Consider the following 144,179-nt stretch of genomic DNA (forward strand, 5'->3'; position numbering starts at 1 on the left):
CTCAATCAACTTGGTTTGCTCAGATTGATCATGTCGTCATTAATGTTGCAAGAAGCTATTTTAGTCCCAAACCAATTTGCCACGTGGAAGGCTCTTTGTTCAATGTTCATTCAGCCTCTTTCACTTAAAACTCACAATCACAAATTCGTAATTGATGTATTTAAATTAATTGTACATTCGAAACTCCCTTGATATATGTGATAAATGGAATTACTGATGGATTGACCCAACCTACCTTGTTTGTATAAATCAGTCCTACCAATTCCATCCATGTTAATATTTAACGGAGGGCCCTGCAAAATCCGTTGACTCCATTTTTAGCAAAAAATTGTTGAATCGGTTAATGATTCATTGACCCGAGTAACTGAATCGTTGACCTGTTGACCATTTTTTATTTTTTAATTGGAAATCATCTAGGTAATTAATTCCATTTTATCTTAATCTTGATTCCTGGCAACAAATCATTGAATTGGTCAATGATGCATTGACCCAGCGTGGTCAAACCATTAACCTGTTCAATGGCTTTTGGTCATTTTTTTAATTTTTTTATTTTTGTTGTTAGAACGGGCCATCCTTTTGAACCGAATAATTGAACTGTCACCCCGAAAACCGGTGGGCAGAATAGTTCCGTTTTCAGGTCATATGAACCACACGCTCGGATGGCATTACACGCATGGTACTGCTTAATAGACCTCACACGCTCAATTTTTTGCCTGTATTTTTTTTGTTAGAATGGGTCATTGGTTTTTTTTTTTTTAATTGGGAACCGTCCAGGCAACCAGTTCTATTTTACCCCAATCCCGTCCTTGGCCAAAAACCATTGAATCGATCAACGACCCATTGACCCGAGTGGTTGAATCGTTAACCTGTTGACATGCTCAATGGTTTTTGCCATTTTTTATTTTTTATTTTAATTTTTGTTGCCAAAACGGGCTATCCGTTCGAATTGGACAGTCGAACTGTCAACCAAAAAACCGGTGGCTAGAACGGTTCCATTTTTGGGTCGTATGACACACACTCAAATGATATAACACGTATGATACTGCTTAATGGACATCACACACTCAATTTTTTGCCTGTATCTTTTGTTGTCAGAATGGGTTATCCGTTAGAACGGGCCATCCGTTCGAACTAGACGGTCAAATCGTTGATCCAAAAACCGGTGGCCAGAACGGTTTCGGATCGTATGAATCACACACTCGAATGACATAACACGTATGATATTACTTAATGGACCTCACAAACTCATTTTTTTGCCTACAAATTTTATTGTCAAAATGGACCATCCGTTCAAACTGGATGATCGAACTGTCAACCCAAAATTCGATGGCTAGAACGGTTTCGTAATTTTTTGCTTGTAATTTTTGTTGTTAGAACGGGCCATCCGTTTGATGGTTGAACCGTTGGTTGTCAGAATGTTATTAACAACATTTATCAATAATAGTATGTAATTATACTATTCAATTAAATAATCATTAATGATAGGTTTAATAATATAATTTAGTTATTTTTAATATAACAGTAAATATTATATTTATGAATAGGATTTATTAACAATATTCATTAAATTAATAATTACCAAAATTAAATTAAATTAACAGTATTTTTCAGTAATAGTCATAGTTAGTAATTATAACATTTTATTAAATAATCAATAAAAATACTTTTAATAACATTTTTAATTATTTTTAATATAACAATAATTACTAAATTTATTAACAGTATTTAATAATAATAATATTTATAAATTTAATTTAAAGTAAAATTAAAATAAATATCTATTTATTAACAATATTTATAATAAGAATAATTATTAATTATAATCACTAATTATATATTTATTAAACTACTGTAATAATCAATAATTATTAAAATAAGTAGATATATTTATTAAATTACTGTTATTTATATCACAACAATTATTGGATTGCTATCACGTAAGAATCTATTGGGACGAGTAGATTCCATTTCCTACACGGAAAAAGCACCTATATATATATATATATATAGGTATATATATAAGAGTTTAGGTTATATATATATATATATATATATATATATATATATATATACCTAAACTCTTTTGCATGTGTAAGGAGATCTTATTAGGTGGGCCCACCAAATTCATTTCTTTGCTACGATATTGGAAACGTAGGAAATTGCTGGCTGTTTGTTTCAGTGGAGATATAATAAATATGGATTAGTAACGTAGCAAGTTTTCCCTCCTAGTGAGCTATTAGTCACCTATATATTATCAAACTTTTCCAACTTTAACTTTTATTTGTTGAAATTTCCGATTTCCATTTTATAAAGTAAGGGGAAAGGTGATGAGCTAGTCTACACTTTCAGATGTAAACAGCTCAAGAAAATTAGAAAGAAGAAACACCTACTACCAGAATATCTTCCCAATAAACATCAACAGAAAAAGTACGTCAATCTCACTTTCAAGAACTAGCTAACGTTCAGAAAAATGGTTCACGATTCATATTATACCTATTCTGAAACTAGAGTCGAATGAGTTCGAACTTCGAAGCTATTGTGACCTTGGTCGCATGAAACTTATGTGACGGCCAAGAAAACCAGGACATGATGGCTGTTTCTTTTAAATTCAAACTACCGGGTGCCGTCCTTTTTATTATTATTATTATTATTATTATTATGGTTCTATATATATCGATACTTCGTTAGTCTGTCCATGTTTCATTGGGCATGCAATCGCAAAAAAAAATTCTGAAATCATGGTACGTAGCAGATGAACAGATACGATACGAACTCGGGACTTTCCCTTGCTTAATTAAGTTGTTCTTCAGAATTTTCAATTCACAGGCATTTTAAAATGCGTTCCTCTGTGTTTTGATTAGCATTCCTGAATGATAAATCTATAATGGGTAGCAGCAGAGTTGAGATGCTGCCCCATTGCGTTGGATGGATGATGTACATCATAATCCCTTGGGAGTTGGGAGTTGGGACTCGGGGGAGCCAATTAGGAGACAAGTCTCACTTTAGCAAGAGAATTTGTTTAAATAATGATGTAACCGTTTTCGGCCACGTACCAATGTTTTGTTATGTAAAATTTTTTGGCAAATTACCTCGTTATTCGACCCGGTGGTGGCATACCTTAGTGACGAGCTACTTGGTGGCGAACTGCCTGGTGGCGAACTACCTGGTGGCGAACTGCCTGGTGGCGAACTGCCTTGGTGGCGAACTGCCTGGGGGCGAATTGCCTTGGTGGTGAACTGCTTGGGGGCGAACTGCCTGGTGGCGAACTCCCTGGTGGCGAACTGCCGGGGGGCGAACTGCCTTGGAGGCTAACTCCCTGGTGGCGAGGGCGAACTGCCTTGGAGGCTAACTCCCTGGTGGCGGCGAACTGCCTTGGAGGCTAACTCCCTAGTGGCAAACTGCCTGGGGGCGAACTGCCTTGGAGGCTAACTCTCCGGTGGCGAACTGCCTGGGGGCGAACTGCCTTGGTGGCGAACTCCCTACTAGGCGGTCGATGCCTTAGAGAATGTTGGAGCTCCCTGGTGCGACGCAATCTGACTGCCCTCAGCATGAGGTGGTTTTCTTTCCTTTGTAGGCTGCGAGAGATGAGGGACCTGCGAGAACTTCATCTTTTCCTCCTCTTTGTAGGTGGCGGGAGCTGAGAGACCTGCGAGAACTCCATCTTTTCCTCCTCTTTGTAGGTGGCGGGAGCTAAGGGACCTCCGAGAACTCCATCTTTTCCTCCTCCTTGTAGGTGGTGGGAGTTGAGGGACCTCCGAGAACTCCATCTCTTCCTCCTTGTAGGTGGGGGGAGCTGAGGGACTTCCGAGAACTGCATCTTTTCCTCCTCTTCGTAGGCGGCGAGAGCTGAAGGACCTGCGAGAATTGAATCAGAGGTCCCGAGGGTACTTTCCCGGTGGGGGCTCTTCGATGCTTAAGTTAGCACTCTTATTGTAGAGAGCTTTGAAGATAATATGAGAGAGCTAGAGAGCAGGGTTACTTCCCTTTCCTTTCCCTCCCCTTCCCCTTTGGGGGGTGAGGTCTTTATATACCGGAGTCTTCGCGGGTTAAGTGGGTGAAAAGCCTCCAAACGGTAAGACTCGTCGCATCCGGTCAGAACCGGGGTACGGTGGTGAACTCCTCGAGGTCGTCAGGCTGGCGCTTGTGTCAGGCGGCCAGGTCGGCGCTTGGGCCGGGTTGTCAGAGGGGTACCTGCATCAGTTGGCGGGTCAGTGTTTAGGCTAGGTCGTCAGGTCGGCGCCTGTGTCAGTCGGGGGGACAGTGCCTGGATCAGGTCGTCAAGCTGGCGCCTGTGTCAGTCAGCAGGTCAATGTCTAGATCAGGTCGTCAAGCTGGCGCCTTGGCCGGATCATGCGCTAGGCTGGTCCAGGTCGGCCAGGTCGCGCAGGCCGTGCACAGTTCGCGCAGGCCACACGCAGCTTGCGCAGGCCGCGCGCGCGCCGTGCAGTTCGTGCGCGCCGCGCGCAGGTCACGCAGGCGCGTGTCAGGCCGCGCGCAGGTCGCGCAGGCGCGTGTTAGGCCGCGCGCAGGTTGCACCAGGCCGGCCAAACAGGTGCCCAGGTGGGTCACCAACTTCGTAAGTTTATTGGCTGGGTGTTTTCCTAGTTGTCACGAGGTGCCACGTGTCACAATTTTACTGGAGGGCCAAATCTGCCCTCATCAATAGCCCCCCACTCCCGAGCTGATAGTAACTCAACGAAGGGAGTAGATTTCTTTTGGCTCGTAAGTCGATGAGCTAGTAAGTGCTGATCCAATTACTAGTATGGTCCGTAGGCTTTGGGAGCGACTCGTAGTCTATTCTTTTTTTACTTTGCCCGTGCCGGAGAGGCGACCGGGTCTTGAGCAGTAATGTGGCCCGTAGGCTTTTGGGAGCGACTCGTAGTCTACTCATTTTTGACTTTTGCCCGTGCCGGAGAGGTGACCGGGTCTTAAGCAGTAATGTGGCCCGTAGGCTTTTGGGAGTGACTCGTAGTCTACTCTTTTTTGACTTTTGCCCGTGCCGGAGAGGCAACCGAGTCTTAAGCAGTAATGTGGCCCATAGGCTTTTGGGAGCGACTCGTAGTCTACTCTTTTTTTACTTTTGCCCGTGCCGGAGAGGTGACCGGGTCTTAAGCAGTAATGTGGCCCGTAGGCTTTTGGGAGCGACTCGTAGTCTACTCTTTTTTGACTTTTGCCCGTGCCGGAGAGGCAATCAAGTCTTAAGTAGTAATGTGGCTCGTAGGCTTTTGGGAGCGACTCGTAGTCTACTCTTTTTTGAATTTTGCCCATGCCGGAGAGGCGACCGGGTCTTAAGCAGTAATGTGGCCCGTAGGCTTTTGGGAGCGACTCGTAGTCTACTCTTTTTTTACTTTTGCCCGTGCCGGAGAGGTGACCGGGTCTTAAGCAGTAATGTGGCCCGTAGGCTTTTGGGAGTGACTCGTAGTCTACTCTTTTTTGACGTTTGCCCGTGCCGAAGAGGCGACCGGGTCTTAAGCAGTAATGTGGCCCGTAGGCTTTTGGGAGTGACTCGTAGTCTACTCTTTTTTTACTTTTGCCCGTGCCGGAGAGGTGACTGGGTCTTAAGCAGTAATGTGGCCCGTAGGCTTTTGGGAGCGACTCGTAGTCTACTCTTTTTTTACTTTTGCCCGTGCCGGAGAGGCAACCGAGTCTTAAGTAGTGAGGTGGCCCGTAGGCTTGGCCTGCATCAGCTTCGTAATGCCGGTCACCTACTCCTACAAGAAGCTACTAGGGGCTCGACCTTCGGGGGCAACACCACTAACTTTAGGTTGCCAGCTCACACGGGAGCCTTGGAAGGCTCGACCTGTAAGGGCGCCTATGTAGTCAGTTGGCCGCCAACTTCCGCGGAAGCCACGAAGAGCTCATCTTTGTAGGGGGGACCTTGCGGAGAGGACCGATGTGGCATTATCTGAATTGAAAGTAAGGTTGGTAGAGCTACTTAGTCCGTTAGCTCCCTGCATAGTCTCTTAGTTCATAAAAAATGTAAACTATAAAGCGATAGCTTCAATTTCTAAAAAGTGAGGACTTAGTTTTGGCAAGATGAGAACTTAGCTTTGGTAGGATGAGAACTTAGCTTTTTGTTGCGGGTTCCCACAGACGGCGCCAATTGATGTAACCATTTTCGGCCACGTACCAATGTTTTGTGATGTAAAATTTTTTGGCAAAGTACCTCGTTATTCGACCCGGTGGTGGCGTACCTTAGTGACGAGCTACTTGGTGGCGAACTGCCTGGTGGCGAACTCCCTGGTGGCGAACTACCTGGGGGCGAACTGCCTTGGTGGCGAACTGCCTTGGTGGCGAACTGCCTGGGGGCGAATTGCCTTGGTGGCGAACTGCCTGGGGGCAAACTGCCTGGTGGCGAACTCCCTGGTGGCGAACTGCCTGGGGGCGAACTGCCTTGGAGGCTAACTCCCTGGTGGCGAACTGCCTGGGGGCGAACTGCCTTGGTGGCGAACTGCCTGGGGGCGAACTGCCTGGGGGCGAACTACCTGGGGGCGAACTCCCTAGTGGCGAACTGCCTGGGGGCGAACTGCTTGGGGGCGAACTTCCTGGTGGCGAACTGCCTGGGGGCGAACTGCCTTGGAGGCTAACTCCCTAGTGGCGAGGGAGGTGCCCAGGTGGGTCACCAACTTCGTAAGTTTGTTGGCTGGGTATTTTCCTAGTTGTCACGAGGTGCCACGTGTCACAATTTTACAGGAGGGCCAAATTTGAAATAGCTAGGTTAGTTTAATTACCAACACTCCGTGTTGATGATTTTGTTTTGGCATCCAAGTATATCCTCTAAGCATATATAGTTTTCTCAAATTCTTCACTTGGCCTATAAATTCTTGGGATGGTACTAACTTACATTTGCAACACAGAGAGAGGCGAGAGCCCAGGTTGATTAAGCTAGCTGTTTGACTAGCAGAGACAAAGACTTCCACGTTTACATGATCTGGTCTGACGACCAAAGTGACCATGAAAACAAAGCGGATGCAAACGTAACACCTCATCATCAATCTGGATTCTGGATTCTGGATTCAGTCAGTCTCTGTTCCCTGAGCCAAAAAAACACAAGGATGTTCCTGGACAGACCGACAAAACATGCGTCTACTCGGCTAACAGGATGAGATTATTGGTTCTAGAAATCTGGGATGATCAACACCCAGCTTTCATTAATCCCATGGATCCTGGTCTCTGCTTTGGAGACACACCCATGTGCCAACAAACCAGATTTCATCACTTGGCTTCAGTAGGACGCTGTTGTTGATCTCTGCAATATCTCCATGCTCAACCTCCCTGAACTGACCATCTCCCAAGTCCTAACAAATCGTATCTACAGACTACAGACTACAAAGTAAGCAGTACTCGTGCAAGGCAAAGCCTGCCTTCAGGTCAGGCGTGGCTGATGGCTCGAGGTAAAAATTCTGCCCACGTGTAACTTCGCTCACAAAGCTCGAAATCCCCGTCGCCTCGTCCTTTTCCACAAAATTGGGCTCCACGGGAGTTTCCTTGCATCCGGGCCGGCCCCCATACTTTTTTATTCTTTCGACGACTTTTCAACAACAAGGACCCCCAACGGTGATTACGCAATACGCACTAGTAAAAAGAAAAAGCTGACGAAGTCTCGTCGAAGCACATGCATCGACTACTGTGTGCACGTCTCTAGCGTTTCTTGATTTCTGTATATAAAGAGAGATGGATATGTGTGCAAACAACAGAGAGAGAGAGAGAGAGAGAGTGAGAGAAAGGATGAAGAGCCGATTGTAGGGAAAAGAAGTAAAACGATCTGAGCTCAGAGAAGCAAGATAGTCGGGAGGAAGGAGATCATCAAAAGAAATAAGATATGGGTTTGTTCGAAGCTCAGGCACGGTGCAAGAAGCACCCCAAGCACAGGCAGTCACCTGGTGTATGCTCGTCTTGTCTAAGAGAAAGACTCTCTCAGCTCTCCTCTGCTACTTCGCGCAGAACAACTGCAGCTTCGTCTTGCTCTTCTTCTTTATCTTCTTCGCCTTACTCTTCGGATTCTTCTTCCTGTTCTTCTCCACTTAGCCAACCAAATGCTTCGCATGTGAAAGGTCCGGTATGTTTCCTGAAAAGTGGTAATGATGGGCTCATGAGGAGCAGATCGATTGCGTTTGTTACTCGAAACCGAATTGCAGCAGATATTACGGACGAGAAGAAGAAAGGTGGGTTCTGGTCCAAGCTGCTTCGTTCGACTTCGACCAGTAAGAGAACGAAGGGCGCGATGATGCACTCCAGGACGGTGAGGGAGAGAGCCAATAACGTTGTTTATTAAAACGAAGATCGTGTTGTATTAATATTTTGCTCTCTTTCTCTCTTTCTGTCTCTTCATATAAATAATATCATCTAAGTTCGTCTGGTTTTACATTCTTTCTACAAGGAGAAAGAGAAACAGAACAAACTCAAAAAGGAAAAACTTGTCATTTTGGTGTATAGGTTTCTTTATTAAGACTGATCGAATTCATTAGGAACATACAAAGATATCAAATGAACAAACACTTTCGCCTTCTTCTTCTTCTTCTTCTTCTTCTTACGTCTGAACTTAAACTGATCAAAGACAGTAATCTAATATAAATCAAGCAAGCGCAATGTCTAGAACATGGTGGGCAATGACATCACTCAACCCAAGCTCAAAATCCCAGCAGCTGAGAAACCAAAGGAAGGCCGGCCGATTGGTAGACTTCTTCAACAGATATCCTTTCGAGGCAGGTCCTTCCATGAACGTGTGTACATTGACCAACTCCCAACCATATTAATTAAGAAAGGAAAAGGCAACTCCTGTTTCGGTCTCGGAGTCTTAAGCCGTCGAATATTGACCTAGGAAGGGATTTTATTGCGTCAACGGATGGTGACTGGCGAGGAGGAACTCTTGGAGAAAGACCAGACTCCAGAGGTTCTGATGAAAATTGATTATAACACCGACTAAGAAAATTACAAAATTGCTTCTATTTATTTGGTTTACCAAACAAAAAGTGTCAAGCAAGTTTAGGGAGGGCCGTTTGGTAACGGTTGAATGGCCTAACTGGTCAGGCCTTTTGCCTTAATAGCTTAATCTTACAATTCATACTCGTAAGCAATTCAGTCGTTATCAAGCGGCCCCTTAGCCAAACAGAGTTTGTTCCGTAGATCCAATATCCATCAGAGTTTCAGTGGATCTTGCCTATGACGACCAATGTTGTTTTACAAATTCTTTGCTTCTAATTTCTTATGGGGCTGCAAACGATATCGGTTTGTCCGAATTTGAATCCAACCCGATTAAGGGTGATCTGGATTCGATCCATTTAGAACTGGATCAAATATAGATCCACCCTTATGCCGTCTAATATGATCCAGTTCAACTTAATAATATTTAAAGTTTATGTTGTATTTAGGCAACATACAATTGTTCTGAAGGTATTTCTTTTTCAAGTTTATTTCCAATTCATTTTGTTCATGACATACAATATCCAGTTATAATTCAAATTTGATTAAAACGCAATGCATAAGACCCAATTTGGATCCAAATATTACCGAATCAAATTCAGATCTAGGTATATCTAATTTGATTTGCAACCCTAAATTTGTTTGGCAACATTTATCTTCTTAGCGTAAACAAGTACAGAACTTGACATTATATGAAGATTGGTTCACCTTCTCAGCCACAAAAAGGAATCTTCCCTCTTAAAAAACTTGTCCATAAAATAAAATCGAGGGATAAATGAGCCTTCAACAGTAATACTTTCCAATATGCAACTCTTTTTTTAATACAAAAGTAAAATTACCATCAGCGGAGAATCGCTCTGCCCGCTGCATCAAGAAAAACTAGAAATTTCAAATCCCAGGGGAAATTCGTAATCAAGATGATGATATCTTCGTGCTCCTCTCCTCTGTTAACCAGCCAATCTGCAACTGCATTTCATTCTCTTTGTGAGCCTGTATGTAATTCTTGCTGTGGTTTTCTGAGCAAGCCGCTTGAACTCCTCAACTAAAGAGAGGCATTTCCATGGGATCTTCGAGTCACCTTGGAGGATGCTGATGACTAGGAGGGAATCAAATTCAATGATGATGGGTTGGTTGTGAACCTGCAAAGCTAGTTTATGGGCCTAGAGGGAGGGCCGCAATTGAGATTGTTGTGTTGCCAATTTAATTTGTTGCTAACTTAGCTTTTAGTTTATTGCCTTTAAAGAAGTCTATCATGATGTACAAAGGCACACCTGCCATTAATAAAAATTTATTTATATACTCTGTAGGTGGAGGGATCCATCTTATACAATTCAGTTACATCGGTGGGTTCAAACTCCGATTGATTAGAGGCTTGCCTGCTTCTATATATTATTGGGAGAATGATCGATCAGTCCAGGGGTTAGAATTTGTAGGTTCAAAGTACTGTCCGTACTAGCTCGGAACTGATGTCAATTCACAGTCGAGCATTGATGCATAAAGTGTGGGTTGTGGTCCTTTTGAATGTTTATAATTCTATAGTGTAAATCAGAAATCTGCATTGGATAAATCCGTATTTTTCCATATTTTGCATAGATCCAAGAAGGATCTAAGTTTTTTTTTTTTTTTTTTTTTTTTTCAGTTTTCCACAAAGACCAGAAAGTGAAAGTGACTTTTTCCCAATCTTAACTGAAACCAAAACTACTTTTGGTCTTTTGCTGGTGGTTTGCATTTTGGACATTCAGTCATTCAGACATGGCGTCCATTTAATCGAACAATTGAATTTGCCCAGACGCTTACGGTTCAAGAGCCCGCAGTCTACAAGATTACAAGTCTGGGGCTTGCAATAAGTACCAGGATTAAAATTCTGCCACTAAGGCTGTGTTTGGTTGCAATATAAATTTTATTTGCATCAGTGTAAATGCATAGAAGCACAGGACTGCAAATTCTGATTTATTCTTTATTCAGATTTGACTTTATAATTTACTGTGAAAAGTAAAACAACTAAACAAGGTAATCTCCGCTTTAAATGAAAGAGAATGTATGCTAGAGGATTATCTGTTTAATAGTAATGCAACATGCAAGATGATATAATCCATACTTTGTATGAAAAAATTGAGGTAGAAGGAAGGTGGTGCAAGATTTGCTGTAAAATTTGCATTGTTAATACGTGCAAAAGAAAAAAAAAGTGTAATTTTTGTAGGGTTTCGATTATAATTCCAGGACATAACACTAGAAAAACTTACAACCAACCAATCAGTATCATAAAAGAAGTAACCAATTAGGTGGTATTCATGAAAATTTATGGACTGCTACAAGGTTCAAGGTATCGGAAAGACAAATTTAAGAGACATATCGGGATACACCTTGGATACACATGAATACGGATGAAAAATTAAGATACACATGGAAATGCTATAAATACTCTAATAAATCATAAATAAACATTAATATCACTAAGTATAAGATATAAATGAGCTATTTATGCATAAAAATAACATGTTTTAGTGGGTTTTATGAAAAAAAACCTATTATAATCAATAAACGGGAAGTTGGGAACAGAAACATACTATCTAATTGTGGACATTATAGATCAAGTAATTATTTTGCATGTTTTATTCTAAAATTTAAATTAAAATTAAGAAAAGTAAATATATAACAAAATATTGAATGAATTTATGGACATAATAGATGAAATAATTATTTTGCATATTTTATTTTAAAATTTAAAAAAATAAATAAATATCAATGTTTTAAAACATAGAGGCGTTCCACTACCTAGAGGCATGAAGCATAGTTCATAATGCAAGAGGCATAAGCCTCTCAAACACAAGGAGATGAAAGCTTCCTTAAGAAGAGGAAGGAAGAAGGGGGGATTTCATTTTTTTTTATCTTTAATAAAAATCTTTTATAATAAGAACAAGGGGGACGGGGGGGGGGGGGTGTGGGGGTGTAGGGGGCAAACCACTTTCTTTCCCTTAATCTTTTCTAACATTGGCTGAAAATGTAAAAGAAATTTGAAAAAACATTTATTTTCGCTCATTTTTTCACAACTTTGAAAAACCTATTGAATCTTGCAAATTTATACATGTTTTGACAAATTTTTATAAGACTTGAGTCTTTAGAAATGTTTAAAAACTTTTTAAACGGTTTGGAAAAGGAGGACTTCTAAAATGGGTTTAGAAGTTGCGATTCTGCCACAATAAAATTGTATTGTATCGGTCGATATGACTGGTACAGTGCTGAAACGCACCGATACTCAACGATATGACATCGATACAACGAATAGATACAGCACATTCAATTTGGTACCATGTACCATGCCAAAAACTTGGCCGATACATGATGAAATTTTGAACCTTGGGCTGCTGGTCAAAGCTCTTCGAGTACCATACCTTTCTGGTATCATAGATTTTCCTTTGTAATACAAATCATAATTACAAACAAATGAAATTAAAAATTGAACTAGTACAAATTTTGCACCCAGTCAAGATTTGCACTCCAACCAAATGCAGGCTAACGAATTCAATCTCCTTTGGGTGTGATTAGGGAGAAACAAAAGGCTGTAGAATATGCTTTGAAAAAACAAATCTGGAGAAAAATTTTACATTCACTCATTAACAGTATTTTAACAACGGCAAGAGACGCTAATACCAATCTTTTGTCCATCGATACAGTTAAACATCACAAAAATCCCATAAAAATATAAAACTATTGCCTCCCACCGTAAATTGTATTCCTATTTGCCTGCCATGTGTACATCTGCTCGTTATGAGTATTTGATCTGGTATAGCAGAACCTCCTCCATTGCTGCAGGAAATTCAAATTAATGCTAAAGATTTGGTGTGTTCTGAGCATCAAGCCACCAATACTTCCCTGGAACCTGTACAATTGTGGGCGAATGAAACCAAAAATGGTACCCGCGTATTCAATTCTTACATCCTCATCTAATCTTCATACCTCAGAATTATAGTAATTATCTGGTGGATCCTGAAGTTTTAATGTCCATGTCATTGTCCTCATCACTATAATCCTCGTCATCTGCTGCTGGACGTTTTAATCTCTGGAATATTTCGTCCAAGGACTCCGGTGATGGAACACGGGACTCAAGTTTTGTCTCCTGAAATTGGCGTAAAGGCATGAATGTCTTGGAAACCATATTAGCTTTAAAACTTTGAAATCCCGTCTTCATTGATACCCATGTTGAGGACAATGTGGAAGATGGTGCCCCTCTTGTATTACCATCACTATGGTGGTTAGAATTGTCTGATTCAAGCAAAGATACTGTAGCAGAAGTAATGTTCTTCTCTGTTGCCTTTGTACTGGATGTTTGTCTACTTTGTTGCACTCTTATGGCAGCATACTTGCTTCCAATGGCTTCTCTGTTCATGCCATATTTCCGGATCTCTTCTTTTATGGGTTTTGATCGACTTTCCTTTTCACTGTCCTTGGCCAAAGTAGTTGCTGGTTTCATTTCAATGGTAGTCTTGTCCTGAAAACCATCTCAAGTTTTAGCAGTAAAACATTGCCTTGGTTAAAGTCGAAAATGATTTAAGTAAAAGGAAAATGAAGATATCAACAACAAAAGAGAGGACTTTGATGACCAAAAAATAAGGGCAATTGTAGATCCTGCCAACCAGTATCGCAAATTTGTGTTTATTGGTAAATTTAAAATAACATTGCATCATTGAAGGCATCTCCATGCTGCATAACAGTGTATTTATAATGCCAAAATTAGCCTTTTGAAAGTAGCTCTTGCTAAACTCATAATTCTTTCATTCCATTAGTGCATGTGCAGCCCTTAAGCACAAAAGCAGAAAAGCATGTATAGCTGACCCAAAATAGTTGGGATTAAGGCTGAGTTGAGTATTACCACAAATGCCTTTTTGTTAGTAACAAAAAAGACCAACAGTTAAGGAGTTTTACGTACTGAGCTATTGCTGCCAGACTCAACATCCACGCCATTGAAATTCCTTGCCAATGGGATTACATGCTCACCAACATTAAGTCCTTGTTCAAGCCAAGATCTCTCTGTGGGAAAAAGATTTTCATATTTTTCAGGCATAAAATATGACATTATTAGCACAGAAAAATATAGATGCCTCAACCTTACCCAATCCAAATGATCTAGAATGTAAACTGCATATGTACTGTATGCATGCTAACGCAGAAGAAAAAGAGGTCAGGAACTATTCACCTTTTTGCAGGATGATTATTCCTGAAGCATCAAGCCCATCCAAATCATCAGCCTCAGTTTGAAACTTGAACTTTTTCCAGCTTCCAAAAAAATCAATTACCCGATCAAAAAAATTGCTCACAACTAATAAGGTATATATAACCATAATAAGTGGATATATTTTATTAAATCCTTGCCCAAAGAAAGGGACAGCACCATCAATTTTCCCCATTCTCTGCAGATCAAGCCAGAAATTTATCAATCTCACATGTAAAAGAATCAATTTTGGAGAAAGATAAACAAATAATAGAAAAATGATGCTATTTTGAAAAATATTAATTTTAATATGCCCTAAATTAAGATATAAACATGCATTCGGTGGCTTCAGACTGGAACCAATCTTTCCCCACCCATCACCCCCAGATCTATAAAGATAACCAACGAGAGAAATTAAAAGAAACATAAAAAGGTCAGCTGCTGGATATATAAATTTCATGTTCTAAAGAAGAGGCTACAATGACAGCTTCTCCACAGGGTTGGGAAGAACCAAGTTTTCTTACCAGTGCCAGATGGGTTGGCAACGGATATAGGTCATGTTTGTCAAATATCATCCCTAAATCACTCGTGGTCGTGGTGAACACGTACAAAAAACAGGCTGCCCTTTTCTGGGTTTCTTTAATTTGAAAAATGAAATATCAAATATTTAAAGGTGAAATCAATGCATGGAACGTGTTCACTAACATAAGACCACTATACATAGTCAATCTAAAGTCACCATAAGGTGCCAGTCGGTTGGTAAAGCCTGTGAAATACCACAAACATGGGGTCCACCAATAGAAACCAAGGAATTGCCAAGTCTGGCTTGCATCAGCCTGGTCCAGTTTGGAATGGTGACTGACAGAAAAATCCAAAAAAAAGTTCAAATTTGTGGAACATAAAAGCTGTGAATTACACATATCTTATGTATTCGCTTTCATCTAAAAGCAGTTAAAAGTAACTGCTTTAACTGCAGCAGTTCCTAAAAGTAAACAAGAGTAAAGGCAAATATACATAAGATGGTGGGAGGATATGAAATTACATCAGTAGAACAGTATGGCACAAGAGTACATGAAACTTCTACTTACAGAAAACATTTTCTATGCATTACCATGTCATTTACTTATTTAATTTTGTCTTCAGTTTATGCAGAGTAAAGAGGATAGCAAAAGTATGTGACATAAGGGGTAGCTTACCTTTTCAAAGATAGTTTTGGCATCCCCACCAAGATGAATGAGATTGAGAAAGTTGTAAGAAATTGGAGGTGCATATCTTGCAACCATCCTAGCAAATGTTTGAAAGAAATTTAATTATGAACCATCACTACTTGAATATAAGATCTCAACATGAACATAATCTTGTATTTATGATTTGAGAAAAACTTACGAGCAAATCATAAGCAAACTGACTGAGCTTGTCTGTCTTGGTGTCAATGAGTAAAACATCAGCATTCCAATTTTGAACAAGGAATAATATGTGCATATACACATGTACATCAGAGGAATAAAAGCAGATATCTGTAAAGAAACCAATGAATTAATTATCAATCTAAAGCAGAAAAATCCAGACAAAGAAGTCGGATGGTGAGAAGCTCAGAAGAACCATCCAAATTAGAACAGCAAATAAAAAAGAAAAGGTTGGCATATTTGCAAAAGATCTATGTACCAAAAGCTATTTATTTAAAAGTATTCCTAAACTAACAATATATATTTTTTTGATATCTTCCGAAGGGCTACACAATGGGGGGTAGCCCATCCCCCACCCATAATCCCCCCCCCCCCCCAACCCATGTGCAGGCGGGATTTGATCCCAAGTCTCCGCTATGACCAGCAGGAGACCTTACCAACCAGCTGATTGGCACCTTGCTATTCCTAAACTAACAATATTATTAAAAAAAAAGTCCTGTAACCCAAGTATGGAAACATGTATCAGTGCTAACCTGGAATGTGAAGTGCCAAAAAAGTAGGAAAACAAACCACTTTTCACCCAACAAAGAAAAATAAATAAAAACAATACTGAATGTTCATACAATTCATTTCATGTGGTATGTGATATCTTCTAACATAAATCAGTTCAGTGTCAGAGAGAATGTATTCAAAAAGTTTATATAATATTTTTTGCTACGAAAAAAGTTTATATAATATGTGTCTGCTTAAAAGGCAGCTAAAAAGGCATTACAAGGAAAAAATGTAATACACCTAAGGTAAAACTTGAAATAGCAGAAAGATTTCAAGCTCAAAGAATTTCAAAATTTACCTGCACAAGCACCTCTTGCTCTCTGACAGCATTTATGAGAATGGAGAAAAGAGACAAATCAACTGCACTTGGCAGTATAGTAGCTTCTGCTAAAAGAATTGCAGCTGACATGCAACCAAGTACGATAGCCAACAGTTTTTCAAGTTGTTTCCTAAGTATACATCGCCAGACTAACTCTGCAAGATCAGCCAATTACATCAGAATCCACCATATGTCGATGCACCCAATACCAAAAATTGAGTATCAGTGCATATCGATGAGACCGAAACTCTTTTTTTTTTACTTTTTTATTTTGATTTATCAGCCTGAGAGGGATGCCTTCTATTATCCCAAACTTTCAAAACCCTAGACCTGTGTGTATCGGTGTATACATGAGTGTCCATGGCCTTGGATATGGATACAATACACCCGATATGGGGCATATCATATCAGCATATTGATCCTTGGCAGAAATGCTCATCAAAATTGAGCCTCCATACTTTCAATAAGAATTGAATCTACCATGCACAAATAAGGAAACTGACACACAAACAGATATAGGAAACAGCAAAAGAATATTCTATTCCAAAAATCTCAGACATTTATACAGGCATGACATCTTAAATACCAATGTTTACATGAAGCTTCTTCATCTGGTTTTTGAAGCTAATGTCATCTCTCAATACTTCTGTCTTGTCAAATTTAATTAAATTTCTAAAATACAAACATTTTTTTAGTGCGGTTTGTTAAAGCATATTATTTTGCATATTTTAGAGGTACTAATGCCATACAGTATATCTAGAAATGTCCATGCAGTATGTTCAACACATATTATTTTGAAGCTTCTAGTGTATTGGGCAAATATAATATCTATCACCAGTACACTAAGCATATTAAGGCACCTAGGTATCACAGAATGGAATGATAGAGAATTATGTTCAACCACCTTAAATTATTTATCACTTCAAAAAAGATCTAAACAGGTAACCGTTAGCTTAGGTGTCACAATGTTCCAATCATGTTTTACAAAAACAGTATCTAAACTAATCAAATAATCTACAGATTGAATAGTTACCTATCATATCAAAAAGGGATCCTAGTTTGCCTGTTCGACTAGGTCTGAAGCTTGACACATATTTCCTGCAGAGATTTTCAAGAATTTACAGTCAATGAAATATGAATGCAAGGGACAAAGAAGCATCATAATTTTCTCCTAAGAAGTGCACTTTAAGTTCAATACTAATGAGATTATTCTAGATCCATTAGGATTGTAAAGTTGCCCATGATCTTTTGTAGGAAAAAAGAAAAGACAAGCTTCTAATGGAGAAATTTGTTTCCAATCAATTAACATACCTCTGATTATGATAATATACCCTTATTTTTCCCTTTCCCTGATTTCACAGAAGGCTTAGTGACCACAAACAAGAAGACCAAGAAAAACCAAAAATAGAAGGGAAAGGAGGAGGTTAATTCAAGCTTCTATATAAATCTACCTTATGGAGAAAACATAGAAGCTAAAACAAATATAGAGTGGTGTCCCATGTCCGAACATTCTTATTTAAATATAGTTTTAATAATCCATGGGTTGACGGATAACATGAAAAAGTAGATAATCTGGAATCAAGATAATATGGAGGTAGTGGAGGATTATGACAGGATATTGTGGGGTGGGAGTCGAGTGGTATAATTGTGAACAAAATAACCAGGACTAATTTTAGGGACAGACTCTAGATGTTAGGAACCTGCCTAACTCAGGGCTCTTCGAGGGAGCCAACCTCCTGAACTCATTGGAAGGGAAGGGAAGAAGGAGAGTGAGAGAGAGAGAGATTAATGCCGAAAGAGTCATGTCTTATTTCTCTTTGTGCTTCACTACTTATAATGTTTACATTCTTTGATTCCTTTCTGTTACAGCTGTTGAAAGTGGACGATTAGTTGTGCTGAAGTGGCCTCCTCTTGTAAAACTGATTAACTGCTTTCTGTTGGTCTGTTCCAGCAGTCTTTACAATCCCTCCCTCCTTTAAAGCGACCTTGCCCTCAAGGTCTAATGTGGGAAAGTTTGATTGCAGATCCAAGTAGGATTCCCAGGTTGCATCCTCTTCTGGGAGTTTAGACCAAACAATTAATGCTTCTGGTATGACTCTTCTTCCATGGCGCACCCATCTGAAAATGTGGGAAGGGTCACCACTTGTAATGACTCCTGGCTTTGGCACTTTCTTCAGTAAGGAGATATGGAATACAGGGTGCAATTTTGAGGTTGCCGGAAGGTCCAGCTTGTATGCCACTGACCCTATCCTCTCAAGGATTTTAATGGTCCAAAATAGCGCAGGCTGAGTTTGTTCCACTGACGGCTTGCAACTGAAATCTGTCTGAAAGGTTGCAATTTGAGAAACACCCAATCACCGACTTCATATTGGACATTCTTGTGATGTTTATCATAAGTGCGCTTCATCCATTGTCGTGCCTGTAAGAGATGATTTCTCAGTTCCTTTAACACCTCATCTTGTTGTTTCAGCTGTTCCTCTAAGGCCGCTACTGTGGTGGTCCCTTTTTCATAAGGAAGTAGAGGGGGAGGATCCCGACCATATAGAGCCCTGAAGGGTATCATCCCAGCAGCGCTATGGAAGGTGGTGTTGTACCACCATTCAGCCCAGTGGATCCACTTCACCAATTGTCTTACTCGATCTCCCGCGAAGCATCTCCGATATGTTTTGAGACTCTTGTTAACCACCTCCATCTGTCCATCAGATTGGGGATGGTAGCTAGTTGACATGAAGAGTTTAACCCCATGTAGATGAAAAAGTTCAGCCCAGAAACGGCTCATAAAAATAGGGTCCTTGTCTGACACAGTTGAGCTGGGGAGCCCGTGCAGGCGCACAATTTCCCGGAGGAATAATTCAGCAACTGTGACTGCAGTAAATGGGTGTGATAGGGGTAGGAAATGACTGTATTTCGTCAATCTATCCACTACCGCAAGGATAACTGTTTTGCCAGCAGAAACCGGCAATCCCGTGATGAAATCCTATGAAATGTCATCCCAGACTTAGGTTGGTATTGGGAGTGATTGCAAGAGGCCTGCTGGTGTTGTAGTGGCCGACTTATATTGTTGGCATACTGCACAACCGGCTATGAAGTTCTGAATGGATGTAAGCATGCCTTTCCAATGGAATTGTGCGGCGATGCGTTTTTGTGTTCGTAGGATGCCGGAGTGGCCACCTATGGGCGAGGCATGGAATAATTCCAGGAGCTTCCTGAGATGAGCAGAATCTGCTGGGATTTCCAGGCGTCCTTTGAAGAAGAGTAGATCAGTATACCTGGGGTGCAGTAAGGGCTTTGCCAATACTTGGGCCTTCAACTGCTGTAACTCCATATGGGATTGGGCTTCTTTTAGAAGCTGATCCAGGAGTGGAGATGTTGAGGAAGATACTAGTAACTGAAATAATTGTGGGTTCCGTGAGAGGACATCAGCCACCCGGTTAGCAGCCCCTGCTTTGTTCTCAGTTGTGTAGTCGTACCCCAGTAGTTTGGATATCCATCGTTGTTGTTCTGGTGATAGGACTGATTGTTCTAATAAGAACTTCAAACTTTGATGGTCGGTCTGAATTATGAACCGCCTACCGAGCAAGTAGGATCGCCAACGTTGAACTGCTAAGACCACTGTTATTAATTCTCATTCATAAACTGGTTTGGCCCACTTTTGTGATGTTAAGGCCTTGCTGAAAAAGGCTAGTGGTTGCCCCTCTTGCATGAGGACAGCCCCAACACCTTGACCGGAGGCATCACATTCAATGATGAAGTCTTTTGTGAAATCAGGCAGTGCTAATGTTAGAGGGCTTGCAACCGCATGTCTCAACTGCTCAAAAGCTTGTTGGGCCTAGGTTGACCAGTGAAAAGCATCTCATTTCAGCAATTGGGTCAATGGGGAAGCTATTAGGCCGTAGTTTTTGATGAAGCGGTGATAGTACCCAGTCAGGCCCAAGAAGGCCCTCAATTCTTTCACACTTTTGGGTTGCGGCCAGCCCATTATGCTAGAGATTTTATCCGGGGCGGCTGCTATAGTTCCGTTTTCTACCACATGTCCCAAGTAACGAACTTGGTTTTGTCCAAAGGAGCACTTGGACTCCTTAGCAAACAACTAGTGGGCCTAAAGTGTTGCGAGGGTGACCTGTAGATGATTCAAATGTTCCTCCCAATTGGGGCTATAGACCAATATGTCATCAAAGAAAACAAGGATGAACTTACGTAAATATGACCGGAATATGTCGTTCATTAATGCTTGAAATGTTGCTGGAGCGTTGGTCAGCCCAAATGGCATGACCTGAAACTCATAGTGGCCATCATGTGTCCTAAAATCTGTTTTGTGAACATCCTCCCCATGTACCCTTATTTGATGATACTCAGCTCGTAAATCTAATTTTGAGGAGACCCTCTCTCTCCTTTCTTGTTCATACTAATTGCGGAGGTCCTGGGGAAATTGATTTAGAGAGCAGACTCGAGGGGTCTCATTAGAGGTTGAAGAGTCGGGAGGATGGAAACCCCCCTCACTCACTTACAGTTTGCTGATGACACGATTCTATTCTATGAAGGTGGCAATGTGAGCTTTATCAGGAACTTGAAGTTGGTGATACAATTGTTTGAGCAAATGTCTAACTTGAAGGTGAACTTTCGGAAAAGTTGTGTAGCAGGGGTGAATATGGAGGAGGGAGAAATTAAAGAGAGCAGAAGTGTTGGGGTGTGAAGTGTCAAGGTGGCCATTGAATTACTTAGGGTTACCATTAGGTGACAACCCTACGAGGGAGAGTTTTTGGAACCCAGTGGTGGCAAGGTTTGAAAAAAGATTGGTCTCTTGGAAAAACAATTCTCTCTCTCTTGGTGGAAGAGTTACATTGATTAAGGCCACGCTTGCTAATTTACCCATCTACCTCTTGTCTGTGTTCAAAATCCCAGTGAAGGTATCTAACAGGTTGGAGAAGTTGATGCGAGACTTCCTGTGGGAGTCGGGAGAGGAGAAGAGGGATCATAGAGTCAACTGGGAGGTAGTGTCCAAGAGTAAAATTTGTGGTGGTTTGGGGCTCGGGAATGTTAGAAGAAGGAATATGGCTCTTCTAGGGAAGTGGTTGTGGAGGTTCCCCTTGGAGAAGGAGAAGCTATGGGCTAGAATAGTCGCAAGTATACATGGGCTGGAGCACAATGGTTGGGATGCTGGAATCAAAACTAGGACCACAAGCATTTCTCCTTGGAAAGCCATTCACGATCCGCTTCCGGTATTCTCCCCCAATATCAGGTATGATCTGAATTCAGGTAACTCCATAAAATTCTGAGAAGAAACTTGGGTGGGGAATGGCCCTCTAAAGGATCAATTTCCTTCTTTGTACGCTCTATCTGATCTTAAAAATGAGCCAGTTTCATCCTTCATTACCCCGTCCTCTTCCAATTCTGGGCTTGGGTGGAATTTGGGTCTCATAAAGGCCTTGAGGGATTCAGACTTTGCTAATATTTTGAGCCTTCTTGAACTTCTTGATAATGTTGTCTTAGACCCCACAAGGGCGGACTCTAGAAAATGGATCCCTACCCCCACTGGCTTCTTTTCTTGTGCTTCCTTTTTCAAAGTCCTAAGCCAGTCCACCAGTCCTGTAACCCCCCCCCCCTTTCCCTATTGATGAGGTTTGGTGCAGAGCAATCCCTCCTAGGGTTGGTAGTTTTTGTTGGGAAGCCTATCTGGAAAGATTCAACATTGGTGATCTACTACAAAAGAAGCGACCCAATACTTGCTTGTCACCCCATTGGTGTGTTCTATGTAAAGTGGATGGGGAGACTGGTTTTCACCTACTGGTGTCTTGCCATTTTGCGAGGTCAATTTGGGAATGAGCCTTTTCCCTCTTTGGGTGTAGATGGAACCCTCCATCAGATCTGCAGGGCCTTTTTTCCCCTTCTGTCTTCAAGTGGCGTAGGAAAAGGGGAAGGACTATGTGGAGAGATTTGAAGGCTGTAGTATGTTGGACAATATGGGAAGAAAGAAACTTCAAGATATTCTCAGCGACTGAGAGAGGGGTGGAAGAACTAAAGGCTATCATTCATTTTAGGGCTGTTCAGTAGCTGAAATCTTTGGAACTATTCACAGGTTACACAGTGGATGACATGTTGAGGAAGTGGGGTGAAATAGCAAAGTGCACACAGACCAAGTCAATAATGAGTGTGTCTTGGACGCCTCCACCTGCTGGGTTCATGAAATTAAATTTTGATGGGAGTAGTAGGGGGAACCCTGGACAATCAGGGATTGGGGGTGTCTTTAGGGATGAGAATGGGGTCATTTTTACATTGCTCTCAGGCCCAATTGGAGTGGGTGACTCCCTTAGAGCTGAGATCTTTGCAGTTATGGAAGGAGTCCAGAAATCCAAGGAGATGAACATAAAAAAACTCTTAATTGAAGGGGATTCGGAGGTGGTGATAGGGTGGCTGAATGCAGACAACAATGGTTTATGGAGGTATAGTAATCAGAGGAGGAAATTTAAGTGGCTGGTGCGGGAGATGGAAGTTAAAATATGCTGGGTCAAAAGATCAGCCAATTCTCTAGTTGATGGTTTAGCTAAACAGGATTCAATGTTTTGGGCTAAGTAGTAATTTTTTGTCTCTACCTATTCTTTTGTTTTCTTGATTGTACTTGGAAGATAAGTGTGTAACCTCTCTGGTGAATTAATGAAATTGTTATTGATCAAAAAAAAAAAAAAAATGTTGGCTTGACTGAGTTCATCAAGCAACTCATCAATGACCGGTATTGGAAATCGTCACATCCCATCCTTCTTTTTGACTAATAATACCGGTGAAGAGAATGGGTTGTATTATTCCTTGCTTAAGCATATCTTGAACTTGCTTCTCGATTTCAAATTTTTGAAAGTAAGGGTATCGGTAAGGTCTTACATTGGTTGGGGAGGCTCCTGGTATGAGAGGGATACGGTGGTCATGCTCCTGACGTGGGGGAAGTTCTTGGGGTTCTTCGAACACGCTGCCATATTGCTAAAGGAGTTGTTGTAGGCGGCTTTGGAAGTCTCAAGGCCCATTTGGGCTGCTGTTAGCTAAAGATGGGCTGGTCCAATTTGAGTCCATGTATATGGGCTGATCCAGATCTCCCATTTGCTTTGTTAATGTTGCAAGACTGGTGGGCCTTGGACCCTTGCATGTTTGCCCTTGTAGATGGACTATAGAGTTCCCTGAGGTGAAGTCCATGGTGAGACGGGCCCAGTCACATATCACGGGGCCTAGCTGTCTTAACCATTGAATGCCTAGCACCACGTCCGCTCCACTGAGATGAAGAGGATATAGGTCCACCGAAAACCGGTGACCCTAAACCTTTAGTGGTAATCCCATGCATATGCTATTGCAAGATAGGCTATTACCGTTGGCCACATGAACCGTAAAAGCCATTGTTGGTTGAACCGGGAGTCCCATTTTATCCACCAAGACTTGAGTTATGAAGTTAAGGAAATTGCCACTGTCTATGAGGATTGACACTTGGCATCCCTGGATTAGCCCAGCAACTCTCATTGTTTGAGGGGACACAAGTCCCATAAGGACTTGTGGAGATATTTCAGGTGTCCCATTGGATTGTAATTCCCACCCTAGGTCAGATTCCTCGCAACCGGTGAGGTCATTTTCCTCTTCGGCATCCGTTTAAAGGAGAAATGCTTGTTGTTTCTTGCACCGATGGCCCAACTCGAATTTCTCTTCACAGTTGTAGCAGAGTCCTTTGTCTCTACGGGCTTGCATCCCTACCTAGGTCAGCCGTTTGAAGGAAACCAATGGGCCTGGGCCCAGTATTCCTTCCTCCTTGTCTGGTGCTGCTGTCTTGGTTACTGGACCCCATGGCCGCTGCACCTTTCTTGCTCGAGCGAACTTGTCTTCATACAATCTTGCTAGCACTGCCGCATTTATGACCGAAGCGGGCAGCATTGCCTTCACTTCCAGTCGCAGTTCTTCTTTCAGGCCGCTGACAAGGCTTCCAACCAACACCTTTTCCATCCACCCTTGGACTCTCACGGCTAGTTTCTCGAACTCCACCTGGTAATCTTTAACCGATCCTACCTGCCACAGCTTTGCCAGACTCTCATCGTGATCTTCGAACCCAAACGATCCAAAACGGATAGTCATGGCGTCGGTGAAGTCTGCCCAAGTTTGACGAGGGTACCACCATCGATACCATTGAAACCAGAGGATAGCTTCCCCCTCAAGATGCGCAGAAGCTAGAGCCACCCTGTCTTGCCCAGGTGTCTCATGGTAATCAAAGAACCACTCGGCTCTAAGAATCCAGGGAGTTGGGTCGCTGCCTGAGAAGATGGGGAAGTCGATTTTGGCTGCTCTCGTTGCCGCCAGCCCTGCTCTACAATTGTTTTCATTGTTGCGCTCTTCTTGGCTTCCTCTGTCATTGTTCGTTGCCACCTGCTCCAATCGATTGAGGAGAGCGGTCAAACTTTCCTTCATTTCTTTGAGATCTGATGACATTCGATGGATCTCTACCTCCATCTGATCCACTCGGGTGTCTACTGACATGGTTCTTGTGTTGGTCATGCTTGCTCTAATACCAACTTGTTAGGAACCTGCCTAACTCAGGGCTCTTCGAGGGAGCCAACCTCCTGAACTTGTTGGAAGGGGAGAGAGAGAGAGAGAGAGAGAGATTAATGCTGAAAGATTCATGTCTTATTTATCTTTGTGCTTCACTACTTATAATGTTTACATTCTTTGATTCCTTTCTATTACAACTGTTGCAAGTGGACGATTAGTTGTGCTGATGTGGCCTCCTCTTGTAAAGCTGATTAACTGCTTTCTGTTGGTCTGTACAACAGTCTTTACACTAGATCACAAATTTTTTTGGGATTTCCTACTTGAATGGCGTGGTAAAAGTTCTTTTCAAGTTTATTAGGTATAGTTGCTCTATTTTTATTACTTTTTTTGGTTTTTTATATTAGGTATAACTGCGCTTCTGGAAGAAGAGTTTGATTATGGGTATTCTATCCTTTGCCCTAGATACCCCAGCCTCTACTCAATCCCCTACCAAGAGCCACAATTCAAAATTTTAATCACATATCGGCTGATATGTATCGTATCAGTAGGCCACTAATACACAAGGTTCAAAGTATCAATACCCCTTGCACCATATCTAGGTGTATCAATATTTTGAACCTTGCCTGGAGCTTAAACATATATTCTTACTTTTCGACTATATCATTGGGTATTGTAAGAGTTTGAGATCACAAAGTGTTTTAATGTTACTCTTGATGTTTAGCCAACCAAGGTTTAGCCTGAGCCTGTTCCCAAAAAAATTATGGTATTTTGTAGGGAGATGGTAAACAAGAAAATTAGAATTTTAGGTGCTGATAGAACCCCAATTCAGCCATCTCTGGTTCTGAGGGTTCAGCCAGGTAGTCTACCAAAAATATCTCGTGTGGCACCCCCTATCAAATTTGTCTACTCCAGGAAGACACGTTAGCATAACTAATCCCCCCCCCCCATGTGTGGGTAAACCAGGTTGTTATGCATGAGGAGCAGTAGTTAAATATCTTGGTGAAAGTCTGAGGAAGAGCAGAAAATACCAAAATCCCTTCTTTTTATCTTCTTTCTTGGGAGGAAGAGCTCCCTCGAAGTAGCTCAGTTTTTATGTGTAGCTTATCAACTAGTATCAGAGCACGATCTGGGATGCCCACTACCAGGTCCAGCATCATTCACGGTTGAGTCAATCGCCTGGAAGAGCATCTTCACCAGATCGATGGCGATGTGAAGGAGATGAAGGAAATCATAACCACCTTCATCTCACAATTCGAGAGGACCACTTCCAGGGCTAACAGGGAAAGCGAGCAAGAAGGGTCTAGTGGAGATAGCCATTGACTGCATGGAAGTCCTTTAGGAAGAGTGATCAAGATCAACTTCCCCGTTTTCTCAGGTGATGATCCTGTACCTTGGATTAATAGAGCTGAGCACTACTTTGCATTCCATGAAATACCTACCTCCCAGAGGCTGCAAATCGCGACTATCCACCTTGATGGCGAGGCAAATCTCTGGTATCATTGGTACTAGAGGTCTCACCTAGCTTGACTTCACTGAAGCCCTTAATGTCCGATTTTGACCTTCTAGGTACGAAGACTTTGATGAATCTCTGGCCCAAGATCCGACAGTCTGGAATGGTTAAAGAATATCAAAATCATTTTGAGAAGTTGTCATCCAAAGTTCAGAATGGACTGAGAAGGCCTTAGTCGGAAGTTTTGTAGGGGGCCTCAAGGACGAAATCAAGCAAGAAGTTAAGACCATGCGACCTCCAACTGTTATAGCCGCAATAGGTTTGGCCAGACTCTTCAAAGAGAAGATCAAGAGAAGTAAGAATTCTTTCAGGACTCTCGACCCAATCCTTAAGAGCCCCCCAGAGCGCCCTTGAGACAGGAATCTGATTCAGCTATTAAGACTTCCCCAGTTTGGGCTGAATCTGGCTCAACCAAATTAATGAGCCAAAACCCCTACCCAAAAAGAAAGCTATCGTGGGCCGAGATGCAGGCCCTGCGAGAAAAAGGTTTGTGTTACAACTGTGAAGAAAAGTTTGAACCGAGCACCGGTGCAAAGCCCCACAACATTTCCTATTGTAGCCGAAGGAAGATGACGAGGAATCTAAGGGTGAGGAGGAGGTCCCCCTATCAGCCACTGTGGAAACCAACTTAGAAACCCATGAGATATCCGTACATGCTCTTATAGGGTCTGCAGATCCTCAGACTATGAGGGTAATGGGCTCTATTTCGGGCCAGAGTGTAGTGGTTCTGATTGATAGTGGGAGCTCACTAAACTTTATTACCACCCAATTAACAAAGCAACTAGGCTTGGTGGTAGAGCCCACTGGGCCTTCTGCAGTACAAGTAGCTAATGGTCATAAGATCGTGTGTGATGGGCTTTGTATACAGGGCTGTTTGTTCTACACAAACCTGTAACCTCTGGGGTTTTCTGGGATAGATGTTATTTTGGGTATCCACTGGCTCCAACAAATGGGGCCCATGTTTTGTGATTGGAACCGACTAATCATGGAGTTCACCATTGAAGGAGTGCATTATCAGCTCCAAGGGTTGGAACCAAAGGCCACCTCTGTAGACTCCCCTAAGACTATACTGAAATGTTGTCAGAATTATGGTGTTCCCACTTTCATACACCAGAACCTATGTTGACCAACCAAGATAATGAGGAAGATTCAGTTGCTAGACAAGTTCAGCTACAACAACTACTCCGGGAGTTTTCAGATGTTTTTCAAGAGCCCAAGTTCCTACCACCAGAACGGGCCCATGATCACAAAATCGTACTTCACCGGGAGCTGCCCTCACAAATGTAAGACCATTCCGTTACCCCTATTATCAGAGGCTAGAAATAGAGGAGATAATGAAGGAGTTGCTGGAAAAGAAATTCATTCGGCCCAGTAACAATCCATTTTCATCACTAGTCCTTTCAGTCAAGAAGGATGGGTCTTGGTGACTATGTGCTGGTTACAGGACTTTAAATCACATCACCGTGAAAGACAGGTTTCCCATTCTTGTTATCGAAGAGTTATTTGATGAACTGGAACAGGCCATATTCTTTTCTAAGCTGGTCTTAAGATTGGGTTATCACCAGATACGAGTATACCCTCATGACATTCACAAAACAGCTTAACCAATGCTCCCTCAACTTTTCAAAGACTTATGAATGATGTCTTTAAACCTTATTTGCGCCATTTCATTTTGGTCTTTTTTGATGATATATTGGTTTACAACCCGTCAAGGACAGCTCACATGGATCATCTTCGCAGCACCCTAAGCATTTTGCGGGAACACCGGTTTTATGCTAAGACAACTAAGTGCTCCTTCGGGCAGACCAAGGTACACTACCTAGGTCATATCATTGCGGGAGGGAAGGTGTATACATACCCAGAGAAAGTTAGTTGCATGCTGGAATGGGCTTGTCTCACTTCCCAGAAGGCCTTACGAAGCTTCTTGGGATTAACCGGGTACTACCGCCGGTTTATTAAGGGGTATGGAGTTGTGGCCGCCCCCTTAATTCGCCTGCTGAAGAAAAATCTTTCAAGTGGGATGATAAGGCTGAACAGGCATTCCTGGCCCTCAAACAGGTAGTAACAGCCCCTCCCACTTTGGCTTTACCTGATTTTTCAAAGGAATTTGTTGTAGTAACAGATGCTTCAAGCAATGGTACTGGGGCTGTGCTGATGCAACAAGACCAGCCCATAGCCTACTTCAGCAAGGCTCTGTCACCTCAGGCTCAGTCCAAGTCCACTTATGAGAAGGAGGTCATGGCCATCACACTAGCCATTTAGAAATGGTGGGCCTATTTATTGAGGAGGTTCACTGTTCAAACTGATCACAAGAGCATCCGTCACTTATCGGACCAGAGAGTTCTTAGCCCAGAACAGCAACGTTGGGCCTACAAGTTATTGGGGTATGACTTCCACATTGAGTACAAGCCCGGTTCCTCCAACACTGTTGCAGACACTCTCTCCAGAGCTGAAGAACTGCATCTGCTGGGGGTTTCTCAACCTCGTTACCAGCTTCTGGAACAGTTGAAATTAGAGGCTCAACATGATTCAGCCCTCACATAAATCAGGTCCAAGTGGCAGCAAGATCCAGCATCAGTCCCTGGTATTCAGTGGTTGATTCCATCTTGTTATAAACAAGGGGAGACTAGTGGTGGAAAATCCATCAGCGTACTATAGCAAATTGCTCCGTATGTTTCATGATTCATCTGTGGGAGGTCATTCTGGGGTTCTGCACACATACAAGCGGGTATCCAGACATTACTACTGGAAGGGGATGAGATCCATGATCAAGGAGTATGTTGCTAAATGTTCCACATGTCAACAGCAGAAGTATAGTACCCAAATTCCAGCAGGTTTGCTTCAGCCCTTACCGATACCAGAAAAGGTATGGGATGACATAATCATGGACTTCATCACCGGGTTACCCAAGTCTCATGGGAAGTCAGTAATACTGGTAGTGGTTGACCGGTTGAGCAAATATGCCCATTTCATAGCTCTACCACACCCATATACAGCAGTCACAGTGGCTAGAGCTTATGTCCAAGAAATAGCAAAGTTACATGGCACCCCAAACACCATACTAACAGACAGAGATCCTCTATTTATGAGCCACTTTTGGGAGGTCTTAAAGTTGGTCGAGTAAGAGTAGATGAGTCATTTCATTATGTTTTAAGTTATATGCTGATGTGGCAATTCTGGTATTACTTCTGTAGTTCTCTTGTCCCATACTTAAGTAGGGGCAGTTTTGTCCTTGTACACTACTTACAGTATAATACACATTAAGGTCGACTAGTAGGGTTGAGACTCTAGTTCGATAGCTTCTTCTTCCTCTTCTTCTTCTCTATCTTCTCCCTTCTCTACTGGTTCGAACTGCTGAAACATGGCATCAGAGCGCTAAACAAAGGAGAAGGCTGCAGCTTCAAGTTTTCTGACCTGCGATCTCTCCTCTGGGCTGCAAAATCTAAGGTACACAACTTGGTGGCTGCAGCACTATTTTATTTTTTTAGGACTGCCACAATCCCTATTACAAGGGTTAGGAAGGTGCAGCAGCCCTAGGATATCAGTCTAATACTGCTGTCACCATGAGTGACAGCCCTAGTCGTGTGGTGGTGTTTGTAGTGTTTACCCTCTATTGAGCAGTTTCAAGAGGGTTTGTGTGGTTGTTTGAGTTGTTTGAGTTGCTGTCATGGTGGTTAATTGTCAGTAGTGGTGTGAAAAGAAAAAAAAAAAATTGCTGAAAGGAGTGGCCGAATATGTATGAATGGTAGTTTTTTTTTTTTTATAAATGAGCAAAATTTTATTAAACCAGCAAATAAGAGTTACACGCAACCCATGGAAAGGCACGAGATGGTAGTTTACATCACTGTTTATATATCTGAATGGTAGCAGAATCTGTCTAAATGATAGTTTACATCAAGTTCTTGATCTGAATGATAGTTTACATCAAGTTTGTTGATTGTGACTGGTTGCGAGACTGTTCTAAGTGATTTGGAAAACGCTGTAGTGTTGCCTTGACAGCAATATTTGTTTGGTGGTTGAGAGTTCAGCATTAGAAACAGTATTGGGGGGACACAATGGCAGCAACTGGAGATGGTGGTAGTGATCAGAAATCTGGTGTGATGATCCCCTCAAACTATCTAAGTGTGCAGATAACTTTAATTAAATTAATGGTGAAAATTATGTGCCATGGGCCAAGTCAGTGGAAGTTTTTCTCAAGGCAAAGAGGAAAGTGAAACATGTGAAGGAAGATAAACCATCAGTTGAAACTCCAGGGTTGGATGACTGGGAACAAGAAGATGCCCAAATCATGACATGGTTGTGGAACAGTACGGAACCCAAGATAAGTGTCAACTTTATGTTCTTAGATACAGCTAAGGACATATGGGAACATGCCAAGAAGCTTTATTCTGAACAGGATAATACTATAAGAGTATATCAGCTCTATCAGGTGTATTTCAATCTGTAGCAAGGGAATCAAACCCTAGAAGAGTATTATGCTATTATGAGAAACCTTTGAAATGAATTCAATGTCTATCATCCCCTAACTCCAAATGTTAAGGTTCAGCAACAACAGAGGGAGAAACTAGATGTAACTATGTTCTTAGTGGGGCTGAAATCAGAGTATGAACCAGTTAGAGCACAAATATTGGGAGGTTCTGCTCTTCCTACACTTGAGGAAGTATTTGCATGGCTTTGTAGGATTTCTTTGGGATCCTCAAAGAGTACCACACTATCTGATAGATCAGTATTTGTTGTAGCAAGAGGAGGTGGGCGTGGTAATAGAGGGGGAGGGCATGCATTTCGAGGAGGTCGTGGTGGTGGTCGTGACTCAGGGGGAGGTCGTGGTAAAGGAAGAGGCAACACTACTAGGAAGTGTACACACTGTGGTGGGGAAGGACATTCAGTTAATTTCTGTTATGATCTACAAGGGCTAATCATGTAGTTGCTAGTGGGGTTGACGTGAGTGATAACCAACAGATGGATCAAACACCTTCCACAGAAGGAGATGATGAGTGTACCACAAGATGAGTATGAGAGGTTCCTTCAAGCTACTTCACAACATACTACTGCCACTCTTGCACACAGGTATGGCCTATTTGGCATCCAAACCCTCTCCCTGGATTATTGATTCTGGAGCTTCTGATCACATGACCGAGACTCTAGGTGTGTTTTCTTCCCTCTCTGGAACTTCCACATCTCAAACTATTCCCTGGCCAATGGTTCCTCTTCCCCCATCTGTGGTGTTGGTAATGTTAGACATTGCATCTCTTTCTTTATCATCTGTTCTATATGTGCCTAAATTTCCATTCAATCTCATGTCAGTTAGTAAATTAACTAAGACCCTTAATTGCTCTATTACATTTTTCCCTTCATCTTGTGTTTTTCAAGATCTCAAGACGGGGAAGAAGATTGGTGGGGGGCATGAGGCTGGTGGATTGTATTATCTTGACGGTGGCGGATCGTCAAACACTTCAGACTTCCTTAACTCCTCTATAATGGCATTGTCGGCTGAGACATCCATCTCTCAAGGCACTCAAGCTACTGGTTCCTTCTTTGAGTCATTTGTCTTCTTTATAGCGTGAGTCGTGTCAATATGGGAAACACCATCGGGTTTCCTTCAGTCCTAGAGTTGACAGTCGTATGTTGAGTCCTTTGGCTTTAGTCCATTCAGATGTTTGGGGTCCAATTAAAATAGTCCTATAATGGTTAAAAGTATTTTGTCATTTTTATTGATGATTGTTCAAGGATGACATGGATTTATTTAATGAAAGAAATGAGTGAGTTATTTTCTATTTTTCAAAAATTTCATGCTGAAATACGTACGCAATTTGGTGTTCCAATAAAAGTTCTTCGTTCAGATAATGGCCGTGAATACTTTCTTACTTCCTTTCAACAATATTTGGAACAACATGACATCATTCATCAAACTTCATGTGCATCTACCCCTCAACAAAATGGGGTGGCTGAACAAAAGAACCGTCATCTCCTTGAAACTGCTTGGTCTACTCTTCATCATATGAATGTTCCTAAACGATTTTTAAGTGACGTTGTGCTTGTTGCTTGTTTCCTTATTAATCGGATGCCCTCTTTCGTCCTTCACGGTTAGTCTCCCTTTTCTATTTTGTTCCCCACGTTGTCTCCCTTTCCATTAACACCCCGAGTCTTTGGGTGTGTGTGCTTTGTTCACAATCTGAGTCCTGGTTTAGACAAGTCGAATGCACACTCTATTAAGTGTGCCTTTCTTGGCTATTCTCGAACCCAGAAAGGGTATAAGTGTTACAATCCCATCACTCGGAAGTCCTATGTTTGTCCTGATGTCACCTTTTTTGAGTTCGTACCGTTCTTTTCGGGGCCTGAAGTACCATCATCTCCACCATTGCTTCCTCTTCCTCTTCCAGTTAGTGATCCCGTTCCAGTTGTTCCCGTTGTGACTGAACCTTCACTTCCTCCAGTGCAGATTCCTATTGTACAACCACCGATTCGACACGTGTATACTCATCGACGGACACCGACACCTCCTCCGACTTCTACTTTGTCTATGGATCCTGTTGTTGCTCCTATTCCATAACCTTCAGAACTTGATCTTCCCATTGCTTTACGGAAAGGTAAATGTAGTTGTACCCTACATCCCATTTCCAATTTTGTTTCTATTTCTCACCATTCCGCTTCACATCGCCAGTTTGTTTCTCTGTTGTCTTCTATATCTATACCCAATGATGTCCAGGAGGCCCTTACTTCACCCGGGTGGCGTCAAGCAATGGAGGAAGAACTCTCTGCTCTTCAGCATACTCACACGTGCGAGCTCACTACTCTTCCTCCAGGTAAGTATGTTGTAGGTTGTAAATGGGTGTATACTGTTAAATACTTGCTAGATGGTAGTGTGGAGTGGTTGAAGACCCGATTGGTTGCTAAAGGTTATTCTCAGTTGTATGGGGTGGACTATATGGAGACCTCCCCTGTGGCAAAAATTGGTTCAGTCTGTGTCTTAATTTCCTTGGTAGTTATGTATGATTGGCCCCTGTTTCAGCTTGACATTAAAAATACCTTCCACCATGGTCACCTTATGGAGGAGGTATATATGGAGCAACCACCTAGGTTTGTTGCTAAGGGGGAGGATGGTAAGGTGTGTAAACTGAAAAAAGGCAATTTATGGGCTGAAACAATCTCCTCGTGCTTGGTTTGGGAAGTTTAGTGAAGTGGTGAAAAATTTTGGAATGAAACAATGTCAGGTTGACCACTCAGTGTTCAGCTATGATTCTAAAGCCGGAAAAATTTTATTAGTAATCTATGTGGATGATATTGTCATAACTAACAGTGATAGATTAGGGATTGATAGACTAAAGGCCTTTCTGCAAGACCATTTTCAAACAAAAGACCTTGGGAAGTTGAAGTATTTCTTGGGCATAGAAGTTGTCAGGTCAAAACAAGGTGTAAACCTATGCCAAAGAAAATATGTCCTTGATCTGCTGGATGAAACAGGGTTGTTAAGTGCGAAACCAGCTGAAAATCCCATGGAACCGAATGTTAATTTGAGCAGTGATGCAGGTGAAATATTTGATGATCCTGGAGGATATAGACGGTTAGTGGGGAAGCTGAACTACCTAACCATCACAAGACCAAACATCTCCTTTGTTGTTAGTGTGGTGAGCCAATTTATGCAGAACCCCTGGTTACCTCACTAGGATGCAGTTCTTAGAATTGTAAGGTACCTAAAGGGAACTCCAAGCCATATGTTATTGTACAAACCAGGAGGAAGACTTGAGGTAGTTGGGTACACAGATGAAGATTGGGCAGGCTCAATGTCAGATAGAAGATCTACTACAAGTTACTGCACATTTCTTGGAGGAAATCTGATGACATGGAAAAGTAAGAAGCAAACCGTTGTGGCAAGGAGTAGTGTTGTAGCCGAATATAGAGCCATGGCACACACTACATGTGAGTTAGTATGGCTGAAAAATCTCCTACAAGAGATTGGATTCTCAATGGATAGACCAATGAGATTGTACTGTGACAACCAAGCTACAATCCACATCTCATCTAATCCAATTTTCCATGAGAAAACAAAGCACATAGAGATTGATTGTCATTTTGTGAGGGTGAAAGTCCTTACTGGAGAGATAAGCATAGAACATGTGAGCTCTAGTGATCAGTGGGCATATTTGTTTACAAAAGGTCTAAATTCAGGGAGAGTGAAGTATATATGTAACAAGCTGGGATTATATGACATATATTCTCTAGCTTGAGGGGGAGTGTTAGAGTTGGTCGAGTAAGGGTAGATTAGTCATTTCATTATGTTTTAAGTTATATGTTGATGTGGCAATTCTGGTATTACTTCTATAGTTCTCTTGTCCCATACTTAAGTAGGGGCAGTTTTGTCCTTGTACACTAATTACAGTATAATACACATTAAGGTCGACTAGTAGGGTTGAGACACTCTAGTTCAACAGCTTCTTCTTCCTCATCTTATTCTCTCTCTGCTCCCGTCTCTATTGGTTCAAACTGTTGAAACAGGAGGCTTACTTCCAAACCCAAGGAGTTAAGATGTTGCACACAACCAGTTACCATCCTCAAATGGATGGACAATCTAAGGTTCTCAATCGCTATTTGGAGACTTACCTATGCTACTTCACTGGTGACCAAGGTTCTAAATATCGACACAGGTCGATACGCCGATAGGGCGTATTGTAGGGCGTATTGGCTTGTGTTGGTGCTTTTTTATGTTTTATTTATTTTTTTTCAAAATCGGTTCAGAGGGGTCGGTTTAAGTCCTGACTACCCTCTGAACCATGGTCTAACCCGATACAACCCCTGTAGGGACGTATTGGGAAGCCATCGACACGATACGTATCAACCGATACAGGCCGATACATGTTGATATTTTGAACCTTGCTGGTGACAGACCTAAACAATGGTTCCTATAGCTGCCATGGGCTGAATTCTGGTACAACACCTCATACCAAGTGTCAACAGGAACCATCCTGACCCGATACAACCCCTGTAGGGGCGTATCAGGAAGCCATCGACACGATACGTATCGGCCGATATGGGCCGATACATGTCGATACTTTGAACCTTGCTGATGACAGACACCTCATACCAAGTGTCTGCCCTGGGCCGAATTCTAGTAAAACACCTCATACCAAGTGTCAACAGGAACTATCCCCTCCAGGATCATGTATGGGCATGACCCACCAGCCGTATTGCCTTGTGAAAAAGGATCCACAACTGTCGCTGAAGTGGAAGAACGGTTAACTTAAAGAGACGAGATGTTAAAGGATCTTAAGCTCCGCCTGTAGAAGGCTCAGCAGAGAATGAAGTTATATAATGACCAGAAACGTAAGGAGTTGGAGTTCCAAGTAGGGGACTTGGTTTACCTTAAACTCCAGCCATATAGACAGACATCTCTAGCTTAGTGCACTTGGAAGAAGATTTGGGCCCTTCAAGGTGCTTGAGCGGATAGGACAGGTGGCATATCAACTGTACCTACCTCCCAACTCCAGATTACACCCTATATTTCATGTCAGCTTGTTGAAACCTTGCTTATCTTCAACAGCAAAGGTCAGCTCCAGTCTACCCCAGTTCTCTGAAGATGGAATCATCATGACACAACCCCATTCCATCAGTGACTTCAGGTGGGTGAAGTCAGGTGCTAGACTGATCAAGCAAGCTCTGGTCAATTGGAAGAACCTCCCTCTAGAGGATGCCACTTGGGAAGATGTGTCCCAACTTCAGCTCCCAAATTTCAACCTACTCAAGGTGGTTCCCAAGGGGGGTGGGACTGATACAACCCCAATTCAGCCATCGGGTTCAGCCAGGCAATCTATCAAAGATATCTCATGTGGCACCCCCTATCAAATTGTCTACTCCAGGAAGACATGTCAGCATAATTAATCCCCCCCTCCCCCGGGTGCGGGTAAATCAGGTTGTTATGCATGAGGAGCAGTAGTATAAAATATCTTTGTGAAAGTCTGAGGAAAAGCAGAAAACATTACCAGAATTCCTCTCCTTTTTATCTTCTTTCTTAGGAGGAAGAGCTCCCTTGAAGTAGCTCAATTTTGCTGTGTTGTTTATCAATTGAGCTACTTCGAGGGAGCTCTTCTTCCTAAGAAAGAAGATAAAAAGAATGAAAGGAATTCTGGTAATGTCTTCTGCTCTTCCTCTGACTTTCACAGAGATATTTATACTACTGCTCCTCATATGCATAACAACTTGATTTACCCGCACATGGGGTGGGGTGGGGGGCAGATTAGTTATGTTAGCGTGTCTTCCTGCCTGGAGTACACAAATTTGATAGGGGGTGCCACACGAAATATCTTTGGTAGACTGCTTGGCTGAACCCTCAGAACCTGAGATGGCTGAACCAGGGTGCTACTAGGTGCTCTATCCCAAATGTGTAGTAGGGGTAAATAAATCGGAAGAAGAGGTAGGAGTCCTTGCTAGAGTGTTGGGATGCGAAGCTGGTGTTTGGCCGTTAGCATATCTAGGATTACCTTTAGGAGGGAACCCAAAGTCAGAAAGCTTCTGGTACCCAGTTTTGGAAAGATTCTCAAAGAGGTTAGCAGGATGGAAGAGAAATTACCTCTCTCTGGGAGGAAGAACTACCCTGATAAAATCAACTTTGGCAAACCTACCAATTTACTTCCTTTCTACTTTCAAGATCCCCACTAGTGTGGCTTTTAAACTGGAGAAATTAATGAGGGATTTCTTATGGAAACAAGGGGATACAAAGAAAGACCACTTGGTGAAGTGGAAGGTGGTCTCTAGAAGTAGAGATAGTGGAGGGTTGGGTATAGGAAAAATAAAGCTAAGGAATACAGCCTTGTAGGGGAAGTGGTTATGGAGACTACCTCTGGAACAGGACAACTTGTGGCACAAAGTGATAGTGAGTATACACGAGGTGGCATAAAGTGATAGTGACCCTAGGGCATCCTGGTCATCTCCTTGGAAAGCTATCCATGGTGTTTTGCCCTCCTTTCTTCTGTTTATCATACTTGATGCTTGTGCAGGGAATAAAGTTCATTTCTAGGAAGATGTCTGGTTTGGGGATGTCTCCCTCAAAGACAGATTCCCATCCATCTACTTTCTTTAATTGAATAAAGAAAAACCATTTCCTCTGTCTATCTGAATGGTAACTCTTGGGATTTGGGACTGAGGAGGGGGTTGAGGGAGTCTGAAATGGGTATGGTTGATGATCTGATTGCCCTTTTTAATATTCTGTTCCTTGATCAGTCTTGCTTGGATAGTAGAATTTGGTCAGCCTCTCCTTCTGGGTTTTTCACTAGTGCTTCTTTCTACAATGCTCCCCTCCATTCATCTAACATGGCAAGAACCCTTCCAACAAAGGAGGTTTGGTGTAACCTTGTACCCCCAAAAATAAGGACCTTTTGCTGGGAGGTGGTACTCCAGAAAATCAACACCTTAGATATGCTGCAAAAAAGAAGGCCAAATTACTGCCTTTCACCCCACGTGTGTAGCCTCTGCTTGGCCTGTGGTGAGACCATTACACACTTATTTATATCCTGTCCTTTTGTATCCTTTGTTTGCAATTGGTTTTCCTCTCTCTTTGGATGCAGGTGGGCCCCTCCTTCAGATGTTGTAAAACTCTTTGATCCAAACTTCTTTAGACCTCCAAAGAAGAAGGGGAGTGCAATGTGGAGAGCAACAAGAGCAGCTGTTTTGTGGTCAATCAAGGAAGAAAGAAATAATAGGATCTTCTAGGGTTCTGAAAGATCTAAGGAGCAAACCATTGATTGCATATCTACCAAGGTCAATGGCTTAAAGCATCTCCTTTATTTAAAGATTATTCAGCTGATGATTTGTTTAGAGGATGGTACACTGTGGAATTGAGGCATGTGTTAAAGGAACAATGGATCCCTCCTGCACATCAATGTTAGACAGTCTTGTATGCCTTTAGCTTCAATCGGATTTGATGTACTTTTGTTATTTAGTGGAAATAAATTAAAGTGCATGTTTGATTCATGTTGTTTGGTATAATTCTGTGTAAGACCCTAAAACTAGACACTTATAGAAACTTGTGTTAGTTTTAAATGTTCACAGCCATTGGATAAGTCTGGGGAGATTTATCCTGCCAAGGCTGATACTGGTGTGCCACCAAGTGTTGGGATGGCTTGTTTCGGCCATCAGGGTAAGACCCAAGGCACATGCAGTATGGGATTGCTTGAACCCTTAAACCGGACCAGATTTCTAGTATTGCCCTAGACCTTGGAGACAGATGGGCAAAACTGGAAAGTTACACCTGACCCCTAGACTCGATTATGACACATCACTAGGTGTCGGATCGGGCTGTCTTTGATGTGTCAATCAGTGAGATCCTTAGTGGGGGTCAAAACCTGGACATGTTGGGGCAGTCTGAGAATTCATCTGAGTGAGTGGTCATAATGACAGGATCAGCCCCTTTGTCGGACAATGGTAATGATCGGTAATGCACTCTCTCTGATGGAAACCAAACTGCCGGCAGTTGATTTCAATCGTTGGAATTTTGTTTTGCAAAATAATACATATATATATATATATATATATATATATATATGTATATGTACGGTTTCAAAAGATTTGCAAAAGGTTTTAATTCCTGGGATCCATGTGAGTAGAGAGTGCGGCACTGTTCCTTGCAGCCGAGAGAGAGGTCTTCTCTTGTCGGGCAGTGCTTGATCATTAAGGGCTGAGAGGTTAAGTGTAAGACCATTTAGGATAATACCTGATGGGCTAATCTTGCACCTGCCCACAGTCCCTGGGTTTTTATAAGATGGCTTGGCCCAGGGACCACTTAATGTAAGTGTTGGGCCCATAGGGTCCATGTGATGGGCTCAAGGGGGTCACTGAGTCTTTCAATGAATTCGGCTGGGCCTTGTAATAAAGGTTGGGCCGAACCCATGTGGTTGGTGTGTAGATCAATGCTTGGGTCCCACGCCATACAAAGAAGCCCAACTGGGCAGCAGGTTGGAAACTAGTTAAACACTGAACACTTAATGGGCCAAAAGCCCATTTCAAACTGGGCTGATATGATCACCAGTTCATAGGGCGAATCTGAGATTAGTGTTAGTAAAAGGATTGGGTCTTTGACCTTATCCACTCTAAGAGACCAAATTCAAATTAGATTTGAATCTGGTAACCTCCTGATAAGATCAGGAGTCAACTAACTTAATTTGCAGATAGGATTAAGATTAACCTCTATCCAAATACTGATTTGGATTGGGATAACTTCCAAAATATTGGGAGGTTTCTTAATCAAGAAGAAAGAGGAGAAAACCCTAGCAAAAATATCAGATTTCGAACTAGGGGGTTTGAGTAAGCAAGAAACACATCCTGCAATCTGAGATTTGATCTCTCACAGACTCCAGAGAGAAGAGACAATTCTGCCCTCTTCGTCCCTGAACTTCTCCTCCTTCAGCCGCCGCCACTACCTGTTGGAAGATTGGATCTTTGCAGCAACAGGAAATCAAGAAAGCAGTTCTTGACAATAGTCTTGCAAGAAAGACACTAGGATTCAGTGTTCAAGGTTTCCAGAGGGTTCTTGTGAAGAATCCAGTGTGTAGGACGCACCTTGCTGGTTCCGTTCCATCCACAGTTGTGTCATCTTCAGCAGGAGCGGATCTTGGTTACTTCTTTGGGCGTGAACACCAACTTTGGGAGATATTATTTCTCCGGATCAGGTATAATCCTTCCTGTTTCCTTTTGTTTCAGATCTGGTTTGTTTATGGTTCATGTAGGATCCTTGAATAATGTATTCTAAATTTAGGGAATATGATTCCCAGTTGGAAGAAGGTAGGAAATTTTTTTTTGAAATTTGCCCCCCTTTCCGCACCTTTCTTGGCATCCATTAGATGGATCCTACCATTCTTTCAGTGGTATCAGAGCCACAGGTTAGAATCTTGAACCAAAAGAAAATCATATCTGACCCTGCGCAGATGAACAGAAAATGTTCTGCCAAGATCTGCACAGATTGCTTTCCTTTTTTTTTTCAAGAAATGGTTTCTTGTTAAGGGCGTTTGATCTAAAATTAATTTTGTTAAATCCAAAAAATCTATTTAGACTTGTTCTTTATTTATTTTTTATTTAATGGACTGTTCAAACCTGGAGATCGCAGTGCAGATTTGGCACAGATAGTCTGCGCACCCTTTTTTCTTCCTTTTATTATTATTCGGTCTGTAAATATTTTTTTTTATTTTTCTAGACTGAATGTATAGGATTTGATCAAGAATGTAATTAATTAATAGAAATAGGATTTCTGTTTTTTATTTATTTTCTTGATTAAAGAAGAAGGAAGAAGATGGCGGCACTGGAGATTTGCAGATGGAGAAATCGCATACTGCGATTTACAGTTTATGAAACTGTAACTTTTGTGATTAACCTCTGTTTTGCAGGTAATTCTTGAGTTGAAAATCAGTTTGGACCTTTTCGGACTAGATTGGACCAAAATTGTTTGGACCGAATCTGAGATTCGAAGGGGGCTGTTTTTCAGTCCATATTTCTCACACTGGTTATTCCAAATCTGATGTTCAATTACAGGGATTAATTCGGCCCACCTGTAAAGCCCAATTTTAAAGGGTTAAAACTGCAAAAGCCCATTATTGTGAGAAAAGTTGTATGGGCCGAACTGCTAATTACTATTCAGCCCATACACCTAGTAAACATTAATTGTTAATGCTTTAAGTTTTTTTTAAATGGGCTATTCGATGGGCTTTACAGCAGTTAATTGATTGGATCAATTCTTCCTTTACATGTGATGTTTGGATGTATGATGTGCTGCGACCATGGGCCATAAGCACTTGGCCTATGTTAACTCGTTAGTGGCTCTTGCGCACACCATGGCTGAATGCACATCATTGCCATGGTGTCCCTTAAGGTCATTGGATGACCCCTCTCTACTTGGTGGGCCACACAACCCTGAAAAGGGATGCGTACGAAACCCCTAGCCAATTGAGGCCCACAAGAAATCTGGCTTTATGAAAGCCAGTGGGAGCCACTTTGGTTTGACCTAAATTAGAACTAGGGCATAATTTTGTTCCCTCCAAGCAAATATGAGTGCGTGTGATAGGGAGATCCATTTGATGGACTCTCTAAAGGCCTTCCGTCATTAGCACAATGATGGGTCCATCAGTAATGAGCAAACGCACCATAAAATTGGTTTATCCATTTGTTGTTCGATCTGTTAGAGTGTTTCATTAGATGATAGGGGCGTCATAGACCGATGTGGGAGGGGCTTCACCAGAAAATGGGAACTCTCTCACGGTACCTTGGCGTAACCTGAATATGATGGGTGTGCACTCACTGGACAGAAAGGTTTACCCAAAGGGAAACTCATCTGATGAGTGGATATGATCCGTCACAGAAAGGTGGTGGGATTCTGTGGTGGGATTATACAGCTGAAACAGTTGGCTTCACGCACCCTATGTGATTTCCCACATTTCCAGAGACATTCCGTCGTCTCCGTCACTGAGAAGGGAGGGAAAATCTCAGAGATTAATAAATGGGAATGGAACATAGATTAAAAGCCATATCTATGTAGGTAACATGAATCAAACTAAGGTCGTGGACTAACATTTTTGTTGTTTTATCAGAAAATGGCAAACAGTCAATTTGCAAATCTTCTAGATGATAACAAGCTTAAGGGCCCAAACTATGCCGACTGGTACAGAAATCTTATGCTGGTCCTAACTTCTGAAAAGTTAGATAAAGTGGTGAAAACTCCTGCCCCGGAACGTCCGGGTGATAGGGCTTCTGAGGCCCGTAGGAGAGACTACCAAGATTGGGAGGATAAGAACTCCCTAGCCCGTTGCTTTGTCATTGCCTCATTAGACAACTCAATACAAAGGCAGTTCGATCAGATCGAACTAGCCAAGGACATATTGGACAGTCTAAGAACAATGTATGAAGAGCAGAACCGTTCTACTCAACAGAAGATCCTAAAATTGTTCATGACCGCGCAGATGTCCAAGGGGCAGAAAGTTCATGACCATTGTCTTCGGATGATGGGATACATTAATGAACTTGAAGTTCTTGGATCCGGGCTAGATCTTGGCACGCAAGTGGATGCCATCCTGAATTCTTTGCCCTCTTCCTTCAATGCGTTCACTATGAACTACAATATGAATAAGCTGAATGTCAGCGTCCAGGAACTCAACAATATGTTGCAAAGGGCCGAGGATCTTTTAAAGAAGGATGAGCCTATGGTTATGCTTGCTGAAGCTAACAGATCGGGCAAGAAAAAGAGAAAGGCAAAGAAGCCCCAGAAGAAAGCTGCCAAACCTAAGAAGTAGAAGAAGAACAAGGCATCGGATGTCTGTCACTTCTGCAAACAGACCGGCCACTGGAAGAGGAACTGTCCTGCCTACCTGGAATCTAAGAAAGGTAGCATCGAAACTTGTGTCATGGAAACTAATATGTTAGTTACTTCTGTGTCCTGGTGTGTTGACTCCGGGGCTTCCAAGTCATGTGTGTAACTCACTGCAGGGGTTCAAAGTTAGCAGAAGATTGAGTGATGGCGAAATGACACTTTTCTTGGGAACGACTGCAAGTGTTGCAGCTGCGGCGATAGGAACCGTAGAATTAGTTTTTAGAGGAGTCCTTGTACTTAAAAATTGTCTTTATGTACAGAACTTGAAAAGAAATTTAATTTATGTTTCTAAACTGTGTGTTGATGGATATACTGTTTATTTTAGTAATATGATTACTGTTAAACGGAATAACAAATTCATCGCATGTGGGGAACTGGAGAATGGTCTTTATGTTCTACATCCTTCTCTAGAAACTAACCTAACCGAAACTACGTCGGTCGAAAAATCCCAAGAAAAGGAATCGTGATACAATTAATCCCACGTGCCTCTGGCATTACCGACTTGGCCATATCGATATTGACCGAATCACAAGACTGGTAAAGGATGGTCCTTTGGATTTTCTAACCATAGAAAATCTTCCCGCTTGTGAGCCTTGCCTTCAAGGTAAAATGACCAAGTGGCCATTTGACGGTAAGCCTGAAAGATCTGGAGGCACACTTGACCTAATACATACTGATGTATGTGGTCCCCTGAGTGTTAGGACACGGAATCAACACGTGTACTTCATCACCTTTTCAGATGATTTTTCACGATATGGTTACGTGTACCTAATGAGACACAAATCTGAATCCTTTGAAAAGTTCAGAGAGTTCAGACAGGAAGTCGAGAAACAGTTAGGAAGAGAAGTTAAGGCCCTTCAATCGGATCGAGGTGGCGAGTATCTCTCTGACGAATTCAGGGACTACTTAAAGGACAATGGGATAGTGTCACAACTAGCTCCTCCTGCTACACCACAACTCAACGGTGTTTCAGAGAGGAGGAATAGGACCTTGTTGGACATGGTCCGGTCACTTCTCGTACGCTCAGAATTACCCACATCCTTTTGGGGATATGCATTAGAGACTGCTATCTACGTGCTGAATCGGGTTTCAACCAAATCAGTTCCGAAAACTCCATATGAACTATGGACCGGAAGGAAGTCAAGTGTAAGACACTTGAAGATTTGGGGTTGTCCTACACACGTTAGAAGAACAAGTGCGGACAAGTTGGAATCCAAAACCAGTCGTTGGCTATTTACAGGCTACCCAAAGGATTCAGTGGGTTATCTATTCTATGACCCAAGTGAGTAGAAAGTGTTCTGCAGTCGAAACGCCCAATTCTTAGGTGAATACATCATGGACACTCACCGTTAGGAAATAGTTCTTGATGAGGAGAGCTCAGGAGCAGTGGGAGATGTCCCACAAGTTCCAGGTAGAGGAGAAAACCCTAGCAAAAATATCAGATTTCGAACTAGGGGGTTTGAGTAAGCAAGAAACACATCCTGCAATCTGAGATTTGATCTCTCACAGACTCCAGAGAGAAGAGACAATTCTGCCCTCTTCGCCTTGAACTTCTCCTCCTTCAGCCGCCGCCACTACCTGTTGGAAGATTGGATCTTTGCAGCAATAGGAAATCAAGAAAGCAGTTCTTGACAATAGTCTTGCAAGAAAGACACTAGGATTCAGTGTTCAAGGTTTCCAGAGGGTTCTTGTGAAGAATCCAGTGTGTAGGACGCACCCTGCTGGTTCCGTTCCATCCACAGCTGTGTCATCTTCAGCAAGAGCGGATCTTGGTTACTTCTTTGGGCGTGAACACCAACTTTGGGAGATATTATTTCTCCGGATCAGGTATAATCCTTCCTGTTTCCTTTTGGTTCAGATCTGGTTTGTTTATGGTTCAAGTAGGATCCTTGAATAATGTATTCTAAATTTAGGGAATATGATTCCCAGTTGGAAGAAGGTAGGAAATTTTTTTTGAAATTCGCCCCCCTTTCCGCACCTTTCTTGGCGTCCATTAGATGGATCCTACCATTCTTTCAATCAATGGGTGAAGCTGAACTTCGATGGGAGCTCCTTAGGAAACCTGGGTCCCTCTGGGGTGGGAGGAGCCTTCAGAGACAGGGAGGGCAGATTGGTTGCACTGTATTCAGGTCCGATAGGTGATGGAGACTCTTTGAGAGCAGAGATTATGGCCTTGCTACAAGGTCTAAGGCTGGCTAAACAATGGGGCCTACACCAGATTGAGGTAGAAGGGAACTCTAAACTATTAATTGGGTGGTTGCAGTCACATAACTTGGGGGCTTGGGTGCATCGACATTTCATGAGGGAAATAAACTGCTTAGCAAGGGAGATTGGGGGCACTATTCAGGTGGACAAGGAGTCAAGGAGGTCAGCAAATGGACTAGCCGACACCCTTGCAAAGCAAGGAACTTTCAGGGAGAACTTGTTTTGGGCTGTTCTGTAATCAGAAAGCATATTTCTTGGGGTAAACACCCTTATCTGGGTGGTGACAGTGTATTCTCTTAATCTGTCTAATGAAATTTACTGTTTCTGATAAAAAAATATATATTACCTGTAGCGATTGGAAATTGGAGATGCAATAAGAATGAAACATTTGAAGTCACCATGGGGCATAAGGTTGTCTCCATATCCCCTTATGAACAGACAAATTAGGAAGGAGTCTTATCTAATGTGGGGAAAAAAGGGATATGGATAAGGTAGGGTAGAGTAACTTTTTTTTTTTGAGAAAAGGTAAGGTAAATTGTATTAAATAGAATTAAAACATGTATACAAAGATTCTGTACATTACACAAGTATCCAATTTTCCTTTAAAGAAGATTACATCCAAAAAGAGGAGGAAAGATCACTACACAAGTATTCAATAACCATTTGCCTCAGAGCCTCCACTATGCCATTGATCACCTTCTCCACCAGGTTACTCCTGTTCAAAAATCATTGAGTTCCTTTCCAACCATAGCAGCCACAAGACTACTAATGGAATAGCAGACCATAAACATCTACCTTTCCTACCCATTCCAGCAACCTACCAAGCATTTGACAAATCCCGAACAGTGGCTGGCAGACACCCTTGGACAGTTACAGCCTTGAAGAAATATATCCAAATCTTGTAGGTGAAGTTGCAATGAAGAAAGATATTATTAGAAGACTTTTCTTCCTCCAAGCACAAGGGACACAAGATATCGGGTAGATTTGCTCCTGTTCTCATAAGCAATTGCTTGGTTGAACATTTCTCACAAACTTATCCCCAGGTAAAAAACCTCACTTTTGAAGGGGCAGCAGACAACCAAATAGCTTTACTAGGAAAAGAAAAAGACGAGGTTGTATCCGAAACCAGCCCTTGAGATGAAAGATTAATTGTTTGAGACTGAAGCAAACCCAGCACCAGCAGATCAGAAACCTGGAAAAGTTCCCAGTCATTTTAGTTCATTCTAAATTGTGGGATCCAGGTAATTGATTCACTTTCGGTTACATAGACTTTACCACCAAATCATTCCTGCTGTTGGGTAGCAAGTACAACTCTGGGAGCAGCTCATATGGCATCTCGTAACACCAAGGATCCATCCAAATTTTCAACCTGCTTCCATTTCCAAGCTTTTATTTCATCCCTTTCAGAAAACAGGGCATATCTTAGTATATTCCTCTCCATACACTACAAACATTGTGCTGAGAGGGAGAAACACTATCCTATCCATTTTCCTGCAAGCCATACTTAGTTGCAATTAGTCTTCTCCAGAGGCCATTGTGTTCTGAATTGAAGTGCCAGAGCCATATACCAAGCAGAGTTAAACTAAACCTCCTGACCTTCCTAATACCCAAACCACCATTCCTTAAAGGCTGACAAATCTGATCCCAGTTTATAAGATGATATTTAGATGAGTTCCTCCATCCTACCCACAAAAAACCCCCCATAGATTTCTCAATTTTTTCAGCTACTTCAGCTGCTATTGGAAAGAGTGACATGAAATAAGCTGGGATTTTTTTCCAAAACTCTTTTAATTAGGGTCAACTTACCTCCTTTTGACAGGTACCTTGCTTTCCTAGTTGCAAGTTTTTTATCCACTTTTTCCTGTACCAGGTTCCTAATATTTTTTAGAATTGCACCTTCCACCCAATGGCAACCATAGGTATTTTATGGGCAAAGATCCAACCTTGCACCAAGAACTTCTGATAAGTCAAACAAGTTGTCTACCTCACTTTTGGCAAGAGAGCTTTAAAACTGAAACCACCTCAAACCATTTGCTCCTCTGTTGCATCACCAACAACAAAAAAAGTGTCATCAGCAAGTTGGAGCAAGGTAATGTTGGGCCTACTGTTCCCCACTTCAAAACCTTCAATGCATTTCCCTTCTGTAACTCTATAAGTCATCCTGCTTAAGCCTTCCGTGACTATAGGTAGAGTAACTTATGAGACTCCAAAGAAAATAATCATTAAAACCCCACTGAGAAGCTAAATAGGAGGGAGGGCAGGCTTGGTAAATACAGAATATATGATGTACAATAAATACAAGAATATGTTTCTCCTTGTTCATTCTTGGACTTTTGTCCGTGTGTACACAGATCATTGTCAATCCCTTTGTTTGCTAACTGCCCCAATGACACATCTATCTTATTTTGTTTATTAGATAGATCCAATTTCTTCCAACAAACTCAACTGGGATGACCAATTTTAAAGGTCAAACTGTTTTAGCTGTGGGCCTGTGGCTTTTGGACAATTTCTAAGGTTGGTTTGTGTGAAGACCAGTACAGATAGTCAGTTCCTGACTTATGAATAGAAATAAGAACAATTTTTTTGAAGAATAACAATGTTTTGAACAGAGTCACAAAAAAAAGATAAAAAATAAATAAAGCTTTGGAAATTACAATGTCGAATCATGAAGGCAAGTGGAAACAAGCAAACTAAATTTACAGGAGAATACAGTTCATAAGAACTGTACTACAATGGTCATCTGGCACTATTTACCCCATTCATCAATCAGGAGATGATGCTAATACAAATTCAGATACATCCAGAAATTTGTATCTCGAGAAGATTATTACAAGGAATAGACTACCAATTTGTTGATAATGGTAGTGTTATAAGGCTACCACCAAGGGAAAAAATGACAAAAGGCATAACAAGACTAAGTGAAAGCAGTATAAAAGATATAGATTAGGAACAAACCATCCAGTTGCACTGCGACAATTGTAATTTTTTATTGTGTCCTCTAGCTCAAGGGCTTCCACAACAAAGTTCATATACTCACTGCAAAAAAGTTAACCTTAATCAGATTCTTTAGTAGCAAGGCAGGAGGGCATTTGCATAGGGTAAGGAGACAATATCATATAATTAGTAATTCTTTATAAAGAATGGAAGTGCAAAGGTTCAAAGAAAGACGACCCTCAGTTGATTTGCCCTCTTAGGAGGTCACCCTTCCTCCTTTTTTTTTTTTTTTGATCAGCAACTTAAAGAGATTTATTAGAACTTAAAAAGAGTACAACAAGAAGGTGTTAGAGAAAACACCCAATACAGCAAAAAGCCCCACTACCCAGCTAACATCGAGCCCAAAACAGATGATATCTATTCACCCTTTGTTTAGCTAAGCCATCCATCAAACCATTAGTAGACCTTCTAACCTATCTTAACTGGATTTGCATGTCTCGACAGCAGTTTGAACCGCCTGAAATCATTTCTGAATTTCCATAATACTCGTTCTCTTTTTTTCAGCCATCCAATGACTATTTTAGAATCTCCTTCTACTATTAAGAAGGTCACCCTTCCTATCATCATCATCATCATTATTGAAATGTATTAACAGTTTAAGATAGCAAAGTTATTAAAACCTAAACCCATTACATTAATGCAAATATTTGAAAGTTCAAACCCAGAATAATACATTGTGAGAATAATAAATTTTGACTTACACTTCATGCAACAAAGATAATCTGGAGATTAGGAGATAAAGAACACATGGCTAAATTTGGAGTAAAAAGAAATCTTTAAATATCTTTAATATTTTTCACTTCTAAATCTTAAAAGAAGAATATGGCAATTCTGTATCACGCCAGAATATCCAACAGAAAAAGAACTGTTTGTGCTTATGCTACAACACTACCATAAATGACCTAAGCTACAAGTAGATAACCTTTGCCTGAAAGGATTATACTATGAATACCTAGGAAAACCTCTCTGCAAAAAGCTGTGTTAGTTAGTAGTGCTAATAAAGTGGAAAAATGCAAATGATATCATTACCATCAGTATTTGACCAATAACATGAAAGGGTTGTATTAAGAAAAAGGGCTGCAAGTACAAGCACTAGAATTATCAAAAAAAACGAGGTTAGCCCATAACAGTTGCACACATACTTGTATATGTTTTACATGAAAATATTGTAGTGATAAAAACACTAGCACAACTCATGAAACAAAGTATCCAAAGGATTCAAGGATGAATTCTCTATCAATAAACACCCTCCGCTAGAAAACTAGTTCATTAAAGTAGTTGCTGCAATACCTTTTGCAACGGTAGTACTCTTCTCGGGCTCTCCTAAGTTGACGCCTTAGTGTGGCCATTGTTTTCTCATCAGTATCATAATCCATATCATTTTCACCCAATCTACCCCCTTGTGGTTTGAAGGAAGGATCTTCTCTAAGCTGCAAAAAGGAAATTGAATCACATAAAAGCATACAAAGAAAGGCAGTTTATAAATCTTTGGTGTCAGATTGTCATGTATGAGCTTGCATGCAAAAAATATTACCATCTGACGCAGCATGTGATCAATCACATCCATATAACGTCTCAAAGGATCACGCTTGGACATCTGATTTGATGTGGCTTGTGCAACCTAATGAAACAAACCAAGATTAAATAATGAAAAGATCTTGCTGAGCTCAAAAATAATATGAACTAAGCAATTTTAACGAGAGCAGAAGAATATATAATATAGATGCAAATGTATCTCAGCACAAAAAAGCATAATATGGTTACATTAATACTACAGACAAGAAAGGAGGATCTTTTTTTCTTTTTTTGATTAATATAAAGATAACCCTGTACTTTGACGGAAGCGCCATTGGAAACCCAGGTACAGCAGGAATTGGTGGAATTTTTAGAAGAAGAGATGGTACTATTAGATGGGCTTACAGTGGATCAATTGGGATAGCCTCTTCGACTAAGGCTGAAATCCTGGCAGTCTTAACTGGAATCAGGATAGCAAGAGATCTGGGATACCTGAATATTCTCATAAAGGGTGATTCTGCAATTACAATCAGATGGTTAGCAGATCCTGGCAGTGGCCCCTGGGTTTTAGCTAGTCTCTTTGCTGAAGCCAGAGACATCCTCTCTAACATGAATGCTCAGTTGGATTGGGTCCCTAGGGAGCTAAATACTGATGCTGATGGTCTTGCAAAGGCTGGCACTGACAGGGATTGCTTGTTTAATGATTGCTTCGTTCCTGTTTAACTTTTGAGTTGTATTTCCTGTGTACATCTTCTCATGTACCTCTTGTTTTTTGAATAAAGTTACCATCTTTTTCAAAAAAAAGTAAAGACGTGAATGAGTTATAAATTGTAGTCATATGAGACTACTAACAGCCCAAGCTGTGGTGTATAATCAACAGGAAATTAAGAGGATGAGAGGAGAAAGAGAAAAGAAGAGAAGATTTCAAAGGAAGGATTTCAGAAAAGAAGATGATGCTTAATCTGTCGCCCCCCTCTTTCTATTTATATTAATTCTGAAGTAAGGATAAGACTGCTTACATGGCAAAATTAAAATCCTAATAAAATACAACAATTAAAGTCCTAATAAAAGACTAACAACTAATTGTGGACTGACACTTAAATAACTAGTAGTTGTATACAAGTACAATAGAAAGAGGTGGGGACCACATAGTAGTTGTATACGAGTACAATAGAAAGAGGTGGGGACCACATCAGTGGTTTCTACACTCCCTCTCAAGTTGGGAGTAGACGTTTGTCATTCCCAACTTGCATAGATCTGCTTCTAACTTCTTGTTTGAAACTGCCTTGGTGAGAAGATCAGCAAGCTGCATGTTGGAGCTAATATATGAAAGACAGACTTCTTGAGAAGCAACCCTTTCCCTAATAAAATGTTGATCGATTTCAATGTGCTTGGTTCTGTCATGTTGTACTGGGTTATGAGCTATATTAATAGCAATCTGATTATCACAGTACAACATTAGAGGTTTCTCATAGGTAATACCCAATTCATCAAACAGTGATTTCAACCATAGTATTTCAGCCACACCATTTTCCATGGACCGATATTCAGCTTCAGCACTGGAATGAGAAGCAACATCTTGTTTCTTACTCCTCCAAGAAACAAGGTTACCTCCTACAAAGGCACAATATCCAAAGGTAGACCTTCTATCATCAACACAACCGACCCAATCTGCATTTGTGTAAACTTCTATCTTCATGTGATTATTGTCCTTAAATAGTACACCTCTTTAAATATGCCAATATCCTCTCAACAACAAGTAGGTGGGTAGTTCTAGTAGAGTGCACATACTGACTAACAGCACTAACTGCATAGCTGATGTCTGGTCGTGTAAGACAAAGATATAGTAGTTTACCAACTAATCTTTGGAACATAGCTTTATCTTCAAGAGGCTCTCCACCTTCTGCACTAATCTTGTGATTCTATTCAATAGGTGTATCGGCTGGCTTAACACCCAACTTTCTTGTTTCTTCTAACAAATTAAGGACATACTTCCTTTGAGAAACAAAGATTCCATGCTTGGACCGAGCTACCTCAATACTCAAGAAATATCGTAGCTCTCCCAAGTTCTTTACCTCAAATTCTTGATGGAGAAGTTTCTTAAGAGACTCAATTTCATTGTTACCACTCCCTGTTACTACAATGTCATCCACATATACAGCAAGTAGAGTCAAGGAAGTATCCACTTTCTTAAAAAACAAAGTGTGATCTGATTGAGCCTGCACATAGCCAAACTTTTCAAGGGCTTGTCTGAATCTATCAAACCAAGCTCTGGGGGGCTATTTTAGTCCATACAAAGCTTTATTCAACCGACAAACCTTCTTACCTGTCTCTGTACTATAAAAAACCATGAGGTAACTGCATGTACACTTCTTCTTGCAAGTCTCCATTGAAGAAGGCATTTTTAACATCCATTTGGAACAAGGGCCAAGAGTAACTGGCTACAAGAGATAATGTATATAGTGGTCATTTTTGCTACTGGTGCAAAAGTCTCCAAGTAATCTATACTATAAGTCTGAGTAAATCCCTTTACAACTAACCGGGCCTTATACCTTTCAATGGAACCATCAGCATTATGTTTCACAATAAACACCCATCTACATCCAACTGGTTTCTTCCCTTTGGGTTGATCAACTAGCTCCCAAGTATTGTTTCTCAAAAGGGCATCCATTTCTACCTTCATTGCATCTTTCCACTCAGGAATGGTCAAGGCTTCCTGTACTATTCTGGGAATGGGAATATCAGCAATGGATGTAAGAAAGGACTTGTAAGAGGGAGACAGGTGATCATAGGACAAGAATTGTGAGATACAGTGGGCTGAGTGAGGTGCAACGGTGTTTGCCTTTACGGACTGCAATGGGAAGGTCAAGGTCATTCAATGGAAGTGAGGGCTCAGAAGATGGAGAAGGCTCAACAGCAGAAGTCTCATCTGTAATGGGAGCTAGAAGAGATGTAGTACCTGGATCTGGATCTTCAGAAGGAATTGGGGCTGGCCTGGACTGCTAATGACCGAAATCAACCTGCCTCCATCGTCAGTGATAAACTCTCAAATCCTGACATTTTTGACAACACTCCCCATTACACCCATCTTCACTCAACAGAACAGGTAAAGGGACTTCTGATGTGTTAACCCCAACCGTACTACTCTCCCCCTGAGAAGAAACCCTAGAGTAATAAGGTACATCCTCAAAGAAAGTAACATCCATGGATACAAATCTCTTTCCTGAAGCAGGTTCGTAGTAGCAGTATCCCTTTTGAGTTTGTGCATAACCAAGGAAATACATTTTGAGGCTTTAGGGTCAAATTTGGAACAGTGAGGGCCAAGAGTTTTCACGAAGCAAGTACAACCAAAGGTTTTAAGAGGGACAGAAAACAACTCTTTATCAGGAAATAAAAGAGTGAATGAGGGTTTCATGTTAAGAACCCGTGAAGGAATTCGGTTGATGAGATACACAACTGTGAGAATGGCATCTCCCCACAAATGTATAGGCACATTGGAGTTGAATATGATACTTCTAGCTACTTCCAATATGTGCCTATTCTTTCTCTCAGCCACCCCATTCTGCTGAGGAGTATGAGGGCAGGTATTCTGATGGATAATCCCATGGTTAAGAAAATACGAGGCTAGTGATGTTTTAAAGTATTCTCTCACATTATCGGATCTGAAAATTTTGATTTTTACCCTAAACTAAGTTAAAATCATCTGATGAAAGGTCTGGGTTAGGGTAGGGACCTCATCTCGAGAACGCATCAAGTAGACCCAAGAAAATCATGTGTAATCAATCAACAAACAGCAATAAGTATCTGTACCCCCCATAGCAGTGATGTGATATGGTCTCCAAACATCGGTATGCACAATGTCAAAAGGAACGCTACTTCTCTTATTACTTAATGAATAGGTTGTTCTACAATGCTTTGCAAGCTCAAAACTTTCACACTTTAAACTGGACATCTAGATATATTCAAATAAACTAGGAAACAAGCTTTTCAAAGACCTAAAGGATAAATGACCCAATCGGTTACCAATAGACTGAGAAACAAAAGACCCTCTAACTTCACTACAGTCCCATTGTGAACTTCCTCCAAGCAGATAGATTCCATTTTTAGTAATGTTGTTAACTGAAAGTAAATTGATGCTAAGTTTAGGAACATGCATAATAGATGACAGGGAAATGGCACTAGACAACATAATGTCTCCCTTGCCAGAAATGGGAACAAGTGATCCATCAGCAATAGACACCATGTCTTTACCACAGGATAAGTGATAGATAGTAAATAGTGAAGGCAAACCAGTCATATGATCAAATGCACCTGAGTCCACTACCCAACAATGTTCAGTGTTACTTGGAGCTGAAGCGTGATAAGCTAAGGCCCGTGTACCTAAATGAGCAAATGCTAAGGTGGGAGGAGCTGATGTTGTGACTGGCTGAGATGATGATGCTGAATTACCAACCTCCTTTTCCAACTGAGTCAAGGCAGCTCGGACAGTAGCTAGAGTGTCTAGTGGTGCTCTTGTGCCTGATGAGGTTGCACAATCAGTAGTAACAGTTGTATTAGCATTCCCCTTTTTGCTCCTAAGTTTTGCAAGAACTAAATGAGGATGTAGCTTCCAACAGGTTTCTTTGGTATGCTTAGTGTTGACAGTTGTTTATGTATTCAGGTTTAGTACCATAAGGGTACTGTTGTAATTTCTCTTCTGTTTATATTGTTCGACTGTACTAGTATAAATAATAAAATCATTCTTTCACCCCCTAAGTTCTGGAGGGCTTTCAGTCACTCGACTCACCTCTCTTCTCTCTTCTCCTCTCCTCTCTTCACTTGCTCTTGCTCAACATGGTATCAGAGCAAGTCCTCCAGGCCTGAAGGGTGATGTCAAGCTAACTACTGTTGCACCCAGTGTTGTCTCCAATCGAACTCCTAATCTGGTGAATCAGTTCGACCCAGAAGTTACAGAGTCTTTTCGTCTTCCAGCCCAAAAATGGCTCCTCTTGTCTGCTCGACTGTAGAGAGACTATTGTTTGCAGTTCGTAGAGGGTGTTTTGTCTTCAGAAAGGCTATCATTTGAAAATAAAAGAAGTATTGCTCATCTTCTGTTCGGCTGCCTATTGTTTGAGGATTCGTAGAAGAAGTTCTGGTTTACAGTCAAGGAGTTTTGGTTTACCATAAGGGAGACTATCATCTGAAACTAAAAGAGGTACTATCATCATTGTCTGTTCGGATGCCTATTGTTTGATGAACTGTTCGGCTACCCTACTGTTGTCTGTTCGAATGATGAACTGTTCGGCTGCCCTACTGTTAAGTGACTGTATTCCTTAACACAATACTGTATTCAAACCTTTTTTTTTGTTGGTATTGTGGACTATTGATGGTCTGTTTAGCCGATTAATTGTCTACTCAATATTAATCTTATTAATTGATTGTTTGGCTACCCTATTGATCTCCTTGACTGGTTAGCTATCAGGCCTACTAATTAGGTCATTCAGACATGTTCTTGTACTGCAACAACAGTGTGCAGACTTGTTTCAGTGAAACCGTAGGTCAGAAGGACATGTTTCAATACTGCAACAGTAGTGTTCAGTTTGTTGTTTGTTCTAAGTGAAACTGTAGGTCAGAAGGACCTGTTCTTGTACTACAACAGTAGTGTTCAGTTTGTTGTTTGTTCTCAATGAAACTGTAGGTCAGAAGGACATGTTCTTGTACTGCAACAGCAGTGCTCTTTTTTGCTCTCAGTGAAACTGGTGGTCAGAAGGACCTATCTCTGAAATAGCCTTGTACGGCTATACTCTTTGGGTTGTTGTTTCAACTTTTATTCAGATTTCATGGGCAGTGAAGATTCAGCCACATCTGAAGTTTCCTCAATGCTGAATGGAATGGGTGGGGGTGACCTATCATTTCCTATGGCTGTTGTCCCTCTTGATGGTTTAAATTACCTGGAGTGGTCAAGAGAGAACAAATTATACATCACTGCAAGGGGGAAGATAGGCTATATTAATGGGAGGATAAAAGAACCATCCTCCGGGAGTGCTAAATATGATAGATGGAATCAGAAGAACAGTATTGTTATGTCCTGGCTCTTGGTTTCCATGCAACCTCAAATCAGGAAGAATTTCATGTGGGCTGAAACTGCGAATGAAATTTGGGAATAAGCAAAGTCTACATATTCAGAATTGCGACACTATGCCAAAATTTATCAACTGCAGGCAACATCTTCTACTTGCAGACAGGGGGAGAGGTGTTTATCGGTCTATTACTATGACTTAACATCTGTCTAGAAGGAGTTGGATCACTACCAGAGTGTGGATTGGAAGTGTGATGAGGATGCTAAGAAGTACAAACAGCTTGTCTCCCAACAAAGGGTGTTTGCATTCTTACATGGTCTAAATCCTATGTATGAATCTATCAAGGTTCAGATTCTCATCTCTAAGGATCTCCCTTCTGTTCAGGAAGTCTATGCTCTTGTACAGTCTGAAGAAAGCAGGAGAAATTTGATGAACAGCCCTCGTGGGGATGCTGTTGTGTTGGTTGCAAAAGGGAGTGTATCTTCTGGTGTGGGATCCTCTTCCCAGAAAGGAGATCTCCAGAAAAAAACTGAAGATAAGAAAAAATTGTGGTGCACTCATTGCCAGAAACCCCGACACACCAAAGATACCTGTTGGGATCTTCATGGGAAACCAAAATGGGCTCAAGATCTGACTAAGAAGCATGGTTCAGAGGTGAATAAGAAGTACGAACAGCAAAATACAAAGAAACATCACATGGCCAACATGGCTACTCGGGAGAATCAACTCCCCATTTCTACTGCGACTCAGACACATCTCACTAGACCTGACCCGAGGGAGGACATTATGAATTCCTTCCGTGACCATTTAGAGCTCTATGGTATAGCAATTCGTCAGATGGATGCTCCTTCCTCAACCTCATTTGCATCCACGTCAAGTAACCCTACCACTGCTTTCCATGTTGCTGCTCACACCCCTGACTCTCCATGGATCATTTATTCTGGAGCATCAAAACATATGACCGGTACATCCTCTTACTTTCAAACCTATCACCCTCTTTCTAGAAGAGACAATGTGAGACTAGCAAATGGATCATACTCTTCCATAGCTGGTCAAGGAACTCTCTCTCTTCCTTTTGGCCTTACCCTTTCTGATGTTCTTCACATTCCAAATTTTCCCATTAATTTGTTCTCTGTTAGTAGTGTTACTAATTCCTTGAATTGCTCAGTGACTTTTTTCCCTTCTCAATGTGTGATTCAGGATCTGGCCTCGGGGAGGACGATTGGTAGGGGTCGAATGGCTAATGGACTTTACATGCTAGAGAATAAGGCTGGTCTTCATGTTATAGAGTCTATGAGTCAGTCCTGTAAGAAAAAAAGTCTATTTATGGTATTGTCGTCTTGGTCATTTGTCTTTTGAGTCTTTGAAAGTTGTATTCCCATAACTGTTTAAGTCAATGTCTATTTCTGATTTTTCTTATCAAACGTGTCAGCTGAGTAAGCATTGTAGAACTCATTTTCTTCAAAGAAATAGTAAACTTGAATCTCCGTTTCACATTGTTCATTATGATGTGTGGGGCCCTGTTACTTTACCATCTGAGAGTGGCTACAAGTATTTCATTACCCTCATTGATGATTATTCTAGATATACTTGGGTATACCCAATGCGAACCAGGGAAGAAGTACCAAAAATCATTCCAGATTTCCAGCGGATGGTCTTCACTCAATTTCAAACTGAAATCCAAATTTTTCAATCAGACAATGCAAAAGAATTTTTTCATAGTGACCTCACGAAATTTTTTGCTTCGCATGGTTCCCTTCACCGTAGCTCTTGTGCCCGCACACCACAACAAAATGGTGTGGCCGAACGGAAGAATTGACATCTCCTTGAAGTGGCTCGGGTTTACTACTTCATATGAATGTTCCCAAACGGTTTTGGCTTGAAGTTGTTCTTTGTTCCACTTACCTTATTAACCGTATGCCCTCTCGTCGGTTAGAGTACAAAGCCCCACATCAACTTCTCTTTCCTAAGGCTCCCCTTCTTTCTATTCCTCCTCGTGTCTTTGGTTACCGGTGTTTTGTCCAAAATCTGTCTCCCACCCGTGGGAAATTGGATTCTTGTGCTATCCCTTGCATATTTCTTAGTTACTCCTTCACTCAAAAAGGATACCGTTGTTTTTATCCTATTTCTCGTAAATTCTATGTCTCCATGGATGTTTCTTTCTTTGAAGATGAGTCTTTCTATCATGTTTCTTCTCAGGGGGAGTGTAAGCATGAGGAGAAACTGGTTCAATTTCCCTCTCTCCCTGACCCTCCACCTTTTCGTGTTTTTTCTCGTCGTCACAAAGGCCAACCAAATTCAAGAGCTGTAGAGAATCCGGAAGTTGTACCTCCAATGCCACCAGACTCCTCGGGGGAGGATCATACTCACTCAGGTATTTTGGCTCCCAATGATGTCCTTGAATCTATTGAAAATGATTCCTCTACTGCTAATGATCTTGACCGTCCTATTGCTCACAGGAAGGGTGTTAGATTGTGCACCACTAAACATCCCATTTCCAACTTTGTCTCCTATGAGAACATTTCACCCCCATTCCGTGCTTTCCTTACCTCTATTGACTGTGTCCCTATCCCTAAGAATGTGGCAGAAGCTCTTTCAATTCCTGAATGGACAAATGCCATGAGGGAAGAAATTAATGCCCTTCACAAAAATGGCACATTGGAACTTGTTGATCTTCCTAAGGGAAAGGTTCCAGTTGGATGTAAATGGGTGTTCACAGTCAAGCATAAGGCTGATGGAAAAGTGGAAAGATATAAAGTTTGCTTAGTGGCAAAGGGATTTACTCAAGTGTATGGAGTTGATTATGCATAAACTTTTGCCCCTATTGCCAAGATGAATTCCATTAGTCATTTTCTCTCTTGCGGCTAATCTGGATTGGGTTTTACACCAGCTGGACATCAAGAATGCATTCTTGAATGGTGACCTTGAAGAGGAAGTGTACATGATTCAACCTCCTGGTTTTTTAGCCCAAGGCAATGAATAGAAAGTGTGCAAGTTGAAGAAGTCCTTATACGGGCTGAAACAATCACCAAGAGCTTGGTTCAACAAATTCCATGTGGCAGTTCAGTAGAAAGGATACAGGCAATGTCAATCAGATCACACACTATTTGTGAAAAAAGGATAAGGTAAAATTACTGCTCTAATTTGTATATGTGGATGACATAATTATTAATGGTGATTGGGAGGATGAAATTCAGAAATTGAATTTTTTTCTTACCACTCAGTTTGAAGTGAAGGATGTAGGACCTGCCAAATACTTCCTTGGAATTGAAGTCGCCCGATCAAAGAAGGGTATCTTCATTTCTCAAAGGAAATATGTCCTAAATTTACTTCAGGACACTGGGAAGATGGGGGTGAAGCCAGTTGACTCTTCCATTGACCCTAACCATAAATTAGGTAACAACTGTAGTGAATCTCTCAAGGATGTGAAACAGTTTCAGAGGCTTGTAGGGAGATTGTTATACCTTTCTATGACTCGCCTAGACATTGCATATGTTGTTGGTGTCCTCGGTCAGTTCATGCATGCTCCTAGGTCTTCTCATCTTGAAGCAGCAGAGAGAATCTTCCGATATCTAAAGAAGTATTCGGGTACTGGTTTGTTATTTCAAAAGCACGGACATTTGAAAGTTGAAGTTTATACAGATGCAAATTGAGTTGGATCCCAAGTGACAGAAAGTCTACCAGTGGCTACTGCACCTTTATGGGAGGGAAACTTGTTACATGGAGGAGTAAAAAGCAAAATGTGGTGGCTAGATCCAGTGCTGAAGCTGAATACCGTGCTATGGCCCACGGGGTTACTGAAGGCATGTGGATAAAGAATTTGTTGGGGGAGTTGGGTTTCCCAGTGACCAAACCTATAACTCTATTTTGTGATAACAAAGCAGCTATAAGCATTGCTGCCAATCCGGTGCTACATGATAGAACAAAGCACATCGAAGTTGACAAGCATTTTATCGGAGAGAAAGTTATCACAGGCGAAGTGTGTACCCCTTATGTCACTTCTGAGAACCAGCTTGCAGACATCTTTACAAAGGGTTTAAACATTTCCAGACATCATGATCTTTGTGACAAGTTGGGCATGATTGATATCTATGCTCCAACTTGAGGGGGAGTGTTGATAGTTGTTTATGTATTCAAGTTTAGTACCATAAGGGTACTTATGTAATTTCTCTTCTGTTTATATTGTTCGACTGTACTAGTATAAATAATAAAATCATTCTTTCGCCCCCTAAGTTCTGAAGGGCTTTCAGTCACTCAACTCACCTCTCTTCTCTCTTCTCCTCTCCTCTCTTCACTTGATCTTGCTCAACACTTAGGTTTCTTGCAATGTTCACATATTAGGTCATTCTTGTCTTCCTTCTTCATATCTATCTCCTTATCCCCCCAAACTTAGGTTTAGTTGCTACCAAAGCTGATTCAAGTGGTGAATGTTGTAACATAACTTTCCTTCTACTTTCTTCACTGTGCACTAGAGAGTAAGCTTGTGATAGAGTCACACTGTCTCTTGTTAGAAGCTATTGTCTCAGAATGTCGTACTCAAAATTCAGACCAGCTAGAAACTCAAATACCTTATTGGTTTCAACCTGCTTTCTATAGGCCTGTGCATCCTTCTGGCTTTCCCACTCAATTGTTTCTAAGTGATCAATCTCATGACACAAGGATTTCAAGGTGGAATAATAAACTGAGACTGGCTTCTCTCCTTGCTTAAGGTTATTCACCTTACATTTTAGCTCATAGGCCCTAGCAACATTGAGGGGTTGGGAGTAGGTTTCTTTCATGATATCCCAAATTTCTTTAGCTGCTTTTGCCCATAAATAATTTCGGTCGATATGTGGTTGCATGGAGTTACACAGCCATGTCATAACCAAATAGTTCACCTGAACCCATTTGGTATATTTGGTCCTCCTTGGCTGGTTCCTTGACATCTCCCAGTAAATAACTTAGCTTTCCTCTACCCCCAATAGCCATCATGGCTGATTGGGCCCACTCTAGGTAGTTTGACCCATCAAATTTTACAGTGGTAATCTGAAAACTGTTCTCAAGTATGCTACCAGCACCACCAGCCCCTAAATAGTTTTCCCCTTGGCTACCATCACTGAGACTGGGTAATTACACCCAGAATTTTCTATCAGCCGAACCTACTTTATCCTTCTGGGTCGGCAATCCACCCAAAGATAACTTTCCAAGTACAACTTAGAGTGCAGGGCTGAGAGTGCAAGGCTGAAACTAACTGCAGCCCTAGAATTGGCAACAGTCAAGAAACTAGAATCTTGAACCTAGAACCAGTCAAAGGTCAAGAAACAAGCCAAGAACACAACCAGTTCAGACGCACCTCTTAAAGTAACCAAAAAACTATTCTTTTAATGTATCAAGAACAGTTCAAGAGAAAAAAAGCTTTCAGTCGAACCTTTGAAATAACCAGAAAAGGTAATCCTTTTAATAGAAAAGATTGACTTACTTCAGCAAAACTCTGGCCGCAACCTTCAAAGATAAGTCTGAACCCTAATCTTGAGGGTTCTTCCTTCTGACTTTCTGGCCGCAACCTTCAAAAACAAGTCTGAACCCTAATCTTGAGGGTTCTTCCTTCTGACTCTTCCTGATTGCTGGCCATCCTCTAATGCTTCACCAACAATCTCCAAGACTCAGCTGATGATCCTTTTTGCTGGAAATTTTCCAACCCTAGGAAATTCTTATGCAGCCGGCCATGTCAGACTACCATACTATTTCCTAGGTTGGCTCTGATACCATGTAGTCGTATGAGACTACTAACAGCCCAAGCTGTGGTGTATAATCAACGGAAAATTAAGAGAATGAGAGGAGAAAGAGAAAAGAAGAGAAGAAGATTGGAAGGATTCCAGAAAAGAAGATGATGCTTAATCTGTCACCCCCCTCTTTCTATTTATATTAATTCTGAAGTAAGGATAAGGCTGCTTACATGGCAAAATTAAAATCCTAATAAAAGACTAAAGTCCTAATAAAAGACTAACAACTAATTGTGGACTGACACTTAAATAACTAGTAGTTGTATATGAGTACAATAGAAAGAGGTGGGGACCACATAGTAGTTGTATACGAGTACAATAGAAAGAGGTGGGGACCACATCAGTGGTTTCTACATAAATAAATGGAGGCAAGTAGTTTCTAGCTAATAAAATACCAAATATATTACAAAATACAATATCACTTTCCCATAACTCTATTGCAACTCCATAGAATTTTATCTTCAACTTTCAAAATGAATAGATGGCCACACTTGCATCAGGGAATAAATATTCCCAGGATCCTCCAATCAATGCAGAAATTAAGAGGAAAAAAGTGAAAATTGTCTGAATAGTGAATACTTTGCAAGAATAGCAACTTGCATAATCCTCTGTAACTTCACATGATGTACACTTTGTTGCCAATTTGATGTTTCTGTCATTGAACTGGCATTAAGTTAGAAACCTCTAAGAGCCACCACCCATAAGAACGTTTCTACCCTTTTTGAAAAGGTAAAGTAAACTTGGTGATATCGGCTGAGCATATCCAAAAAAATGGAATGTACAATGAGCATACAAGCGGGGTGATGTAGGACTAACAGCTCATATACTAAATAATGCAGGACAACTATGATCCAAGGGTGACACTAAATAGAACTGCATTGGTATGGACAGTTTGGGAGGAAAGAAATACTAGGATCTTTAACAATAAAGAAAGAGATGAAGCTACTTTTTGGGAGTGTATTTTGAATAGTGCTCTCATTTGGGCTAAAGCTTTGGATCTTTTCTCACAATTCTCCTTTGATGATCTTTGGAGAAATTGGGAATTGGCTGCAAAATCTTCCTTGATCAAGAACAAGCCTGTAGCGGAATGGAAGCCCCCTGAAGAAGATTTATCAACCTAAACTTTGATGGTAGCAGCCTCGGTAATCATGGGCCTTTAGGTATTGGAGAAGTCTTTAGGAATGCAGAGGGTCAGATTGTTGCCTTGTTCTCTAGCAGGAGCATATCTTGAAAAAATCATGGATATTCTATCAAATCATATATGAAAGATCTTCTAGTCTTCTAGATACTGAGGTGCATACAAGTTGGACAAGGAACAAAGAACATGAATTCTTTTAATCTGGGACTGCTGGAAATGGCCTAAATTCCTGAACCTTCAGTTCCACTCAATGAATATGCAATTTGTAAAGTTTATGCCCATGAGACAGTTTAAGTTTCAAAAAATTAAAAGAGAGAAATCTTTCAGAACGTTACTTGCAATTTGTCTCTTAAGAGAACCATTCCTAAGGTTCACACTTAATAGCTTGATAAATTTCAGCACAGGCATGAAACATCCAAAAACACATAAAGAAAATGTACAATAGAAATTGCTTTCATATAGTCATTCCAATGAACCTGATGACAAATGCTTTTTAATGGCATCAAGTTAAAAATACTTACTACAATAGCATTTGAAAATTCTTGATGAGCATCATCAAGTTTAACAGCCATTTTAGCAACCCTATGAGATAGAACTTTTTGGCGTATGGCCCAATCTGCATTTCTCCAAATGCTCTTCGGAATTTCACTCAAACCAAAGCCAAGAAGAAATGCACCCGTGACAAGTCCAAAAGTATTTGAGCAAGCCATGGCTAAACCGACAATACCTCTACTCCTGCCATTTGAGAATTAAACTTCAGCATTGAGCAGCTATGTAAAAATAACTATGCACTCATCAGTCATCACCGCTTCAGAGGCAAATTAACAACTAAAAACAAACAAGATCATGTGAGTGGTAAAAGATGGACAAGCAAAAAACCAACAACTGGGATTTCAGAAAAAGAGATCTCCTGATTTGGGCCCATGGTTCGCAATATCAACAATATTGGCAAAATATCCCCATTTTGCTAGGAGGCAACGCAAAACTTTTGGGAATCTTTTTTTCAAATATTTCTGATATTTTGCCAATATGTCAGTGTTATTTTAGATTTCACTGATAGACTATATATTTAAGGTTTAAACTTTTAGAATACTATTAAAAACTTTTGGATATTTTGTTAAAATCATTATAATTTCTTAAAATATCTTCCTAAAAATAACTATGGGGAATTGGTGATTGGATAATTGGCTTACCATTTGGATATTATTCACTTACTAAGTCGCTATAATTCAAAAGGAAGAAAGCAAAATGCATATAACTACAAAAGAATATTAAAATAATCAAAACATATAAAAAGTCAAAACAGCAAGTAATTGACATATTTAATGGAGAGAATATGACTAAAATACTAAAAGAAGACAAAGAGAAAGATATTTATTAAAGTCTCTCAATTTTCTCCTAATTGATTTATACAGTTTTTGCTATGGATTTTTGAACCTGAAATGTGCAATTATATTTGTTCTAATAATTCCTTCAGGTTTTATTAACTAGTTCCATGTTTTTAGAAAATTTTCCTGATATTTTAGATTTTCCAAATATCCTACGAAATTAGGAAAATATCTCCCAAGTTTCTCCATCTTTACATGGCAAAACATCTATCAATATCAAAATTGTGAACCATGTATGGGCCTAATCTCAGCCAACAATTTCATTTTTAGAATGAGTAAATTATACATGAGAGGATGTAGAAGTTAGGCAAAAAGATCAAAGAATACACACCACAACCAAAATATTACATGTGCATAGTGTTGCAACTATACAAAAAGGGCCTTCCACATGGACCAGACCTGATTTAGCTAATCTATCAGCCACAGTATCTAGGTCCCTTGGAATCCATCTAATATGGCCCTTTAACTGAGATAGGATTTCTCTAATTTCACTACAAAATTTAGATAATCTCTAAGGACCACAGTCAGCACACAGAGACCAATAAAAAGCAGTTCTTTGAGTCTAGTCTCCTTCAATATCAATGGAAGTGATTTGGATAAAATTGGCTGTTATAAGACCAACTAATAGCACTCTGACCTCTGCTTCTATAAAATCAGCATATCCTAAAAACCCATATCAAGAAATATAATACCTTACGCTTTCAAAAAAAGGCAAGGATAATATGGAGTATCATGATGTATGGTGAGAAAGGAACAGACAATTTTGAAGATAAATAATGTTCTAGAAGAAAATTAGTTGCTGAAATTTACTCTTTCATCATGGACTTGTCTTTAGCTCATCTGGAATTTAAAGATTTGAATATATAGGCATTTGGAGCTATTTTCTGGTTAACATTGGATTTAGTTAATTGGAATTTTTGAGTTGCATGTAGGGATTGTCTTTGTATTTCAATTTGGATGTCCTTCTTTGCATGGTGAAATCTCTTCAACGATGGACTGTATTCTTTTCTTTTTTTTTTTTTTGAACAGCACTGTAATATTTTTATTTTAATGAAATTTAGTTGCTTGTTATCAAAAAAATAAAAAGGAAAGCATGACCTTTATCTATCCAACTAAATCTCCATGGAAAAGAAAATAAATGTAATGCAAGGCTATCTAGAAACAACTCTATGCTTGAATCCCCCCCCACCAAAATAAATAAATAAATAAATATAAACTCTAACAGAACCATTACCTCTATTTTTTGTGTCCTTCTAGGCCCTGCATTTCAATACGACTCTTTGCTGGTGATAAGTTGGATGAATATCAATAGTGATGGGTCATGGACTCAGACAGGTAATAAGGGAAGGAGGATAGAAGGTGAGGTTGAGGCTAATTTAAAATGGATAAACAGGTCAGCAAATGCAATGGAAGATACACTAGCAAAGCAAGGGGTGCATAGGGACCATTTGCTATCGGCTAATTTAACTTAATGTGGGTTGGTTCAGCTTGGGAGCCTTGTACTTATTCTAATTTTACTTAATCAATTCAACTTTCAGGTGATCTATCAAAAAATAAGACTCCATGATAGCTCTTTTATTTTTTATCTTTTTGCTTCTTTGATCATTAAGAAGATGGTTCAGATAAAATGATTCTATTAATTCTGAGAAAAACATAAACAAGGGAATACAATTATCTAGTCCAACCCAATGAAGGCAGGGCCATAGCTGAAAGCTTCTACATAACATATACAATACATCAAGAAGAGCCAGGGTGTCTAAAACATATATGGCATTGAACAGAACAGAGTGGTGAGTGAAACAGGATTCATGCAGCCAACCCCATACAGCTGGGACAAGACTTAGTCATAGTTTTCAAGGCACCAAGGCGAGGCTAGGTGACAGGGGGGCGCCTAGTTGCCTAGTCGCCTAGGCGACGCCTAGGCGATGAATTTTTTTTAAGTAAAATCAATATATCCTAGGGTAGTTCCCTAGGTTCCATAACCATCTTACCTTAATAATTATTCATAATTTTCATAAGAGTAGTATAAATTTCATGTTTAAGTCTAGAAAATCAACATTTTATGAGAAGAAAAAGAACAAAGTGAAGAAAACTCAAAAAATATAGGGGCTGAACCCCTACTTTTGTTATAGGAAAGAAGAAAAGAAAAGGTGGAAGAAGAAGAAGAAGACATGGAAGAAGAAAATGTGTTGATTAAACAAAATTTTAAGTTCTTCCTTTGCTTATAGGTTCAGGTTTTGAAAATTTTGAGGGTTCAATCAAGGATCAAAATTTTGATACGATACGCCCCATACCAGGTGTATTGTATTGTATCTTTGGGGTTCCGATACCTGTTTACAGGGGTTTTCGGGGGACCCATTTTTTAAATAATATATATATATATATATATTTAAAAATGAAATTGAAAACCAAAGAAATAAAAAATAGGGGAAGTATCATTATAAGTACCGATACACCTCTGCCAATACACAGAGGTGTACCGATACTGTGAACCATAGGTTCAATACAGCAGTTAGCAATGTTGCATTGATTAAACCCTAACAAAATAAGAAAATAATAAAAAGAAATTAGTATATAAACACATAAAATGAATATTCTAGTTTAATAGTGTATATTTTATAATTATAATGTCAAAAAATTAAAAATATAAAAGTATTTTATAACCCAGTGCACAAAACTGCTAGGCGACTGGGCGAGGCGAGCCTCCAAGGGCACCTTGTTGCCTAGGCATCACCTAGGCACCCGCCTAGGCGTCGCTTTGACGACTATGGACTTAGTCAATAAACCATTCTAGAAACCATTCTTAACTGTTCAAAATGCTCTAAGGGTATATAACAAAATATCTTAGTTATATAAGAAGGGCAATACATCAACAAAAATAAGTACAGATGGGTTGTGAAACAAACTGAATTTTGTCCATAATAATGAGGAGAATAAGTCCAAAAAGACCAATAAATCCCACGCTCAGATAAAAGACCAAGTTTTGCTGTATGCTTGTCTTCAATCTTTCTTTCATAGTGAAGTCCCCAGCATCTTCATAACCCTGAATGAGTGGCACTACAACCCTGCTCAGAAAAATAACATATAATAAAACAAAGACAATATGTGTCAACTAAAGTATATAACCACTTAGAATGTATCTTAAACCACCATAGACCAAATGCACATACCAATTTATGCAGGTAAAGTATGACTAGATGGGAAAACATAAAATCATGTTTTAATAGAATATCCAGAAAGAGAATTACAATTATATGTATTTATGCTTCAAAACCATGATAAATTACATAACGTAAATCAGAATACACAAACTGGCCACATTATTTTTATCAATAACAGAAACTTTTATTAAGAATAAGAGTAAAAAAGAAAGACACAACCGGAGGGAGGGGCACAACATCTTAACCCTCCCTAAAAGTAGAATTTAGATTACGACATTGCCCAAAAAAGATTAGCCCTTCCCACCCCTTGTTTGGACAAAGAGTCTTCCAATGAATTGGCACACCTCTTAGTCCACTGAAACTGAATTTCCATGTTTTGAGACAGCTGTTTAATTTTCTTTTTCTGATTTAAGAACTTCCACAAACTGAAATCTCCCTTCTGCAGCCAACTAATAGCCAGCCTAGAGTCACCTTCCACCAACAATTTTCTGATATTCAGCTGCTGGGCTCTTTTAATCCCTTCCAAAACTGCCACTATTTCAGCTCTCAGAGAATTCCCCCATCCAATAGGAGCCGGATACATGGCACTAATTCGACCTTCTTCGTCCCTGAACACTCCACCTATACCTGAAGGGCCTGGATTTCCTTTGCTGCTGCCATCAAAGTTCAATCTAGTGAAGCCCATAGTTGGAGAAGCCCAAAGTGGAATAGGGGTAGTTTTCAAGGGAGCTGACCAAGTCACTTCTTTTTCTTTTTTTTTTTTTTGAGAAAAGTTAACAGATTTTATTGATAAAAGAGAAAGTACATGAGGAAATGTACATGGCAAGGGGAAAAACCCCTGGAAATACACAGGAATCAAGCTATCACTATGTAGGGCATCCGAATGGGCACCTAATTTGGCTAGGCCATCTGCAACAGAGTTTAAACCCCTTAGAATCCAAATCAGGTTTTCATTTAGCGAATCCACAGAAGTCTCTGGCTTCTGCCAAGAAGTTATCCAACCTCCACGGACCACCTTCTTTGTTTCTTAGCCATTTAATGGTGTTTGCTGCGTCTCCTGCTATGGTTAAACTTTGAATGCCCAGAATTCTTACAATTCTGATTTCCGGGGCTGCCAACACTTCCACCTTGATGGAGTCAGCGACACCTATTGGACCACTAAAAGTCCATATAACAGAAGCCCTTTCATCTCTTATAATGCCTCCTTTGCCAGCAACTCCTGGGCACCCTAACCAAGGTTCAAAATATCGACACGCCCGTGTATCAACAGGAACTACCGGTACTTAAAATAACGCGCTTTTATTTTTTTTAGTTTTTTATTCAAAATTTGGTTTTGGGGCATATTTTTAACCATATTTCTTATTAAAAAAGAGTGGTTCCTGAAACCCCTTTAAATAGGTGTATCATGAAGCCACCAATACGATACAATACACCCAATACAGGGTGTATCATATCGAAATTTTGAACCTTGACCCTGACGCACTCGCATCAAAATTTAAAAACATCCCTACTTCGCTTCTTACTCCTAAACCACGAGGGATGGCATAGGGGGTGATATCGAGTGAAAAGGAAGAATTGAACACTGCTATTGAGGTCGTTCACCGATAATCCTCTGAAAAGATCAGAATTGGTAGCCCAAACAAAGATTACAATGATTGGTGACTTGAGAGACTAGATCCTCACGAGTTTTTGACTTGTTGTTGAAGAGGCGATTGTTCAGTTGTTCCTTTCTTCCCACACACCCCACATCACTGCATGTATGATTGTTTGCCAATAGGTTTTACCTCTTTTGCTTAACCCTCTGCTAGCCACTGTTGAACGAAATCCTGAATATTCTCCAGTGCAACCCAGCCATAGCCTGCCAGCTCCAAAAAGTGGTTCCAGATCTTCTTGGATTCCTTGCAGTGAAGAAGTAAATGATTAGCTGATTCTCCTTCATTCAAGCACAAGATACAAAACATGGGGGGGAGATGAGTCTTCCCAAGCTTTTCTTTTGGAGAAGGTCACACGTGTTGATCCTCTGCAAACAGGCTTCCCATACAAAGAAGCAAACTCTTGAGGGTATGTGACTGCATCAAATCTTCTTGAAGGGGGGAATTCAGTTCACCTGCAGTCAAAGCCTTGTAAAAAGATTTGGAAGAGAAATCGCCATTATGGTGAGGGGACCAAATTCTTGAGTCTTGGGAGTTAGGTGAGATGTAGACCTCTTTAGAGCTTGGAGGAGACCTGCTACTTCTGATATCACTGGGTCTCTAAGTGGTCTTCTAAGGCTTAGGTTTAAGGTATTCTCAAAATGAGAGGCAGGAAAACAAGAGGAGACAGATGCATCTTGATCTAGAGTTAGGTTAAACAATCTGGGGAAAGAGGTAGCTAGGGTGGAGTTGCCCCACTACAGGTCTTTCCAGAACTTAATTCTGCAGCCATTTCCTACTTTGTATCTAATGAAAGGGAAAAAAAATAGTGCTAACAGAGGTGATACCTTTCCAAGGATTTGTAGATTTAACCTGGTTCAAGTGAAGAGTGCTGTCCCAACCATTAGAGCTTGTCCTGTACTTGCTGGAGATGATGGCTGCCCACAGAGAATTAGACTCTTTAGGATATCTGTAAAACCATTTCCCCAGAAGGGAGGTATTCTTCTCCTTGAGATGGCCAATGCCCAACCAACCTTCCTCCTTAGGCTTACAAATTTGCTCCCAACTTACCAAGTGATTTCTTTTTCCCCTCCGCCTTCCCAAAGGAAATTTCTTTGGAGTTTCTCAAGCTGATTTCTAACTTTCCCAAGGATTTGGAAGACTGACAAGTATTATATCGGCAAGTTTGCAAGGGATGCGTTTAAAAGAGTGAGTCTGCCCCCTTTTGACAAATAGCAGCTCTTCCAAATTGTTAGTTTTTTCTTGCATTTTTCTATCACTGGCCCTCAAAAACTGAGACTCTTTTGATTTCCCCCCAGCGGCATCCCCAGGTAGAAAATTGGAAAATGCTCCTCTCTGCACCCCAATATGTTTTTAAAGGATTCCAACAGTCCTTCAACAGAATCTACTATCACAATGCTGCTTTTGGAAAAGTTGACCCTCAAACCAGTTACCATCTCAAAGTAGTTGATCACCCTTTTAGCATTTGTAATGTTATCCAGAGACGCTTCCAAAACTAAAATGATGTCGCATACGAACTGTAGATTAGAAATATGGAGAGCATCTCTACCTACTTCGAAACCTTTCACCAAGTTTAGATTTTTGGCTTTCTCAAACAGCTGGCTGAATAAATCCATCACCAAAGTGAATAGAAAGGGGGAACGGGGACAACCTTGACTCACCTTGAAATAGCCTTTTGGTTCTCCATTTACCATTACTGAAAACCAAGTAGATTCGATGCACCCTTTAATCCACTTAATCCACCTACTACCGAAGCCTCCGACCTTTAAGATATGATGAATACACCTCCAATCCACTTTGTCATAAGCTTTTTCCAGATCCAGTTTAACTAGGACCCCTGGCTTCCATTTTGTTTTCTTTCTTCAACACATTCATTTTCTATAAGGATGCTATCCACTATTTCCTTCCTTTCACAAATGCAAATTGGCTTGGGGAGATTAGGTCTCTTAAAACTTCCTGTAGTCTTCTTGCTAACATCTTAGCCAAAATTTTGTAGAAGCTCCCTACTAGACTTCGGTCTGAAATCTTTCACCTCTAAGACTCCTCCTTTCTTATAAAGTTGGAATTGAGTCCTTTGTTCACTATGGCCAAAGAGTGGAAATCCCTGAAAGTCTCCAGCATATCTTCTTTTATTGTGTCTCATCACATCTGAAAAAATAACATAGCAAATCCGTCTGGGCCCGGAGCCCTATCATCATCCATTAGGAATACAGCCTCTTTAATTTCTTGCTCATGAAAGTCTCTTTCAAGCCACATTCGCTTCCATTCGGATAATTCTGCCCTTCCCACCTGTCCACAATGTACTGGTGGTTTTTTCTCTAGTGTAGAGGTTCTTGAAGTAAGTTATAAAGGCCTCTGTGATTTCATCTACATCCTCCACTTCCCTCTGTTCCACTTTGAGTTTAGAGATGAAATGTTTCTTCATCTTCCTGATGCATAAGAGTGAAAAAACCTGGAAGTATTGTCCCCTTCTCTCAACTATCTCACTTATGATCTTTGCCTCCACCTCCAGTAAGTTTCTTGCCTCCTAATCAACTTCTCCCACATTGTTCTCAATTCAGCTCTTCTCCTCCTACTTGTTTCATCCAATTTTCTGTTTTGCTCTCCTAGGTCCAGCTCTTCTAATTTCGTAAGGATTTTATCAAGGGCTTTGAATTCCTCTCTTCCCCAAGCCTTTAACTTGCTTTTTAAGGACTTCAATTTCTGCAGCAAACAGAATCCAGCCCACCCTTCTACCTTGCATTCTTCCCACCGAGTGGCCACCTTCTTGCTGAAATCCTTATGCATGGTCCACATCTTTTCCAACCTAAATGGGGGCTTGCATTTAAAAGTCGAGTCTGTTCTTAGGACAATTGGCCAGTGATCTGATGTGGAGTGTGGACAAATTTCTTGAGTCGAGTTAGGGAACATCTCCAGCCACTCTAGAAAGACCAGAAACCTGTCAAGACTACAGCTTATTGTATTCTCTTGTATATTTGGCTAGGTGAAACACCCATTGTTGAGAGGGAGGTCACACAAGCTGTCTGTTTATGAAGCTTGAGAAATTCCTCATACTTCTTGTTGGAGTTTTGCCAATGGAGTGTTCAGTGCTGAACCTTATGACGTTAAAGTCACCACCTACACACCACGGAATGTCATTGAACTCATGCACTGAGTCCAGTTCTTTCCAGAACCTTGTTCTATCTGAGGGGAAATTTGGCCCATACACACCAATCAATATCCAACTGAAACCATCCTTTTTGTTAGTGAACAGCACAGATAAAGAAAATTCCCCCTTGTCAACTTCTATACCCAAAATCTCTTCTTCATTCCAGGAAAGAATGATGCCCCCCAACGATCCTGTTGCAGGGATAACTGCCCATTTTTCCCTATAATTCCCCAGATTGCTTTAATCAGTTTTTTGTCTACAATCTCTTTTTTTGTTTCTTGCAAAATAACTATGTCCAGAATTTCTCTTCTTAGAGCCTCTTTCACTAGACACCTTTTCAGCTGTCCTCCCAATCCCCTGATGTTCCAGCTTAGAAATTTCATTGGGTCTATCTTGAGTAATTTCCCTTAAACACCCTATGCCCTTCCAGTCTATTATCTGTTAGTCCCCACAGAAATCATTTCAATTCCCTTTTAGAACTCTTTCTTTGGCATCTTCCCTGATCTTTCCCTCTCATGTTGTTCTCTTTCTCAGTCAAAGCCCGAGTTTTGATTGTTCCTCTCTTCTGTTAAGACCCAGTAACTTGGCCATCTCGCCAGTGCTTTCTTTCAAACCGTCTGTCTCTATATTACTCAACCGAACCTGTTCTGCCAAGTTTTCTGGGGGAGTGCTGGCGCTCTGATTTGGTTGGGATAGCTCTCCATTTGAACCTCAAAAGAGAGAGGAAAGGTGGTTGCTGTGAGAGGATGGTGAGGAAACAAAAACTGAATTAACAAGCAAAGAGGGGAAAGAGGAGACTCTAGGATACTGTTGGCAGCTGGTTGGGCTTAGGGAGGTTTGAAGACAAATCTCTTCCTTGTCTTTTAACACGGCCTTCTAGGTCTGTGTCCCCATAGTCCAGATTGACCAAAGACATATGTTCAAGCATCTCTACACATCCCCAATTTTCATTCCGTGAACAGATTTCTTGCCCTTTCTAAAGCAACCACCTGAGGTTCCAACTCGACCTCCACCGCATAAGAACTCAAATCTTCGTCGGAGTTTTCGGCTTCATATGAATCAAAGGAACCTGACTTCAACAAGGAGGTGGGAGATCTAATAAACTTCCTTCTCACGGCCTCCTAAGCTGGGAGGGGTGTCGGGCATCGCTTGGCCCTTAAAGGAGGGGGTTTCAGGTGGGCTTGAATAAGTGTTGTCCATCTTCTCTAGAGAAATTTGAGCCTTTGTCTTGAGAGGCCCAGTTGACCAAGTCACTTCTTTCCAGTTCTTGATGATATCTCCTACTGAATAACCTTCAAAAAGCTTCACAGTCTTAACCCAATGAACCACCCTAATAGAAATTGATTCAATGATGGCTTCCTTGTTTCTTTCTTTTTCAAATAGAAGGTTATTTGATTTCTTTCCTCCCACACTGTCCAAAATGCTGCTCTTACACATCTCCACAAGATTTTACCTCTCCTTTTTAGCCCCCTCACTGAAGTAGAGTTAAACAAGCTCTGCACATTTGGAGGGGAGGACCACCTACAACCAAAGAGAGAGAAAAACCAACACCAAATTTCTGATACAAAAGGGCAGGATACCAGTAAGTGATAGCAGCTCTCACCATTCTCCTTACATAGGATGCACTAGTGCAGGGATATACACCAAATGGCCTTTTTCCTTTAAAGTAAGTCACAAGTGTAACACTTTTCTAGGAAAGCTTCCCAGCAGAAAGCGCCTACTTTGAGAGGAATTGGTCTACCCCAAACTTCCAAGACCGGGAAAGGATGTCCAAAAGCCGAAGAGGAATGAGTTAACTCTTTGAAAAAGGAAGAACATGAGAAGACACCCGAGGGAGAAGGAACCCAAATCCTACTATCCCTTCTAGAGGGATCAATAACCACCTCATCCAGGATCTTAAACAAATCAGAAATGAAGTTCAATTCAGAATCTCTAAGAGCCCTTCTAAAACCCAAGTTCCAATCAAAAGCAGAATTAGAAGGGGTTAGGAAGGTGGATACTGGCCACATTCAACATGATAATTTGCTAATGTTAGAAAATTACTTTTACATATATTATTTCATCATTACATTTGAGGGACCATGAAGAAACTGAAAAGGGGCAAGATTCATCAAAAAAAAAAAACAACTGAAAAGGGGCAAATAAAGCAGAAGTAGAAAACAGGACCTTAGATCAGAGAAGAGATGTGGCCTTTGAGTAATAGAGGATTTTAATGAGAAGTCATATCTGATATATCAGGCCCCTAATTTTCCAGACTAGGTTTCTCTTTTTTTCTATTATACATGCTCTAATAGGGAACCCCTTTGTTGGGCTAGGGTTGCCGTTGGTATAATTTTTGGTACCCCAGTGGCTTGAAACCATTTTATTAATCAAAATAAACTTTTCTTTTGCTAATCAAAAAAGGGAAAAAGGACCTTTTCTCTAAAGGAAGACCATAATACTACATATCAGAGGTGAACAAACAAAAATGATAGACAAGCATATACAAAGCTGAACGTAATAGAAAGTACATAAGCATATGCACTATAACCCACATTTGAGGACAGGGCTACATAAGGATTTGCAGTAGTTGAATGCAATAAGGCACACAAAAGTTGTATATCTAAGTTCTTATACAGCATACCAAGTAAGTGCAAATGTACTCCAATATGACCAGCTCCAAAAGAAAGCAATTCCTCCATTCTCATGTCTAATAATTGTCTGTTATAACAGAAAAGGAAGGATTAAGTTAGGTTGTTAGAAATAGTAAATAAGTTTGTATTGTCCACTAAGAAATGCTCCAAACACAAATAAGTGGTCCAATAACTTCTACACATGTAAGATTTCTCCAAAATTGGTTTTAAACAAACAAATAACAAAAAAGCTTTAATCTGAACAGTCAAAACAGTGTATCTACATTTAACTCAAGGAAGACAGGCATACACAAAAGACGGTCAAACACCCCAGTCATTTAAAAACAAGAAAAAGAAAAAGAAAGGTTGAAAAGAACGAAAATAAACCCACTAACATGATTTTTATCTTTTGATGGTAAGTAAAGAAACTATTCAAAAAAGGAAAAAAAAAAGAAAAGTATAATGAAGAAGATCTAATGGCATTATAGAAATCAAAACAGCTTATATATAAGAAGATAACATTTTTTGGTAAATGGTTAAGAATATAAATATATTAATCAAAAAGCATTACAATCTTAGATATCTTCTACGACCAAATCTAATAAAGACCAGAAATTTGATCCAAGAAACAACCAATCCACATATTCAAAATCTCGGTGAACCATAAGAAAATCCATAATGAGTGAACAACATCAGCATCCAGTTTTCTTGCCACCAGAAAACCAATGCTACAATAAAAATATTTCATTTAGATGCTCAGCTCTGTACATAGGTAGGCAGAACAAAGCAAAGTAGTACACCCAAACAAACTATGTGATCCTACAAAGAATGAACAAATATTGCTTTGCCCATTACATATAACTTGCCATCCAAAAGCCTCTGAACTTCGAGCAGTCAATTGTCAAAATGCTAACCAAAGGTAGCAGCCATTCAAAAGAGATTGAAGAGATTGACAACAGCTCAAAGAGTTTTTAGTGTGAGAGAGAGAGAGAGAAAATAGGGAACAAAAGGTAGAATATCAAACAGAGCTGGACAAAGAAAAGCTAGATCACCACAATAACAGTATAACATACCCCATAGAGATTTGCTAAACTTACTGGATTATCTCCCAAGGAAAACCTTAAATACAAACCAATCCTAACTGGTCTTCCTCTAGCTAGTGAATCCACTAAAGTATTGCATACCTTTACACCCAACTAGGTGAGGTGTTTATGTCAATGTTTTAAGACGCACAGGCATAGACAGAAGGCATTCATTCTACTATCCCAAAGCATAAGGCATGGAAAGTTAGGATCCATCACATGGATTGCCAAACCATGCTAGATGGCTGGGCAAATTTTCAAAAAAATTCTTTTAACCTTCCGGGAATCGTATTCTGAGTTTTAGAAAAACTACACTTTTCTATGATCAATCTTACACTGAAACCGGACCAGATTTGAAACCAAACCAAAAGGGAGATGTATACCTAATACAGATTCCACAAATGTAGCTCCCAAGGTGGTAGTTCACGCCCAAATCAAATCCCAAAACCAGCTTCCACTGAAGATGGCAGAGCTTGAAGTTGAAGCCAGTTCAACAACGCAGTTTTTAGCAAAGCTGCAATCCAACACTTTGGATCGAACTGGGGAGGTGAGCACGATTTTTCTCTACATTTTTCTTGCAAAAATCAAAGAATGAGCTGATCAAGATCAGTCTTGGAGATCAATCTAGGGTTTCGGGGTGGCAAGAGAAGAGAGAGAGAGAGAGAGAGAGCTAAAAGCAGAGTTATCTGGAGTAGTTTGATCTCCTCTTCTTTTATCCTTAAAGAGCACCTCTCCTAATTGAATCAAGAGGTTTAATTCAAATCTTTATTTGGATCTGGACTCTATCATAAGATAGGTCTTATCCTCTTAAGAGAATGGGTGCTCCAAACCCATATTCGCCGATGCCACATGACAGTTTAAGCATTCATGTGACATCTTGATTAATCATATTAATCATGGGCTTTAAGCCAAGAGTGTTGCTAGCCTATTTAGGTTTAATTTGTATGGCGTCAACAATGACCTCACATAAGCCCATGTGGGTTCAGCCCAACCTCTATGAAAAGGCCTGACCAAATTCACTACCAAATGCAGTAAACCACTGAGCTCATCACTATGGGCTCAAAATGGGCCCAACATTTACAATTAAATGATCATTGAGACCAGCCATCTTATGAAACCCCAAGGATAAGGGACTTAAGTAAGATATAGCCCATCAAGTAATCAGCCCTTAATGGTCTCTTACACTTAACCTCTCAGCCCACAATGATCCAACATTGCCCGACAGGGAAGGACATCTCCCTTGATTGCAAGGTGTAGTGTTACACTCTCTGCTCGAATGGATCCCGGGAATTAAAACATTTTTGCAAACATTTTTCTTGAAACATAATATATACATATATCATATAAATATATTTTGCAAAACAAATCTCAAACACGGTTGAAATCCACTACCGGTAGTTTAGGTTTCCATCAAAGAGAGTGCAGTTCCAATCATTCACTTTATCCGATAAAGGGGTCGATCCTATCACTATGATCACCCACTTAAGTGCAAGGTTCAAAATATCGATACGCCCGATACGTCGGTATGGGCATATCGGGCAAATCGATACTCCTTTTAGTGGTTTTTTTTATTTTTTTTTCGCCAACTGGTTCAAGGGAGCCGGTTAAGGTCTTCGCCACACCCACTATAGGGGCGTATTGGTGGGGTGCCGAAACGATACGTATCGACCGATACGGGCCGATACGTGTCGATACTTTAAGCCTTGCTTAAGTGAATTCTCAAACTACCCCAACATACTCAAGTTTTAACCCCCAAAGGATCTCACTGATTGGTATATCAAAGACAACCCGATCCAACACCCAGTGTAGTACCATAATCAAATCTAGGGGTTATGTGTAACTTTCTAGTTGTCCATCAGTCTCCAAGGTCCAAGGCATGACTGGAAAATGGTCCGAGTTCAGTGCTTCAATCAAACAAACACTACATGTGCTTCAGGTCTAACCCTAGCAGCTGAAACAAGCTACCCCAACTTCTTTGGCAGCACATCAATGTCAGCCTTGGCAGGATAAACTCCCTAATTCTATCCAATAGCTGAGAACATTCTAAACTAACACAAGTCTCATAAGTGTTCAGTTTAAGGGGTAAAATTCACAGAAACATACCAAAGTCAACATGAAACAATAATGTACTTTTATTCATTTACAATAAAATGTATATGTACATCAATCTAATTAGAACTAAGGGGGTGCATTGTCTAACATATACCTCCCAAGCAAGGTTTTCAAAACCAAACTGGACAAGGAATCGTTCTGGGGAGCCATCAATATATCACTTGGAAACTTGAAAATCAAAATTTCAGAATTAACGATTTACATAAATTTAAATGAATGTTATTGTATGCATTAAAAGAAACAAAAGCTATGGTGTTGTTTCTATTTATAACATTTTACTATAATATTGCATAAACATATTTGGAGGGCTTTCATTGTCAATATTGTGTTAATATATGATGGGGAGCACAATAAAATGGTTTCCCCACTTTTTATTTATAACATTTTATTACAAAAATATTAAAAAAAAAAACACTAGCTTCAAAGTTAAGAACATTGTGTATGCCTCCTATATAGAGCACAACAAAGGCATATGCCTCATAGACTTCTATACTAGATGGATATGCCTCAAGTGCCTTTGTGCCTCCATTGTGTGCCTCTAGGCATTTTCTTACTTCTTAGTGCCTCACCTGAAGGTGCACCACCATGACTATGCCTCCAGTAACTTTTAAAACACTTAATGATGGATGCCAAAGATTTGGCTTCCCTAATAGAAAGGGCTTGATCCATATCCACTAACTAACTATTGAAGAGTCTCCTTCAACTACCAACCTATCATATATCAAAGAAACAGCCAATGGCAACCTGTGGCCCTTGCAATAGGGATAACACTTAACAGCTCAGACTGATTGGAATTCCTATTGCCTATGGAACCTGATAGTATTACCAAAATCCTCACTGTAATTGTCACAAGAAAGCCCCCCACCCTACATAAATTTCTGGGTTGGCAGCTGGTAAGAATTTTACAAATAGTAAGTGAAAGAATGAAGAGAAAGGTATGCAAAGCAGTGTACCAAGCACCCAAAAGATTGGCTAGCCTATGCTAGTCCCCCCCCCCACCACACACACACACACTTTTATATCGTTTAGACATCCGCCCTAGTTAATAGCAGCCCAAAGTTACTCACTTGCCTGAATTTCTTGGATTCCCAAAGCTGCATCCATTAAAGTAGAAAACTCAAGATTGACACTTTTATTCATATTTAAATCTCCCACAAGAGTTCTGGATAACAGCACCTTATTCCTTCCCAGTCACTCTCCAATCACAGTGATAAAAGTATCCCCCTCCAACACCTCTAACCTAATCACCACATGCCCCCATATCCCCCTTCTTATCACTAACTATGGAGGTGTTTGACAACATGGTTAGTTTTGTTTTTGAAAACAAAAACAATTGCACATCAGCAAAATTATATTGTTTTTTCGGAATATCTATCCAGAATGAAACCATAAATCAGAACAACTAACATGGACCTGCTCTGCCCAAAGAAGCAAACTTATCTCCTTCAGCAGTGATAAGAAATGGGAAGACAAGTATCAACATGTCCAAGTGAAAGGTCTGAAGGATCTACCTTAAGCACTAGTCACGCATGAGAAGGGAAATCAAATCAAGCTTCCGCCAAACCTAAAGCCATTATATGAAGACCAAGAATTGAGGCATTACATCACAAGTTTTGAGTAACCTCAAACAACCAAGAGCAAATCGACCTCATTAAATAATATTCCACACAACTTAAGTGTATTGATTGAACCAAATTCTGACAGTCATGAACACAGTGACCCCAAATTTCAAGCAATGATCTGAATAGAGTCTTCAAACATTCCAATATTTATCTTACAACCAACACAAGCTCTAAGCTCATTCAAATGGAGATAACTTATAGCACCTAAAAAGGAAGAGCTCTCCTCTTTCCTTATCCACTTAGAAAATTCCAAATGAAACAATTTTCAGAATTCTAAATCTACCCTGTTCTTTTATTTTAGTCATCATAATCTACCTTATCCATACACAAGGTCAGCAGCTCAAATCCTGTTTCTCCATTACTCTATATAAATCCATATGCTCTACAAACAATGAGTTGGAAAATCTTCCCTAGATAACTGAACTTGAGTTCTTTTTGGCCTTCTCCTTGCCCTTTGTAAAACCTTTCCACTTGCACCAAATCCATCCTTCTCACTGGTGCATTTATCTTTCATGTTTCATGTGGCCAAAATATTGCAATTTACTACCTCTGATCTTGTTTGTAATTGGCGCTGACACCTTAGGTCCTTCTAGTAAATATATTTCTAATTTCAAACATCCTATTTCTACAACTCATGTATCTCAGCATTTTCTTAGATTTTTGTTTCTTGACTGCCCAACACTTTGCTCCCTAAAATATGCCTAATTTTTATGCATACAGTAAAACTCCCATTTAAATTTTAGTAGAGTCAACCAATCCCACAATTTTCCTACTTTAATGACCAAGGAAAATTTCAAAGCACACTACCTCCATTAATAGAATTGCATACCATCATCCCTTTTTCTCAGTTAATAACAGAAACTTAATTAATAATATGAAGATGAATAGTAGTAAGTAGTGAATACAATTACCAAATCAACCTAGAAGGGTAAGACAAGATCAAAGATGACCTCTCATAAGATGAGGCAACCCATAGACATTTCATTAAGGAACAAAAGAAAAAAATATAAACTATATACAGAGGGAATACTATACAACTCAGCTTCTCAATCCCTGCTCTAGCCAAGCTATCCACCATGGAGTTGGCTGACCTTCAGATCCATTGAAACAAGATCCACCATAAATATGAGAGCACTTACCATTCAAACAATGCCAGAAAACCCAAGGTCTCCCCACTGCCATCTCCAAACCACCCAATAATAACCTATGTCATTAATCTAAGCCAGTTAATGACATCGATTGAGACCCTGAAGCAAGTTCTTTCATATTAGGACAAGCCATCACTCGATCCAATAGAACCTAACAAATCCAAAAGGATCTCTCTTGCTGCAACCGTAAAAGGTTTCTTAAAATTTTCAGGTTTCCCAAAGACCACCCATCAAAATTAAGCTTCACTGCTACTTGGGCAGAGGAAACTAACTCTGTGAAAGAACCTGCCTTCTAGTCAAGGATCTCTCACCACATGAGATTAGCTTCAAACCATGTCATCAAAAGAGAAAACACAGTGACAAAGTAAATCTACAGTTGTTCCTCAGCAATTTCTAATTGAAGAATCTGGTGTTTCTCTCCTCCCATATGGACCAAAGAATATAGTACACCTCTATATAACCGCCCCCCGTCCCCCCCTCCAAAAAAAAAAAAACAAGAAGAAGAAGAAGAAGAAAATTTAGTGGGAAAAAAAGTAAAGGGTATCTACAAGTGACAGGTAGAGAATGCCACCTTTTCTTATCAAGTGTGTTGAACATGACTAGAATGCATCAAAGAACTACAACTCTTTTTAAAGCTGAAGTTAGAGCCCACCTTGTGGGGTTAAGAACCGCTAGATTTATCCATGTAATGCCTTTGCTTGTTGAAGGTGATTCAAGAAATGTGATTGGTTGAGCTTCTAGCCATGAGGTGGGACCATGAATATTTGCTCACTGTTTGAATGAAATCAGGAATTGGCAGCTGTTTCCTCTGTTTCTTTTAGATGGATACTGAGGGAGTTTAATTCATGCAAATAAAATTAGAATGGAATTTCTTTTTTCTACCTTAAAAGCTTAACGCGGACATTTTGCAACCTAAGTAGAAAAAATGGGGGAAAGAGAAAAATAGAAGAGTAATGATGAAATAAGTGTGTGTGTGTGTGTGTGTGTGTGTTTGTGTTCCTCCTGAATGAAATTTATTTCCCACTGTTGTTTACCTGGTTAATCCAATATTAAAATTCACAATAGTAACTGAGACCAGTCTCAGAGTCTTCTTTCTGGAACATAATTGTCCCAACCCTAAGGATAAATGGTTGAACTCAATGTCTAGGATGTCAATGTAGCAGATAAAATCTGAAGACTTTACAGAGAACTCGGCATGCCCTTCCATGATCGAGGGGTGGGTTAGGATATCCATGAGAGTTCAGTCACCATAAGCTAGATTTCTGGTGTGCATCTTGAACACCGCATTGAAGTGGGTCAGGAGATCAGCAAATTACTGACTGACTCTATTGCAAGGGTGGGAGCGGAACAGGCTAAGTTGTATAGGAAGCCCACATAAGAAAGGTAGGTTAAAGGATAAGGGATGTTGTAAAAACTAAAAAGGAGACAGGAGAGCTGCAGAGTTATATAATGGGTTGTGATCCTATTCGGGAGTACCACCATGCATCATAATGATTCATTTTATTTTGTGATTAATAAAATTGCTCGTGGATCAAACAATGATCAAGAAAAACAAACTACTGAATCATGTGATGAATTTCTTTGAATGGCATGATCATGCCAAGGAAAATTATTTCAAATTCAATATGAAAGTTGAAACCTCAAGTTCAAGTTAAATTAGTTTGTCTCCCTTTTTCCGATTTTGAGGTTAAAATAAGAAGAGAACACAATAATGAATCACTTCTGGTTTTAGAGTAGGGAGAAAAATCATTTCTCTCTCGAAGTGATGATAACCTAAGCTGCCTCCCCCAACAATCGCGATATGGACTTTTTTCCAGTGCTATATGATGGCTTAAAGGAATGTCAGAATACACTTTCCCCTGTCTTTTTTTCCTAATTCATTGCCCAGTTTATTTGGTCGATTCAATTTGCTCTGGTATTCAAAGCAAGCACCAAAAACAAACAACTTTGCACCAAATTCGGTCAAATAATCCCATTTAGTCACTAAAATCGATTATAGCAGCTAGTTAATCACAGATATCCAAGAACAGCATCTGCCAATCCAATCTTCCCAATCGCAGAACCCTTTTTCAGCTATAACCAAATCAATCCAGTGAAAGGACAACAAATTACTATTCAATCCGAAGAGTTCAGAATCAAAATTTTCCCAACTACCCTTCCATGTCGTTCATGCTTCGAATTATCATGATACAGTAACGTACATACGTATCATAGACCCAATCAACCATGTCAAAATTAAGGGGAGAGGAGGAAATAGAATCATATCTAGGTGAAGATTTGGAAAAACAAACGAATTATAAGATAACTAATATGAAATAAGAAAAAGAACGGGGGAAGAGAAGGATCATGTACCGTCCAAATGTCGGCAGGGACGAGGATAATGATAGAGAGAGAACAGAACCATGCATAGGCAACGGTGAAGAAGACGTATCGGGGAACATACGGGCCTGCGAAATATTTCAATGTGAATATAACCATGCCCGTGGTGAGAGGAAGCGAGATCAGGTAGAAAACCCACATCTCTGCCTCTCTCTCCCTCTTTCTCTCTCTCCCTGACTCCCCGAAATGCAGAGAAACGAAGAAAAGGGAAGGGAAGTGGGGGTTCCAGAAGCTTCAACGTGAAGAAAAGATAGTAGAGAACCGGTCAAGCGGATCCAGAGAGGAGAGAAGCAGAAGCAGCCAACCGGCCTAACACAACAGCGTATTCCATTGTCTCTGCTCTCACTTGCATCACACGGTATTGGCCGTACGCGGCTTGTATCGTGGCGCTGGCGCGCATATGAAAGATGGAAGGTGGGATTTGTCGGTACCCGTCAGTTAATACGAGTACTATTGAGGGTCCTTACCCCTGTGGGGTGGATTTGTATCGAACCGACTCGAATAGTACGAGGTTCGAAGCTCGATTTCAGAAAAAATATTTTATAAAAATAAAAAAATTATATATAAAATTTTTTTTATTTTTTATTTAAAATTTTAAAATTTATAATTTTTTTATTATATATATATTTGAGCTCATAAGCCGAACTCTATTAGATTCGAACTCGACTCATTTATTAATCCAATCTATAAATTAAGCTTAAATTCGATTCAAAACTCGATTAAAAAAGAATCGAATGAAGCTTTTCACGAGCGACTCATGAATAACTCGGCTCGTGACCACCCCTCGTCTGGGAATCCAGTTGACAAGTGAAGATACCATGGATTATACTCTTTTGGTGCTGTTAATAAAAAACAAAAAACTCTTTTGGTGCATAACGTCAGATTGGAATCTTTTGTAACGAGGATTACAGCACAAACTATTATCTACGGCCACCCAAGGCCCAAGGAAAGGAGGTCTTATCCTATGAATTCCTATCCAACGGTTCTCCCCGGCCCCAAGGAGAGAAACCCCAATTTACTGAACTTGAGAGCTGGTCAGCTTGCTAGCTCCCTCCCCAAATTGAATATATTGATCTGCTGGACTCTTGGAAGGATATCACTACGGAAGCCTAAGGTGATGTTTGGCATCAATAATGATTCTTCACATTGATATTTCCAAATTAGGTGATTACTAAAATCAGTCATTTTTTAAAAATCATTATTTTTTTTTTGTTATTAGGTATTATTTTCTCTATTAGCCTATTTTTTAGAAATCACTTTTGAGATTATTTAGTATTAACTAGCAAGGCCCGTGTGATGCATGGGATGGGCACTCCTCCCTGTCTCTCGCTCTTGGAAGGATATCACTAGGGAAGCCTAAGGTGATGTTTGGCATCAATAATGATTCTTCACATTGATATTTCCAAATTAGGTGATTACTAAAATCAGTGATTTTTTAAAAATCATTATTTTTTTTTTTGTTATTAGGTATTATTTTCTCTATTAGCCTATTTTTTAGAAATCACTTTTGAGATTATTTAGTATTAACTAGCAAGGCCCGTGTGATGCATGGGATGGGCACTCCTCCCTGTCTCTCGTCCCCGTAGTCAAGACACTCTACCCCATCCCTGTCATGTCCCCAATGGTGGGACGGGTTCAAGCTAAGGCATACATTCCTTGTCAGAATAGGGAATCCCCAAATTTTCCTCATCACGAGGCAAGCAACCTAAAAATAATCTAATTTATGGATATTTTACAAACAATATTATGGGAATTTTGGGATATTTTAGGAATTGAATTATGATAATTTTGGGGTATTTTATAAATGGAATTGTGAGATCCTGGGGTTATAATAACATAAGAAAAACTTAGAGATATTTTAAAAATCAATATTAAATCTACTGATATTTTACTAATTTACTATCGGGTTTGGGGAAATATATGCAAACCCCATCCCTTCCCCGTCCCTAATTTGGAGAAAAAATATTACCTCTGTCCCCACCCTATCTCTTCCCCGTCCTTATTTAAAATTTGAGAAAACATGCCCCATTCAAGGTGGGGTAAGGTATGGCATAATTTTACAAGAAAATTTGTCATCCATACAATTCTAATAATTTTCTATGACTAAGTAACTAATAGTAAATTAAATAACAATAAATAACAATATTTTATGATAATTTCCAAAAATTATTGAAATTTTTGTTGATTAGGAAAAATGTATAGTAAATTAGTAATTTTCAATAACAATAAATTAATGTGAATTAACATAAATTATTTACTTTTTAAGCCTAAATTATTTACTATCAATCAATGTGATGTAATTATAGTAAATTACTGTAATTATGGTAAATTACATTAATTTTAATTAAACGTAAATCATTTGTTGTTAATTAATGTAAAACCAAGCATGGTTCAAGTCAATCAAGTGGTCTAGACTGGTGTGGATAGATTTAATATTTTTCCTAAATTAATTCATATTTTTTATTAAAATAATAATAATAGATTGTTATTTAAATAAATATGAAATAATTTCTGGTAGATTAATTTCCTAATTTAATTTTCCTATAATTTTTAATAATTATTTAGTTGAATAATAATAATGGGCTATTATTTAAATAGTTTTGGAGAATATTTTTTCATAGAATAATGTCATAATTTTTAATTATTATATACTTAAAAAATTATGGATTATTAGTTAAGAGCTTCCCTAAATTATTTGATAATTGTTAACTATAACTATTGACTTTATATAAATTAGTAAATTATGCCAATTAGTAATGTATTTTATGAATAAATAATTATTATAAATATTTAATAAATATTTATCAAATTATAATGATAAATGTAAATTACACTAAACATCAAAAAATTGAACATTTATTCAAGGTTCTAAACATCGATACAAGCCAATACGTCCTACTGGCGTATCGGACTGTATCGATGCTTTTTTATGTTTTATTTATTTTTTTAAAACCGAATCAAAGGGGTCGGTTTAAGTCTTGGCTATCCTCTAAACCATGGTCTGACTTGATACACCCCCTATTGGGGCGTATTGGGAAGTTCCCGATATGATACATATCGGTCGATGGTATGAGAAAGTTGTTGATTGCCTATAGATTTTCTGCAATAGTAATTACGCTTCAAGCAAGATTTAACTCCTTTCATTTGACTCTAGGATCAGTTATAGGGTGGATGCTTGGTTCTCTAATTTGCAGTGAAGTGGAGAGTGTATTGGGTTCATGGGAAACAAATTCATGGCACATAAAGACTAGGAGGGGTTATCAAGACATTAGATCTGCAAAAAATTATGACAATGTTGTGCATGGCTTAGGGGAAGGATTTTGACATAATGTACATAATCTCTCAAGCTAAGGGATGAAGAAGAGTGAGGAGGGGTTGTCTTGGCCATGGATGAGTGAAGGTCAATGATGCTTGGGGTGTGATGGGGTATTCTCTAGGCTAATGGGGTAGAGTTCTCACCCTAAGCTAGCTTGTGTGCCCTTGTGTTGTGTGAGAAGAAGGGGGTATTTATAGATTTTTAATAAGAGAATGAGGGGTGAGATAGGGAGCCAAGGGAAATAAATGGCTAAGGTATAAAGGGCTTTTGTAGGGAGATTGATTAAGGGAAGGGGCTGTCGAGACAGTTTTGAGAGAAATCCTCTCAGTCAATCAAGACAATAAGTGGATAATTTCACCAATTTACCTAAATTGGACATTCCAAGTTTACGTGATTGGCTTGATTAATTGGGGTCACCTTAACTGGTCAAATTTTAAATTTTAAAATGATTCTAGAAGCTAGGAGAAAGATTTGGCCGTCAGATGCCCTAGGTTTGAAGTTATTGTGAAGGGGAATTCAAACGGAGGGTTCAGATCGAATCTAGCTTTGGGTCTCAAGATGGAGGGCTAACAATTTCGGAATTGAACAATCTTAGTACCATTGGACTTGGAATTTTAAGCCCCATCCATCTACAAGGTTGGATTTCAGATTTCATGTGGCATAGGATTCCTGATAAAAAATGATCTCGATCAGATGATTGGAATCAGTTCCGACTTTAGGTCTTGAGATTAAGGGGAAAACAGTGTCGGATTTGGGTGATCTCGGTGTTGTTGGATTTGGATTTTTATGATCTATGTACCTTTGGTTTTGGATTTCTTATTTTATGTGAGATGAGGTTCAAGATCAAAATGACCTCGATTGGATGGTCGGAATTGGTTCCGATTTTGGGTCTTAAGATGAAGGGGTAAACAATGAAGGGGTAAATGGTGTTGGATTTGGGTGATCATGGTGTGGTTGGATTTAGATTTTTGGGCCCTATGTATCTATGGTTTTGTATTTCTAATTTGATGTGAAATGAGGTTCATGATCAAAATGATCCTAATTAGACAACAGGAATTAGTTCAAGATTTGGGTCTTAAGATGAAGGGATAAACGGTATCAGACATGGGTGGTCTTGGTATTGTTGGATTTGGATTTTTGGGCTCTATGTACATATGGTTTTGGATTTATGAGGCCCCAACTTTTGTAAAATTCTAAAAACACCCCTAGGTCGGCTAAGAGGTTAACTGAAACATGCTTGAAGCTTGAAGTATTGTAGAAAGTCTAAAGGGCACAAAATATGGGGTGTCTACACCCCCAAATTGTCATAATACAATTCCTAAAATATCCCAAATTCCTATAATCGTATTTGTAAAATATCCCCAAATTAGATTATTTTTATGTGATTGCCTCGAGTGGGGAAAATTTGGGGATTCCCCATCCCTGATGGGGAATGGGTGCCTCGCCTCCAATCTGCCCCACCACCGAGACGGGACAGGGATGGGGTAAAGTGTCTTGACTATAGCGGTGAGGGACAAGGAGGGGTACCACATCCTGTGCATTGCATGGAGCCTTGCTAGTTATAATTGCTTATGTGCTTTTGATAATTTTTTTAAAGTTATAACATAATTTTGTTATTTAATCTATTTTTTGTTTTCGAAATAATATATAAGATATGATTTAGTTATTAATATTTTGATATCTAAAGTATTTAAAAATTAGTTATTTATAATATTATTTAATTATTTAACTAATACCATCATTTAATATTTTAAAATATTAATTATTTACAAAATTTAATAATCCATAAAATTATAATTTATAATATTACTACATAATTTCGTTATTTTAACTATCTAAAAACTAGTTATGTTAAATATTTCATTATTTAAATATGTAAATAATATGTAAAATATTTAATCTTTTTTTATTTAAATTTTAGTTCTTTAAAGTTATTATGTAATTTTAAATATTTTGTTGCATAATTATTTAACTATTTTTAATATTTTGTTATTTAAATAATTTTTTTTATTTCTGTTTTTTAAATATTGTTTATTTATTAAAACAAATAATACATAGAATTATAATTTATATTGTTATTACATAAATTCATTATTAATTTTGTAAAATATAAAATTATTATTTAAAATATTAATATTGTTTCAATAATACCATTGTTTAAAATATAATTTATAATTTACTATAATTACATAAATTAGTTATTAATTTTGTAAAATATAAAAATATTATTAATTCAAAATTATGAAATATTTTATGATTATTATTCTACTCTTAAGAATTTTTTTTTAATTTATTACATAATTTCGTTGTTTTAACTATTTAAATTTTAGTTATGTTAAATATTCCATTATTTAAATATTTAATATTTTTTATTTAAATTTTGTTTCTTTAAGGTTATTATGTACTTTTAAATATTTTGTTACATAATTACTTTTCTATTTTTAATATTTTTTTACTTAAATCATTTTTATTTATGTTTTAAAATATTATTTAGTTATTAAATTAATTGAATAATCCATAAAAATATAATTTATATTGTTATTACATAATTTCATTACGAATTTCATAAAAATATAAAACTATTAATAATATGAATATCATTAAACCTATTATAATTACTTTTTTTAGTAAATATTTTAAAGTTATTAATATAAGTTCATTATAATATTTAAGTAATTGTTAAATGTTTTAATTGAAACTTTCTTTATATAGATATAGATGAAAAGTGGGGGAGAGGATAAATAGGAATTAGAGATACTTTAGGAGAAAGTTGGGGATAGTTAATTTTCTAATAAAAATGTGAGGAAAAAAAAATAGATAAGCCATGTTAGGTGGCAACTCCTAGTGCTTCTAAAGGGAATCTTGCACCCCCTCTAGAATTGCTCAGTTTGGGTGATGGGAATTCAGCTTGGGTCAGGGCAAAGCCCGTTCGAGCAGCCTTCATAAGTTTATAACTTTATATTGAGAATATCTCCATACTTATGAATTTTATTTAATGGGGAGATATTCCCGATGCAAGAATGCAAAAAGGCGATTGGAACGGTGTGGGCACGGGCTTGCCTTGATGGAAGCTGATCTCGGGTAACAAAGCAAGGTGAGGTCTACTTACATGGCAAGCTCTACTTTAGTATATATAGATGAATATTATTAAACCTATTATATTTTTTTTTGTGTTTTTAACAAATATTTTAAAGTTATTAACATAATTTCATTATAATATTTAAGTAATTGTTAAATGTTTTAATCAAAACTTTCTTTATATAGATATAGATGAAAAGTGGGGGAGAGGATAAATAGGAATTAGAGATAATTTAAGAGATAAATAGGAATCAGGGAGAGATAGAGATAATTAAGGAGAAAGTGGGGGATAGCTAGTTTCCTAATAAAATGGAGAGGAAAAAGAAAGATAAGACATGTTTGGTGGCAACTCCTAGTGCTTCTAGAGGGAAACTTGCCCCCTCTAGAATTGCTCAATTTGGGTAATGGAGCAAGGAGATGACTGCTAGCATGGCAAGCTCTACTTTAGTATATATAGATTTCCAAGAGTGATTATTTTTCATTGAAGAACTGGAACACCTTCACGCCCCCCTACCACATAGGATGCTACCTCACCCAACAAAATTTGAAATCATGTAAAAATTGAGGAATCACAATCACCGAATGTGGTAATCCTTTGCCTAAGCTGATTTCATGGATCAATTTTTCGATGATTTCCCAAACATCGGCATAATCAGCCAGCTAAGCAAGGAAAAATATCAATGATTCTTCAAAATTCTGATGTGGATTTGACGTGTCACCCATAGGAAATCAGCATTGATGCCAAACATCACCTAAAAATTTCCAGAAAAAACAAATTTTCTTTGTTTTTTGGTAATTATAGGAGACATCTACTACCAATATTAAAAGAGAATACAAAGGAAGAGGGTTCAACTCTTGCACAAAACACTTGGCTAAACATTAAGGAATTACAAACTCTAGGAACATGAGATAAACGAAAATTTCAAACAAATATACCCCTAATATTTAGTTATTTGACTTACTATACCCTTACTATTTCTGACAATTTCTTAAATCATGATGGAAAAGGATGAAATGCCCTTTTTACCTCTTCTTTTCTCTTCTCTCTCTCTCTCTCTCTCTCTCTCTTTCTCTCTCACCCCTGTAGAAATATCTTCTTCTTCTCTCTTGTACACGCCATTATTGACTGATAGCCTATGCGGCACTATTATAGAGACATAGACACAAGATAGAATTGCCTATTCCATCAACAATGTTTCGCTCCTCTAGGACCATCATAGACACATGCACTATCATCACTCGCTTGCCACTATTGGCCTATGCAACTCTCCGATCAGCTTTCTAGCAAGCAATGTCAAATTATCCTTTGGTTCCACCACTTTTCCTGTTCGATACATTCTATAACATAAGCAAATTTGACATAGTGATGATACCTAAGATCATGCTGCATTTTGAAAGGTGTACCACCGATTTCATTCCAACCACCGCCACTGCAAACTCAAACTAGCGACAAAAATTGCTCTCTTGTTCCCTCAGTCTCTCTCTCTCTCTCTCTCTCTCCTCTCGTATTGTTCTTCTCCACTCTCCTTCCTATTGCCTATTTCAACAAACGGAGAGATAAAGCTCCACCACCACAAAACAAAGCAAGGCCCGAGCATAGGGAGTGTGATGCCCAGTTCTAGGTTGCGATGTGTAGATCGGAAAGGGGGTGGCCACAACGATCTATGTGAGATAAGGAGATAAGAAAAGAGCTTCAATACAATGTTGATGCCTAGTTATGGGTTATGATGTACACCGGAAAGGGGGTCTGCATTGAGATCTGGGTCTCAATCACTAAATTCTAGTGAGCTTCAAATGATGTTGAATGAGAGGCATGAGTATGAAATCTAGATTGTATCTTACTACAAAATCGATTCCAGTGAGGGATACTCAAATCTGAGATCCGGTGAGGAAGACGACATGGTCTTAGATCTAATATCTGGTGAGGGAGACAACATGGAGTCTCAGATTTGATATCCAGTGAGGGAGACAACATGGAGTCTGAGAGAGATGGCATGAAGTCTTAGACCTGAGATCTGGTGAGGGAGACAACATGGAGTCTTAGATATGAGAAATACTCAAATCTAATTGGATTTGACCGTTGGAGGAGCATGGAGCCCAAGTCTTTCAGCATGGAATTTGTGTATTGGATCTGAGATTTCCCGGTTAATCTCCATTAGAGCAGTCTACTATGCAAGGAAAGAGGTGAGGAGAGAGAGAGATTTGAAAGGGTATTTTCGAAATTAAAAAAATATCAGTCATGTGTGACAAAGTATAACAAAAAATTAATGGTAGGGGGTTTTAGTCAATTGTCAGAAAACTTAGGGGGTACTCTAAGACAGTTAAATAGTAAGGATAGAGTTAGTCAATTAGCTAAACAATAGGGGTAGTTTAAGAAATTTGCCCATAATAAAATTGGAAGGTCCATGTTAGCATGTCTTTCCTTTGAGAGAATCTATTTATCTATTTTTCCATTTTTTCCCATTTTTTTCTATTTTCTTTTGTTTTAAAAATATAAAAAAGTAACCATTGCCTTTTTTATTAGATTAATAAAATTGTACACTATTGGAGAAAGTGACCTTTGGGTTTGCCAAGACCTCTTATTTTAATGCATGTTACTATTACATTTAAAAAAGACATTTAAGAGAGAGAGGGAGTAATAATACAACATAATAAAATAAAATATTAATAAGTCAAATAATATAAATAGGTTAAGGTTAAACAATCAAACATAAAACAACAAAAATAAAAATATTAATTTAAAAATCCACTAAACTTCAACTTGAAACTAATAAATGTTGACCCATTTTTGGAAATGGTTTTGTTTCATTTAAAAACCGATAACGTGTGGTACTTGACATACAACAACAACAACAACAACAACAACAACAACAACAACAACAACAATAACAATAATAATAATAATAATAATAATAATAATAATAATAATAATAATAATAATAATAATAATAATAATAATAATAATAATAATAATAATTTATATATAATTTGAAACCTAATAAATATAATTAATAAAATTACTAAAGTTAATACAAATATTAAAATTTAGTAAGTTTTTATCTAACAACTATTAAAGGTTAACAAATTAATATTAATTTGTACTTAGGTATGACTTTTTATAAAATAGTATAATTAATATTAATAGGATAATTAATATTGATAATAAAAAGTAAAGAATTATAAAAATAATAAAATAACCATTGATTAATAGTACAAAATATTTGTATTTATAAAAATCAACATAGGTATTTATCTATTTTCTCATTTTTTATTCTTCTTATTCTCTTTTATTTCAAAAATATAAAATAATAATTATCATCATTAAGAAAATTGTATATCATTAATATTTAAAATTGCACACTATTACCAAGATATTATATTATTAGAAAGACAGAGCATTTATATTATTAAAGAGAGAGAGAGAGGGGTGATATAAAGATGTTTGGATATTTTAGGCCCCCCTTAAGGACTAAAGAACTCATGGTACCACAACCTCAAAACCCTAATATTAATGAAGTAATAAAATATTATTAAATTAATGATAAGATAATAACAAAATTATAGTACTATAATAAAATACAAGCAAGGGGCACCCATGCTCAACAGAGACGATTAATACTCAGTAATTGAGAGAGTGAATAATGAAGAAAAAGAAGAAGTAGAGAAATACCCACTAATGCCATTTATATTCCATGTCATGAAAACACAACAAATGGATAAATGCAGTAAACAATGTTACTCCTCTTTCTAGAAACTATATATTCCGGATCAGAAAAATTAGTAATCAGTTAGGTGACTGGTTCCATTTTATCCCAGAACCGTTATTTCCCCCCAAAACCGTTGATTTGGTCAGTAAACCTCTGACTCGAGTGGTTGAATCGTTCAACGGTTTAGCCTGTTTTTATTTTTTATTTTTGTTTTTTGTCAGAACGGGTCGTCTGTTCGGTTTGAACAGTTGGATTGTTTGACCTAGGAACCAAACCCCTGACTGGTTCGTTGTTCGGGTCGATTTTAAAAAGCTTGCTTTCTTCAGGTTTGATTTGCAAAGGTTTGGAGCGTATGTATGTATTTCTTTCTTTCTTATTTCTTCTTCTTCTTCTTGTATATATATATATATATATTATAAGATGCGTTAAGTGTTTAGTTTTAGCTACAAGTATGCTTGTTTGGCTTTGGGATGTATAATACTAGATAGTCCAAACTTGCAAACCATTCTTTGGTGCTTGATCATGGTCATAAGATTCAACAAGATTTAAGGCACGTAGGTCCCCCAAATTTACAACCCATGATCCTTCAGTGAATTAATAGGGATTCATCCATTTGTATAGGGTCTCCTTCAATCATTTTGCCTTTGTTTGGATGGATGGAAGCTTTTTAAATAGAGCATGTTTATATATAGGAAATCTATTGCCATTTGGCAAAAGGGAAGACCACCCCTTTTCTTTTAATATATAGCAAACAAAGATGTTAATTATTAAATATAATAATAATGTATAAATGAAATATTAAAACAATATATTTTGGGGTAGGAAAAAATAATTTTAGTTATAATAATATTAATACTAACTAAGTAATAAAAAAATAATAAAATAAAATATTAATATTAATAATTAAATAATATTAAGCATAAATAAAATATTCATCATAAATACTAAGATATTAATTATTAAAGACTAATAAAATAATAATAAAAAAAAGTACTAATAAAACAATAAAATTGTTAGTTATTTTCAATTCCAACTCCAAATGAACCAAACAACAACAATCAGAATCCAATAATTATGTATACATATATATTATGTAAACTATATAAAATTTATAATTGATAAATTTAATATTTTATATTTATATACATATATACTTTAAAAATAATTGTTTTTTTAAACTTTTTTATTTTTTGTCATTTTAAACACAATAAGATGGTTGTAGATTAGGCTAAGTTTGGAAGGAGTACAAATGCAAATATATAGAGTGCAAAACCTTATATTTTGTATGTATTTACAATGTACACATTTGCATTTGTACTGCTTCCAAATTGAGCCTTAAATGTGAAGATGATCCAAAACCCAACATAATAATTACATGTGAATATGTATCTAGATTTCATAATTGAATGTGGATGTGGATGCAATTGGTTCTGATTTGAATCTAAACCATTTAGAATCTTATTATCTACATTGTATGGGGTTGGTGTAGATCTGAGCTATACCTAGCTTAGAAGAAAATAGTTGTTTGAGACAAAAAAAAAATGTTGGTTTAGTCAGGTTTAGACTAAATTATAATTGATCATCCCTAAGTAGGAATTTTAAGACATTTTTAATTAGGTCATTATTAGTTTTAATATTTTAATTAAATTTTATAGTTTTTACATGGAATGCAAGTGGTTTATTTTATTATTTTTAATATTTTTTTACTTATTATTATTGTTATTATTATTTTATGAACTGCTAATTTTTATTAACTTCTTAATTTTTAATAGTTGCTAGATAAAAATTTGCTATAATTTAATTATATTTATTAGGTTTCAAATTATAGTTTTATGACGATTAATAACCAATTAATAGGATTCGAATGTGAATAGGAATGGCAATGTTCCCCCAATGGGGTACTCAGCTTCCTTGACCCGATGGGGCTGAGGATGGATATTGCCTTGACAGGGATAGGGATTAATAATGATACCCAACCAAGGATGGGGACAGAAATGGGGGAGATAGGGATGATGATTTGTTTTACAATCTTAAGACTTTAGATCTCCTATACACTTCTACCCACAACGCACTATACCCCCGTGCATTGGGAACATCTCTCCATGTATAATATTATGTAGGAGGTTGAGATGTTCTCCGTGTGTGGCTACAATGTTATGTGGGTAGATGTGGGTAAGAGATCCGGACTCCAATCTTAAACTTTGAGCTTGGAATTAAATTAATGTAATTATAACATTTAATGATTTATAAAATAAAACACTAATGGATAATATGAAAAAATAATTATTTGTTACTAAACTTATTAATATAATTATTAATTTCCATTGTTTCAACTTTCCTTGATAAAGCACAGATCCCCTCTAGTAAATTACTTATTGTTTTTCCAAAGTACACCCAATGGAAAGAAGGAAGCCGACAAAGTAGAAGAAAGGAAATCATGAATTGTTGGAAAATGGGGTCACTATAACTTTGGAGGAGAAGCTTTGAGGCGTGTCTGAAAACACTATTTTTAGAACGTTATTTGCCCCAACTTAGTTTCACTGAATTTGTTGTTGGGTTATAGGTAAATCCATTCCCATGATACAACAGAGCCTTGTGTGAGAATCTACAACTAGCAAAGTTGAAGAATCTCCGGAGAAATCTTCTGTTAGACTGTAGCAGACAGGACTTGAGAGAGAGAGAGAGAGAGAGAGAGAGAGAGAGAAAGTGGATTTTGAAAATGTGTGTTTTTGAAGTCTGATTCATGCTCCTTAAATAGTTTATGAAGAGGTATGAAGAAAATGTAAGTGCTGGTTTAGAAAAGGCACCTTGATCAGTCACAATTTCAAACATTGTGATTGTTTAAAAAGTAGTTAACAACTAATGGCTGTTAACTTTGAATTGTGCCTCTTGATCACACCCAATCGAATCGTGATCAACGGTCAACACCGCACCAAAACCAAACCTGCCCTTCGCGAGCCACATGGGTGCGCACAGTGCGCTTCATTACGCTGCACACGCGCGCGCGCGTTGTGCGGTATCAAACCCCATACTCTCCTCTACTATTTCTAAGCAGTGTAAATCAACTCCTATTAAAATACTGAAAACAAAGCTTATAATTTTCCAATGTGGTACAAGTTCAAAACTGAGTTTTGTAAGAGAAAAGTAAATTTGTCAGTCAAGTGTGTAGGTGCAATTTCTCATGTAATTGACCAATCAAACATATTGGATTTAATCTCTTATGAGATTAAAATCCAGCAATCCCCCACATTGATTAATCAATTACATAGTTCTCTCTCAATCCAAACTACTATGACACAGTTATGCATACAAAAAGTGTTTATCAACTTAAACCTTTTGTTAGTATAGATATCTCAGAGCCTTGTCAAAGTTATTGGTGGTAAGACGCTAAACCAATTACTCTCAAGACAGACCGGAGACACTTATACACACAAAAATGTCTAGTCTTTGCAAGAGTTTCAAGTTTTGCTCAGTATTGTTATGGCCATGTGCTTATTTCCTAGTTTCATGAACAATCCCAAGAGCAAACCCAAACTCTCATGAGAAGCGGCACCACTTCTATGTTCATATAGGTGAAGTTCCACTATGTGTTCCGTTATTTGACATATTTCAGATTTTCATTAAGAATTTAACTCAACCTCTCATCATAACGGACAACACTGTTTATGTTGTGATGGGGAATTTCTCAATGTCAATGCTAACAATCACATTGCTATAATTTGTTGTTACCCATTAAACCCAATAATAGTGGTTTTTCAATTTAGGTTGAGTTAACATTATAGGTGACTAAGTAAAGGGTTTTAATCTCATATCTTTTATTATCATTCTTACCAATTCCCTAGCTGAGCCTTTGGTAAGAGGATCAGCCAAGTTTTTACTTGACCTCACATATGTTATAGTGATGACTCCATCTTGAATCAGTTGCCTAATAAATTCATGTCTCAGACTTGTATGTCTGCACTTACCATTGCAGGTACCACTGTAGGCACCACTGTAGGCTCTTGACAGATCTGCCTTACTATCACAGTAAATGGAAATTGGAGACATAGGAATAGGCCAAAGTTTTATATCCAATAATAAATTCCTAATCCATTTAGCATCTTTTCCAATAGTCGCTAAGGGTATAAATTCGGATTCCATGGTCGAGTAAGATATACAAGTTTGTCTCTTGAATGCCCAAGAGATCGCACCCCCACCAAGGATGAAAATCCATCTAGAAGTGGACTTGTTATCCCCATTACCGGTAATCCAACTTGCATCAGTGTACCCTTATAGTACAACTAGATAATCACAGTAAAACAAGCCAAGTTCCAAAGTTCTTTTGAGATATCCAAGAACTCTCCCAATTGCTTTCCAGTGCTTTGCACCGGGATTATTTGTAAACCGATTGAGTTTATTTACTACAAATGCAATATCAGGTCTGGTACAAAGCATAGCATACGTCAAGCTTCTTATTGCACTAGCATACTCAAGTTGTGCAATTGCTCTACCAGTATTTTCTACTAGCTTTATAATAGAATCATATGGCGCGTTATATTCTTTAAACCCTAAATGCTTAAATTTTTAAAGTACTTTCTCAATATAATGTGATTGGCTTAATGCATAACCCCTACTATGCTTTTTAACTTTTATTTCCCAAGATGGTATCTAATTCTCTTAAATCTTTCATATTGAAGATGGTGAATAAGTAGTTTTTAGTTTCATTTATGCCAACCATATTTGTACCCACAATAAGTATATCATCAACATAAAGGCATACAATTACATTATAATTTTCAGTGAATTTTGAGTAGATGCATCTATTAGTACTATTATGTTTAAAACCAAAAGCTAGAAAATAAGAATCAAATTTCTCATGCCATTGTTTAGGTGTTTGTTTTAATCCATATAGTGATTTAATCAGTTTACAGATTTTTTTCTCATTTCCAAGAAGAACAAATCCTTTTGGTTGTTCCATATAAACATCTTCATTTAATTTAAGAAATCAGTTTTAACATCCATTTGGTGAACAGATAAGTGATAAATGGATGCTAATGCTATAAGTGTTTAATAGAAGTTGATCTAGCCACTGGTGTATAAGTGTCAAAGTAATCAATCATTTCCTTTTGACTAAATCCTTTGGCTACTAATTTATCCTTAAAAGTTTGTACGGTTCCACTAGTGTTGTATTTTTTTCTAAACACCCATTTACATTTTGTTGGTTTTGATCCTAAAGGTAGGTCTATTAGTATCCATGTAGGTTTTTGGATCATTTTCAATGTTTAGGACAATATGTATCATATTTAAAATCTTCTCCCTATCAGCCTCAACCAAAAATACAATTGACTGAGTAGAGATAAAATCTGAACCTAAGTATTTCTTTGTTTTTTGTCTTTGACTTCTTCTAGTTCTATTGCAGGTGTTATAGCTGTGTCGTTTCTTCTTTCAGTCTCATTATTATCAACAGGTATTGAGATATGAGTTTCTCTTTCAAATTCTCTGTCATTTTCTATAGATTCAGAACACAATTTATTTTTAAAGAATTCAACATCTATAGTTTCAATTATTATGTTGGACTTAAGTTTAGAAGCCTGTAGGCCTTGCAATGTTTTGTATATCCAATGAATATACTTCTCTTAGCTCTGAGTCCTAAATTGGGTCTTTTAGGATCTAGAACTCTATAACATGCTAAGCACCACCACACCTTTAGATATGCTAAATTAGGTTTTCTTCCTATCCATAATTCATATGGGCATTTGTTATTAACTCTAGAAAAATTAGTTGTAGAAGTTGAGAATTTCTCTCAACACTAGGGAAATGTTTCTTAGCCATTTTAGATTTTATACATATCTCACATTTTTCAATTGATTTATTACTATAAGCAATTATTCCAAGTTTGCTCATATTCTTTATGGATTTAAAATTCAAATGTGCTAATCTATCATGCCATAAAGAGAAAGAATCAACAATATAAGCAGGAACTTTTCCTTCATTAATAAACTTAATTTGAACATACCATTACAACCATATCCCTTTCCAACAAACATTCAATTCTTGGATATGATTAGTTTATCAAATTCAAAGACAACTTTGAATCCCCTCTTATACACAAGATTTACAGAGACTAAGTTCATTCTAATGTTAGGAACATGGAGAATATTCAGGAGAGTCAGTGTCTTTTCAAAGGTGAAGTTCAACTTTACACTGCCTCTTCCAACAACTTTGGCATATGTTTGGTTTTCCATCGGTACCTCCTGGCCATCAGTCATTTTTTCATATGTCTTGAACAAGGAATTGTCCTTGCAAACATAAACTGTGGCGCCTGAATCAAACCACCATCCAGAAGATGATTCTGCCATGTTGATTTCAATAATTATGGCCACTAGATTGTTTTCTACCATGTTTGCAGATTTGGTTTCGCCTTTCCGATGTCGGCAGACTCGGGCATAATGCCCCTTCTTTCCACAAACATAGCATGATCCTTTCTTATTGTTGCTCTTCTTGAAATTTTTGTCCTTCTTCTTTACTTGTAATGCAGGGTTAGTCTTTTTTTATCCGTTTTCCACAAAATTGACCTTAGATTTCAGCATACCAGATAGGGTCTTATCCCTACTGTCTCTAAACCGAGACTCTTCTTTAATACGAAGGTGTTGCTGAATTTGCTCCAATCTCAAACATTGTGACTGTTTAAAAAGTAGTTAACAATTAATTATTGTTAACTTTGAATTGTGCCTCTTGATCACACCCGATTGAATCGTGATCAACGGTCAGTATCGCACCAAAACCAAAGTTGCCCTTCGCGAGCCATGCGGGTGCACGCAAAGTGCGCCTCTTTGCGTCACACACTCTCCTCTACTATTTCTAAGGAGTGTAAATCAGCTCCTATTAAAATACTGAAAACAAAGCTTATAATTTTCCAATGTGGGACAAGTTCAAAACTAGGTTTTATAAGAGAAAAGCTAATTTTCCAGTCAAGTGTGCAGGTGCAATTTCTCATGTAATTGACCAATCAAACCCATTGGATTTAATCTCTTATGAGATTAAAATCCAACATGAATATCAGAAATTATTGTTTCAAAGTCTAATTCGAAGATCACCTTAGCTAGCTTGGCCAAAATAAGAGGCCTCCATGCAACCCAAATGCAAAGCCAACGCTTCCACCATTATCACCTAAGCACAAAGACATTTTGGAGATCCTCCCAACTAGAATATAACCAGTTGAGTCTGTAATGATGCAAGTAATTACAACATAGCCATATTTGGAAGAAAAAACAACATCTACGTTCACCTTCGACCAACCCAAAGGGCAGGAGGGGGGCTAACTCCGCTACTGCTTAGAGGGAGCTAGGGGGCATATGGGTAAATTGGGTGGGAGCAAGAGCCTCCACAAGCGCATACCTTCGAGAGGAAACTTAAGACTTTTGGTAACTACCTGATCTGATATGGGGATGCCATTAAAAACAAAAGCATTATGAGCCTTTTGCCTTCCAAATAGAAAGCCTGAAGCCAATCAAGGAAACTAGCCATTTCAGGGTCCTAGATCAAGATGTCAGAAAACCAATTAGCAAGAGATAAATGAACTATCTCCCCATAATCAGATTGATAGCCAGCCAAATAGCTATCTCTAGCAACACCGCATTTGAGTAAAACATGAATTACAGATCCTTCCTCCTTAGCTCATCTAGGACACAAAGCCGATAACCTAAGACCTTTTTTTGCTAGGAGCTAATGAACAACAAGAGCATTTGAAATAGCTCGCTAAAGAAAATATTTAAGCTTTGGGGGAGTTGGAATATACCAAAATTTTCTTTTATGTTGACACTGGCATCTAATGAGGACAATTGTTATGTCTCAATTAAAGATGACTCAACATGAGAATTCACTTGATTCATGGATTATTGGCAATGAAGTACTCGCTCTTTACAGACTAATAAATCTCATCCTTAGAGTATTTTCGAATCATCTTGCCCATCGTGTCATGCAAGCCAAGGGGAACTTTCCTTATTGCAGCAAATTATTCAAGGCAAGATTTCCATCTCTAGGATTTAATTAGCAAGATCAAATTACTTTATTATAGGAATATGAAGTCGGATTTTTAGAAACCACCCTACCATCCAACCCAAGCATCATTCATTGGGTCCGGATGTAGCAGGCATGTTAGGTAATAACAATGAGTGAGCACATAATAGCTGTGTGACACATGTCCTAATTAATGTGTCTTTCATCCAAATATTTTTGCTCAGTTAGACAGAAACTGTCATTATTTTATTATCTTTGTCAAAATAATTAAAAATAAAAACAATGAAAAAAACAAAACCTAAACATGTTGAGAGTTGGGACATGTGCCATACAGCTATTGTGTGCTCATTTATTGTGCTTACCTAACGTGCCTACTACATTCGAACCCTCATTCCGAATATCAGTATTCTTATCATTACCAACCCACCAAATAAATCTTTTACTTAAAAGGATCGCCCACTAGTAAGCTCCATCAGGCCACCAAGAATGTCTGGATCCCAGAGGTGTAGTGAGGAAATTTGAATGAGGGCAGTAGATTTTCTTTATGATCTTGCACCATAAGGCATTTGAATATTGGAGAATTCTCCATGCACTGGCTGATTAACAAGGCCATGTTAAAACAATTAGGCCTTGTTCGCTTTTCGGTAAGTTATTTACCCGGGTAAATGCAGTTACCTAGGTAAGTTTTTCTTGGGAAACATTTACCTGTGTAAGTGCATTTACCCATATTCTTTAATTTCTCATGTACATAAGGTAATGACCATTTTAGCCATAAAAATCCATTATTAAAATGGACATTTTTGTCCAATTCAAGTGTTGACAACTTTTCCCTGGGTGGGAAAGTTATTTACCCACTTAGGAGATGGGTACCACTCACTCAAGTAAGTGATACCCAGGAAAATAATTTTTTCCTGATCCCCACATAAATTTGAAAAAAGAACATGGGATTCTTAGTCAATAGGAACCAAAATCCCATTGACCATCTTCCCCCCTCTCAAAATCCAAAAAAAGAACACCCCCTTAAAATCGTGGCAGCCCAAATCTTTTTGTCTTTTACTATATTACACATTCGTTTCCAAGCTACCCATTTGATCTTGTTTTCTGCACTCTTTTGTCCCCAAGTAAAATTGGAGAGGAGCCCATCTAACTTAATGCTGACTACCTCCAAAATTTTAAAATGACTCATGTAAAATATGGAAGTCGGAGTAGCTACAACTTTAATGTCTCTATATCTGCGTGCTTTAAGTGAGGGTACCACCTTTCCAGCTTTAATATCTCTATGTTTTGTTCATAGATATGGTGTATAGTGGTTAATAGGGATAGGCAACTTTTCTACTAGTAACACTAGAAAAGTGAAAAGGTAAATTGCGAACATCCCTCGTGCGCATTATGGGTTTAACGATAATTACTCATGAAATTTTATTTGCAACAAAGACCCCATGGATTTTTACAGTGACAAAATACCTTCATAATTCCTAATTGACTAAAAAATATCTCCATTTTTGTATCTTCACTGCTTTTCAGTAGAAAATGTTATAGTCGTATTTTTGGTGAAGAACTCTCCTTATGTTGTTGTTGGAGAAGGAAAAAAAATTCCCAAAAAAATCGCTAGGGAATGGAAAAAATCCAATAACATGTTAATTTACATGAAAAAAAAATACAAGATAACTGGTTTGTTGCTAATGAAGGGTGATTTGGCCCAACCTAGTGAGAAGGGGACACGTGGACACTACCTGATTAAGGGATGACAACTCAGCCTATCAAGCCTAGTTCACAACATTTGAGCTCGGGTATTCAGCCACCTCGACCCAAAACTCACCTCGGTGTCGAGGCACCTCGGCATCAAATCCAATTCGAAACTAAAGAATTGAAGTATCAGCTCGGGGCTAACAACCCAAATCGCCACATAACCGACTCCAGAGGTCTCTCCAACGGATCCCAAGTTACTCGAGATCACGATGAGCTAACAAATCCCGAATTTCTCAAGATCACGATGAACTAACAGATCCTGACTTTTCCGAGATCATGATGAGGACTCATCCTAGCTCCGCTAGAGTTGGAAGTGAAATGATAAGCCTTATCTACATAATGCTCATTCGGAAATGGAACAAACCTTATCTCAACACTTTGGAGATCCTAGAGCTCTTTTGTGAGACCCACGATTACTCCAGTATATAAAGACGGGAACCTCAAGGCAAAGGTATGCGTGATTACTCTACTATCTAGCACTCAAGCTCTCAAGCACTCAGCTCGCATTTAGAACATACTAACTTAAGCATCAGAGCGACCTTGTTGGGTTAACCACCCTGGGTTCTCTGATATATTGTTTTGCAGACCGATCCAGCTCGCCGTCCACCGGGAGTTCAGATCGTCCTCCAGCTAGAAGCAGTCAGATCACGCACCACCAATTGGCACCGTGTGTGGGCCTCGAGGCTCTCCACCTTCCTCTTCAATGCTGCCTCACACTCCTCGAGCTCATTCTTTTCCGACATTAACAAAGTAAGCAACTCCTTCTTAGCCCGCGCATCGTTCTTCAGCTGGTTATTTTCATTGCGAGCTAAGTTCAGTTCAGCATGGGGTTTTCGGGAAGACTCCTCGGCTTCGAGGTCCCGCTTCAAGTTTACCTTGGACTGGTAAGCCAAGGCGTGGATGGTGGAATTCACATGCCAAGAGAAGAAAACAAGCATCAGTATACAAAAATCCAAGTACAAGATGGTTTAAAGAGACAAGTCCGAGAACTTACCACCATGCAGTGAGTAGCCACTCGGGCCCCGAGCTGAGCAATTAGCAATTCAGCCCAACTGTGACCTCCTCAGCAAATACCACACCCTTGTCTTGAGAAGGCTAAAGAATTTCGGAGTCAAAATACTCCGAACTGCATCGTCGAAGCCCGAAGAAGTAGCAGCTGTCGGGACGGGCTCCGAAGACATATTCTCCTCGGGCATGCGGGGTGGGGAGGTCTTGCTCGAGTCCTCTTCGACCAGATCTATTATGGGAGGTTGATTGACAATTGATGGCTGCTTGGGCTAAGGAATGGCAGCTGGTGAGTGCTCAGTGCGAGCCCTCTTGGTGTCTCTCTTCTTCTTCTCCTTCTTCATGCTCCCAAAGAGTTCGTTGGAGGGGATGTCCATAATAGTTGCGACAAAAAATGAGCTGTTAGATACAGTACCTAGTAAAACTGATAGGAAAGTACATCAAACAATGACCTACCAGGACTCGGATTAGCTTGCACGAGTTTTTCCTTGGTCACGAAGTCTTTGAACTTCAGGCCAAGCTCCACCCAAGATCGGAGCGCCTCCCTTGTCTTTAGTTCCAACCTAACACCGGGGTCCTGGATGGCTGCCCTCCAATGATTCGGGAAAGGCCACCCCTCAGTGTTGCGGACCATGAAATAACGCCTCTTCCAGGCCGGGACCTTGTTAGGGAGCTCGTGCAAAAGTTTGATACCGGGGCAAGGTGAAAGATAGTAAGTTCACTTGTGCTCAGGCATAACACAAGACACATTTTCTTTTATGGAAAGAATAGAAAATAAAACATCAAGGTCAAGGGGAAGATTGTAATCGTGGAAAAGTGAAATGGTCCCTACGACGTTGTGGATAGAGTACGGGTGTAACTGATCTATGGTGATATTGAAAAATTTTACGATCTCGACTATGAGAGGGTGAAGTAGAAGGCGAAGACCAACTGTGAGCTGCTCCTCGAAGATCACAATCTCGTTGTGACCGTGATCCCAAGTGAAGTTTCCTAAAGGGATGCTATACACAAAGTGGTTGGGAAGTCTATACCAAGCTACTTGGGTTAGGAGCCTATCCGCTGTCATTGTCGATGGGCCGAAGTTGTCTGGTAGCCGACTTCGATGTGAAGTGGAAGCTAGGTTACCTGAGGCCTCTCGCTCCCGCCGAGGTGAGTTCACCTTGGAAAGACCGTGGATTGCATCCTGGCCTGAAGTAACCTCCTCGGTAGGATGAGGATCCATAGTTTGAGCCGAGGTACCCACCTCGGCTCTAGCGGATTCACTGCTCCCGTCTAAGAGACTATCAAAACTAAAGCTAGACATACTAAAGACATGGAATCGAAAAGAAAAAGCAAAGGAAGACTCACCAAAAGGAAGACCGAAGAAAGGAAAGTGACCTCGGAAAGACTTGAGCACAACCTCAAAGATTGTGAATTTGTGGACTTGTGGTGAGGAAAATAAGCCCCTTGGCCCCTATTTATAGCTAGTATATCTGGGGATCAACGGTCGAGATCAACACGATCCAAGGACTCCTAGGGAAACCGGTTGCACGACCCCCAAGGTTGAAATCGATTTAGCGCATGTTTTTGACATCCGCGGAGTTTATAACGGCGTGACATCCACACGTAACTTAGATGTGATCGGGGTTATTCTTGGGTTGAGCCGGGTGGTCGAATAGGTTCGACCAACGATTCGCTCGTCAAGCTGCCTAGATCTCTTGCCAAATCCACCTAGACTCGTCATGAACTCCCCGCACCGGGTTGAGACCCTTGGCTCAGGGAGTGGGGGGCAATTGATGAAGGGTGATTTGGTCCGACCTAGCGAGAAGAGGACGCATGGACGCGACCTGATTAAGGGATGATAGCTTAGCCTGACAAGCCTAGTTCGCAACATTTGAGCCCGGGTATTCAGCCACCTTGGCCCAAAACTCACCTCGGTGTCGAGGCACCTCGGCATCCAATCAAGTTCGGAACTAAAGAATCAAAGTATCAGCTCGGGGCTAACAACCCGAATCGCCACATAACCGACTCCAGAGGTCTCTCCAACGGATCCCAAGTTACTTGAGATCATGATGAGCTAACAGATCTCGAATTTCTCGAGATCACAATGAGCTAACTGATCCTGACTTTTCTGAGATCACGATGAGGACTCATCCCAGCTCTGCTAGAGTCGGAAGTGAAACGATAAGCCTTATCTACATATTGCTCCTTTAGAAGCAGAACGAACCCTATCTCAACACCTCGGAGATCCTGGAGCTCTTTTGTGAGACCCACAATTACTCCAGTATATAAAGATAGGAAGCTCCAGGCAAAGGTACACGTGATTACTCTACTCTCTAGAACTCAATCTTTCAAGTTCTCAAGCACTCAGCTAGCATTTGCGGCATACTAATTTAAGTTTCAGAGTGACCTCGCCGGGTTAATCACCCTGGGTTCTCTGATAGATTGTTTTGCAGACTGATCCAACTCGCCGTCCACCTGGAGTTCAGATCGTCCTCCTAGTAGGAGTAGTCAGATCGCGCACCACCAATTGTTATTCAATTGTAAAACGTATGCAGGTCCATGGTTCATCAACAAAACCATGCTTAGGTTGGTCAACACAAAGGATAGTTTAGGGATTGTAGTTCTCAACCCTAATTTTAATCCAAACCAATCAAGCTGCCTTCTCAGGTTGGGTTTGGATTAAACAAACTGATTTTTCAAGTTGCAGCCCTACTCTCATCCTCAATCCTCATCTCCCATGCTTAGGGGTGGCAATAGTTAGGCTGCCCACGAAAATAGCCCTTCCCATTCCCAAACCCGCACAAATTGACCTAACCTAATTCAAGCTTTTGCAAGATTTAGGCTTGAGTTTTCAAGTCTCCTAGTTAGGCTTGGGTTAGAAAAACATTTAGGCCCGACTCAAACTTTGGTTGAAGCCTCGAATAACCCAATCTGAGCTTAATCCAACTCAAGCTTGGTCTCTCTCTCTATATTTATTTATTTACTTATAAAATATGTATGTATGTATTTATTAATGGCATTTATGCATATTTTTAACCTCTTCCACTTCAAAATTAGATTATAAAGCCCAATAAAAGGTAGATTTGCAAAACAACCACTAAAAAATCTTTCAAATTCACCTAAGCCCAACTAAGTCCTAACTGGTTTGAGTTGTGTACCCTTAAGTTTGTGTCGGTAAATTTGGGCCTGACCTTGAATTGAGCAAGGTCCAAACTCGAGATATAAAATCTATGGATTGGGCCTAGGTTAACCCAGAGGCCATCCATCTCATCCAAGTTGCATACTTTATCTTCGCATGCAACTTGGGGTGAGCAAGAAAAACAGAAAATTGAGCTGAATTGATGAGAACAAACTGAAAAGTATTTTTAAAAACCCAAAGGTATCAATTTGGTTTGGGTTAAATGAATCGACCGATATACATATATTTCTATATATTATATATATTTTATTATTATCCATATATTATAATTCACAAATATGCATTATATATAATTATAATATATAATATATTATTTAAAATATAATATTTATATGTATTTATAGTTTATTATTATATATTTATATAATTTCTATAGTATATATTATAAATATAAAAAACCAAAAAACGAAACTAACAATTAACCAAACCAATTAATCAGTGAACCAATCTGCTTTGGTTCAATTTCGATTACCAGTAGTATCGGTTTGATTTAAAAAATAAGCCCATGATTCGTTTAAACTGAACGGTGAGCACCCTACATGCAACTTAGAGTAGTTGAGTTAGGTTGAACTCAAATCTACCTTATTAATTACATTAAAGCTCAGTTTGGAATACATAGAATGCAAAATCTTATATTTTATATTATTTTGTATATATTTATATTGTACATATTTATATTTGTACTCCTTCCAAAGTAAGTGATGTTGATTTAAAGTTCACGGTGTAAGGTATCAAGAGCATGAAGTGTAAGGCTTCAAGTGGATGAAGCCTGTAATCCAGGCTACCACCTAATTAACAAGACCAATCTTTTCTCGTGCTGGCCCAACACACAAAGAAGCTACCGGTTCGCTCGCCGATTTGATATGGCTATGGCAGCGCTAATATATACAAAGAGTCCCTTGTGACCTTGTTGACAGAAAATACAACCAAAATTCGAATAGAAACAGACACTCGAATGGATAAGCTCGAGAAGCAAAGATCTCTTGCCTCGGGAGCACTACACCTACTGTTCAGAGTCCTGTTTATGGGATTCCTCTGTCTCCTTCAGATCGAAGTGTCAGTACCTTTTAAGCTGCTGCTGAACCGATCCTTGAAGACTTGGAGAAATCTAAAATTATTCGTGCTGCATGCAGAGATGCAAGGCCTCGACCCAAATTATTGTCCATTGTGACGATCTATATGCAAGCTTTACTAATAGGATTACTCGTATCTGAAAGAAAGAGAGGATTAGAAGTATGAACTCTTTTAGTTTGATCAACATAATTCAGTGCAGTCTCTTATGCTATTAATGTGTTGTTTTTTTGTCTCTCTCTTTCTATATATAGTCGTTATGTCTCTGCTTGCTCCATTACACCTACACTGCATTTTCTTTGACTCTCTCTTCTTCTTTTTTCATCACAAATCAGCACCATCTCACTCACTTTGCATTTCACTGATTCATGTATTAGGATATCGAGTCCCACCTATTCATGTATATGGAATCTCACCCACCTATTACATTTATGGTCTGTTTGGTCATGCTTTTTAAAAGTGAACTGGAAACAGAACCGGTTAGAGGACTGGTTTCTGGTTAAACAGTTCAACCATCCGGGTCGAATGGTTTGACCTATGATGTCATAAATAAATAAAAAATAAAAAATAGCATAAAATTAAATAAAAAACAAAAAAATACAGAAAATAAAACTATCTAAATAAAAAATAATACTGTACAAAATACATAAAAAATATAAAAATAAAATACAAACAAATTCTAAAAATACACAAAACACAAAAAAATAAAAATAAAACAAAAAATTGAAAAAAATACAAAAAAAAACTCTAGAATGTTAAGTCCTAAAATGTAAAAAACCTTGACCTAAAATCAAGATTCACAGAGATAGATTCCCCTGGCAGCAAAATAAAGGGGGAGAAATATGAGCATTCACTCTAGAATGTTAGATTGCTATGCAACTAAGATTGATCTGTAAAAGACTTCAATACACATTAATTTTACCTAATTGATAAAAAAAATTACACTAATTTTTACTTGGAAGTGCTGCAAACTTGCCTGCCGTTAAGCCTGGAAGTGCTGCAAATTGCAAAAAACACTAGTTGTTGTCGGTCGTCGTTAATTGCGGTTGGTCGGTGTGTGTCACCGTTGAACGCTGGAGGTGCCGGCCGCCGCAGGTGGTCGGTTGGGTGTGAGTGATGGCCGCCGCTGCAAACTCGCCTGCCGCAAATCCTGGAAGTGATGCAAATCGCAAAAAACGTTGGCCACCGTTGCAAACTCGCTGTCGCCAGTCGCTGTTAGTCGTGGTCGGTTGGTGTGTGTCATCATCAAACGCCGGAGGTGCTGGTCACCGCAGGTGGTCGGTTGGGTGTGAGGGATGGCCACCGCTGCAAACTCGCCTGCCGCAAAGCCTGGAAGTGCTGCAAATCGCAAAAAACGTTGGCCGTTGCTACAAACTCGCCATCACCGGTCGTTGTTAATCACCGCGGGTCTATGTGTATCGCGTTGAATGCCAGAGGTGCTGGCCGTTGCAGGTGGTCGGTTGGGTGCTGGCCGCCGCAAACCGTTACTCGAGTTGAATGGTTTAGCGGTTTGACTGTCCGGGTTAGCGGTTTTTTGACTTTTTCAACGTTTTTTAATGATTTCCGATTTTTAGTGTAATCGGACCCGAGAGCCTGACAGATTATCGATTTTTCCAGTCCGACCATCTGGTCCGGTCCGGTTTTGAAAACCATGCATTTGATTGTCGAGAAAGGATGGGATGGGAAAGAAATATATTTTTCCCATTTTGCATCTAGTGTTCGTTTCTCGAGAAACAATATGATCAAATTTCATTTTTCTGCATTTGGTTTGTAAGAAAATTTAACAGGAAGCATATTAAACCAAAAATTTCATCCTTTCTCACTTTCTTCAATGACATTGCATGATGGACCACATGACTGTGTAAATTTGCCACGCAACAACAATGAGGTGCATATAAGATATTGCAATCACATTCCAAATCGATGAAGTGTAAAAGAAAAAAAACTAAAAAAAAAACACGATAGTGAAAGAAAATAGTAGATCTGAGATCACCTGTTAAGCCGAAATCAAATGCTTTGTTGTTTGTGATTACTTGAAATAACAAAAAACAACACAAAATCTCATATCTGAGTTCAACCAAAACAAAAAAAAAAGGTTTGAATAAAAAGATATATTACTGTGCTGAAGAACAAAGTCCATATCTCGAACAACCATATTCCAGAATCCAAATATGCAGATTGTGCTAATAAACTCACATGACTACCCCATTAGTAACTAAATCTGGTTCAATAATTCCAAATCTAAGCCTATCTTTGTCGAGAACGCCAATGGGGTGAAGTCTAGATGACCAAGAACGGATGGAGCCGGCAGTGAGATTTCAATGGCCACCCATCAAATGGAACAAGAGAAAAACGGTATAAAAAAGAGCAGGAATGAAGGGATAGTCTTGGAACTACACTTACCGTCCAATAGGAACGGTGGAGATGTGACTGTTGGACGAGAAGAAGGGAGGTGACCATGTTTGTGAGGGGGCTCTAGACAAAATTTTCTTGCCTTTTTTCCTTTCTCAACGGGGTCTCACCAATTTAGTGCGACCCCACTTACCGATTTTTGGGAACCCGCATCCCTAGTGTTTCCTTTTCTTTCCCGAATTTTCATTTGAAACAAACACACAGGAGAAAGAATATTCTTCAAATATACTTCTTTTCCATCCGTTTCTCAGAAACCAAACATACCATTAGAAACTAACGTAAATGCAAAGGAAAATTAGGATTTATTTTTTAATTTGAAAAACCAACCGTAAGGTCTTTAGGATTCTAATTCTACTATCGTCTTCCATTTGAATCATCATCTCTTTCCATCGTTTTCCATTTGTATTTTTCTGTTGTTTGAGAGAGTCTTTTGGCAGTATGCATCTACATAAACTAAAAAACTTTGAAGATATGTTTTTGTTTTGTTTGACCATCTTTATAGAAGGAACTTCTTGCATTTTTCTTGTTTTGTTTTGTATTCTATATGCTCTTCTTTTTGTCACATCCAAGCACCATCTGTATCAGTTCGCCGATCGTTGAAAAGAGGTCGTTGGAAAGAGGTCTTTAGGAGTTCTTCTTTCTGTGACCATTAGGTATGTCGTCCGCCTGTTTCTGGTCGTTCGAAAGCATTATGAGCATCGTTCAAAAGAGTGTTGTTAGCAGTTGCGTATCTCCCATGGTTGACCTCGGGAGGTATTTTCCGAAAGAGTTCTCCCAGGTATATATGGCCGAAATATATTTTCTCCTCTCTAGCCCCAAAAATCCTCTGAGATATATAGATTGTTTAGATGGTATCGTTTAACAGAAAATATTTCCATTGTGCATTGGTTGTTTGATGCAAGATTTTTGATATATATATATATATTTGATATCTTAGATTTCTTTTGATTTAATTCATCATCTTTTAATTTTGATAGCCTGATATTTCGTTTTGAATTGCGAAAATCCATTTAGAAAAAAAAAGGCAGGTGAAGAAGATTAAGGCCCCGTTTGGTTTGTGGGAATAGGGGTGATGATGATATAATCTGGATCAGAAGGTCAGGTCTGGGTCAATCTATCTGATTCATTAATATTTAAATATAATTTACTACTTATATTTATTACTTCTTACTACTAATATTTATTACTTTTAATTATTAACTAACCAAAAAACTATTGACAATCTAATTTAATCAATAGATTACAAATTGACCGAAAACTAATAATTACTTTTGGTAACTTTGGACAATTAATATTGGTGATTAACTTTGGTAATTAATTGTGGTAAATCATTTTTGGTCAAATACGTAATTAAATTTGATAAATTACTATTGGTAAGTTTGATAATTAATCGTCGTAAATTAAATTTGGTAATTTGTGAAATTAATTAAATAAAATTTTGGCAATTTACTGCAAATTAATTTCAGTAAATAAATATTGGTTAATTTTAATAAATTAATTTTTGCTAATTTTCTAATTTGGAAATTGATTTTGGTAAATTATTCTTGGTAGATTACATAACTAATTTTGATAAATTAGGTAATTTATTTTGGTAACTTTTTTAAACTAATATCATTTAGATAAATTACCGAAAATTAATTCCAGTAAATTCATTTTACTTAATTTTGGTAAATTAATCATTTACCAAAAAGTACTAATAAATTTTCGTAATTACCAAACAATATTTTTATTACCTTATCAACTTTGTTAAATTCATTTAGATATAATTAATTTATGCAAGTTATTTTGGGTAAATTTCATAATGGATTTTGATAAATTAATTTTTGTGGATTTGATAATTTAATTTTGTGATTTTTGTTAATTTTTGATATATTTCCCAAAATTCATTTCACTAAATTAATTTTGATTTATTTTGGTAAATTAACAATTAACCAGATATTATTATTTTTTTTATAATTTATGAATGAACAAATTTGGTGCTTTTGGGATATTATTAAATTATTAATTTTGGTAATTTTGTTTATTTTTATATTATTAATTTATAAATTAAAGTAATTTGATAATTTCGGTGATTAATTTTGTTATATGGAAAAATAAATTTATTATTCATTCTAACATATTAAATTTGGTAACTCTGTAAATTAATTTTCCTAAAAAATTTAATTTTTTGTAATGTTGGTGATTTTTAGGAATTTAATTATTGTAATTTTGGTTCTTTGGAAAATTAATGTTGGTAACTTAGGTAAGTTATTTCTGGATTTTTTTAATTTCTGTATATTCCAAAAAATAAATTTCACTAAATTAATTTAGGTTATTTTGGTAAATTAACAATTAGCTTTTTCTAATTAATGAATGGATAAATTTTGTAGTTTTACTAAATTATTAATTTATTAAATTTGGTAGTTTTGTTAGTTTGGTGAATTGATAATTTCCGAAAGTTTTCTAATTAATGATGTAATTTTAGTCATTTTTGTACATTAATTTTTGTTAATTTTGTTAATTTTTTTTTGTTATATGGGAGATTAAATTTGTGATTCATTTTGTTATATTAATTTTGGTAATTTTGTATATTCATTTTCTGGAAATTTTTAATTTTAGGTAAACAAATTTTGGTAATGTTGGTAATTTTTCATAATTTAACTATTGTAATTTTATTTGTTTAAGAAATTTAGGTAATCAATTTTCATAATTTTGGTAATTTAGGTGGGTTCTATTGTGTAGATGAGAAATTGGGTAGTGTGTTTTCATCCACACCATGGGTGTGGAGTGGATGAAAACAAACCACACTCCAACAAGATAGTTGTTTTACACCGTGAATAAAAATGTGTGGATTGATCCACACCACACCTCTATGGGCGTTTCACAAGGTGTGATATGTTTCAGTCTGCATATTGTATTTGATTCCATGTATCTCATGTACAACATTTGGGAAAATCTATGTCATTAATCATTAAAAAATAATATATTACTTTTTGTAATATACACAATAGAAAAATATTAGTAAATTTATAAGAATTTTAACAGTTAGTAAAAATAATATTAGTAATAATTAATAATATTAAATAACAAATAATGATATTAATATTAATTAAAAATGAATAGTAATATTAATGATAATTGATAATATTAAAAAAGTTAATGATATTTAATAATAATTAATAATATCAATAACAATTAATATTAATAAAAGTAATATTTGAAACTTAATAATTAAGAAAATAATATTAATATTAATTAATAAACATGAATAGCAATTGCGAGTGGTTCAAATAGAGAAGAGTAATATAGCTTGAGAATAAACGAAGGATGAATACTTAGAGGTGTAAATTGGGTTGTGCCGCCTACGGCCTAGCACGATGGTCCATGTGCCATGTTGCGGCCCGACATGATTATATGGGCTAATGGGCCATGCCAGGCTTAGGGTTTCAAGTTAGAGGGCCGGGCCAGCATGGTCGGCACTGTCATGCCGTGCCACCCGTGGCATGCGAACTAACATTACCCGGCCCTACACGACCCATATATATTTTATATATATTTATAGTATTTATATATTATATATTTTTTATATATAAATATAATATATAATATTATATAAATTATAATTTTACAACATATATATAATATACAATATATTAATAAAATAAACAAATTTTTTCAATTTTATTATACTATTTTATTTAATTGTTGTATATATAAGCAATTGTATACATCAAAATTCATATAGAATAAAAATTTTAAGTTTTTTTTTCAATTTTTTAAAATAAATAACTTTGTCCTAGTCCACGGCCCGACCTAGCCCAAGGGTTGGCCTACGGACTATCCCAGCCTAGCCCGGCTTATGCGGCACACAGACCACGCTGTGCTATCCCGACACGACCCGTTTTACACCTCTATGAATACTTACCAGTTACCATCGACGATCCGATGTAGCAGTGGTCGGAGGAGTGGCAAGTGGTTCAAACTAGGTTTGTTAATGATACTCGAAAATCCAAGGCTTGATCTAACATCCGATCCAATTATCTCAAATTCAAATGATGTATTTATATAATCGGATCAGATTCGGATGTTATAATCTACATCCGATTAATAATCGGATTGGATTCGGATATGACCCCATCTGATCCGATTAAAATGTGAAACCAATTATTATAATATTTATTAATTTTAATATATAATTTTTATATAACTATATTTAAAATTATAAAAATATATTATATGCGTTATATTATATATGAATTTATTATGTTATATTTATATTAGTTTATTATATATAAAAGTTGAAAAATAAATAAATTTTATTTTCTGGTATTTTAGAAAATTTATAACGGAGTCAGATTAAATCCAAACCCGATTTGAGTCCGTTAGGATTCAAATTCGAATCCAAGCCAATCAAATTCAGATGTAGATTCTTAATAATCAGATTGAATGTGGGTTTTGACGCATCCAATTTGAGCCCAATCCGATTACAACCATAGTTCAAATAAAAAAGAGTAGCAATGACGAGTAGCAAAGAATAGCAACGATGAGCTCACATATAAGTATTGCTATAGTAAAAAGAAAAGATGTCTTATATTAGGGTTAAACATCCTAGCAAAGTATGGAATCATTATTCCATATGCAAAATGGTGTGGTATAGGTGCTTTCACGAGATAAACCTCTGGATGAGAAAATGGATTGTGGTGTGGACTGATCCATGAAATCCATCCTATAACTGACCAAATGCATGGCACAAAGGTGGTGTGGATTGAAACTGAATATGTCGTGGACAATCCACACCATAAAATCTAATAGTATTGGTTGGTCCAATTACTGCTTATTTTTCGATTCAATCAGCTACACAATGAAATCATTGTTTTCAACATCAATATTACTGATAAGCCCACTTGGAATGTCATATGGTTTCCTTTACTTCAACTTTTTGAGACCAAATCAGCCCCCACAAGATTGCCCCCTACAACGTCCCACAACACATCCCCGCCGTGTATTGGGAACATCTCCAGATGATAATACCAAAAATGATGATGTCATCATCAGGAAATGTTCTCAATACATGGCAGGGATGTGCTGTGGGACACTGTGGCCTTGTGGGGGGCTGATTTGAACTCCAACTTTTTCTTGAGCAATTCCACTATATATATATTGTTCCATTTTAGGTATTGGTTCTATCATCCGATGTTGTGGTTGTCAACCAACAACCTTTTAATTTTTTTCTTAGTCTTCAAAACTATCTTAAGGACATAAACCTATGATCGCAATGGGACCAGGTTTATCCGGTTTAAGGTGTCTATGCTAGCGGGGCCAGAGTCTATTCCGAGCTCTCATCTTTGGGATGCTCAGTTTCTAGTCTTGGGAGCTTTTGGGGCCCTTCAAGGGCTGGCTGTTGCTCGGCTAGCTCTAACTGACTGTTAGTCAGTGGGTGAGGGCCTTGATGGGTAGGGGCGTTCTTCTCCACCTTAGGCTTAGGCCATGGACAGTCGAGCCAAGTTAGAAGGCGATACACTACCGAGCTATGCGTCATGGGCTTAGGCCGTTCAAAGATTAGCTGAGTCGGTGAGGTGCGCCGAGATACGATGTAGCGCGGCTGTGTAGTGTGGCGGTGTAGTGCGGCTTACGCGATGTGTGTGTAGTGGTGCGTGTGTGCGGTTGTTGGGCTTGTGGGAGCAGGCCGTGGAGGCGGACCTCCTTGTTGTGTCTTGCTTCTCACGCTCGGACCGTGCTCCCCTCCTTTCCAGCCTGTGCGTTTTGAGGTCCTTGGGATGAGGATCATCCTTCGTACACGTCGGGGCGTGAGGGGGGATGACCCAGTTGGGTGGTGCCGCGGATCCTAGTGTCTGCATCATCTCGAAGATCTTATCGACTTTCTCTTTCATTGCTCGGAACTATAAAGGATCAACCGCAGCTGGAAGCTATGGAATTTTGGATGTGGAGGGTTGCGATGCCGAGATTCCCGAGATAGGGATCAACTTGTTGATCATTCGGACTGGTTCTTGGGCATCTTGATCTCTTTCTTAATTTCGTAGTGACGAATGAAAGTTTTTCGGGAAAGGCTTTTCGTGCGTTTCCCACAGACGACGCCAATTTAATGCTACTTAATCCGGGGTGGTGCACAAACTGAGGAGAGCAACCAGATAGTACTTGCCAACAAGGCAATGTCGAGCTACAAGGGCGAGGCCGTGCTGCAAGACCTATGATCAAGAAAGGAAAAGTCAAAGGCCCAAGGAGTTATCCCCGGGTTGGCACTTTGACGCTCAAGTCAGTAGGAGATGGTAGATGGTCGGCCAAGCTACAAGGGTGCTGGTCTGAGCTAAGTAGCAGTACGAGTGTCAGAAGTTGGGATCCCTTACCTTGAGCATGGAATACCTTCTTATAGCTGTGGACTAGTGTCTTGGTCGGATTGGACTCCTGGGGTTGTTGGGATGAGGTAAGCTGCCAAGGTATTCGGGATAGTCCTAATCCCTGGCAGAGTTCTCTTCCTTACTCTTTCTTTATTCATAGTTTTGTTTATCTGCACCATGGGTAGCTAACGTAGTTGAGTGGATAAGATGGGGGGCCACAGTAATAGTGTAGCCCAGCCTAGGCCGCGGAATGAGTGCGTGCTACAGAGTTGGCCGAGCTATGCCGATGTGGCTGGGTTGACCGAGCGATGACTGGGTGGCCATGTGTCTCTTTGGACCAGCTCAACTATGACCTGAACAAGAAGATAAATAGTAAACTAAATACTTCATCATATGTACACCCAAATACATATTTTTTTGAGAAACGACTTGTTCAACCAAATCCTCCTGTTGCGATTCATGGTTCTAAAGCTGGAAAGCTAGAAGTAGAACGTTGGCTATGTAGATGTGAATGATTTTAGAGTGGAGCTTTGCAAGATATCGAATACCATACATGTTACTGGTTATTGCATCATTCACATTTATTTTCTTCTTAGGGAGTATCTCTCATTTTGTGTTTAGTTGTTACTAGTTATGTTATTAGAAAGGATTAGTATCTTTCTATAGTTTTGATTTTAAGTTTCTAGTTACTTTTATTGCTAAAGTTGGTGCACAATTTTAGACTTTCTTTGATTTAGTTGTATCTGTCTAGTTACTTCCGAACTTGTTAGTTTTCTTTTTCTTGTTTCTGGTTTGGTTTCTCGAACTAAATATTTCAAGTCTTATCTTGTGATTGTTTTCGATCTTGTCTAACTGTCTTTTCGCTTTCTGGAGTATTAATGAGATTATTCCCTTTCGTTTAGTTTTTTTTGCCACCTATTGATTTTTGGATTTTCTTTTGAGTAGGTGTCTTTATTTCAAGATTTACTAAATCCTTCTCCAAATAATTGTATCTTTCTTTTTCTTCCTCTACACTTAAATTTCTTTCTACTCTCGAAGTTGGTCTCTCTTTCTCATTCTTTCCTTATTGCCTTTTTCGTCTTCTCCATCATGGATGATGTTGAAACCCTGAATGAAGCTTTTCAAAACATGTTGCATGCTAGTAATATCCAAGGTATTGACCTTGTTGATCTTCAACCTCTCCTTCCTGAAAATCTTTGAGAGGGTTAGGTTTTTTTGTTTGTTTGTCATTTATTTCCTTGTTTCATGAATCAATTTTCTGAGCTTGAATGAGGTCTTTATACCCTTTGGAATCTAGATTCAAGCTATCTCCTTTTGACGCCCTTTCAACGGGGACATTTTAGGCTTTACTTTCACTATGAAGAAGATTTTACCTGAATTAGAGATAATGGGCCTTGGATGCTCAATGGTCAATGGATTATCCTTAAACCCTGGGTTCCTGGTTGACTCCAATATCAATGACAGCTTAGTCAGTTTGAACTTTGGGTCCATCTACATGATCTTCCTTATGAAATCCTATTACAAGACATTTGCAGACTCATATTTGAATGTATAGGTCCAATTCATCATATTGAGGTTATCCAAAATTACTTTCGTGCTAAAGTTTTCATTACCATTCACCAACCTTTGAAAACTAGTTTTTTCAGTGTAATGAATTGGGTTACGTTTAGATATGAAAATCTTCCCTTAACTTGTTTACTGTGTGGTTGAGTTGCCTTTACCAGTGTTGTTCACAACCTCTTCCTTATGTTTTTGGTCAATCTTATGAGCAATATTTCAATCATAGATCCATGCATCTTCGGGTCCCTGGCTTAGAGCAGAAATACCCATGCGTCATAACTAGAATCGACCTTCCTTTCATGACTTTGTCCATATTCCCACTCCACCTTCTCAATGACAACCTTCCCCGATAGAAACTCAGCCTCATCAATCACCTATACAATCTCAACATGGAATCTCTAATCCTGATTCAACTTTGGCAAGAATTACCTCATCTGGTTCTATTTCTAACCCGTCCACTTCTCAATATGCCATTATGAGAGTCTCTTTTGAAGCCTATTGGTTAGCTCAATACACTCAAACTACCCCTTCCAACTTCCTATTTTCTGATACTACTGGCTTTTTTTCTTCCAGAGGCAAACACCCCAGGTTTGATCTTCTTGAAAATTTGGAGATAGAAGATACTCCTAACTTGCCCACCTATGACAGACCTGAATCTTTAGATTGAAGTAATTAGACTGACAAAATCCTTTCTATTGTACAATCTGATATGGAAAATGATAATGATCTGCATCTCCATAATAGAGAAACTTCTGAGTAAGAGGAAACTCCTGCAAGTGCGTCAAACACGCCCTAACAGCCACAACACCACCAATGTTGATTATTAGCTAGAACTATCGGGGGGGGGGGGGGGGGGGAGGGGTAACACACCCTAAGGTAGTTCAAGGTTTAGGAGTTTTGGTTAAGAAACATAACCCGGATTTTAGCCAATCGTTTTTCTTATGCTAATTCTTATTTAATTCCTCTCGAAGAATGTGCAGGAGGCTTAGCTGTTTTTGGAAATCTGGTATCCCAGTTTCACCCATTTTGGTTCACTTTAGGTATGTTTTCCTTAAAATTTCTTATCCTCCTGTTTTTGAAGATTGGTTGGTAGGTTTCATTTATGGTCCATCAATTAAAGCCCATAGAAATAAATTTTGGTCCAACCTTAACCAATGACTACAATCTTTAAGCTTACCTTTTTTAGTCCTAGGTGATTTTAATGAAACATATGTAGTCATGATTTAAGATCCTACATCCTCTAACAGTACCTCTAAACTTACATCTAACCAGTATCATAATTTGGTTTTGGATTATAATCTTATTGAAATTAATATTCAAGGGGGGAAACTTAGCTGGTATAACAAAAGATCCTTTGCACTTGTTAATCAAACTCTAAATGGAGCCTTAGCTACCCCAAATTGACTATCAACCTTTCCTCATGCAACCCTTACCTTATGTACAAGATGGGATTCTGACTATCATCCTCTAATTTTAAACATCAATCCCCATAAGAACCAATATCCAAAACTTTTTAGGTTTTATGAAATGTGGTTGTCAGAATCTTGTAGTCAAGTTATTCAAAATGGGTGGGATTTCCATATAGATGGTTATGTTGCCTATAAACTTTCTGAAAGGATGGATCGAATTAAAGTTGATCTTATTCAATGGAAGAAATTAAAATTTATGGACCCTCAACAGAAATTAAGTGAATTAGAACATTAGACTATTCATGGTGAATTATTAACTCCTTGGGATCAAACTAAAATAAGAGGAAAAATGAAATTCAAGGATTTAGAGATTGTCAAGGCTCTTGGGTGACAGATCACAAAGATATAGCAAGAGTTTTTATTTCTTAATTTTGGGACTTATTTACACTTCAATCTCAGGATGATTTGTCCTTTATTCCAGATATCTTTAACCCTATCATTTTTTAGGAGGATAATGTCTTTTTAACTGCCATCCCTTCTGAAGAAGAGGTTAAGTCATATCTCTTTAGTATAGGTAGTCTTAAATCTTTGGGTCCAGATGGGATGCCAACCTTAGTCTATAAAGTGTATTGGGATCTAATGAGAATTGAAATTGTAGCTTTTGCAAATGAATTTTCCAGAATAAGAAATTACTTAAATGCCTAAATCATACCTTTATTTTCTTTGTACAAAAAAGAAAATCGTATAAAATTCTAAGATTATCGTCCAATCAGTCATTATAATGTGTTATATAAAATCATTTAAAAAATTTTAGCTATCAGACTTTATACTGTTTTCAATAAATGCATCTCCCCCAACCAACAACCTTTATTCCAGGGCGACAAATGACAGATAACACCATTATTGCCCATGAAATGTTCCATTTTTTAAAATATCATAAAAGAGGTACAGGCTATGTGGCCATTAAGTTAGACATGGCAAAAGCTTATGATCGACTTAAGTGGTCTTTTCTTCTGTCAATCCTAAAAGTATTAGGGTTTTCACAAGAATTTTTTTTACATCATTCTAAAATGTATTTCTTCTATCATGTTGCCCCAAAATTCAAAGTCTGGTTTAAGAAGTAGGTTATTTAGTCCTGGAATCTTCTTCATAGAAGATTGATAATCCCTTGGATCCAATATAATGAGAATTTTTACATGGTACCTTATCCTATATCTCTTATTATTTCTCATCTTACTTTTAATGATCTCCTCATTAATGGTAATTGGAATACCTCTAGTCTTTATATTCATTTTGATACTGACCAAATTGAACATATTTTGCGAACACTTATTTTTCCAGTTAATACATTTGTTTCCTGGATCTGGACCAAACATTCATTAGGTAAATTTTTTACTTCAGCTGCTTATATTGATCTACTTTACAATTCTCTCCCAAGACTTTTTGACCAATTAAAATTCTGTCTTAAGTGGATTTGGAAACTTTCCTATCCCCCTCATTATCAATTTATTCCTTTGGAGACTTATTCAAGATTTTATCCTTGACAAAGCAAATATTTTTACTACTAATCAAGATCAAAATTGTGTCTTTTGTCATAATCAAGTAAAAACTTTGCAACATCTTTTTCTAGAATGCTCCTTCACTCAGTCCATTTTATTTGTTTCACCATGGAATATTAACTTAAATACTACTTCTCACTCCAATAGGTGGATTGTATTCTTACACTTGGTACTCTTTTTTCTGAGAAATCTACTTTTCTAAAAGTTCTAAGTTGGTATGCTATATACTATATCTGGTTTGCACACAATGAAAAATCTTTTAAAGATATTACTATTTCGAAACTCTAGATTCTTCGTAGGACTAATACTATTTCAATGGTGTTCGAATACCAAGCACTCCATGGGAATTACCCTTAGAACTACCTTCACATTTAAACCTCTCTATGCAATTAGAAACGGATGGTATTATATTTACAAATGCAGGGAAAATAACATCTACTTTGTTTTGTTATGGCACTATCCTTTTGAGGACTCAACTACAATGTATACAAATCTCAGTAGGGCGGAGAAACTTAAAATCAATTGACGCAGCAGAACTTTTTGCTATTTATCAAGGAATCCCACAAGCTCTTCAACTAGGAAAAAGGAATATCGTGATCTGTTTCAGATTCTCAGCTAGCTATTCAAGTGCTTCAAGGAAAAGTTTCCCTTCATTGGTCATTTTTGGATTTGCTTCAATGAACAAAAAACTTATTTCAATCTGTTACTTTATTTATTAGTAAGAAATATAACATCCCTACTCATCAGATAGCATGCAGGAGTAAACATACTCTATAGGATTATTTTTTTGTTGAATACTTATCCTCCTGCCATATTTGATGTAAAAAACTTTGTAGTTTGTTCTCTTAGTTAATATATTGTTTTTTATCTTTCAAAAAAATAAAGGTATCTATGCGAGTGTATGATTTTGTTTTTGGAAAAAAAATAACAACCGTCATATAAATCAGTTGTTTTTGCTTTTAAAAACAAAACCATTTACACCAAAGAATACCCTATTAAATTTCAACTATGGATGTGAGAGTAGATGAATGGGTCATTAAACCCCCTCTCTCTTTATATTTTTATACTTTTTATCTTAGTTTGAAAAAGAAAATGAATGAATTAAATAAAAAACAATATCTTGGAGTCCAATTACAATACCCAAAATAGATGATACCAAAAAATTGATAACCAGTCAATTGGATGAAACTCGTATCTGCAGCAATCGCCATCTCTGCAGCTTACTATCACGGGGTTAATCGTTGAGGCCCTGTGCGACACTCGAAAGGGGCAAGTAAGCCTACACAACAAAGCAAACACACACAAAAAGGTAACAAGATGGCACATGAATTAGCAAAAGGCTATTTGTATTGCAATAATCAGTGGTAAGCACAAGCACACAGTACAGTGTCGAGGGGATCTTGTGCTTAACCTTTACACACTTATGATCTCACTCGACTACCTAACTCCCCTCAAAGAATACGTTAAGCTTTTGGGGGAGTGACAATAAAAAACATCAAAAAGGTGAAAAATCATACTACAGTATTACAATAATGCCATTGACAATCCCCAATACAAAAGTACATGCATAGCGCACCCATGACACACTTGGACATTGAAGTGGCGGCTGTAGGCACGATGGTTGGCACTTGATGGCGCGATGAAGAGAACACTTATTACAGTCTCCCCCATTCAATTCAGTCTTCATCCTCGAAGACTAGCTTTCTGCTTGAGGCTTGAACTTGTTGGTGAAGGAAGTTTCTTCGACTGCTTCACAAACATGGTTTCTTCCAAGGCCCAAATAGGAGGTTGGGTAGATGGCTAGTGGATGTTTTGGATGGTGAGAAAACCTATGGCTAGTCCCTAAGTTAAGTCCCTGCCTGGCTGCTTCAAGGTAGGATTTTGGATGGTTCCCGATGGTGGTAGGAAAATTGGTGGCCAAGGCTGGGTCAAAATGGTATTTTGGATTATTAGGGTGTTGGTTCCCATGCATTTTTCCCTAAGGGTGACTCACAGGGCTACTACGAGATTTATCTTGAGGGATGATGTTAATGTTGTCCTTAAATGGTTTGGGTGGTACTCGCTCTCCCTGGTGGTTGTGGTAGTAGATGTGGGCAAAGTTTGACACAGCCTTGGGTATTCTATTGGGCCCACCAGTTGTGGGTGCACGTGGCTTCTGCTGCAAAGGTGGCTTCCGCTGCTATTGTTGTGGCGGCATTGGCACTGATGCTGGCGCTGACTTCTTCCTGAAGTTGCTACGATCACTTCTGGTTGCACTGGTGGTGGTTGTAGATATTTCTGCCATCAATGGTTGAGGGAGGTGTTGGAGTTGCAAGGCAGAGACTTGCTTCTTCTTGATGCTAGCAGTGGTGATCATGTTGACCATGCAAGGTGACTGCTCGTCCAAGATCATCAGGGTGTCGAGGTGAGGCGCCAATGCCGCTTTTGCCTATATCATGAAGTCCATTCCAAGGACAATATCAAAATCATCTATGTGGATGACGGAGAGGTCAATCTCTCCATCCTAGGTGCCAAGTTGTAGTCTTACTCGGTGAGCCATGCCTTCAGTAGGTTTGGCACCTGTGTTAACTGCTTTGAGCCAGCCAAGCTCTTTGGAAATAGCCAAATTAAGTCTCTTGGCCTCTGCAATGGATATGAAGTTGTGAGTGGCCCCTGTGTCAACTAGGGCCCTGGTTGGCCTCCCGCCAATGGTTACATCAGCATACCTCAATCCTCTCTTGACTGAGGAGGGCTGTTGGGAGGTAGCCCCTTTCTTCATATCATCGAGCTGGGCTTGAAAATTGTCAAGCCTGTCTTGGACATGCGAGTTAGAGGAGCTTGCTTCTTGTTGGCGTGCAGTGCTGCAAATTTGCTTGAGCATGTCGTTGATTATGTCTCGGACCTCGTCCACGACTCCACGCAAGCAACCTTCAATCTCGACCAGTGTATTGTCCATGGCTTCCATGTTTTGTTGCAGCTCGTCTATCGAGTCTCGCATCTCACCTATGGTGGCTTCGCAACGCATCATGCGCAACTCAACGACTGCATGCTTGTTGGAAGATTTCTCATGTTTTCTAGGCTTCGGTGCATTGTCCTTGCCGATGTCATCGGCGGGCGCATCATCGCCCTCATGGGTTGTGGAGAGTCCATGCTCGATCTCCTCCATGATGTCCTTGTTGTGCTTCATGCTGTCACTTGCATCGCGGGTCGAATGGCTTAAAAGGAGCTCTGCTCTGATACCAACTGTCACGGGGTACTTCTACAGCGGAAGAAGCCCGTGCAGCGTCTAGGCCAAGGTAGGTCAGGACAAGCCTTTATGCGCTTAGAGGCTAGGAGTTGCCCGATGGGATGGCTCCCCCAAAGTCAGTAGCACTGGATCATGACCTCATGTCCAATGGCCGGGGCACTCTTCTGACTCAGACCAGTCCATGGGAGGCGCCGCTTACATGCTAAAGGGAGACAAGCATAAGGCAAGGCGACCATGCGCTGATGAGGTGACTTGGTACTAGACCTGTTCATGGGCCGGGCTTTTACTCTTCATTAATAGAAATATGTTAGGCCCGAGCCCGAGCTCGGCCCGGCAAACAGGCCTACAACTTAGGCCCGAGCCCAACTCTAATAAAAAGCCCGAAGCCCGACCTAATAAAAAAATTAGAAAATTTCCCTATTCAATAATCAATATAAATCAGAATTTATTTATATTAAAAAATATATAAATTCAAAATTTATTTATATTAAAAAAAGAATATAAAGAAGGGAAAGAGGATGTGGAGAAGAAGAATTCAGTTGGAAAAAGAAGGGAAAGAGGTGAAAAAAAGAGGGATATTCAACTAGGGTTTTTAGGTTTAGTTATAGGTCGGGCCGGGCCGGGCTATTTTGACAAATCCCAAGCCTGGCTCGGGCCCGGGGTTTTTGGCCCGAGGTTAAGCCCGCGGGCCTATATACCTGTTCAAGCCCGTCCAGGGGTCGGGCTGGCCCGTTGGGCCACCCGGCCCATGAACAGGTCTACTTGGCACTGATGTGAATGGTCTCCTGTATGCTGATCATGACAGGCACCTGTGTGACATGATGATAGGCAATCGCTTGGGCCGAAACACACCCGTGCACTAGAGGCAACGAGATAGCTCACTCAGCTTGGGCAAGGGACTGGCGTGGTGAAGGGTCATGCTTGAGCCAGGCCCACATGCCAAGCCTCCCCCTCCCTTGAGTATCGGTAGCGCAATGCTGGTCCAACACTGTCCCCATGAGCGAGTGTGCGCCCATGAGAAACCCTGGTAGCCATGCTAGTTGTTAACTAGGGCCGCCCCGCAAGGGGATGATGGTCTAGGAGTGCCAAGGTTAGGCACCCAAGGAGGTCGACCACCCCTCCTCAAAGAGTACGTTAAGCTTTTGGTGGTTTGCCTGAAGATAACATCAATTCTCCCAAAAATTTTACATGCAAAAATGACGGTGATATCCCTAACGTAAATCTGCCAAGCATATACAAGGCTAAGCCTGTGTCGAACCATCACATTACGACGACTGCCAATTAAAAGCAAATACGTCAGTGTTTATCTTTCCACTTTTAATGGCATGTTAATTGGCGGTAGACGTTAAAAACACAACTCTCCCATGTCTCGAATCAACTCCACTCCACTCGTCTTCTCTTCCCCTTCTCTGAGATACAAACCTCACCTCTATTCCCCACTCCACCGATCACACCAACACCGGTGACGGCTATTTGAGAACCTCTAGGGATAACCATAAGAGATTTTTAATGGATTCTACATAAGAAAGGTCCACGGAGACTTAGAAGGGATAATCAAGTACTCGTTTCTAGAGCACCCCGTCTCTCATCCTATCATTCTCTACTTAAATCTAATCAAAGTATAAGTATGTTGAAAACAAGATCACCATCATGTTGTTCATACAATCCTCAAAATGTGCATATGGTTGTCCTTGTCAAATCCCGTCATTGGATAATATCGAGTGTGATGCTTACAAAAGTGTCGACCATTAGAAAGCTGCAACGAAGCAAATTTATCAATGTATAATAGTTGTTTGAAGGAATTCTATGGAAGAAAGGAGTATAGGAAATTGTTCCGGTGGGTGTAATTGCAACAGACCGGTATAAAGAAGAAGATAAAGAAGACAAACGGGGGTGGGCCTATGCAATCCGCAGTGACCACTGCGACGTACACCATTGTCGGCATTGGTGTAATTGGCATTGTGCTGAATGGGGGTGGGGGTTTGTAGCTCAGAAAAGGGGAAAAGAAGCGAGAGGGGGATAGGGTGATTTGGGATAGTGGAACTCAAAAACATGCTCTTTTACGTTTATACAAATTCCGCAAACACTGACATGTTCACCCGTAAATTGCGGACACATTGGTTACTGCATTTGCGAGTTCAACTGGATGACAACCAATTAGCTGCCATTCATCAAAATTCATAAGGAGTTTGTTCCGATTGATCATAGTTTTCTGGTATTATAGAAATTATATATATATATATATATATATATATATATATATATATATATATATATATTTCAGTTTAAGATAAAAGAAATATTAGAAATAGAGGAATGAAATGAAAGGTTTATTGGTTTAATGGCGCATCAATCCACTCAGTTGAAAGTGAAGGATACGGACCTTTTAATTGTAGTCCTCAATTTCCCTACAATGTAATGAGTCCAGCCAATCAGTCTACCGTGTCAGATTGAGCTACGTTAGGAAACTGAAAGTAGAATCTCCATCTAAATAGCAGAAATTTGGTCATGTTTTTCGAACCGCAATTGATCTGGACAGTTGGTCCGTCTCAGTAAGTATTCAGGTAACTGGTTTCATTTTACCTTAAATTCAGTTTCTGACAAAAAAACTCTTAAATCAGTCAATGATTCATTGAATCGGACAGTCAAATCGTTGATCCGTTAATCCATTCAATGGTTTTTTACCGTTTTTATTTTTTTAATTATTTTTTATTTTTATCAGAACAGATCATCATTTATATCAGACGATCGAACTATCAACCCAAAAATCAGTGGCTAAAACGGTTTTATTTTCAAACCGTTTTTTAAAACCATGATTTATATTGTTAAATGATAAAAAAACACGATTAATCGGTGCAAGCAATAGTATAATAGCTAGTTAGTATGCGGATACCTTTGTACATACGGCTTGCTGTCTTGAAAGCATGAAGCTAAATCAAATCAATAACAACTTAGGAATAGGGTTTACTCTTTTACTCAAACACAATAATATATAAGATAGGGCCTCCGAATAGGGTAAAATAGAAAAGAAAAATATTCTCGTCCATATTAGTCTAGTGGTCTTGTTTAAGAGAAGTTAGATATAATATTACTCAAATAACATATGAGTGTGTGTGTATGGGGGTGGGGGGTTTCAAACGTCTGGGCCGGGACCCAGGCCCAAGCTTATGATTGAGCCTACGACCCAGCTTGGGTCAAGTCTAAGGCCTGGTTCAAGCTGTGCATTTGACATTCTTTATTTTAAGGAATTAATTATTTCCCTATTCCAGTTAAAATACGAGTTTGCATTCTGTGAACCCGCCAATAAAAATGGAATACATTGGAATTGGTCGGCTGTTAGCTGAAGAAATCCGATTGAGTCATAACAAAATCACAAAAAAAAAACCAAAAGGGTTTTCTTTCAATGGATTCGAACTCCCTCCTTTCGAGTACTTCTCTCCTTTGAGACCTAACCCAGATAATTATCCCACTGGCCACTTGGAATGCTTCTCTAGACTTGGGCTCGGAGGAGAGGAGGACTTGAAATGGGAGGGAGTTTGAATGAAATCTTTGAAATTTTGGGTTTTTTGTCCTTTTGTGGATAGTTTAATCGGATTTGTTCAGCTAACGGCTGAACACCTGTTGGTGTTATCAACTATTCAAAATTCCGACATGTTCCGTTTTTATTGGTGGGTTCACGAGAAGTGTAAACCTGTGTTCACAGGATGAAAACTCTAAAAATAATCTTATGAAAACTGATTTTTTAGCTAACGGCTGAACACCTGTTAATGTTATCAACTATTCAAAATTCCGACATGTTCCGTTTTTATTGGTGGGTTCACGAGAAGTGTAAACCTGTGTTCACAAGATGAAAACTCTAAAAATAATCTTATGAAAACTGATTTTTTAATTATAAAATGAAAATCTAAGGAATGATTTCAGGTCAAAGCCCCCTATAATCAGGCATGTAGTTTATTTACATTCAGACACTATCATTTCAAAGTTTAAACAAAATAAACACGTGTCAAATTCTGATTAGTGGTAGTTCAAGAACAAAGCCCACTAGACATGTGTCAAATTCTAATTAGTAGTAGTTCAAGAAAAAAGTCCACTAACATGCAGAGTGGAGCCCACCACCATACAAAATTGTGAGAAGTGGGAAGTTCCCACTTTCAATCATTTCCTAAAAAAAAAAAAGGAAACTATGCTATTAATTATTGTTAACTACTAAACTAATTAATTAATTCCAGCTATCTAATTAATTAATTATTGTTAAGAGAGCTACGAGGATTACAAATACAAGAATTCAGAAAAAGGAGTTTAAAACAATAGCTGAACAGAAAATAAAATGAACGACAGAAAAAATTTCAGTTGTATTTATATTAGTTTTCTTTCATTTTTTTTTAGTTTTTCATTTAATTCATCTCTACTTATTTTATATATATATATATTATTTTTTGTTGAAATGGGTGGTAAAGCACCCATCTTTGAAATGGTGAAGTCTAATGTTTTCGTCGCTCTAATGAAATGGCGAAGTCTAATGTTTTCGTTGCTCTAATGACTTATTTTATATTTTTTATTATATTTTGTTGAAATTAGGGTTGTTCACGGGTTGGGTTGGGTCGGTTTATTGGGGTTTTCCCAACCGACCCGACCTGGTTGGGTTACCTGAGGTGGAAACCGAAACTAACCCATTGATAGGCAAAACTGACTTGGTCGGTTTGAGTCGGGTTGGGTCGGTTTCGGTTTTGCTCTTATACAAAAAGGACAAAAAAGCCTAGAACTAGAAGGAAATTTATTTGACCATCATTTCAGCCATCTGAATTCAATTCAGAGTCCAAGATAAATCTTCATATAAATCTGAATTAGTTGTTGTTCAAGAATCCAAGATAAATCTAAATTCAATTCAGGTAAAGAATAAAATCAATAAATTCTTCATGTAAAAACAAGTGTCAAGTAAGACAAAAGTTATCAATAAAATAGAAAGTCAAACTGTTTTATATAAAGAAGGCCGAAATAATTTATATTTCAATCAACTTTATAAATTATAATCTAAGTAAAAAATGACAGCTAATTCTAATTGTAATTGCCTAATTAATTGCCTATTTGGTGTAAAAAACTATAGAAACTAGGATAGATACAATTTAGTTAAATAGGAACTAGAATTCTAAAAGACTAGTTAAGCAGAAACTAGCTAGAAGACTAATTTGTTCGGTTCGGTCGAATCGGTATATTTTCGGTTTATGAATTTTCCCAACCCAAAACCGACCGGTGCTAATGAAAACCCGACTGACTCGGATTGAATCGGTCCAGATTAATCAATTTAGTCGGATTGGGCCTTCTTATGAACAGCCCTAGTTGAAATGGGTGGTAAAGCACCCATCTTTAAAATGACGAAGTCTAATATTTTCGTTGCTCTAATGAGCAAATGAAATGGGAAGCGGGTAAAGAAGATGACGTTATGGGTTATCCGGGTCGAATGTATTACCATTTGGACAAATACCATGCAGACCCGGTTTATAAATTGCATATTAAGACGGGGTAACGAGCCGGATTAATAATTAACAGTACTGTTAATAATTGACACATGGTTAATTAAGTATTAATAATAATTGCCGTACAACAGATGTTGTAAATATTATTTCAGGAATTAATTATTATATAAACACGTTATTATAATTACTGTTAACTAATATTATAATAATTATTAACAAATTTAATTATTAACATTAATAGTAATAATATATAGATGAAATATTATTATTAATAATAATAAAATTATTTAATTTCAAACCGATTTCTAAATTAATATTAACTAATGCTTTCTAATTAATTATCCGGTTTAATTCATTTAAAATCATACTGGCTTCTTTAATTAGAATTGTTATTAATTGGACATAATTAATTATTCAAAGGGTAATTGTCCAAAACCCACCATCACTTTTTCTCACCATATCAGTGAGATTTTATTTTCTAAAATTCATCATCCGTTACAACACCATTAAAATTTGAATGACCCAAATTGTCCACATCAACCTAAATACATATTTCATGACTAAACTGCTCCTCAATGGTGAATCGGCCTATTAAACAATGCTTTTTTACCAAACTCTTGGGTTTTGGATAAGTTTGGAATAACAGCACTAAAAGAACAAACCTTGCAACATCTGAATCTCAATATAAGATCTTTGACGGTAGTTCTTTGGCTTCTCATTCCTGGAAAAATAGAGGAAGTAGGGAAGAAAGAATTGGTGTCTTCTGAATCCAAGTTTGGTGGTTTTCCTACTGAAGTGGAAGATTTCAGTGTTCAGGGGATGAGGTTGCAGAAACAGATTTCTCTTTCTAAGCAAAGCAAGAGGTTGCAGGAAAAGAAGAGTAAGAACATCCCACAAGAAAGGTCATGGAAAGCCTGGAATAACTGGTACCCAAGAAGACAAACCCACCATTGGCACACGGCTGATGACATTATCTTGATGCTCATTCATCAGGTTCGTTCTCGTTGGCGCACCTGTTTTTGTTTTATTTGGACATACTTAGCCTTGTTGAATGATTGAATTTACTACGCTCTGCCATTTTGGTTTCTTTGTTCACTGTGGGCAGTTCATAACGTTTGGGTTTGCATGTACGCCTCCGTATTTTGTATGGGAGAAGGTGATAGGGATGCACGATACCAAGAGTATATGCTTGAGGGCACTAGCCAGGTTCCCAGTTGTCATCCCCATTTGGTTCTTGGCCATTATTTTCCCTTTCTTCGGTCCTATCAACTCCACTGTCGGTGCTCTCCTGGTCAGCTTCATCATATACATCATACCTGCCATGGCAACCTACTCTCTCTTCCTTTGTAGACAGAGATGGCATTGCCATTAATTTGCTATGTCTTCTCTCCAGTGTTTTTGCTCTCAAGTTTTCAGTGCAGCTGCAATATCGTAGTTGTCTTTTATTGCCCATTAATTTCCTGCAATCTCCTGCAATATCGTAATTTTCTTCTATTGATAGTTCCAGGAAGGCAGATTTTGATGTTGGTTCATTGATGAAGATGGTAGACAACCGTGGCTTTGGTAGTTCTCTAAAGCACAATGTTACCGAATTGGGTTTGTCAAGTGAAGGAAAAATCCTGTGAAGGAACATTAATGGTGTATGTGTCTGTTGCATAAACATGAGCAGCAATATTCCGAATGTTTTTATTCTCATACGATGAGAGAGGCAATAGTCGACCATTCTTCTTCTCAGACGATGAGGAGAAGCAGCGGCCTGTACTCTGACTTTTCTTCTTCTCAGGTGATGGGAACAGTCTTCACGAGCATCCAACTATTCATCTTCTCAGACGTATCCTGTTCCTTCAACTTATCAAACGAAGGGGAAGCAGCGGTCGATGGGAAAAGAAAGTAGCGGCTAATGCTTGGGTTTTGGGTTGAAGATTGATGGGGTAATTTTGGTATATTGCAAAATGGACCGAATATAATAACGGGTAAAATAGTAAATTAATACTTCCCATTAGTCAATTCAAATTCTAATATTTTTCAGAAATTAATGTAGTTAATTCATTACCAATTAATAAAATCAGAATAGGTTGATTTTAAATATTGTTTTGAAATCTGAAATTATTGAAAATAAAAAATATTAATATCAAAATACAAACAATTAAAATAATTATTGTGAGAATTAGTTAGAATAGTTTTGATAATTGGTGAAATTATTAGTTTTAAGTAATATTATTTCAAATTATTATTAATATTAATATTAATTTATATTATTATTACAAGTAATTATAATTAATACTATTATTATAGTTAATTCTATTATTATTCTCCAATAAATACTTCATTTAGTGAAAGCTAAATTATAAAACTTTCTATTATTCAATATTGTTAAACTTAAGAATTATAAAAGCAAATATTATTTTATGAATTAACTAAATATTGTATTTATAACAAATTAATTACTTAATAAACATAAAAATAAAGTAATACTTATAGTAGTAATAATAATACTTTAGTATTAAAGATTTTAAAATCAATACACACGTAATAAGAATATATTATTAATCTATTAATAATACTGATTATTATTAAAAAATTGTTAATATCAAAATTTAATTACTTAAAATTATTTTCTGAAATTACCCATTTTAATTTCTTCAAATTATTATTTACTGAATAATTTTAAATACTCTTTGATTAACGACCTTATTTTTGAACAATTGGTTTTTTATGTTCAATAATTTCTTTTTTTGCAAAAAATTAAATAATTTTTCATTTGCAATGCTAACCATTTTATTTTTCTCTTGTTCAGTTTTCCAAAAGATAAAAAAATAAATTAATGATATTTACCTATTTTTATCAAATTATGTATTTATCAATTGTTGTCATTGATGATGATGATGATGATGAGTCAACTTTTTAAAAGAGAGGGGTACTAATAATAATTAATGGCTTCTAATTAATTAATTTCAACTATTAATTACTAGTAATAATAACTCACTGATATTAATTAATTACTAATAATAATTACTGCTAATACTTAATTGCTGATATTAACTAATTACTGATAATATTTCTCATTAATAATTCGAAATGATAATTAATAATGATTTTCATAATGGTAATTGATGATGGGCATTTTGGCAATTCCCGGCTGGCTAGTGACTCAGATGCCTAGCTGAATAATCCCTACTTGGAATGTGCCTTGGACGCCTAGCTGAATGGTTCCTACCTGGAAGGTGGCTTGGATGCCTAGCTGAATGGTGACTAGCTGGAGAGGTGGCACTGATGCCTAGCTGAATGGTGATGAGCTGGAGAGGTGGCTCTGATGCCTAATTGAATGGTGACGAGCTAGAGAGGTGACTCTAATGCTTAACTGAATGGTGATGAGTTGGAGAGGTGACTTTGATGCCTAGCTGAATGGTGATGAGCCAGAGAGGTGGCTCTGATGCCTAACTGAATGGTGATGAGCTAGAGAGGTGACTCTAATGCCTGGCTATATGGTGACGAGTTGGAGAGGTGGTGACTCTTATGCCTAGCTAAATAGTGATGAGCTGGAGAGGTGGCTTTGATGCCTAGTTGTATGGTGACGAGTTAGAGAGGTGGCTCTGATGCCTGACTGTATGGTGACGAGCTGGAGAGGTGGCTCTGATTCTTGGTTGTATGGTAACGAGTTGGAGAGATGGCTCTAATTCCTAGCTGAATGGTGATGACCTGGAGATGTGGCTTTGAGGCGACCTGCAAGGAAATAATGTTAGAGTGCCCGGGTTGCTTTACCCGGGGTGGGCACTCCGATGCTTAAGCCAATGAATGCAGAGAATTTTTGAGAGAGATGAAAGTAAGAGAGCTAGAGAGTTGCGAGAACTAAATTATGCATGTACTTTCTGAAATTGGAGGTAAGGCCTTTATATAGCCATTGTTTGGCGTGGGCATCACGCAATGCATCTGGGACCTGTAGGAAGACGTGCCTAATTGCTTTAAAGTCCTCGAAGGTAGTCATGCATGTAGGCCAATCTTTGTACCTTACTCGGTTTCCTCCAAAACATTCGGTGTGAGAGCTGACTTCCGAGAGACCTAGGAGTGGTGGGATGCATGCAGAATTCGTCGACAAGCACGTCTCGTAGGTCGCCACCTGGACCTTAATCAGGTTGGCAAGCCCTCAAGGGAGGTTGCTGTTCACGTCGAGGCCACTTTGGCTAGTATCGATGAGGTACCATAGGTCGGCCCTGACAAGGTGCTGCTAGCCGCCCTGAGTTATGGACGAGGCCACCAGATAGGTTTCCACCAATCAATGTAGGAGGCTGGTCACTAGATCAGCGGCGGAGGCAGGTCACCAGGTCGGCGGCAAAGGACAGTCATCAGGTCAGCGGTAGAGGCAGGTCGCCAGATCGACGGTGGAGGCAGGTTGCTAGGTCAGGAACGGAGGCAGGTCGCCAGGTTGGCAACAGAGGCAGGTCACCAGGTTGCCATGTCACTAGGTCGGCGGCGGGAGCAGGTCGCCAGGTCGGCGACAGAGGCAGGTCTCCAGTTGGGACTACATCATTTTGGCTAAGGCAAGTTATCACCTAGGTGATTTTGGGGTGTCACCCTGTTGTTCTGAGATGCCATGTGTCATGATGTCAGTGGAGGGCCAAATCTACCCTGTTCATTTTCCCCCCACTCCCGAGCTGAGATCAGCTTAGCGAAGGGGGTAGATTTGTGCTTCGTTGTAGGTCCTTTGTTGTTCTGTTACCAACATATTTCAAGATCAGCTTAGGGGTCCTTGATGCTGAAAGAGGTTTGGCTTCCCCTTGTGATTTGTGCATCGATGTTGGAATTTAAATAGTTGGTCGGTGTCACGACTGCATTGTGTCAGTCCTCTAAGGTCTTGGTTGTCTACTCCTATGATAAACCACAAGGAGATCAACTTGCAGGGGCAGCTTTACTAATTACAGGTTGCCACCTTGCATGGGAACCTTGAAAGGATCAACCCGCAAGGGCGACTACAGTCCGTTCCGATCCCGTGGGAGCCACGAAGGGCTCAACCTATAGGGGTGACCTCACGAACAGGATTGACAAGGCTCATCTGGGCTGATTACGTGTGTTGCTAGGTTGGTGGAGGTCGGTTGCCAGGTCAGAGGTAGGTCTCCAGGTCACTAGGTAGCCAGGTGCTAGGTTGGCAGATGTAGGTCTCCAGGTCGGTGGAATTTTGACAGTAGAGTTTTGCTCTTAGCACCTCGGCCTACAGACACGTTGTCACCTTGGAAAGACTAACCTATGAGGGCGACTCCACAACCTGTTGGCCAACAACTCCCATGTAAAGCATGGAGGGCTTGATCTACAGCATGACCTCACAGTTTGTTGGCTATCAACTCCCATGGGAACCATGGAGGGCTTGACCTGTGGGGTGGCCTCACATTCTGTTGGTCGTCAACTCTCGCAAAGAGCACATAGGACTTGACATATGGGAGTGGCCTCACAGTTAGGGAGATTTTGTCCAGGTAAGACTATGAGAACTCATTTGGGCTAATCATTTTGCTTCTGCCCCCTAGGGGGTTCTTTCGATCAAGCGCGCTTATTGTTGCTTGAAGATGTTATTACTTGGGGCTTAGAGAATCGGGTGAGAACATAGCCTTTTGTAGTGTTTTCCACAGACGACGCCAATTGATGATGGGCATTTTGGCAGTTCTTGGCTGGCTAGTGACTCAAATGCCTAGCTGAATAATCCCTACCTGGAATGTGGCTTGGACGCCTAGCTGAATTGCTCCTACCTGGAAAGTGGCTTGGACGCCTAGATAAATGGTGATGAGCTGGAGAGGTGGCTCTGATGCCTAGCTGAATGGTGACAAGGTGGAGAGGTGGCTTTGATGCCTAACTGAATGGTGATGAGCTGGAGGGGTGACTCTGATGCCTAACTGAATGGTGATGAGATGGAGAGGTGGCTCTGATGCCTAGTTGAATGGTGACGAGTTGGAGAGGTGACTCTGATGCCTAACTGAATGGTGAGGAGCTGGAGAGGTGACTCTAATACCCGGTTGTATGGTGATGAGCTGGAGAGGTGGCGGCTCGGATGCCTAGCTGAATGGTGATGAGCTGGAGAGGTGGCTCTGATGTCTGACTGTATGGTGACGAGTTGGAGAGGTGGATTTGATGCCTAGCTAAATGGTTATGAGTTGGAGAGGTGGCTTTGATGCCTAATTGAATGGTGACAAGTTGGAGAGGTGATTCCAATGCCTGGCTGTATGGTGACAAGTTGGAGAGGTGGCGGCTCTGATGCTTATTTGAATGGTGATGAGCTGGAGAGGTGGCTCTAATGCCTAACTATATGGCAACGAGCTAGAGAGGTGGCTCTGATGCCTAGCTGTATGGTGATGAGCTAGAGAGATGGCTCTGATGCCTAGTTGAATGTTGATGAGCTGGAGAGATAGCTTTGATGTGACTTACAAGGAAACAGTGTGAGAGTTCCCGGGTTGCTTTACTCAGGGTGGGTACTCTGATGCTTAAGTCTGCAAATGAGGAGTTTTTGTGAGAGAGTTGAAAGTAAGAGAGCTAGAGAGCTACGAGAACTAAATTGCGCATGTACCTTTTGAGGTTGGAGGTAAGGCCTTTATATAGCCATTGTTTGGTGTGGGCATCACACAACACGTTCGAGATCTCTAGGAAGCTGTGCCTAATTGCTCTGAAGTCCTCAGAGGTAGACGTGCACGTAGGCCAATCCTTGCGCCTTACTCGATTTCTTGCAAAACATTTGGTGTGAGAGCTGACTTGCGAGAGACCTAGGAGTGATGGGATGCATGTAGAATTCGTCGGCGAGCACGTCTCGCAGGTCACCACCTGGAACTCAATCAGGTCGACAAGCCCTCGAGGGAGGTTGTTCCTCATGTCTAAGTCACTTTGACCGGTACTGACGAGGTGCCAGAAGTCAGCCCTAGACGAGGTGTTGCTAACCACCCTAAGTTGTGGACAAGGTCACCAGCTAGGTTTCCACCAGTTCAGTGGAGGAGGCAGGTCGCTAGGTCGGCGGCAGAGGTAGGTCGCCAAGTCAACGGTAGAGGTAGGTCGTCAGGCCGGCGGTGGAGGCAGGTCGCAAAGTCAACGGTAGAGGCAGGCCACTAGGTCAACAATTGAGGCAGGTAGCAAGGTTGCCAGGTCACCAAGTCGGCGACAGAGGCAAGTCGCTAGTTGGGACTCCATCATTTTGGCTAAGGCAAGTTGTCACCTAGGAGGTTCTGGGGTGTCACCCAGTTGTTCCGAGATGCCATGTGTCATCATGTCAGTGGAGGGCCAAATCTGCCCTCATCAGTAATTAATAATACAAAAATAATCATTTTATATTTATATTAACTCATTATAATTATTTTGAAAATAAATATTTAATGTTAATTATTTATATTGGAATTATTATCAAAAATTATAAATCATACATTTATACGAAATAATTAGTTATATTATTATTATTATCAGTAATTATAATTAATACTTATATTAATTAATATAATTATATATATTTATATTATTATTCTTAGTAATTATAATTAATTATTACTAATACTAATGATTTTTGATAAAATTTAATTATTTATAATTACTTATTGATAATTAATTCCTTAATTATAACAATAATAATTATTACTTCAGAATTTTAATTAATTAATGATAATTAATAAGTATTTTAATAATGTTAATTATAATTCAGGATAAATTCATTTTATATTTATATTAATTTATATTAATTAATTTATCAATATATAATTAGTGTTACTTATTATTATTATCATCATCATTATTATTATTGTTATTGTTATTATTATTATTGTTATTATTATTATTATTATTATTATTATTATTATTATTATTATTATTACTATTATTATTATTATTATTATTATTATTGATGATGCACGATTCGGTCAGTCCTAGCTGCCAGTAACCTTGCCTTTGACGGAGCAGGAGATGCCTGAAACAGGTAGGAAACAAGAGGTTCCGGGGGAGGAACCCGGTGGGATTGCTCCGATGCTCAAGTTAGTACTCTTGAGAAGGCAAGAAGAATGGGAGACTCTGAGACTAGAAGGAGCAAAAAATATCACATATCTTTACTCTAGGGGAAGAGGGCCTTTTATAACTACTCTGGTGCACTCACTCCCAAGCCTTTGCCAGATCAGGTATAACCGCCTCTAGGGGGAGGGGGGGTAGGCATAACCGCCACTGTCTTCTCTGTCAGGGTCGTCTCTACAACAACTGAGATGGCGGTAGTAGGTGGCCATTGGAGTACAGTTGTCATTTTGTCAAATCCCTGATTAGTCAGGTGCGCCGCCTCAGAGTATGGGCTTCCTTGTCAGCGGTTATTCAATCACGCGACCTGGAGCAGAGGTGTCAGACTATCCTGAGGTGTCGGGGTGTGGCCCGGACTGACTCGAGGTGGGTTAGTTCGGGCTTTGTCCTTTGCGGGGTTCCTTGCAAGGCTCGGGACTTCTAGGAAGAGATCGGGTTCCACTTCTTGGGAAGCACGGGTTCCTTTCGGGGAGCTCGGGCTTCTTTTTAGGATGGCTATCACTGTGTCGAGTTAGGATGGCTATCACTGTGTCGAGCTGATGCTTCTGCCTGGTCATACCCGATTGCTTCCACGTGTTGCACAACCAAGGGGTTGGGCCAAATCTACCTTCATCAATTTTCCCCCACTCCCCGTGCCCAGGGTCTTGACCTGGCGTGGGGAGTCCACGGACTAACGGGTGGATTTTCCCCGGGGCATGCTTCGTCTAGTTTGGAGATCCTCCGGTCTAACCCGCCTATGTTCTTAGCTCAACCAAAAGCCAGCTCGGGTCGCGTACAACTTACGTGCGGACGTCAAACTATTATCAGTTTTTGGACATCAAAAATTCACGTTAAACTGATTTCACCTTGGGGGTCATGCAACCGGTTTTCCTGAGAGCTGTTGGATGGCTTTGATCTTGACCGTTGATGTGTAGGTATAGCGGCTATAAATAGTGGGGGCCTTGCTCACTTTTCCTTCGCCAATATTCAACGCTTGTTTCTTGAACTCGCGTCCAAGGTCTTCAGCTTACGTCACCTTCCCTAGTTCGGTAGCTTTTCCTTGGTAAGTCCCCTTAGCTTTTATCAATTTCCTTTCCTTTTCAATGTCTAGTTTGGGTAGCTCGGGTAGTTTAGATAGCCTTTTAGGAGGGCCTGAGGCAGAGACCTCGAGTCGGGCTGCCTCTTTCGACAGCCTTCTAGAAGAGCCCGAGGTAGGGTCTTCAGTCTGGGTCACCCCTGATAGCCTAGAATCCACTTCCCGTCGAGTTCGGATGCCAGACAAGTTCAGACCCTCTACTATGACGTCTGAGAGACTTCGGTCTCTTGTTCGTTAGTTCAACCTGCCTGGGGAGTACACTTATAGCTTGCCTATGACCGACTTCCCTTGGGAGCACGGTCCGGATGAGATCATGATCTTCTGGGAGCAGCTCGTTGTTGGGCTGCATCTCCCTCTCCATCCCCTAATCGTCGAAGTCTTGAATCACTTCGGCGTCTCCATTGGTCAGCTTCACCTGAATTCCATCCTTAATGTTGTCAGGACCATCTCCCTTTGTTGTGAATACGTCCTTCCCTTAGACTTAGAAATTTTCTCTGCCCTCCTCATGCTTAAGAAGCAAGCGAGCTTCTTTCCCGAGCATAGGCGGGCCTATTACCTCTCTCCCCGCTTGGGATTTAAACTTCTACATAAGCTTTTGAATAAGGTCCCGGTGTGGAAGCGAGACTACTTCGTGGTCCAAAGTGCTATGGGGTGGCCATTTTCTACTCATTGGAGGGCGGTTGTTCCCTATCCCGATGTCATGTTAGATAAAGACATGGTGAGACCTTCTAGTCTTGGGCCCAGGTCAGGCTCGAGTGCGGAGACTACAGCGTGCTGACTCTGAGTTGTGCTCACCGCAAGAGCAAGAAGGTCGTCTATCCTGTGGAGGTTTCGACATGGGTTGACCTTCCTCCGGGTCACATCAGCGCACGCGCTGCGTCTCATGCTATGGTGGTAAGTCGAAGTGGTTTAACTTGTCTTTTTCTTTTTTGCTGTATTATTCTCTTCTTACTGGGCTGACTTGTTTCTTACTTGGTAGGTGAACTCTTCTATCCACGCCCTAATTCCTCAATCAGAGAGGAGTCTGAAGCGGGCACTGGTTGCCGAAGAGGCTTCCCATACAGCGCATGCTGAATTGAGGGCAGCTCGGGAGCGGATCCATTGTCTCGAGGGTGACACTTCGGCTCAGAAGAATGAGTTAGAGAGGCTCCGGAGAGAGAACTACACCTTGAGGCTCGTCGTAAAGCACCTTGCGACCTCAAAAGGGGCCTTGGAGCACGAGGTGGGATACCTCAAGGCCGATATCAATGAGAAGTCTAAGATCTTCTTCCAGGCCCTCGAGGACATTAAAGTGAAGGCCTTCGATGATTACATCGTGTCAGAGCGCTTCGATGACCTGATGGTGGGCTCGTATTAGAGGGGCTTCAAACTGAGCCGGTGGATGATAAGGCATGCGTACCCTGAACTCGACGCTCATGCCATAACCACTTCGCGTATCACTCCGGAGATGGCTCTTGCAACTGACAACGACCCGGACTCTGAAGATGAAGCAGATGCCCCGAGTGCCGCCGGAGTTCCTACTGATGTTTTGGGCGAGGGAGATGTGCTTCTGAAGTGATATGTGCCGAGCCTACGAGTTCTTTTTTTTTTTTTGAATAGATTGTAAACAAAACATTGGTAATGAAATACATTTTTTGTTTTAAGTGTTGTGCAGTCATTCTTTCCTTTTGCCGAAGTGACTAATTTGTCGAATTGTTAGAATTAGGTCCCCAAAGCGAGGGGGTTTCTCGAGGTGAGTTAACATAGTAAGGCTATACGCCCAATTTGTTCTCCGTTCGGGTGGGTTTATTGGTTTGTCTTCAACAGGCTTGACTTGGAGCGGGCTATGCACCTCGGGTTTCATACCCGTGCTGCCTGCTCTTTCTGCGCTAACACTTGGTTCTTCGTTGAAGAGGTGCCGAGGTCATTATAGCTCGACGCTTTAACCCATTGGCTAGGATACTTTCCTAGGCTTTGCCCATGCTAAAGAGGCGACTGGGTCTTATGGTGCCGAGGTCCTTGTAAGCTCGGCATTCTGGCCCTTAGGCTCTGGGGGTGCTCATAGTCCACTTAGTTTGGTAATTTACAAGTAATATCGCCTTAAGTTGACGATGTTCCATGCTCGGGGTATTTGTCTACCCTCCATGGTTTCGAGCTCGTACGCTCCTCCAAGTACTCTCTTTACTCGGTAGGGTCTTTCCCAGTTTGGTCCGAGCTTGCCAACGCCGTGCTCAGGTACCATGACCTTGCGGAGAACCAGGTCACTTGCACGGAAGTTTCGCTTCTTGACTCTGGCATTATAGTACTGAGCTACCCTTTGTTGGTATGCTGTGGTCCTGATTTAGGCGAGGTCCCTCACCTCGTCGAGTAGGTCGAGGTTGGTACGTAGCTCGTCATCATGGGTCTTGTCGCCATATGCTTCCAGTCGTAATGAGGGGATTTCGATTTTGGCTGGGATGACAGCCTCTGTATCATAGGTGAGGTTGAAGGAAGTTTCTCTAGTGGCGGCCTTCTCTGTAGTTCGGTAGGCCCATAGGACGTTGGGTAGATCGTCCACCCATAGTCCTTTAGCTCAGTCTAGCCTGGCCTTTAGTTCATGGAGGATAGCTCTGTTTGTGATTTCTACCTGACCGTTTGCTTATGGGTGCACGACCGACGTGAAGTTTTGCCGAATTCCCTTATCTTGGCACCATTCCTGGAATTTGATATCCTCGAACTGCTTGCCATTGTCGAAAATCAGTACCCGAGGTAAACCGAAGTGGCATACTATGTTCTTCCAAAAGAAGTTCTAGACGTTTCAGGCTGTGATTGTCACGAGAGGTTCAGTTTCTACCCACTTCATGAAGTAATCTACTGCCACTACTAGGAACTTCCTCCCACCTATTGCTGGCGGGAATGGCCCGAGTAGGTCAATGCCCCATTATGCAAAGGATCATGGACTTGTGAGATACTTGAGGTCAGTGGCAGGCTGATGGTGGATATTGGCGTGCTTGTAGCACTTATCACATTTTTTTACCAACTCAACGATGTCTGCTTTCATTGTTGTCCAATAGTACCCTTGTCGTAGTGCTTTTTGAGCAAGGGACCTGCCCCCCAGGTGTCCGCCACACATGCCTTTATGAATGTTGTGGAGTACAAGCTCGACTTCAGGAGGTCGCAAGCAGCGCAGGTAGGGGAGCGTGTAGGATCTTCGGTACAATCGCACATCTATTATGATGTATTTGGCTACCTGACGCTCTACACTCCTAGCGGCATTGCGGTTTGTGGGCGGGTTCCATGTAGCAAGAAGATCATGAGCGGATCGATCTAGCTCAGCTCTGCTCGGGCGATAGGAGTGACTTCCTCTGCCCCCTCGAGAATGCTAGGCCGAGGTAAGTCCTCTATGTACACGGTCCTCATGGTGTTGTCATTGGTGCTGGCTAACCAAGATGGGGCATCAGCCTCAACATTCTCTAACCTTGGGATTTGCCTGATGAAGTGTGTCTGGAAGTTAAGCAGAGCCTCCTTTACTTTGTCTAAGTAGGCGATCATAGTCAGTTCGCGGGCTTCGTATTCGACTATAACCTGATTGACCATGAGATGGGAATCATTGCAGATGACGATGTGTTTTGCTCTTACCTCTTGGGCTAGGGCTAGTCCGACTATCAATGCATCGTACTCTGCCTCATTGTTGGATGCCGCGAACTCGAAGCGTAGTGCGTACTCCAGGTTTGTGACACTCAGACCGCGAAGAACTATGCCGGCTCGCTGCCCTGCTGATTTAAGGAGCCATCTACGTGAAGGATCCAGGGCTCTTCATCCCAGTTCACGCTTGGCCTAACCAGGAGAGATACCGAATTGGGTGTGACCTCATGGTGCTCGGACTCAACCGGCCTGGGAGCACCGAGCTCACCCGGACTGGGGGCTTCATGCTCAACCGGGCTAGGGACTTCGGATCTGAATGTGCATTCCGCAACAAAATCCGCCAAGGCTTGGGCCTTGATAGCAATTCACAGCTTGAACTGGAGGTCGTACTCACTGAGCTCGATGGCCCACTTCGTCAATCGACCAGAGACCTTGGGTCTGAGTAACACTTGCCTCAGGGGTTTGCTAGTGAGGACGATAATGGTATGGACTTGGAAGTATGGGTGGAGCTTGCGGGCTGCAATGACCAATGCGTAGGCTAGTTTTTCTATCTCCGGGTATCTCGTCTCTGCTCCCTACAATACTTTAATAACATAGTAGATGGGTCGTTGGACCCGATCTACTACTTTTATTAGTACCGAGTTGACCACTTCGTCACTTGCTAAGAGATACAACTCTAGGACATCGCCCTCTTCGGGCTGGGTCAAAATTGGGATACCGGTGAGGTACCTTTTGAGCTCATCAAATGCGAGCTGGCAACTTGGGTTCCATTCGAACCCTTTGCTTTTCATTGCCTTAAAGAAAGGCAAGTAGCAGTCTACTGATTTGGACATAAAATGACTCAAAGCGGCTATCCTGTTGTTCAACCTCTGAATCACTTTTACTTTTTGGGGTGGTCTCATATCTAAGATGGCCTTTATTTTGTCCGGGTTGGCCTCAATACCGCACCGGTTGACGATGTATCCTAGGAATTTACCCGAGGTGACACCGAAGACACACTTGTTTGGGTTTAGCTTCATGCTAAATTGGCACAAAATTTGAAAGACAGAATGAAAATCTTGTTTTAAGTTATATGAAATTTGGGTTTTGACGACCGTGTCATCTACAAAACATTCTATTTTACTGCCAATTAAGGGTTAAAATAGGTTATTCACAAGCCTTTGAAAGGTCGCCCCAGCGTTTTTCAGTCCGAAGGGCATAACCTTGTAGCAATACAGGCCAAACTCGGTTATGAATGCGGTCTTTTCCTCATCGGCCGGGTCCATCCTGATTTGGTTGTAGCCCGAGTAGGCATCCAGGAAGCTTAGCAACTCATGCCCCGAGGTCGCATCCACTAAGCGGTCGATCTTGGGGAGGGGGAAGCAATCCTTCTGGCAAGCTCGGTTCAGGTTGGTGTAGTTAACGCACATGCGCCACTTGCCGTTGGCCTTTTTCACCAGAACAGGGTTGGCTACCCAGCTCAGGTGATAAATTTCCCTTATGAAGTTTGCTACGAGGAGCTTCCTGACCTCCTCGTCGACCGCCCTTCATCGTTATGGGGCTAGGTTGCGTTTCTTCTGTCTAATGGGCCTAACTACAGGGTCAGTATTGGGTTTGTGAGTTATATGAGGTTAGGGTTTATGCCGAGCATTTCTATCGCGGACCAAGCAAAAACATCTAA

At 39.4% G+C, this 144,179-nt stretch overlaps 2 protein-coding genes across 2 annotated transcripts; one reads left to right on the forward strand and one right to left on the reverse strand.

Moving 5' to 3' along the window:
• Nucleotides 1-7,705: 7,705 nt before the first annotated feature.
• LOC148876684 (uncharacterized) lies at nucleotides 7,706-8,416 on the forward strand. Its single transcript, XM_088966152.1, has one exon. The coding sequence runs from the start codon at nucleotides 7,823-7,825 to the stop codon at nucleotides 8,273-8,275; it is 453 nt and encodes a 150-aa protein (XP_088822278.1). The 5' UTR covers nucleotides 7,706-7,822; the 3' UTR covers nucleotides 8,276-8,416.
• A 4,079-nt stretch (nucleotides 8,417-12,495) lies between these two features.
• LOC148876685 (uncharacterized) lies at nucleotides 12,496-83,308 on the reverse strand. Its single transcript, XM_088962700.1, has 14 exons — nucleotides 82,719-83,308; nucleotides 74,414-74,490; nucleotides 66,736-66,894; nucleotides 62,963-63,176; nucleotides 49,502-49,588; nucleotides 49,258-49,397; nucleotides 47,929-48,009; nucleotides 17,442-17,506; nucleotides 16,388-16,563; nucleotides 15,518-15,648; nucleotides 15,328-15,415; nucleotides 14,117-14,330; nucleotides 13,850-13,950; nucleotides 12,496-13,411 (listed from the first exon to the last, which is right to left on the reverse strand). The coding sequence occupies exons 1-14, from the start codon at nucleotides 82,884-82,886 to the stop codon at nucleotides 12,896-12,898; spliced, it is 2,217 nt and encodes a 738-aa protein (XP_088818826.1). The 5' UTR covers nucleotides 82,887-83,308; the 3' UTR covers nucleotides 12,496-12,895.
• Nucleotides 83,309-144,179: the final 60,871 nt, after the last annotated feature.

Source organism: Nelumbo lutea, chromosome 1 (genome assembly GCF_056320005.1).
Source record: "Nelumbo lutea isolate HS-2025 chromosome 1, American lotus-T2T, whole genome shotgun sequence".
Taxonomy (NCBI): domain Eukaryota; kingdom Viridiplantae; phylum Streptophyta; class Magnoliopsida; order Proteales; family Nelumbonaceae; genus Nelumbo; species Nelumbo lutea.

Excerpts from the sequence above, each read along its gene's own strand:
- LOC148876684 (XM_088966152.1), top strand. The coding sequence starts at position 7,823 with ATGGGTTTGTTCGAAGCTCAGGCACGGTGCAAGAAGCACCCCAAGCAC.
- LOC148876685 (XM_088962700.1), bottom strand. The coding sequence starts at position 82,886 with ATGTGGGTTTTCTACCTGATCTCGCTTCCTCTCACCACGGGCATGGTT. Across the intron at positions 66,895-74,413 it reads AGTACATTTGCACTTACTTG|GGTTGTAGTGCCACTCATTC; the intron begins GTATGCTGTATA and ends TTTTCTGAGCAG. Across the intron at positions 48,010-49,257 it reads GAGTACTACCGTTGCAAAAG|TGAGTATATGAACTTTGTTG; the intron begins GTATTGCAGCAA and ends ACTTTTTTGCAG.